Below are 144179 nucleotides of genomic sequence, written 5' to 3'. Positions count from 1 at the left end.
TGATCCCGAGCATATTTTTACAGCATTTTCCTAACTACAGGGATTGTGTGTTGAGTGCTGCCAAACCGCGGGTGACCTACACTCCGTGCTGTGCCTGAACGCCTCCTGTGCTGCGCTAATGTGCTGCTTTTGCTGCGTGGGCTGTGTCAAAACTCTGTTAAGTGCGGAGCTGGAGGCAATTAGCCTAGCTTAGCATAAAGACCGCCGGGCCCAGTTACTTCCCAGAGTCTTGTTATCGCTGTAGGTTACCAGGCAACCAGCGGAGACGCTGCACAGACGCATTGATCTTCTCATCTAACTCCCTGCTGGAAACTACCTTTTGATATCGGTCATTGTCGGGATGTCTGGCAGTTCTCTTTACAAAAGGAAAACGTGTGAATTATATTCCAGGAAAACTTTTGTCTGAGTTGAAAGAAACTGAAACTTTTACAGGAAGAAGATGAGTCGCCATTGCAAAGCAGTTAAAGCTCGTAATCGCATGTATTCCCGTAAGATACAGGGGGCTCCGTGTTGTTGACCAATCTTCAAATCAATATCAGTTTTAATCTTCTAGGCGACGGTGATGGTTGAGGTTAAATCATGTGCCATTGTACTCGACTCGCCTTCTGATTGAAGAACCCGCCTAAACCCCTTTTCAGACAGAAATGATTGTCACAAAGATGGACAATTTAATATTTAAACGGTGAAAAGTTCAATATGACTTGCGCCCTCAGTACCATTCAGACGCTTCCAGTCACCCCTCGGTGGCCTCGCGCGGCGATTATCCCGCTCTGCCCGTTGTTCATTCTCGCACTCTTGCCGGACAGAAGGGGACATCTGGGATGACATTCTGAAGCAGATGCAAAGAGTCCATTACGGTTGCCCCCCAGCTCCGCAGCCATATTTCCTCTGTCAGCGTAACCACGGCAATGAGATTCTAAGGGAGGTGACCAAGAGCTTGGCCTCGTCTCCAGCGCAATCTGCTTTCAGGACGGCGGAGCAGACGCTGTGTCGCGGGCATACGTGCTCAAACACGCGCACACACACACACAAAGAGCACTATGCCATATGGCCGTGCCACATAATGAGGGTCATTAATGTGTCGCTGAAACGTGTGATTGACAGGTGGCGGGGCGCGCTGAGTGGCAGGTCCATCCACAATCGAAAAGACAGAGACGACGGTGTCACGGCCGCACAGGCAGAAGCACATCGGGCTCAGTTTATATTATGATGCGCCGGTGGCAATGTCAAAGCTTTTACCTGGCATGACCGAGCCATCCGAACGAGACTCCTGATGAAATTGTTTGGATATTTATGTAAAAAGTCTAAGAAGCTTTCCTGTCCTCGTCGCGCTGAAATATTATTGATGCCGTTTTAGTCTCGTCTGTTCTGCTCGGTTTGAAGTACTGTCATGGCTCGATATGATTATATTAGGCCTTTTTTTCCCCCCCAGCACTCTCTGAAGGCAGATACCTAGAAATATAGCAGACTTTCAAGGGACTTCGCTCCGTGCACCCAGACTGAGAACAATCATGAAGATGAATGGCAAACTTAGCCTCCTTCTGAACTTCAGCTTTTACTAATTGGTGTCCTTTGACAGCAGCTCATACATTATAAGGACTGTTCTTACATTAGTAAACAGGTGGGCTAACAGAGCAGAAATATATCGACTTCTGAATCAAACTCAAAGCAAAATATTGAGCAGTGTCAAAGTAGCAATGGAAGTTTCATTTAATCTCCCCCTTAGACAAACTGAAAGGCTTATGACTCTTTAAATTGAAATCCATTCATCGTCGAATACGAACGTTTTTTTTTGCCACTGAGGCAGTTTCTTTGTTTCTTTTCTGACTCTAAGGACAGAAGAGCAATAACAATTCATGAGGTGGCTAAAATATCTTCGTAAAAAAGCTTTTGGATGGCAAGATTACATGCCATTGGTGATGTGGGGATGAGCCTTTGTTTGTAGAAAAGTGAGTGTTAAAAAGAAATAAATGCTTGGTTTTTGAAGTCTTGAGCTGAATGGGTTCAACTTAAAGGAACGAAATCAAACAGCCCTCTCTATTGATGGATCAAACTTATGAAAAATTAAATATGTTTGTGAGTATCAGCTCAAAGTTTTGTTGCGGTAGCTGTTACTGGCTTGTCCACAGCCCAGTCCTTGGTCAACATTTTATTACTTCCACAACATTTCCCCGGTTTAACCTCCTATATTAAAAATTCACTTCTCATATTGGATGCTTGTATTTTCCAGCTTTCAGCATACCAAGCAGTGATAACTTTTGCACAAACATTTAGCCTTGCTGTTTATTAGACCGAGCGAATCAATGTCTATGCGAGTGTCTGGCTCGTCTACCTGGACTTATTAGGCTGCATCTGGTATGACGAGTGGCAGACTGATGTTTTAAAATGTTTACAGACGCAGATAAAATGATTGAGCTGTAATAAATCATATTACTTTAGGGTATATGGGGGAAACAAATAGATACTGCAGTGATTATACACACAGCCAAATTCATGTTTCTTCTTGTCAACTTGCAGGGAAATTGGAAAGCTCATAAAAAATAAACAGCAGGGGAAAATCAATAACACAACAAATATTGGGCTGCATTTGGGTTTGGATTATTGGACCATTTCAACCTGGCAGCCACTTTTCTCAAGTTTTACAGTGTTTTTAAGTTTAGTTTATGACATATGTAAGCTTTAAAAGCACTTACTTCTTACTCTTAAAATGTGTGTAGTCAGAGAAGGGGGGTTTCTTTATAATTTAATCATTTCCTTGGAGGTTTTTTGGGAAAGAACTACTCCTACTGATTTGGTACTAATTATAGAGAACATAGAGATACATTTCTACATGGGTTTAGCCACGTGTGTAGGGTTTAAAAGCAGAGGAAATTCCTCATTATTCCAAGCATTATTTCTATGTCTTTAAACATGTGTGGAGGCGATCTTTAAAGAGGACTTATTGTGCTTATTTTCAGTTGCATACTTGTATTTTGGGTTTCTTCTAGAACATGTTTACATGCGTTAAGGTTAAAAAAACTTTTCTCATACCAGCTGTGCTGCAGCACCTCTTTTCACGCTGTGCTTGAGCCCACTCTGTTGTGATTGGTCAACTGAACCAAACTCTTCGGACTCTGCTCTAACTAGCGTTGTTTGAGGGACAAAATGTGTTACTTGGTGACATCACCACGTTACAGAAGAAAAGGCGGGACTTCAAGTGAGGCGTTTCAGTTCAGGAGCAGTGTTTCTGTGGGGAAGAGTATCTCCCTTGGGCGTGGACTTTGATTAATGCAGACACTTTTTGCATTATTTTAAAGGAATAGTTCAACATTTTGGGAAATGTTCTTATTGTTTTTCTTACCCAGAGTGAGATGAGAAGATCGATACCAATCTCACATCCGTGTGGTAAATGTGAAGCTACAGCCAGCAGACAGTTAGGTTAACATAAAGACCCGCAGCAGGAGCCTGGCTCTCTGGTCTTGTCGTCGGCGTGAGGTTGCCATGGAACCAGCAGAGACTCCAGGAAGTCACACGTTGATTTCTGTATACATGTTGCTTGTTAATTAATGAGCTTCTGAGGTGCTGGCAGGCATATTTTGTTACCTTCTGACAGAGCCAGGCTAGCTGTTCCCACTCGTCATGCCTAGCTAAGATAACTCGTTGCTGTAGCTTCATATTTAACCAACATGCATGAGAGCTGTATCAACCTTCTTATTTAATCTTCTTATTCTCTGCAAGAAGGCAAGATGTCTGTCTATTCCTTTAAAGGAAGAGTGTGTAACATTTAGGGGGATTTATTGGCAGAAATGGAATATAATATTAATAAGTATGTTTTCTTTAGTGTATAATCACCTGAAAATAAGAAACGTTGTGTTTTCGTTACCTTAGAATGAGCCATTTATACCTACATACGGAGCAGGTAGACAGTAGACAGTAGCCCAGAATGGGCCAAACACTGGCCATCGGCCATCGTAGTTCTACACGCTTGGCACACGGGAGAAATTTCAGTTGGTTGCAATCTGCAACCTCACTGCTAGATGCCGCTAAATCCTAAACGCTGCCCCTTTAAAAACTGTATTTGAAGAATCAGCATCATATTGAAAGTTACTCTTCAAAATGGCTTTTCACTGATTATTTTTTCTTTCCAGTACTTTTGAAACTACAACTTAACTGGTAGGTTACTTCATCAAGGTGGCAGGTTTTCAAGATCCTTAAAATGATTATAATTAACATTAAGCTAATTCCATTTGCCCACTAGAAGAAGTGGCCTATCGAGGTTTTTCGGATTGCAAGAGAATTGCAGGGCCGAGTTAAGTTGTAAAGCTCAGGTCCCAGCATGTGGGTCCAAGGGCACATGATTGACATTTCCAAAGACCTCTAGAGCCACAGCCAGAGCCTAAAAGCTGCCGGATTTCCCGCCGCGCGAGCGACCCCCTTGAATGCCCATCAATGCCGAGGCAGTGTGTGTTCCACCCACATTAGGCATCCCCCGCTGTCATGGAGACATTAACAAGGCAGGTTGTGCCCTGTCCTCTGCACTCAAACTCCTGTTGACTGTTTACGGTGTCCTCTCCGTGCACTTCCTGGGAAGATGTGGGCGGACGTGGCGTCGTTGCACCTAACAAAATCCTAACTCGTGTTTTCCAATCTCGCGGTGATCGCTGACGTTGCTTTTTCTGCTGGGATATTAAAAAGTTTTTTGCCACCTGGTGACAGCAAGCAAGTCTCTCTCATCATTGAATTGATCGAAAGCAGTTATCTCGAGCTCTGATTGGCTCCCACTGGTTGCGATTCAGCAGCGACGGTCATTTAGCAGATTAAACACTGAGTAGAAGTGGACTTCAACAAACAGACTTCACCCCTGCAAAGTCAACCTGATGCCCAAAGTCTTTTTTTTGTTTTTCTCTTTGTGTCAGACAGCCTATGGGGAAATTAACTGATGAGATCATGCCGGCAACAGGGTTGCTATAGAAACTTCACATATAAGACTTAGGCTAGAGTTTGTCACCAGAGAGAAAACAGGAGACAGAGAGAGAGAGAGAGAGACAAAGAGGTGGCTGTGTTTAATGCTCACTGGAGAGGCATCAAAGGTGGAGTCATTTGCAACACAACATTAATGCCATGTTTTATTTTCTCCTCTTCTATAGCTGCAGTATCCCCCATCACATCACTGCAGGCCTGGCTGGGATACCTGGGAGGAAGGTTTCCTTTACGTTCCTCTACAGCATGTCATAAATAGCAACGGTAGACACCATCATCTTTTGTTATGACATTATGAAGAGAATTGGACAGTAAATTATATGTCTTACCCATCAGCAGAACAGCCCATGAGTGTGCCCCGTATGCTTTTGTATATTTCAGATAATCACTTTGGAATTAATGTGTCTTTGGTCCACCCGTGAGAAGGGTTGAAATACTGTGCACATATTGATCAGATGTTCTGTTACTGGCCCCTTGTGGTTCAGGTCAGGAATAAGATTGCAGTATCATACTGTATGTCACCTTTGTACTGTACTGTAGGCTATATATATATAGTGTGTAGGAAAGATTATGTGAAAGTTGTATTTTTTTACCTGTCCAGCTAAGGAAAACGTAAACTTTTATTCTTCTGGGAAATCTATACAGCAATTCTGCGACATAACCGATGCATTAAGGTTTATGTGAAACTCTTAAATGTAGTTTATATTGCTGGTGATTTAGCAGGACATGCTGTACTTACTGCACATGCCAAGAAAGCAGAGAAACACTTCCAGTAAGAACAGATTGTTTTTCCCACCCCTACAGACAGTAGCATTCAAATCCTTCATTACGGTGATTGAAAACAAATGGATATCTCCATCACATCTAATGGAGTGAGGAAAAGAAATTGGACTGTTCTTTAACGGCCCTTCCTTTAAAGACATTACTTACATTCTTTATAAAAATCTATTTTCAGTTTAAAACCAGCTGAGGAGAAGACGTACCTGTAGAGACAGGAGATTAAAAGTGATTAAATGGCGAAATTCATTTATAGCCGCAACAGTTGCCCCTGATTTATGACTGTCAGAGCCCATCTTAATTTCAGTCTGGGTGACACATGAGATGAGCGTCAGTGCTAGTCAGGCTCCGGGCTCTGACAGGAGAGTTGCAGCAGCGTCCCCCATCTCTCACTCTTGCCTCCCACCACTCTTGATCCTCCTCTTTCTTACCTCCCCCTCTGTCTTTCTGTGTGACGTTTAGAGGAGAGGAGTGAGCGTTGTCATGCTGGCAGGCCTTGCACATCTCTATCAAGAATCAATGCCCCCTGGAAAAGTGTTTTAGGGAAAGAGGGAGATATTTTGAACATCTTCCTGCCCATCGTCATCCAGCCCCTCTGTAGACGCTGCCAGTGGGTACAAGTAAATGTGCGTAGGGAGTGCATGTTCACAGAAACACACAGTGAGACGCTCAAAGCCAGATGCTGCCAATTTGAGACTCTCATGGAGACGCACTCTCCCCTGCTCCTTCTTCACATTGTAAACAAACCAAACTCTCCCCACCTCTGTTTGTAGTCAGTGCAGTTCCTCACTCGGATCCAAGTTTTCTCAGAATAAACCCAAACCCGGAGTTGAGCGGAGTTGGAGTCGAGCGAGAGAGACGGAAAGTTGGAATGTCACCTTCTGCTCCTTGGCACCTCGACTGGGAGGGCCACGGAGAGTGCGATGGGGCACAGTGGGGGCCCCTCTGAACCTTAGCCTCGGGACAGATGGCAGGTTTGGACCCTTGAACTTGCTAATGAGCAGGTCGTGCCAAGCGGTGTAGGACACGGGGACATAGGTTAGGTTGCTCCGTCAAAGCCGTGATCCGCCGTGTCAATGGGGTGATGCCACGCCCATCTGCTTAGCTGCATACAGTACAGCAGATAATGATGGGTTGTGCTCATTTAGAAAAAAATATGACACTACATTGTGGCCTAAAACTCTGCCCAAGGAAACACGCTTTCTTTTCATACTTCTATTGTTGCTCAGTTTAACAATTATAAAACCAAAGGATGTGTTATATACTGTAGGTATCACTTGATATTCAATCAGTATGTTAAAAAACATTGGAACAGTAAAAACAACAAAATAAACTAGAAGGGCACTCAGAGAGCGCAGACCTCCAACAAGGCCATGCCCTATCTCTCAATGTTTATCCGCCCCGTGATTCTGATCCGCTCCAAAATGTGATGGGTTGGCCCATGCTACTGACCTGACGCACCAGATGGTTTGTTACACAGAACCATCTGAGTAGCCGTCATTGGAAACTGTTTGGAGAAAAAGGCAGGCACTTTAAAAACATACTTTGCAGGTGATCGGATGAACCATCTGTCAATCAAACTCTTGCCAAAGCCAGTGGGAAAAAGAGCAAAAACATCTTTTCCATCAAGAAAATCCTTCGGTGTCGTTCTCTGCTCTTCTTTCAATGAAGAAATACTCTCCAGTTCTGATATAACTGATGCTGTTGCAGCATCCACGCTAACTTTTTCAGGAGTCGCCATTGTTGTTTAGAACGAACAGTCGCCTGTCCGTGTCGTCACACACACACCTAAGCCACGCCCGTAGCTGCCTCACAGGACGCCGATTGGTCCGTGCTCTTGCTTGCCGGACACAAACGCATTACTTGAAGCCTGACAGGATGGATTTTTGTGTGATATGTGGCCCCGCGATTCTTGCGCGATCTTGTGACAACGCAAGAATCCTGCTGACATGCAAGGTAATCCTGCCACACCCTTCCACCAAATTTCAGGAAAATCGGTGCTGTAGTTTTTCCGTAATGTTGCTGAAAAACACACAAACAGACCAAAAAAACAAACTGAAAACATAGTCTCGTTGGCGGAGGTAACTAAGGGGAAAAAAGAAAAGAAAGAGACAAATAGGAAACAAAGACTTTAGACACCCCGTTGCCCTAACCTACTTAAACACTCATTACTTACTCAAATTCTTTCACATGTTTATGATACTATGTAATATGACAAGGGGGTAAAATGTGTCTTTTCTCCTTATTTCAAGCTGAAAGTGTGTGACCGTCTGAAGGAAGAGAATGCTCTGCAGGTCATGCAAATATGAAATACCTTTTTTTTCACGTGCAGGTGTTTTATGACAATCACAAATAATGATTTTGTACTGAAGATACCCACTTAATTTGTCTAACTCAACTGCGGAAGTCTCAAATTTGCTTCAGCAACAATTCTGATTCATATGTGAATTCTGTCTCCCATCTCTTACATTACAGTCGCTTCAGGAAAGGATCTCCTCATGGGCATTATGGGCAGGAGGAATAATCACATCGACCAATAACGCCTCAATAAACATTTTAACATGTGAGTATTTGTATCAGCATGGACACAACCTATCCTCTAAAGCACTGAAAACTATGCAAGGATCAGGAATAGCCCAGCTAGTACATGTTTTCTTCGAGAATACTACACTAGATGTGAGAATTTGAGAGAGGATGAGTCAAATCTTTGCAGAGTTATTCCCACCCAGAACTTCACCTTCTACTGATCTGGATATAAAGTCGATTTTGTGAATTGGCACCATTTCTGTGTGAAAAACAGAAAAGTGTGTAAACACTGCAGGGAGTATCCCTGCAAGGAAACATTTTCACACCTTAGACATCTGCATTTTACGCCTTAGAGGTGCCTGGAAAATTGGTCATTACAGCAGATTGAAACTATGATTGGCTCCGTGTAGGCGCAGAAACACATGAGGTCACATCCAGCGAGGTATTTATTAATAACCTGAACTTTGACCTTTTCAAATGTGAATTTATGTAAGTGTTAATATGCATATTTGTTATGTGTTTTTCTCTCAGATAGATATGCAAATTTCAAATCTGCAATTCTGATTGGAAAAAAAAATCAAGATGGGCTATTTCAGGTCCAGCTAGAGCCAAAATGCTCTTTGTTTGCCTTCATTTGTGAAGCCTTTCATTTCCACAGCGAAGCAAAAAATCCTGATCTGCATTCATATCCGCCCCAGATATCGATCTGAGTGTTTGGGCTCAGATATGTACGTAGAGCTGTTTTATCTGAGCTAACACTTCAGCTCCACTGTGAAGAATAGTGTGAAACTGCTAATATTGGTGGGAATAGACAGGCTGCATCCTGGGAGCTCATTTGTAAAGAGTACAGGTGTAAGGAGGAAGAGAAGAGACAGGTAGGAACTTGTGATGGATGATGAGGGTACACAGCGGACCAGTGACAGGAGAACATCAATAGTTAAAGCATCAGTGATGTATTGCATTTTGTAGTTTTGCAGTTGGAGTTGAAAGTAGTTTGGGGATTGCAGCAGCCCACACCCGCCGCTTTGCTTTGTCATATTTAGGAGGCGTGATGCTTTTGAAACGTTATTGTCAGGCATAATCAGTCATCAGCCCGCTCACTGGAGGCTTTTTTTTTTTTGTTCCTCCAACCACCGAGCCGAAGGGCGGCTGATTGACAGCACATGACAGACCCGGGTCCTGCCTATTTGATATTCCCCGATAACGTGTGTGACTTTATGTGTGCGTCTTGTTAAGTTTTGCTTAGCATGCAAACTCCTTCAGCACCAATGCCCTGCTTTACCTTCACACACATTTCCAGACTTAAACTGCCCAGATCAAAGAGAGCCTCCTACTGTTATCAGGTGACCCAAATGCCTTGCTCAATGGCACCTTAACAGCCAATTTTGAGGATGGGGACAACTCTGAGCCCCATCATCCACTCTGTTTGCATTCAAGCATTATATAGTTATTTCCTTTTGGAGCAACAAAATAAGACGCACCTCCATACATATATTTGTGCATTGATTTATGGACCGTCCCTAATAGAAATCATTGATTTTAGGTGCTACCGGGATTGTTCCAACTGCCACTGTCATAACTATGCATTCATCAATATTACTTTTTCAAATTCTATCTGTGGGTGGCTGTTGTGTTTTTCTCTACATATATAAAAAAAAAAATAAGTATATTTTTCAAAATAAAAGAGACAAATAAACAAGCCATATTTAATTGCTGCTTGTTTTAATTTGTCTCTCTGAATATACGACAGTCAAGCATATCATATTCATTTGTATTCAATTTGTGTAGATGTGTAAGTTTTGTAAATATCAACCAACCAATTTTTCAAACGAAAGCACAGTGAGACGAAATTATTACTCATATAGGTAACACTTCCCCATAAGGTACACAAAACTGTGAGTAGTTACTGGGGAAGGAATGAGGAACTAACTGCTAGTGAACCATTAGTTAATGAGTAACTCTCACTCAAATTTGAGTAGCTAATGATTATTAAAAAAAAAATTATTCATCATATTCAGACAACATATATATTAAAATTCACATCCATGAATATTATGAAGTTGATCATTCCAGTACAACAGTACATAGGTTGCTTTAGTTCCAACACTGTTGACTTCATCACGTTAGATCTATACAGTACGTTGGTTATTATTATTAGTAGTAGTAACTAATGGTTCACTAGCAGATAGACTCTCATTGGTTCCCCAGTAGCTACTGACATTGTTGTGTACCTTTTTGTAAAGTGTTACTCTCATATTTATTTATTTATAGTATAGAATTTGAAATATGATTATTTTTGTTACCAATTAAGTTGATGTTAATGTAAATATTTAATGACAGGTTGCAAAAAGATCACTACTACTGTACTACCACACTACAGACAGCAGAGAGACGGCTTTCTGAGGCTGTACTTGGTTGGTGCTTTGAGCTAAATGCTGATGTCTGCACGCTAACGTGCTCACAATGACAATGGTAACAGGCTGATGTGTAGCAGGTGTAATGTTCAGCTTAGTTTAGCAACAGTTTCTAATTAACACTAAACACAAAGTACAACTGAAGCTAAAGACATCCATGATGCAAACTGAACAATGCCACAAATACACAATACTTTAGCTGCAAAGTATTTCAGTTAAAACTACAAAAATATATCAGGCTGGATTTTTACGACTAGCAAAACAGTCGCCTGCGAGGTTCTCTCTTTATGCCATGAGCTAGCCATGAGTCAGCCCTGCACAGTTCACACCAAATCATACTCAGCCACAGTCAACACATAAAGTAGATCAATTACACCATGCCTCAAATTGTTCTACTGCCGTTTTGTGCAATCAAAATAAATTGAGAATGATGAAGTTAATATTCAGCACAGAGGGGCTTTAATATACACTCGAGGCTCACAAAAGACATTCTTGTCCAGACTCCTCTGATTTGTCACTCCCACTCCTTCCCTCTACAGAGCCTCATGGGAGAAAAAAAATATGGTTCTCTTCCACCACCTATATATTCTTCTGACATGTAAAGATTCTTAAACTTAAATCACATCATATATATGATCAGTTTCGATATAGTAATAGTTTTTTTTGTTTTAAGTTCATTTAAATGACACCTCTTATATGGACCACCAGAAATGTTGGTTCAGTGCTTGTCACAGCATGACATCATACTCATGTTGAACTGAATGTCTGCCGCTGCATCATTGTTTCTGGGCAGCAAAGAGCCAGTCTCTCTCTTCTTCTGCGATGAAACAGTGCCATCTATGGTAATACTGGAGTGTAGGAATCTGTGTTTAATGCAGACGAACCTATCCTCTTAAAGCTTTAATACATATCTTCCTCTAGAGAAATACAAATGTGTACTCTGAGGTAGATTTCTCTATATTTTTTTTTATCTGACCTGATTCAGATTTCCTCTTAGAAAGCCTTTAAGAGATAGAGCGAGGGGAGAAATTGCTCCAAAAATTAGTCATGGGTAAATCCAGGGCTTATGGGACTGTAAATATCCTTCTGACAGTTGGAAATGGCACTAATATGTCAGGCTTGGCTGCTGTCAATCATACTTAAAGGTTGCTGTGAAGGCTTGTCCCTTCAAAGCTATACCTTGGGATGTAGCAAACTTTTCTATGTTTTTGCCAGCATTCCTGCCACTGAATTTGTAGGGTGCACATCAGGATGTAGTATATGTTTTATATGGTGAATCCTGATGTTTGATTTGTTTTATCTTTTTTATCATTAACCATTACAGCAGGGATTTACAGAGCATTTTATTTTGTAGTTTTTGACAGATTTTTGGAGCTTATTTGTTGAAGATAATAAGAGAAACATTATAATTTTAACTGCTTGCTACAGTATGCTGTTTTAAAGGACAGTGGCCATGCCAAGTTATACAGAAAAAATGAATCACACAGTTTATTGATACTTTTTCTCCATCTTGTATGAAATATTTAATGAAATGAAAGCTGACTGCACCGCAGTATAGCTCTGCTGTCGAAGGATGAATATCTTGTAGCAATGTTGTTTTCTTAACGTCAGTGGAATAAACCCTACAAAACGAATGACATCCCATCAGCCTCAGCTGCACTTTGTGTTTAGTGCTAATTAGCAAATGTTTAGCATGCTGACACACTAAACAGAGATGGTGGACATGGTAAACATCAGCCTACTGTATATTAGCATTCTCATTGTGACTGTGTTAGCATGCAGACGTTGTAGACTCATTCTGTTGCAGTTGCCTGTGTGTTCGTCCACATATGAGTTAACCTGACAATTTAACAAATACTTGTCTTCATGTTGATTGGATACATTTTACAGTAAACATGTTGTACATTTTTGGTGAAACACTAGGATTTGAAAATGTTTAAATTCGCCGGTGTCTCTACTCTGAAACCAGTTTTGTCCTTTACTTCAGGTAACCTTACTTTTGTTCCCGGAAAGTTGCTCTGATTTGGGCTGAAGAAGACAGCCAGGTGGTAAGTATAGCCTCAGACAATGATCTCATATCTCTCCATTTCTGTTCTCTATTAAATGTGAAATGTATGGGCCCAACCTTGGCTGAGTGTCCTGGGAATGAACCATTGCCCGAGGATTCTGGGAGGCTAAGGGTTGGCCCTTGAGGGCCGAGAGCCTGTCAGTTTCCCTCCCAATCTTAGCCCTCAATTACCGAATCAAAGGCGAAGGAGGAAGACCAAATCCCATCCTGTGCCTGGTCCTCATCTCACCCTGCTAGACCCGACAGGCTATCTCTCCCTGCTTGTTCACTCTCTCTAACTCGAACGCACACGGAGCACAGCTCCTGGGATCCTTGCAAGTGAGCTGCTGGTTGCGCTCCAAAGAAGCTTCAAAGTTCATTGCTCTTTCCCGGCAGGAGTGCAGACGGGGTGACTTCCCGATATTGCCGTTACCTTTTTTCCCACACACTCCTTTGCATGTTGCTTATTCCTAAAGCTGCTCCCACATGACTGTGTGCAGATGAGACACGTCAGTGTCGTTTTCATCCCTCTTCCGCTGCGTTATCTCGCTGCCTGTCCTATGAAGGAATGCACTTTTTTCTTATCTTGTTATTTAGTAAACAATTTCAAGGCTTATAGCATGAGTAGTGAGAGGCTTATCCCAGTAGAAAACTACTGCAGTGACAGCTGGAATATGAGTATGACTGACATCACTTGACTGGTTTATGTGAAATGCACAGCAGCTGTGAAAAAAAGCCTCTTTTTTTATTTTCCTTGGGTACACTGTAGATTTAAGACGGATGTTCTCCAGATGATTTTAGCTTGGGACGGAAGAATGAAGCGTAAATTTTGCTCCAACTCTTATGAGAAATAATAAAAGCCAATCTCAGTTAAAGTAATCCATAAACCACATCTTTAGAGAGTAAAGCAAGAATATTATGGAAAGCCATGCACATGCAAAGTCATGCTACTTATCTGTCACTTATTGTTTACTCTACGTTTTTCTAAAAGTTAAGAAAAAATATTTTTGTGACAATACCTTCTACAAGAGTATAGGCTGTTTATGTGTCTTGTCACTAATACACTGGAATTAACAACACAAAAAAAACCATGTATTTTAATGAGACTGGTATTTCCAGTGAAGTAAACAAGAGGAGAAAATAATGACAACATGAAAGAACACTCCAACCAAAATACGATTCAGTATTGAGCTTGACAGTTCATTCTCGCCCTTGGAAACAGTAATTGAAGAAAGAATCTCAACTGAAGGTCCACCGACTCGCTTGTTCCGGAGCTTTAAACCATATCACACATTCCTCATCAGCAGATTGAGTTTGCTCGGTTGCCAAGGACATTTAGATGTGGAAACTTTCCATGATCCTGCAGGGCACCTCTCATCCACGTTAACTTAAAAGTTGAGCTTGACGGTTCATTCTCGGCCTTAAAATTGCAATTACAATTATTTTTGTCTCGGTTGATATAACAAGTGCGGTTTGATACCACACCAAACACTCTATTTGGCTACTTTGTCAGGAACACAACAGAAGAGCAGCAGGTGTTTACGGTGCAGCCAAACAAACTCACATAGTTTTTAGAAACTGCAAACTAATATAAAATTTGTAACACTGGATTACATACTGCATCATTTCCTGTGAGTGTGTCATGTATAGGCAGACATCTTCAATAAAAAGCAGGAATGGCTGGCGGACTCCACCACAAACAATTAAAAATAATACATAAGGAAGTACATTACAGAATGTAAATGCAGTTAATAGCTATTGCCGACAAAATGGCGACCATAAACCGTATCAAAAACAGGGTTTGATATCATGAAAATCAAGTCTTACTCTAACTTTACAAACAGCGGTTGACAAAACAATGTTCACTCAACGTCCACGTTCTTACTTCCTGTGACAGTGTCCCACAGTCCTCAACTTTTAAAGGTGCAGTGTGCAGGATCTGGCATCATCTAGTGGTGCGGTTGCAGATTGCAACCAGCTGAAACTTCTCCTGTGTGCCAAGCGTGTAGGAGAAAAACGGTGGCAAACGGCAAAACGCGAATGGGCCTATCTAGCCAGTGTTTGGTTTGTCTGTTCTGGGCTACTGTAGAAACATCTTGGGCAGAGGATCCGCTCCGTATGTACATATAACGGCTCATTCTAAGGTAACGAAAACACAACGATTGGTATTTTCAGATTATACACTAAAGAAAACATACTTACTTACTTAACTTATACCTATATTAATATTATATTCCATTTATAGATCCCCCTAAATGCTTCACACTGTTCCTTTAAGTCTATGTGGATGAGAAGTCCTAGAGGTGCTACGCAAAGGTGAACGTTTACATTTTGTTGTTTTGTCAACTGATTCAAGATTATTTTAGTTTTTTGTATACATTATTAACTTCTAATTATTTTAGACTTTCTTCAAGACCCCAAAACATAATTTCTTTATTCATTTATTCGTTGTAGATGGGTACTCCAAGAAGGGCAGAGTCAAAGTGGCTTGAACTACTTCTAGTTATATACTCTTCATTGATTAACTGCAACTATATCTTGTAAACTTCTCCGAAATATTCCTTAGGCAGTAATGTCTGACAAAATTTTAATCATAATGATCCCTCGAAGCTCCCGCTTGTTTGTCTTATTCCAACAAGGCTGTACACTTGGCGCACTTTAACATGTCTAATTCAAACCTCGGTGGGCTCATGAATATTTTAAAGAGTCCTTGGCTATAATATACACTGACTAGTAAAGTATAAGCCACGAGGCAACGGTGTAAGAGTGATTCTCTGTTCCTGTTTTACATTTGAATCCCACCTGATTAAAAAAAAAACCTTCACTCAACAATGGCCGCTGTTCTTGACGAGCTGCAGTGCAATTAATAGATTTTTAATACACATCTCTGGCTCTCATTACTCAAGGCAACAACTGTGTACACACTGGCCTTGTTTTTGCAGTCCTCTAACAAGCTGCCCTAGCAGCACCGTGGAGAAAAGCCACTGCTTAAGTGAGAACAATTGATATTTACGTTAACAACATGCTGAATGAGGGAAGCGGGAGAGCTGTTTCTTTGCGATCCGGAGCCAGAAAGAGAGAGAGATTACTCCTTCAGTGCCATTTATTCAGTGGTTTTTATGTGATGCTATCAATTGTTTTTTTAAGGAGAAGATTTAAAACTGTTAAATGTGAATATTTAGCCAGTATGTGCAACATGTGCTATCTATTTCTATAATCATTTATGATGACATGGCAGGGTTATTTAAAACCATTTCATCTTTTTTAATGCAACACAGACTTCTTAGTCATCCTTTTAAATGCAAGCAAACAGAGGTATTACCGCTGCATTTGTGAAGCTGTTTTACCTCGTTGTCATTGGTATATATAGTGAGAATAGTGCAATAATGTGAACATGAATGAATGTGAGGAAGAATTGGCAACGTCAACCAGAACTATCAATATTCCCTAACCTGCCTCAAATGTTACAATGTTGGAGCCCTGAACTAGAACAAGGTTATTTAAACAAGGCATGTTAGTGGTAGAAACATTGCTTCATATTAAAAGAAGCGCTTCTAAAATGTGGAGAAGAGCAGTTATTAAGACAAAATGTTATCCGCTGATTATAATTTTACAAGTACCGACAACTAATACAGTAAATTTAATTGGTGACAACTGTCAGCCTGCTGCACAAAGCCGTGTGAGGATAATTGAAGCTTATAAAGCAAACTGTTATCGGGAATGACAGCTGAGGATACTTACTGAAAGCATAGTTAGGGACACTGGACAGCCATTAAAATGGGCTGAATTAAAACCCCTTGCTTGCAGATAACTTTTTGCTGCTTTTCACTTTTGCTGTGGAGCTGCTGTGACTCTTTGGTCAAAGGAGGACATTTCTGGAAGACCAGTGGGCAACCTCTGGGTCTGAAGAGTGCCTTAGACTTGTATTCTTTTTAATAGCCAGCAGGGGGCGACTCCTCTGGATGCAAAAGAAGTCAGATTGTATAGATGTCTATGAGGGGCTCACTCTAAGCTAATGAAAACATGATTCTTAGTTTCAGGTGATCATATAATTAAAACATAGTTATGAATATCATCTTCCCTTTATGCTAATAGATCCCCCGAAATGTTGCACTTTAATTTCACTTTTATACTTTGCATATCTTCAAATCTTGAATAGAACTATAGTCACCTGCACTTACTTGACAAACTGTTCTGACCTCACAGTGGAAAAGTAAATGGAGTTTTTGATATTTAAGTGGAATAATTGACAAAAAAAAACCAACACTCAGTCTGAGGTTAAGTGTCAGAGTGAATCGCGGTAAAAATGCACAGCTCTACTCTGCCTATCTCAGTTGGCAGAGGAGTTGTCATTCTACACTAAACAATCCTACTGTCAATAAGTGTCGCTTTGTCAAGGACAGGTGTTGATTGGAGAGTTCACACATAGAGCTAGTATAGCTTCAAGAAAGGTGTTCATAAGTGCCGAAATGAGTAAATATGATGATTAAATGAGCACCAGAATAGGGTTGATTTGTGTCATCCAAGTTAAATTAACACTGATTTCCTCTGACAATTAGCTTGATTATGTCTCATGCCTTAAGCAATCTGTAATGATGATGCACACGATGCTAAATATTTAGATATGAAGTGCAAATCCCAAACAGAAGAATGTTGGCAAAGAATAGTATGCTCCTTTTCAACTGTAACATCATGATAAAGCCTGAAAACGATGTAGAAACTGCACACACAGACACCACACATCAACTTCATTGTTTTTCCTGCTCCAGATTAAACTGAATTAATTTTGTATTGTTTGTTTTTTTACTCTTTTCCTGTATGTTAAGTTTGTTTTCATTTAGGTTCTTATCCACTTCTGTTATTGTTCTTTTCTTCTTTATTTCCTTTGGAGTGGGCTCCTCTGGCTTTTTAATCTCACTTTCAATAATTCAAATGTTTTGCTTCTTTCGGTGATTCATCACTTTACTTGCATTATGCAGCTAAACAAAATCACTGCGGTACATCTTGATTAGCCGCATTTCCTCATTAGACAACAGAGCCTTGATGTGTATTCAACAGACACTCTTTCTGAGACAAAGTGAGAATCATAAAACGCTATCTTTATGAGCAGCCTCTAATTTAAGAACACAACAATGTGCTATTGTGAATACAATTGTCTCTTATCACAAAACATACTTTTTCAAATTGGTTTGTGTCTTCTTATTTACACACACACATAAACAGACTGCGGTTGTTTTTTCCCGATCCTTTTCATGGCTCTCAAATGCAATGTCCCCTTCGACGGTGCCAGCTCCATCATTGCCCTTTTAACGAGGTGATACCCAGACAACATGGGAGCAGATGTTGCAAAGAAAACACATTTTGACGTGATTGTGATCGATGCGCACCTCCTACCATATCCACTGCATAATTTGGCGGATGGCATCAGGATAACAACCTGCATTATGTGGAGACAGCTGTCGCCATGGCGCCCGGGCAGCCATTGCATTGGCTCCTGCCTCGTTTTTAGGCAGAGGCGGGGAAGCCAATTAGAGTGATTTACAGCCTGCTTGTGTCGTCACCACCTTGAAACCTGTGTCTCAGTCCAGCTAAAGGAAATGCATGGCTACCTGGGTGGTAATAAGGAGGGCATGCTGACGAGAGTTGTTGTTTATTGGTGAAATGTAATGTAATTCTGCTCCAGACGGCGCTTGTCCTTTAAGTAAAGTTAATAGATTTTTTAGGGCATATAAGGATTGTGTTGCTCCGTACGAAGCTATGGAATATATTGTATGAATATTAATTTTATGAAAGTTTTGAGATCATGTCAGAGAATGTGATTGTGAACATATCTTTTAATAAAAATGTATACATCTACATAATAACATCTCTGTCATATTTTATGTAAAATAATGATTTCACTGTTTATGTTAATCTCAGTTTTATTAATTTTCTATGGGCCATGCATAATGCACTATAGCCATATAGACAGTCCATTTCCACATGTCTCTTTGTCTTGCATAATGATTAGTGTAGCCCAAGTTCTGCAAACATTTGTTACCTATGCGTCATTATTATGTGACCCCGAATTCTTTTGAGACAAACATGCATCGCCAATGAGGACGGCGCTGTCTGATTTAAAATGTGAAAAACTTGAACGATGTAAATGAGCATGCGGCGGTGGGGTTTGAAGTTTTTTTTGCAGTAATGAATCCGATGCACAGTATTAGATGAAATGGTGAGGCAGATGGAAACTGAGAGATGGCAGGACCGTGTGAAATACAGGAAGAGGACTTGCGATTGACTGTCACGAGTAATCCGAGCGAGCTTTGAAGTGTAAAATGTTGATGGGAGAATGGATTTGCACTTCCATCAACAGCTTGAGAGGTCACAGGAGCGGCACATCAAGGTTCAGTCAAAAATACAGACGGTTTTGCAGCTATAAGATTAACAGAATATGATAGGATGTAGGATCAGACTGACAGTCTTTGTTATTGTGGCCAGAAGAAGACTTTTGTTAGGTAGAATGTGGGAACTCAAAGCTACAGTCACCAATTATGGACATATAGTCTAGCACTGCAAAGCTTAGTATGTCTGGTAGTAAATGCAGTACATTTTAAAAGCAATCTTTATCCACGTGTTAAAACAATTCTGAATTTGTGAATTAAAAGTAAGATGCAACACTGCTAAACCTTGTGGGATAAAAAGAGAGGAAACTATGCTTATTAATTCCATTAATTTACATAAGACATAAGTTGCTGCAAAATAAGATAAGATAAGATAAGATATTCCTATATTAGTTCCGCAGTGGGGAAATTTGCAGTGTACAGCAGCAAATGGGATAGTGCAAAAAACAAGATGCATCAGCTAACACAGTAAAAAAGAGCTAAACAAAGTGTAACAAAATATGAACCATTTAAATAGAAGGAAGTATAAACATAGGAGCAGTATATACAGTATTGACAATAAACAGACTATTAACAAAATTGCACAAGTGGAAAATGATATTGCACAGTGAGAATGAATTTATATATTTTTATATTTTCAAGATTCAAGATGTTTATTGTCACGCCGGTTATACAGGTACAATGTTGTGAAATACTTTTTGCTGTGAAGCTCCATTAAAATAATAAGTTATATTACATTTACATTACAATTATAAAAGGAAATACTTTGTACAAGGGCATATTAAGAACATATATTAAGAACATATACAGTATATACAGTATAAGATATATTTTTGTATTATATTATTATGTTATATTAATTATATTTTATATAATGAAATATAAAGACTTTGCTCTTTTCTTGGTACATTTAGAAAAGACAGACAAGCAGAAACGCCCCAGGCCTGTAGGGGGCAGTAACAAACTAAATGTCTGACACCAAAAGAAGAAGAAGAAGAAGCCGTCGCTTTGCTCATGACGCGTTTTCCCCGCGACATTCAATTTTGTAGCAAGTGAGCATCTGAGTGAAACAGCTTTCCTGTCGAGGAGCCGGTGTGTTTACCTCCGCAAACATGCTCAAAAAGAAATCAACTAGCACTGAAAAGAAGCGGAAACACTCTCAGTCTGAAGAACGACACGATAACAACAAACGCAGAAGCGCTGAATCCAACCTGGAGGTAAGAAACTCAAGCTAATGCTAATGATGCTAATGCTAATGCTAATGCTAATGATGCTAATGTAACGTCACGTGTTGTTTGGACATGTACAGTGTCTGCTCTGCTGTAGTTAGTTATATGTGTCCGTAGACCCATAGGATACGGAATTAAGTTTACCTGAACACTTTAGAGTCTTATGTTTAACTTGAGACGAGCTGTGGTGCTACGTTTGATTGATTAAATCACTTATTAGCTTCAATAATAGCATTGAAAGTCTGTTAATTGTGTTAATTCGCTAATTTGGACCACTGACGTCATAATACGGCGTCGTTGTAGTTTTCCTTAATTTTCTACATTATAACAATCAGGTTTTTAATTGTATTTCATTTTTTTTATACTTTGTTTTTTCCCTTTTTTCAAGGTTGTTTTCATATATGCAATTTACAGTTCGTAATTACAATAGTTTATAAACCTTTTTTTAAGATGATGATCTTATAGACATACTCACTAAGTACACTAAAGAAAACAACTTCAACATTCAAAATTTAAATAAAATTAAGAAAAGGAGGCAGTCTGCAGGACAGATAATAATGAACACAGTGCACTTTCATAGACTAAGCTACTGGAGTTACCCTGCACTATACTCACTTTTTTAATAGTCCTGTATCACCATCATCACTACATTCAGTTTTAACAGTTTCCTTCATCTCCTTGTATTTTTATATCTGGTATATATGTTTTTGTACTTTGCACTACTAACTTTTTTACTGCCTTTTTACTAACATGTTTTGCACTATGGAACTGTGATGCTGGAAACTTGAATTTCCCTCGGGATCAATAAAGTTACTATCTATCTATCTATCTATCTAAGCCTACAGTGAACTTAAACTTACACTAAAAAATTGGGTTTTTGCCTCAGGATTGACCATTTCACGTGACATTCAAGTGAAATACTGAACACATAGGCCCATGTTTTGGTTAAGTTGTGAAATTCAAAAAGGTAAAAAATGTATAAACCTTGATATGGGGTGGAAACACCTCAGTTTAACCCAATACAGTTAAACAGCATCACAAACTACAGCCTCCACATGACCATAAAGTCTTCTCTAAAATGATGTACTGCATAATGATATGAGCGTTTTTAAGACTACTTAAAGACTGTTTGAATAACACAGGGAACCTCTTTCGCAATATAACTAACACGAAGATGTAAAAATGGTCTACATACTGTTTGATTTCCTGTGTCATCCATGTAAAAGTAGCACACAGAAAAAAGTGAGTCGTTAAAACCTTTTAACACTAAATTTAGACTTCTTGTTATAATTCCTTCATTTTAGTTCCTCTTACAGACAGTGTGTCTCTCATGTTTGTTTCCTAAAGCAGGATGCCAAGGATGAACTCGCTGACGCAGAGCTGGACAGGATTGGCAGTGACATTGAGGAGGGGGGACTCGACCTCAGCCTGCCGTTCCAGCCCATCACTGCTTATGTCACTGACAAGCGGGAGATGCTGGAGCAGTGTCTGCACGTGCTGGGGGAGAAGAAGCTACGGAAAATGCTGCCAGATGAACTCAAGGTGATTGTGTGATCATGTAAACACCATGTTATATAATTGTAAACTCATGATCTTTGTAAGCCTGGATTAAGACAGGCTGAATGTCAATTCCATCAGTATTTGAAACTCATATGTTTTTCATTGCTTTAGAAATTATATAACGACTATTGATCAAGGGGCATTTGTGCACCAAAGGACAGAGGCTTACCATAACCAGCCTGAGAAATTAGCCTCATTTCTCAACATTTTCAATGCAGCTTTGGACTAACTTAAAAGTTGTCTTCAAGGTGTCTGTCCACCACAAACTTAAACAAATGTCCTCTGCCGTCGGGTGGTATTTCTACTGACATTAATTTGTGGTTTTAAGGACCACATTTTGCACTTTGGCGAGTGTTGTCTTCCAACATATATGGCCATATTTTGTACTGTTGGCTACGTTCAAACAGCACCAGCTTTGGCTGAAAAAGCCACACCACCTTGAGCAATAGTGACCATTGCATGAAAAGGTTTGTTCCATCTTTTTGTAGACATATATTGTATTATGTTGCATATAATTGTTGTATTTCATTTCATTGTAACCATTTGAAAGTCACCTCATCCACATTTTAGTTTTCCAGATCACTTTAAAAATCACTGCTGTTAGTTATTTTACATACTGTGTGTGTAGTTACTGGTAATATTTTTTATCTATAGCTATAAATTAGCTATGGAGCTGTATAGTAAATGGCAAAGTAAGTTAAAAAACATGCCTATGTTTTTTTGTCAACTCTAGAAAGCGTATTGATTTCTTAATTAAGAAGTGATAACCGATATCTCATACAGATGTAGAAGTAATGCCATAGGCTTCTGCTGTTTGCTTGGGAGGCTATTAGAGCAACCCATCGTCAAAGATACTATTAAACACATTGTCATTCACAGGACTGTAGTTTAGAGGAAATCAACAAGATGTGCTGGGAGCAACTGGAGCCGATCTCAGACACAAATCTAGTACAAATCTTAGCAGGTAAGACTTAAGGCCAGTTTGGCAAATTTTTCATTGCTACATACTCTCTTGAACAAAACAATCTAGTATTGCACACAACACCTTTTCATTCAGTTAAAGTTGTTGTTTGTTTATAGGGGAAGAATTGACATCTGGAAATACCAACGAAAACACAGAAGAGACCTTGGAAAGCCAGTGAGTGAACAGTTTGACAACTTATTCAGGGCACAATTTCAGAATGAAAGCAGTGCGTGTTCTCATGCTTTTCTCATACTTGTATGCGTTTTATTTCATTTTTTTTCCAACAAGGCAAGACAATATTGTGGACTCTACCTCTTGCCTCAAAGAAACTACAAAAATTGAAGACCCTAAGCAAGGTAATTAGTATGTAATGTGCTGAAAGAACATACCCCAGGCACTCAAAAGATATAAAAGACAGAAAAAAAATCTATAAAAAGGACCATTTTACATTTAAAATCTTGGTGTCATTTTCTTTACAGAGGGTGTTGGTTCCGGCGAAGAGAGTGACGTCCTAAGCATAAACGCAGACACTTACGATAGTGACATAGAGGGACCCAAAGAGGAGCAAACTGTCAAAGCTGTGGCGGTGAAAATAGCGGACAGCAGCCGGGAAGGCACTGACCCAGTTGTAAACCCTGACCCAGCAAATCCCGAACCTCCCGCGGTCTCTCAACCGACGGAAGCAAAGAAAGACATCCAAAGCGACATAGACAAAAGTGTCAGCGAGATTTTAGCATTGTCGTCTTCGTCAAGCAAAGAGGAAGCTAAAGAACAGAGTGTACCTCTGCAGCCCGCAGATGTTAGTGTACCTGTTCAAGACGGTCCTGTTTCAAGTCGTGCGCCCGCAGCATGTCCGCCGTCAATTCAGCAACTGGAGCTTCTGGAGTTGGAAATGAGGGCGAGGGCCATCAAGGCCCTGATGAAAGCAAGTGATGGGAAAAAGCCTTGCGTAACAAAAACCATGTAGCATGTTTTATTTGTTGTCGGTTGAATGATACAATTGACAACATTTTACAGCATAACCCCTGATTCACATGTTATGTTATTACTCCATATTGGAATGATGTTACAGACTACTTAATGCAAAATTAAACACATCAAGGCCTGTCCTACACCTACTGAATGAATGGCTTCATGAACATAACTCTATTTACAAATGTAATTCTCTCTCTGGTCACTAGATGGCAGTGTTAACCTGCCGCGGTACATTCATGGTAATGTGTCCAATGTGAATAGGAGAGAGATGAGAGAGATGATTTATCTGCTCACATTACAGTCAAAGACAGCAATTAAGTCAAGTTTTTTTATTTGTTATTTAGTTCAGGGGTTTTGTGGAAAAAGGCGCACCATCACTTTGCTCAATTCCTGGATGTCTATGGGATCGTGATTATGTTATTTGATCCAGTAGACACTCAACAATTGAGCCAAGATAACCTAATGTTGACATAACTTCACCTAACTACACCAAATACATAACTTAAAGGTCTGTTTAAACTTTTTTTTTTTGTTTCTGAGTCTGGGAAAGTGGAAAAAACAGTAACATTCCCCAAAACTACTGTCTCTCTGAGCTATCTCTTTAACCAAATCGCACCCATTTAGGCTATTCTATGTGATCTTCTTTTGATAACTTATGTAATAGCCAATGTAATATTTTTCACTTCCATTCACTGAGCCTCCCTTGAAACAATTCGGAGCCCCCATGGGGAGGTCCGCCTCCCACTTTAAAAACCTCTGTTTTAGTTATACAGTCAGGGTAAAAATTGGCCAATGTTCGAGGATGTGAGAACACCAGAAAGCTATATTATTTTGTATGTAGGCCGAGTTTTGCCAGCTAAAGTAGGTGGCAGCAGTGTCATTCACAGTAGAAACACCTGCAGTATTTCTTCCCTGAACACCTGTGACTCGCGAGGCATGATTTATGCATAATACCATGCATCCATCTCTTTCACATGTGCATCTTCTAACTGTTAAGGGTGGTTTATAACAACAGGTTAGGCAAAGACGACAAAATAGTTCCCATGGCATTACAGACGGAATGCATAGAAAACCAAAAGTGAAATAAATCCAAGATAATTAGACCAGCTGTCCTCACCTATACATCAAGTTAAAGAACCTGCCACTTTTATCCACCAGAGGAACTTTAAAATGTTTGCTTTCTGTCCTCTGTATGTAGCGGCTGAATTAATAGCATCCTCTCAGCCTAATATTGTAGCGTTTTTGCCGTGATTTATTCTGAAGCTGCTTTGTTCTTGTATAAGCTGCAATGCTGCGCTATGTGTGCAATTACATGCAGATGCAGAGCAAAACAGCTCTCTACCCCACTACCCCAAAGGAGACAATGAAACGTGTGATAAGAAGCCAGTTGCCTCCTGGGCATTTGCATTTAAAAGGGTTATTTCATCAGAGGAATGAGGGCGGGGAGGGTTAAATGAGTCTTTCTCTATGCTTGTATGTGCAGGTATCTTTGTACTCAATGGTGATTTAAACAGGAAAACGTCTGCTTTAGTAAAAAAAAAAAAAAAAGGATACAACGATTCTAAAGTGCACAAAGTGTCTATGATTGGTGAGTATTTATCCGTGTCACTTTACTGCTATTAGAATGACAATTATGATTTGGTATGAGCAGATAAATGGCTTTTTAAGTAGACATCAAAATGAGTAGGCTGAAAAAAATGGATTGATGGAGGAGAGATGATACTGTTTTGTTGAGGGAGTACTTTTTGATTTGATAAAACCCCTCGTGATCCATGTTAAAATATTGAGGTTAGGATGCTTCCATGAATGGTGCGGCTATGAAAGTCAAAAACAAGGTTGTTCAAAAAAGTTTCTATGCTCACTGATTCATCTATTTAAAAGCCTCACCTGTCATTCTCCTCAGTGTCGTGACCAAGACTCTGGCTGGCGATGCTCATTACACGATTGTCTTCAAAGCATATTCTTAGAGTGGTTTATCCTCTCAATGTTATGTTTACCTTTTCAGTGTGACAATCTCACAAAAGTTTTCTAGACGGACTCGCTACAATGTACAGTGGAATGACTTTTAAAAGACAGAAGTGATTGTGCATTTTATTGCACTGGAAGTAAGTTCTCTTTGTTAACACTTTTAAGAGTGTTTGACATTTGGGTAGTTAAAACATAGTCATTGTTGTACTGCCCCTATGGACAAAACATGCACAGGAGTGAATGCAATCCAGACTTGATACAAAAACCAACACAAATACAAAAAGCAGAAGAATAAACATTTAGGGAAAACAAAACAACATGGCTTTAGCGATGGCAAATGAATGTTATACTCGGCTTGCCAGACTCAGCTTTACGTGATCCGACTAACCTAGTGCGAGACGTTTTAAAAATGACCACTGTTGAACTACAACATGACACCACACCACGCCAAAATAATGGTGACATTCCGTGACAAAGCTGTTTTTATGATTTTTTTTATTAATCCAACAATTTAATTTCCTTGTGTGCAGTGACAGCCTTGAAGCCCAGGTAGGAAAGTTTCACAGTTCTTTGCTATTGCTAAGGCAAAAATGGGCCTATCTCTTCCCTCACTAATGTTTGTTTTTGGTGCACATTTCTGCTATTTTGATATTTACAATGTTTTAATTTGTTGTATTTCTATGGAGCACATTTTGGTTATTTTTTTGTGCTTTCACTCTATGTATGTGTTTTAGTGTTTGCAGTATTTCCAGATTCAGGGTGCATTTCTCTTAATGTTTGTGCTTTTAGTGTGTTTTGCCTTTAGCCAATAGAGATGTTCTGATTCCGAAACCTGAACTTGCGGTATCGGCCGATACCGAATACTGATCCGATACCAGCGTGATTAAAAGGTAATATATATAATTATTAATTAGCAGTTGTTTACTACTGACCATGTATGGATGTGATACAATTACTATCTTTGTTATATGGCCTGGCTCAGGTTAAACCCTTTGGAAAACATGAACAAATACATACGGTTTTACTTGTTGGAATTTTCCACTGTGAAATATTGCCAAATGGCTGACATTTTCCTTGCTCTGACTATCGTTACCGTTACACTCTCCGCTAGCACCACACTGTAGTTGTTTGCTATCGTCACGTGACAAACTACCTGTAATCAGTTCTTCTTTGCTACTCTAAAACCGTAGTTGCCAGCCATGTTACATCGAGGGCGACAGTACAGTGAAGGCTACTGTTTTGGTGGGGCAAAGAAGAATAGATTTCCATTCAAACAAGTAATTTTTTTTTTTCTAGGTTAATAAATTATTGTTTTAAATCAGCGCATAGACTGGCGTAGTCGCTGATACCCTATCCCGAATTTTGGGCAGTATCAGACGCATTTCCGATGCTGGTATTGGAACAACTCTAGTAGCCGAATGCAAATGTAAAAGTAGCTGGAAGCATAAGCATGTTTGTGAAAAAGAGAAACTGTCAGTCCAATACACAATTGTAGATGTTACTGTGGTACCGCAGAGAAACACCATTGGGACACAAAAGGTATTGAAAAATGTCGATGTGTTTTTAAAGAACACATCCTGTTTGCATCAATAAAGTAATTCTCTTCAAATTTCCTCTGTAGCGTCTCTGTTCTTTCTGCAGCAAGGAATTATGAACTAGCAGCTCAAGCTGACAGGCAATAAATAACTTAGCACCTCTGTATGACTAAATGAATTGATTTCCCCAAGCAATGACTCATCAGACACATTTCATTTTGTTCAAGTTTCAGACAGCATTTTCCTTAACAAAGTAGAAGGCGAGATGTTTAACGTTAGATTTAGTTTGTTTCGATTAAATCTCCAATTACGTAATAGTGCTGTTGCATTGGCAATAATCATTATTTGCCTTTGTAAAAAGTAGCAAGATAACTTGTACATGACTCTGTGTTCATTTCTGGCCTTGGATGTTTTAGATTTTCTGGACTAGATGTGATATGTAATTTGAATGGCTTTTTGTAGGCATTGTGGTCTTAGAAAAAATGGATCCTTCTGTTCCATGTTGAATCCTGTCATTGGATGGAAAAGAGTGACAATTGCGGTAGTTTCATCTCAGGTGCGCTGCACATCTGTTCACTGTATACTTCATTTGTGTGCGTAAATGCTTGGCTCTTTTCTCAAAGAGGCATAAGCTTGGCACAACCCTTTTTGAAAAATGTGAAGTGGGCGATTGTAAGATTGGTGCTATTTGAAAGAGAAGGGCTCCCTTTTTTTAGTCACACTCCAAAATCCCTGAAAGAGATTTGAACATTTTATATTCCACTCCTGTGTAGTATCTGCATTTTGAGAAAAATCCTCCCCTCCGCTGACTTTTCTGACATCTGACTTTCAGATTCCGTGCATGCTCTATCCGCATGGGTCCCCCTCCTTCCTCAACTTCGGGGTCTGCATTTAAATAGTGCATTAATACCATCAAACAACCATTGAAATTCTGTCGGGTAGACCAACAAGCCAATAAAGCAAAATGCTTTTGAAGGGTATCAGAGACATCAGGCAGGATGGATGACCTCGCACAATCAAATCAGCATAATCAAATGAAATATCACAATATTGCATCAAAGCCAGCTCCCACCGCGACAGCAACACGATCAACATGCTCGGTCCTAGGGGTATCGGTGCTTTCTCCCTAACATATTGTGGTTGATAGCCTCGAGTGAATCTATTTTACAACTAATAGAGCAGGCTCAGTGTAAAGCTGTAATATTGTGTGGCTTTTAAATGTTCATGGTTAATCTTCAATCAGTAAACATGACTGATTCCCACTGAAATGAGTATGCAGACTGCAGCCCTAATCTATAATAGTATGCAAAGATTTAGCACTCCTTTGGGAATTGAGGGTGATGGCACCCAAGACAATTATGTGAGCATCATCTACATCAATAACACAAAACACGCTGAAGCTCATTTGGGTATAATAACTCTAAAAAAGAGATTTCAAATAGAATTTTATATATATTATTTTTAAATATTCTGTCACCACACCTAGTAGAAATACATCTTAAAGAACATGAAACATATATTTTACCATGTGAATGTATAATAATTGGGAATGATATTATTAATATTAGTCATTCTAGCCTCCCAGTCATATCCTGCTATAGGTTATACAGTTTATTTAATTTCACATGCGTACTAATACTGTGTTTGATTCTGCCATGAGTGATTTAAATTTGGCTAGCAAAAAGTTTGACTATGCAAAAATATCTAAATGTAGATCTACACAAACATTTAAACTTTTCTACATTATCACATCTTTGAGGGCTTAAAGCCATTTCTCACCAGTGTGATGCGAAAATGGGGTGCGGGAACACAGAAAATCTGCGTATGAATTTTCCGTATGACAACTATGCACACTGAATTATCTGCGTTGACGTGTTACATTTTTGTTAATGAGGCCAAATGTGTTTCCTCCAAAATAGTGCCCGTGTCCACTCCATGCAACAAAATCTTATCTAGACAGGCAATGTCTAAGGGGCTAACGTAAACTACACAATTCATACTGTAAACTATAAGACCACAAATTTGATGGCAACGCTAGCTGTCCCATGACCAACATATAACAAGCAATATAGCAAGGTACAATACCATCTTAATCGTATCCCAGTTGCTGGGCGATCTCAAGCCATCTATTGTCCTTTATTTGGTTATTGAGGTCGTATTGTTTGTCGTACAATATTGGGTGTTGAGAAGGGGACGGCCCATTGTTATTCCGAAAACACAATGGTCTGAAAAATGTCCCATTGGACCGAAAAAAGACCATTTATCCAACACTCCTTTACCCTGGAAACAAATGGCCATTGTTCCAAGGCCCATTGCTCCAAAAATACACACTCTCCGTTCAACAAACAGAAGCACATGGCTAAATATTAGAGAAGAATGAAGGCGATCAATTGGAACAGAGGATTTCATTGGTCAAACATATATTTCCACAGGTGAAAATCCGCTAAAATCAAGGTTCATTCGAATAATTTTTTCCATATGATATTTCTCGGTGGTGTGCAAGCATTCATAAGAACCTCCAAATCAGTTTTTTTTAACAATCTTTGCTCGGTGTGAAACAACTTTTAGCCCTATTATAAGTAAAATCTTAATGAATTTGTCCAAATACTGTACTGTAAGAACAATGAAAAATCCTCAGTATACTGTAGTGGAACACACACTGATCCTAACTTAATTTGTCCTTAATTAAACATTTTTAAAGACTTAGAAGTGGGAAAAATAAACTCTAAAGCCATTCTATATCCGGTTTCTTTAAACTAATCACACTTTCTGTGTAGCTAAGCTTTAAACAGCTGTCTCAGTATAGTCCCAGCTGTCCTATGAACAGCAATGGACCACCAAAGTGTCCCCCAGACAGATGATGGATCACAGCACACAGCCCTGGTAACTCGCACTTTTATGATGCTAGGTTCAGACTACACCATTTGTGCTAGGGTTTGAAAGACATTGAGCTGTCAAATCCTGGTGGGGTGCCATTTATTTATTTTTATTTTGATGATTTATTTCCCACAGAAGCACAAAAGGACTGAGCCAAGTAAATTACTTTTGTCAAAGTTGTGATAAAACTGTCAAATTGCTTCCCACCACCAGCTGGCAAGCAATTGTGTTACATAAGTAATTGTCAAAAGGAATGTCAAGAGAGGAGTATATTGCTCGATGAGTTTCTGTCTGTCTTTCCATGAGGGTTTTACGTTCCTTGCCTTAGTTTAATGGCCTTGTCGTGTGTTTTAACTACATTGCAGCATGTAGCTCTCCGGGGTGAAGCCATACTGTAGATACAAGAGAGAATCTTAACTTTCTTCTTTCATTTTAAGTCGGACACCAACAATTTTGAACACAGGTTTTGTATGTCTCTTTTGGTTTCTGTTTATGTGACACTACTCTGTTGCACTTTCGTTTTATGGTCCACAATAACAAATGGGGCATATGTCATTTATCACTTTTTGATTGATAGCTGATAACTTTTATAATTCTTTGTAGAGCTCAACAACCTTCAGATTCCTCTATAAGTTCAGAAGTTATGGAAGATAATAAGTCAAGACATGTGAAATGTGTCGCCTTAGTCGCCCAAATTATTATACAATAGGCGAGTGAGTCATAGAACCAATAAACTGAGTCACACAAAAGCTTACCCCGACACCACAACATCCATACTCTCCTCTTCTTCATCATGTCATCTGAATGCAATGCTATTTCAGTTGCATTTCTTGACAGCCAATTAAGCAGCCAACGTCTGCCTTTTTCGCTTCCCCAAAACCGATTGCTTATCCTTTGCTCTGATTGTGAGGGCTTATGCAGAAACAGTACTTTTGCAACTTGAATGGCATTTTGATGTCCATTTAATATTTATTTATTTGCACTATTTGTATTGTTTACAACATATTTATTCTCATTTTATTGTTGGTCATATATATTTATATAATAATTATATATACACCTATTTTTTTTTTTACTACTTGTGTACATAACAGTACTGCCTATTCTTCACTTTTATCTGTCCAGCTTTGTTGTTCTTATTTCTAGCTGAAATTACACACACACCTCTACACATAACAAACAGCGATATTTGTCTGAGAATAACTACTAATAATTCATGTTGAATATGAATAATAAATAATGTTGTGGCCTTATTCTTTATTTCATGGGCTATTTGGGGATTAAAACATTATTATTAAATACTTCTATTTATATAAAAACAAAGTATTATAATATTGATTTGAAGGTTGATTACCATGGCAACGGTCAAAGCTTCGAAGCATTCGGGTCAGCCCTAATCAAACCGGAGTCAAATTCTTTGTATGTATTTATTTGGCAAAAAAAACTGATTATGATTCTGATGTGAAAACAATCTGAAGAATTGGTTTTGTTTTGCTAAGTTGAAGAAGAAAGAAAAGAAATGCTAAAAGTTTATCCTCAAAAAGGGCTTTTTCCCCCTCATCTCCCAGACTATCTCCATACAAAGTAACTACGTAATGTAGATGTTTCATTTGTGAATACTAGTCACATTTGTCACATCATCCATATTTAAAAAAAGATATCTTATTAAACAAAGTATGGCATAGTTCCTTGTAAAAAGAAACAGAATACAAATTAAACAAAATATCTATATCATTGAGGTTTCACAACACTTACATATCGTCCAGTTTCAACATTGAGTGGTAAAATGCGTTGTAGTTTGTGTGTAATCAGTGAGCCCTTCATTGTGACTAGAGCTTTTGTACTGTAGTTGTATAACAGCGCTTAATTAATGATCTTCTCTAGTTTTGCCTTTGAAAAGCGAGGCCATCATATCTGTAATGTTAAAGTGAGCAGAAATCCAATGAGGGATTTGGGGACAGATGTTAAAATGTCATTCCTGCTACTTCCCTCAGCAGGAACAGGTGTTACTGGGCCTGCTGGTAAATGGAGTCTGCATGCTGGGAGGAGAAGAGGTGGCTGTTCATCTCCGTGTCCAAGTGCCCGAAGCTTCTGGCCCGGCTCCAACTCCTCGGGACCTGCACAGCCTGCCTGAAGCGGTAAGTTTGCACAAAGCGTGGCCGCGCGTTGTCATTCATTTGTCGATGCCCTTTGCAAATAACTCGGTATAAAACAGTGTTGGCATATGCATTAATTACAGAGAGCGCAATCATTTGCTGCAATGTTGAGCAAAAAATGTCAAATGAATTTGTGCAAGTGCACGTACTTATGAGCTTAGGAAATGAACTATTTGTTTGTCAGAGGCTCAAATAGTTGGACACACGAACAGTGATTTCCGTGGAATTAATCAAGGTGAGTTTGAAGTGACTTCAGCATTAATCAACACTCCCTCGCCATTCAGTTTAATCTGGTCCAACCCAAACTAATCAGCAGCAGGCAATGCAGCCCCCTTAAGACTTCACAATTGAGTTTTTATTCCATCTTTCCCTGCGTGGATGAATTGACTATCACTTTGCGCAATTAAAGGTCATACGGAAGTGATGAGTCACTTCAAAAATTCCACATCCTAAAACCAAAAGATCCATCATGCGTCGTCCTGTATTCACGGCAAAAGGTCCGCCTATGATAGCGCTGCTCAATATTGATAACCTCACCTCAACCTATTCCTAGGTGACTCATTAGTCACAGAGGTAATGATATGTCATAATAGAGCAATCAGTGTTGTGGATGTGAGTGATGACCGTGGCTAAAGACAGGCGAGCCGTGATGTAGCACACGTCTGATCGGAGTAGGGTTGGTATTTGCAGTAGGGGCCAAAAACCATGCCCACCCTATCTCTGTTTTCTCCATTCCCCCGAGGTAAACAAACAACATCCTGCCACTCGGAGTGAGACTCAGCGTTCACCAAAGCCTTTTTTTATTTATTTTAGATAGCTTTAGAAGTCACAACAGCTATGTCGGATGTTTTATCAAAGCTTTATCATCCTTACGCCAGACTCATTACACGGGTGCAAAGACGGCATAATAAAATGTGACTTAATCAAAACCAAGCAGGCCTCCCAGAATAATGGCTCCCCATAGCAGAATATGTGAAACAGTTGGGCAGGGGCTACTGTTGTGCTTAACCTCATCAAGGACCATTTAGGTGATGGAGGACACCGATGCTGAGGCGAGTTGCTGCGAGGGAGTTGTTTGTTATCTTCAATTTGCTCTTGATGAAATGAGTCAGCAGTTTAGCGGTAATTACAGTAGTTTAGTTTGTTATATGATGCATTTATTCTGCATTAGGATGACAAGTTGTGTGTTATTTGTTTTTAACACTCAGGGATGCATTGGTGAATGTTATTTTAGAGGGTCTGGCCTAAAACCCAAATATTTATTTTAATCAAAACTACCTGGACAGCCTTAAATGTGGCACAGAAAACCTAAAAACAAAATCTCCAACACTGTATCCCACATATCCCTGCACAGGTAATGCAAGATTCAGGTTTAAAGTTTGAGCAATTGCAGTATTTTTACACCGGGGTTGAAATCTTCCCCCGAAAGCTTCTCCGAAGTGATGTGCAAGTGTCTGTTTCTGTAATGGGCTATGCCATGGGAATGTTTCCATGGTAACATGGCAAAGGCGCTAGTACAGCTCAATGCCGCTCTCTGGGGAGTATCTGGGGAGCTTCTGCTTAGTGGGAAATGATGATAATAGCGCAGAGTGTTGGATAAAACTCAACTGGGGAAGACTAACCCCTTCATATTGCAGGGAAAGGAGACGGCGTTCATTTTCTTTTGCACAGTCTTTTGCTGGCATTTTTCTAAAACCAGTTTCCCTAGTTACCATACTACAGTGCGTTCTGTATCCATCGCTTTCATTTTTGTAATTTCATGTATCACACTTTGACAGACAGTAAAAGTAACTCTTCAAGCGTAAAGAGCACAGAGAGACACAGTGGTGCTGGTCAAACCTCTTATATTTTCTGACAGTTTTTACCGTCAGATTTGTGAATAGTGCTCTTTTAGAACTTGTAGTTCCCTTAATACAGGTCTTTTAGAGCTTCACCTATTGAAACATATGTTCATTTGATTGTGAATGCCTCTGTGACAGTTTTAAGAAAGTGTCTTCATTGCAGTTGCTGCAGATTTGGTAGAAGATAATCGGATATACTTTGAATATCCATGCACAATTGCTCACACAGTGGTCTTAGAAAGTAGCAGCCCCTGCCTGGAAAACTATTTGACCCAGTGACTCCTCTTGCAGTGAGAAACCTCTGCTCGAATCAGATACCTGTTTATACCCCACCGGCACTCTGTTGCTCTTTTCCCAGCGCTGATATGCGCGCACGTGTGCGTGTTGTTCAGTGTTAGATGTCGGATTCCAGCAGCTTAGAAAACACAGCTTTGTATTAGATCACAACTGTGCATAAATTACACGCACAGCGAGTATTAGGCGCGGAGAAATAACTGAAGACTGAAACTCTTTGGAGTTGAAAATGTCACGTTAATTTCAAACATTACCCCCTGCCGAAAGACTTAATGAAGAAGCCCATTAGAATGTCATACCTGCTTACTTGTGAATTTTGTAGAAAGTTTATTTGATATGTCTGAGTCAATTACCCAAAGTCTTTGTGATAAGGAACTGCTCAGTGAACCTGAACCCCCAATTCTACTCGGGGAGCACTTGGATATTTTATACACGGCTGTGCTTTGAATAATTTCCAGGAGGAAATTCGTCTTTGGCAAGGCACTCTATTTTCCCCCTGCCAGCTTAAAGGTTTTGTCCTTGACGTCACTTTGCAAAGTGCAAGCAACTGATATAAAGACTTAAATATGTGTTTTAAGAGCAGCCTGGGCTGCTTTTTTTAGACCCTGCACATAAAGAGACTGACAGGGTGAGGCAAAATGCAGTCGAGTTGTAATAGTCTTATGACTTTTAAACAGAACAAAAAGCATTTTTTACTTTTCTTATGAGCTATCCTTTTCTGTTTTAATACAAATGTTATTCTATGGTGCTACACCGTGGAATTAGTTTTCATTGTTTAAAGGGGTACCCAGGTAATTTAGCAATGCACTTACTTTAAGTTGGAGGACATGCAACAGATTTAAGAAAAAAGAAAAGATATGGTGGTCTTTGCTGCTTCAATGTCAACCTGATTTTTAGGTCCTAGTAAGGGTCAAAGCAGGTGGCAACCTCCTGTTCTGAAAAGTGAAGCCATTCTTCCTAATAGCCAGCAGGGGGCGACTCCTCTGGTTGCAAAAAGAAGTCTGATTGTATAGAAGTCTATGAGCCTGCTTCTCACTTGATTTATTACCTCAGTAAACATTGTGAACATGGTTTTATGGTCTCAATTGCTAGTTTCAAGTCTTCTTCAATACAGCATGATGTTCATTTAGTAAATTATGGTCCCATCTAGAGTCAAATAGACCATAAAGCAGGATATGCTTTAGGGCGTGGCTACCTTGTGATTGACAGATCGCTATCACAGCGTTGTCGGGTCTTGGAGTTGTCCGTGTTTTCGTCTTAGAACTTTAACCCTTTCACAGTGTGTTTTCAGTTCATGGAAGTTAATTTTGGTAGCCTTATTGAGCGTTCGGTTATACTTAGCTGCACCCTCTCGTGTCACTTCTGGTTGCAAAAAGCCAAGATGACGACAGCCAAAATGCCGAACCAGTAGTCCACAAACCACTGGGTGACGTCACGGTGACTATGTCCACTTCTTATATACAGCCTACTGGTCAAATTCAACAAACACTGGATCCTACATTTCCCATAATGCAACAGGAGCTCCCTGAGCTGGTTTGCAGGTACTCCTTATGACAAATTTATGTGTGAAATTGGTGGGGTGGGGCCTTTTAATACAGAGCAAAATTCCATAATGTTAGAAAAGATTCATGAATTTATTTATCCACCCATACATTTTCAATATAAGTAAAGAAGAGTATGCCGTGTTTAGACAGCTGGACTAATACTATGACAATAGTGTTACTGTATATACAGCTGGAAACATAAGGAACATACAGTTTTGTACAATATTTGCGTTGAGTCGTGTGACAACTGGCCTACTTGTATTTAAACTCCATCGGAGTCATTTTTATTTGTCAGCATTCTCACGGTGGAGCTTGTGTCTCTCTGTGGACGTGGAGCGTTTCATGTCCTCCTCCGACACGTTGTGGGAGCGCTGGGACAAACACCGGATGAGTGACTAAGAAAACAATTCCCCTGGATATGCCTGTTGTCTCGCTCTTCCTCTCTCTGGCGCGCTCTTTCTGTGTCTCTTCGGGGTTGAATCACATTTCTCTTGCTTCCCTCCAATGTGTCTCTGTCATATATAGGTGCATGGGCACATGCACAAGTACGCACGGGCATACGCTCACTCCTCTGACACACACACGCACACACACACACAGTCTGACAAATCCCCCCTTCTGCCAAAAAGTCGATAAATAAATGCATTGTCTCTTCACTTTCTGCTGTTGGCATCAGCCTGTCTAAATTGTCTGAGAAGGCAGTGGAGTGTGAAATTGAGTTCAGAACTGTACGCTGTGTGAGGGGGCACAAGATGAGCGTATGTTTGCTTATTTATTCATATTGCGGCAGCATTCAGTAGCGCTTTTGCGAGAGCGGGTCAGTTAAACACGTTGAGGTGTTGTTGGTGGAAATTTGACAAGTTTAGAGGAAGAGTCTTAGGCGGTGGCATTTTGCCCTTGCAAGGGGAGCAATAGGTTATTCATCGAAGGGGTAAATGAAGCTTTAAAGTGAAATTGTGCGGTTACAGTGAGTCCAGTAAATTTCTTATTTCTTCCGTTCCTGGGTGCTGTGAACCGGGGCGCCTTCTTTTTGACAGTTGCTATCATTGTTCTAAATGCCATCGAAACTGAAGCCCGGTAGTCGCATACAAAGCAAAAAGGTAATTTTACTTGAATCACTAGGTAGTGATTGAATAACTTCACAGTGATTTGCTCTCCCCCCTATTTCTGAAAAGATGAATTTCTTTCCCAAAGCCAAAGAGTTCATGCAAGAATAATAGCACCTGCCCACACTAATTTGCCAAGAACAAATGATTTTGCTTGAGAGTGTAACTTTTGTGCCGCTCTGCCCGAGATTTAATCAGAGGTATTACGCAAACCTTCCCCTTCCTCAGCTCTTTTCTTGCCACTCCGTGATGAATGTGTTGTTACCGGATGATGTATGTTTATAGATTGCCGGGGATAACTGCTGTTTTGAAGAGTTATAGCTTCCCCCTTCACATCACAGAAAGTGCCTCTATGCGAAAACCATTCAGGGATTTCAAGTTTGTCTCTCAATTTCACTGAGCACAACGCATGATAAATGTGCATTTGTTTAAAGGCATCCCTAAACTTTGTTTCCAGACTTTCTGACAAGGCTGTTTGAATGTCAGTTCCCACTACAGAGTTTGGCAGACAGTGAGAAAAATGATTCATGTATTGCAGGTTTTTTTTTTAAGATTAGTAGTGATTGAAGTGTCCTTCACTGTCACCAGAATCACCAGTATGGAGGTCGTCCTCTTGATCTTTTCTTATTCTGGAGTGACAGAAATTGTAATGGCAGCATAAATCCCAATCTTTGCATTCTCAGCATTACCTGTAGGAACTGTGCAGAGGTCAACTGATAGAAGAGCCTCCATTATGAGCTCACCCATCCATCTGTAACACTATGGCATTTCATTTAGAAATGTAGGAAATACAACTACAGTCTTATTTGACTTGTTTCCCCTCATGTACATTGAATTATGAATTGTCAAAAATGGAATGTACAGTATGTAATGTGAGATGTTTTCACAGCATAATAAATAGCATAAAACTTAAAGACTCCCCTGTGGAGTTTTCTTATAAACAAACACATGCTATGTTTACATTCAGTCTTTCTCAACAAAATGCATCGTGCGTCCTCAAGGTCTACCAAATGTGTTGAATGCATAAACACTAGCAAAGTCGATGTTTATGAATATTTTAGATTGTGCAGTGTTTACATCCATGTTTAGCAGCTTGCAGTCGTCTTCCTCCTTGCCTTTTGTTGGAACATTTCTACAATTCTGTGCATGTTACCGCCACCGACTGTCAATCAGGACTGGTTATCGTGTTGCCTGCATGCCCCTCGTGCACTAAAAAAGGGGCCCACTCATAAACACATTGTTCATTAGTGCAACTTGTGGTCAAAAAACTCCACAGGGTACCTAATACTAACCTGTACTGTTTGGGTTGAACGTTAATTCAAAACGATAATTTATCATCTTTCAATGGAATCGTATCATGATGAAGTCACAAATCGAGATGCCACAATCACATTGTCTAAATTGATAATAACAAGCACATACTAACTTAGAAAATCTGATCAAACTCAGCTAAATCAAACTATGGTCTTAATCTAATTGCTCTGTATTTGTGTGCATGCATATAAACATTGTCGATGTATAGCTCAAAATATTAGTTTATTTTTTCCCTACAATTTCACTTGAAATGTTCACTTTGCACTAAAGTTCTTAATTAAATGAGAAAATACTTAGTACTTTTCATTTGTTTAGCATCTAATTCACTCAGAAGTTTACAAAAATAGGCTTTACCATTTCATATACACTATTTATTTATTGAACTACCAGAAAATATGGTATTTCGTGATATATATCATTATTGAGATATGAAATTACCTATATCGTTATAGAAGATTTTGACCATATCGCCCAGCCCTATAGTGTTTTCTGAACTTATCTATAGCTATTACATTTAGATCGATATGTAGTACTTTGAAATGTATCTTCTCACATCTGCACAGTATATGACTAAATACTGTCGGCTACAGGTTTCCGTTCCTTAGCATCACTCAGCATATATATTGTCATTTATTATTATACCAATGAATACAATGTATTAGATCACCATTGAGACTCATAAACCTTGATAAGGAGTGTGACCATGCCTGACTGGAAAAGAGAGCTCATTTTATGTTAATCACAGTACCTTAAGGACATATTGGCTATTATCTACTTTTAAGCATCTGCACTCATTAACTGAGTAAATACACAATTACTGTCATACTAATTAACGCGTCATTTGGCCCCCGTCTTTAATTTTCACAGAGCTACCGTCTCCTATTACCGCGTTGCAATGACACGCAAACTAGCAAACAGATTGCATTTTATGCTATAGAAGTCGTTTGCCCTTTTCTGAAATGCAAAGTCATTTTAATGTGGTTAATGATGTAATTAGTTGTTCTTGGACAAAAAAACAAACAAAAACAAAACGCTCTACATCTACATCCCGGCCTCTAATGCCTGCGCCTGTTTGATTTCCATAAGCTGTCACATTGAATGGAGAATATATTCATCTTGACTGGCTCGAGGCTTGCTTTTGAGGCGTGAACTCGGAAAGTGCAGAGCACATAATGAACGCAAACATGAAGAGCTGCTGTTGGTGGGGGGATGTTCTTTAAACACATTATATACTTTGATTGATCTGATCTGTTTACGGACCATGCTGTGGTGAGGAAATGCCATCAGTTCGCCAGCAAAGCCCTGCCTGTAAATGTCACACTCAGTATTCACTTTAACCTTTTGGTTTTTGTTTAAACTTGACTGCAGTGCATGCTTCACTTAGACACAACTGTGCTGAAGGAGTGCCAATAGGTTATTATCAGTACGTTTTTTCCAACCACTTCCAGTGTTACTTTTCACCTAAATTTAAAGTCTAGTCCTATTTCTTTGAGTCTCTGAAAGCCATCAGCTCCATAGACACTGCCATTATACTAGTTACAGCCAGCAACTCCCTTGAAGTTTACTCTAATCAATATTTCACTGCTGAATGGCAAGTTCGTCCTTAAACAAAAATGATTTTCTTTGACAACCAGAACAAGCGTTAAGCCAGTTAGAGGAGGCTTGCCCTCCTCAGAGCCCATTAAAAGGGCTTTAATGAGGGGAGAGTGGCAGGCAGCAGCAGACCCCCCACTAGCTTTTGATACAATGCACTGTCACCTCATTAAATCCTGATGACGTTCAGAGGTATTCCAGGACAGTTGTGAGACCCATGTGTTACTCCGCGGACGCTCAGTCGCCATGGGGGCACTGCCGGGGGGCTGCGGGTACCAGCTGGACTTGGCACCACAGCTTGGCCCTAGACGGTGATAATGGCCTCCCTGCTTCTTGTTCACATCACATGCTTTGTCACTTTAAACTGCTCTGTAATGGCCTTTATGGGCTGCCATGAATTGTGCAATAAAGAGAAGCATGGAGGCAACCCTAACAGAATAGTAAGCAAGCTGGGAAGTTTGCAGTGGGGGGGCTGCCTAGTGGGTGAAAATGTGCTGTACTGACAGTGGCTAATGCTTTCATAACTAAGAACCCCATGTTTCCATAAACAGTTAAAGGGATAGTTTGGATGTTTTGAAGTGCTGTTGTATGAGGTACTTGTCCATAGTGTATTACCTACAGTATATGGTCAAATCAGTTTAAGTGTAGACTATATTTAGAATATTTTCGCCGCTTTACCTTGCCACCCGACAGCCATTTCCAACGAGGATCTGAAGCAGCTATCTATGCTCTCTTCTAAGCCACCAGACTCCATTGACAAAAACAATAATTTTGCCTTGCAGAACATGGGAGTTGCTGATCTACCGTTGCTTCGATCGGTTAGTTAGTTTGTGTTATTGTGTGACTTTGTTTTTTTTTAGTGAGTTCGGATTCCCCAAAGTCACACAATAACACTGATACTAAAACTAAAGCAAACTAACTAACCGATCGAGGAAGAGGTAGACCAGCAACTCCCCTCTTCTCCGAGGTAAATTTGTCAATGGGGTCTGGTTGCTTTGAAGAGAGCGTAGATAACTGCTTCAGTTCCCCATCAGAGAGGGCTGTCTGGCGACAAGGTGAAGCGGTGAAAATATTCTAAATATATTGTACACTTAAACTCATATTGATTTTGAACAAACTTATTTTTTGAGTTAACCATAGCTAAAACTACTGCAATGCAAAGAAAGATGTAGTTGTCTTATTTTTCTGTATACATATGAGATACTTGTCACAGGCAGATTTCATCCTCAGCAGCTAGCTAATTAAGTGTTAGCTCCATTAGTTTGTTAAAATGATTTCTCTGGCTAACTTAATGTTTCCAGCTGACTCATTCAAAAATGAGAATTTTGTAAAAGGGGCCTTGAATAGCTCCATTTGTGATATTGTGCTAAAAGACTGAGGCTAAAGCTGCATGTCCAAAAAGTCAGCATCCTCACCAGGTGATGATCCATTTATCCAATTGTGTTCTTGTATTTCAGTGTAGAGTGTTAGTCTTAGTATTATAGGAAAACAAGACTGTTTGTTTTAACATAACAAGTACTTAAGAACAATTCCACTTAAAGTTACAAGAGAGAGTTTTTAGGATGGAGACTAATCGATGTGTAGGGTTGATTGTGGTTCCTTGAGTGTAAACTTGCCTAAATCCAATAAAGAGCAGGACAGAGCTTCTGACTTTACCTCAAACTCTGATTGCACTACCAGCTTCCACAGTATTACACAGTGGATGTGCAGGGTGTGAACGGTGCTTTATTATTATTATTAGTATTATTTTGCATAACCTGCAACCCTCCAATCTAATGTAGCCAGTTAATGATGTGCTCCTTGGCCCTGGAAGTAACGCTCTGTTACTACTGTAGGAAGTAAGCTTGTTAGCCGGACATGCTAATGATTGCAACTTACATTAGGGCAGAAAAACACACGGTTTAATCAGTATCTAACACTTACTGTTGTGTTTATGGTTTTGGAAAGGCTCGGAAAAAAAGACACCACCCTCCAAATTCGTTAAATGCCGAGCATCGTTATTACTACACCCCCATAAACACTGCTTTGGCATTTGGAGAAATCTGGCAACATGGCAACACTGTCAACTTGTGGAAAAACTGTCCCAGTACAAACTGCACATATCTTGTGCTTATTGGCCATTCAGTGTTACGAAATGTTACAAAATAACTTCAACTCAAGGTCCACTATTAGCTTTTTCCCAGAGTTTACAAAGCTCTCACAGTCGATTCTACTCATTATCATGTGACCATGTGAAGTATGGAACTTTGGGTATGTGATAAAAGGTTGTCGTGACTACCACCGTGGTGGTTGACTAGAAAAACTCTCCAGAAATGGCTATAGTAGACCTTGTGTTAACAATCTTTTGTATACTACTAGAAATGTGGTTAATTGTAGAAATGATTATGATTATTAATGATTATTTTTGATGAACACCCACAATTTTTTGCTAAGATATTAAGTGTCATTTATCATGTTAATATTGTGGTTGTATGATTATATAATCAAAACTACAGCTTAAAATGATTCGTAAAGGTGCTAAATACGGGATTGGGAGCGTTTTCTATTGCCTCTCAACGTCTCTCAATGTGACGACGGCGAGCCACAACTCGCAGCTAATGGTGCTAACAGCACTAACAGTGCAAATAATGGCGAAAGTGCTGACAGAGATAACGGTGTTTACCAGGGGGGAACCGGAGGGTTGGCGCTACGCTTCCTCCAGGACGCCGTGGGTCGGGTTGCCTTATCAGCTGTAACTGCTGTATGACCGCAGTGCAGAGCGGTGGCCGTGAGCTGGCCAGTAGGGCGCGCTCACATGCACGAACATGCACTAAAAGCATGCGCATCCGGCCCGTGGATATCAACAAAGCACGGAGATGTGCGAGTGATTTCATTCTCTGCTCAGGTAGACATTACTCCTCTAAATCTTTACGTAACAAATAGTTGTTTGCTGCTATATTAATGGTCTGGATATTGAATTTAGCACCTTTTAACCTTTCAGTAATTTCTCAGTTGGAAAGTTATCATACAAGTAGTTCCAAAACTAAAGGAAATGACAAATTACATGTTGAATAGAAGTACCCCAACATAAACTACAAGTGAACTCGGCTTTGAAGAAATGATTTCTTTCTAAATATGACAAGAGAACTGATGGACAAATTAAACTCTTATTAAACTTATTTTCTCCTGCTTCCCTCAGAAATACATCATTTCCAGCGGAAAGGCATTTGATAAATTGTTGTCTGGGGAAAAGAAAGCATTTCAGTGTGCTCGCCTTCGTCTTTCGGTTTTGTAAACAATATAATGTTGTTTTTGTTTGAAATATGTAAAGTGCCCCAGCTCCTCGAATTAAGACGTTCTCAGCTCTGAGCAAAGCCATCGCTGAAAACAAGCATGAGCAAATCATGTCATCGTTCTGAGCCTATATTGTTTTTCAATTTGAATTAGTGCCTAAATGAGGCATTATGATACATGCACACAACCCCGTGGTTTATTATCCCAGCCTTTTCTGCAGTTGCTGTTGTTTTAATCACATTGAAGCATGGTTTAAGCGGAATAACATAAGGCTAATTTTAACAGCTTTCATTTTTCATTTGACTCAAGCAGGAGGTATATTTGAGGGCTGTTTGTATTTTGCATGCTGAACATTATGCTATTGAATGTCTACAGACACTCGAGGCTTAGCAGCGCTACTATAGACATGATAGAAATGAAATGTAATCTATCTCCAACCGTCACACTGTGAGTTTTTCAATACGCGAATAACATATCAGCTCCGTTTGTCTTTGTAGTTTTACAAGGCCCCAGGTTGTATACATGAGAATATCATAATGAGATATTGAGATACAGCAGGTGGGGAAAAAAGTAATGGAAACACGAGGCAATATACTGGTTGAATATTATTTACCAAAAGGGCCACCGTTTGCCTTCAGAGCAGCTCCATTCTTCCTTGTTATGTCGTACATGTGTTGAACTGTGTGTAGTGGGAAGTTGAAGCATCCCTCAGGAAGGAAAAACCTCCAGTTCTTTGAGTGATGAAGGAGGCGGAAATCTGCTCTGCACTCTGTGCGCTCCAGAAATTCCCATAAAGGATTATTCCGGTGTGATTGGAGTGTTGGCTTATTTCCTGCCTGCTTTTACTGGTTTACATCACTCCATTTTTTTATTTCCAACTTGTATCATGTTATATTAGCTCTGGTTTACTGGTCTTTGAAAGGGAAATAGTCAGACTATTCCCAGTGGAAAATTATAACCAGTTAACACTAATTGTGTGAAATCTATACTTATTCCTGCTAATTTTATAGTTGGACAAAGTGGGTCTGTTTTTGTGAATGACAGAAGACGGGTCTGTATTGAAACCTACGAGATTTTAGTTTCATTTTGGAGATAAAAACATGACAATTGGAGTCTGAGAAAACTTGGATTTCCAACTCGGCTCTCAACCTGAGCATTAATTTAAAAAAGCTTATGTTCTTATACACAGATGATGGAATTTTGCACTTTTTTATGACGCCCACAATAATATGTTATTGACACTGTATCACAGGTGGAGTGATTTCTGAGGTGTTTACAAACTAAGGAGATGGGAGACAATAAACCCTCTTTTTCTTTATCTTAACTTACATATAAGTCATGGTTATAATATCACACTGCTGCGACGTTAAATATGCATTAATTGATTTCTTACTGCACATTCAGTATATGCTATAGAGACTAGAAAACAATCTATACCCGCAGCTTCTCCACCCTTCCTTCTCTTTCTTTACCAAGGTGAAACTTATGCCCCTCAGAAGACAAAGTAGGGCAAGCCTTGAAAAGTACTGAGGCGTCACGGATAAAGGTGAGGCAACAGAGAAGGCAGTGTACTGTTACATATCACACATGACTGTCAGTTTCTTGCATTTATGGTCTTAAGCTGGTCTTTTTAAGTCAGTCTGACCTTGAGTTTGAGCTATTTTTTTCGCTGAATGCATGGCGTGCTGTTAAAGGAGCTGCAAGTAGAGCGTATTGGATAAAGAAGAAGATGGTCGGAACTGAGAAGGTGAGAGGTGAGAGGAATGAGTGTGAGAGTTTGTCAGCAGTGCGGCAAAGAAGGCAAGGCAAGGAAAATTAATTCTTATAGCATCGTTCAAACACAGAGGCAATTTGAAGGGCTTTAGAAAAGTAAAAAGCATTTAAAAAAACACAACAAGCAACAAAACTTAAATAGCAATCGGCTGGCTAGATAATCAATTCATAGAAAATGATGTATTTCATATAGCTAGGGGTTATTTACTGCAAGTAAATAATACTTATTAATGCTTCTTTAAAGCTGCAAACGCTCATATTTTGGCCACTTGTGGGCAGCACAAACAAGCTGTTAATACAACACTGACCTTTTATCACCTTTTAAGTTGATATGGGGAACTTGTTAGCATACAAATGCCTATTTAGACATTCATTAGATACAAAGGCTTCATTTGGAGTCAAATTTGTGTCCACCTGATGGATAAAAGTTAAAAATGTATTCTCCTTTTAGCTCTGTTTTTGTTCTCCGCCTCCACCAACGTCTGAGGTTAACATCTGGCTTTTTTGCTGCTAAATGCTCCACTGTGTTCACCAACTAGATCCTAACTTTGTCTGTTGTTTGCTGCTGGACAGGTAGCGGACAGTGGGCTTTTAGAGTTTTAGAGCCTCCTGCAACTGATAATGACAGTGGTGAGACTGCTGAACCAAAACCATGAAGTTGCAGGCTGTAAAACCAAAACAACTAGCAGAAAGATGTTAAAACACTCGGTAGAGCCGAGGAGACCTACAACTTCTCTGTAGATTCATCATTACGATCCATTTTACATTACATGTAGTTATGTGATCTAATTTTAGTATGGAAATATTGATTATACGTAAATGCATTAAAAAACGTTTCAGTTTTTTGGTGATATTCAGTGGGCAACCTCTGGTTCTGAAAAATGAAGCCAATTTGGAAGTGCCTTAAACTTACATCCATGACATTAGTAAGTGTCAGAAGTGAAGGTGTAGGTATTGTGGTATTGTCATAGCAACACAAAAATGATTCTACTTCTCACTTGATTTATTACCTCAGTAAACATTGTAAACATGAGTTTATGGTCTCAATCGCTAGTTTCAAGTCTTCTTCAATACAGCATGATGTTCATTTAGTAAATTATGGTCCCATTTATATTAAAATATAGTCTATTTTACTCTGAATGTAACCATAAAGCAGGGTATGCTTTAGGGCGTGGCCACCTTGTGATTGACAGGTCGCTGCCATGGTGTTGTCCGGTCTGGGAGTTGTCCATCTTACAACTTTAACCCTTTCACAGTGTGTTTTCTGTTCATGAAAGTTATTTGTAACATTTTGTTTGCCTAAAAATGTCTTATTCAGCGTTTGGTTGTACTTCTCAACCACTTAGCTTAAAAATCAAGATGGCGAAGGCCAAAATGTTGAACTCGAGGCTTAAAAACGGCAGTCCACAGACCAATTGGTGACTACGTCCACTTATATACAGTCTGCGGCTCAGACATTAATCTACCTCTTTGAAACTCTTTTGCCTCATGTTTCATTGAAAACTCCCACATATATGTTTAGCTTTTGTTGTGCTCTTTTATGATACAGAGCCTTATTCACCTGGTTAGCAGCTTTCAGACTTGTAATTGACAGAATTTAAAGCCTTTTCTACGTAGCGTTTGGTTTTGTCCTTCACGCGTAACAGCAATGAATTGCGTGCATTTGTGTGTTTTCTCAGTTTGTAATGATTTTTCAATGACTATGAAACTTATTAATTGATGCATATACAGCCTCCACAAGACAGTCGAGTCTATGAGCTGTCCTCTACTTAATTCCCCTGTTTACACGTATAAAACCGTCTCCATTTGACAACAGCCATTTGCCACTTTGGCATTTGTTGCGGCAATTACATATGACTCTCCTTTTTTGCTTTTCAGTCATCTGGACAAAGACAGAAGGAGCAATTGTTCATAGCATTCTGCATGCCCACTTACTCACTGACAGAGGCACTGTTTGTAATTAGACTACTATTACTGTCTGCCAAATTACTGGTTGTTTTTCCTTCAGAAGCTCCAAACCACCATATGCCTATATTTGCCAGTGAGAAACTGAAACCCGCTTTGTCCATACTGGGAGAGATCCATAATTGATATTGTGAATTTCATTTGAAATATGTAACTTGGCTGAGAACCTGTTCCTGGCTGCTGGAGATTTGATAAGCCTCCTGCCCTTTTGTCAAGTTGAACAGACTGTAAAGGCAGAGAGATGTACCCCAGGGACCAATGAACAGCTAAACAGATGACATGAATCCGAGCAAGACTTCCAATGAACTTTCCTTGAACTAGAGAGGGCTGGTGATCCATGGCCATATCTCTCTCCTCTCTCCCCCTCTTTCTCTCCCTTTCTCCCCTCCACTTCTCTTTCTGCTCCCGCGCACAATTTCTCTTTTTTATTCACATTCCCAGCTCTCTCTTCCCTCTCAGAAGGAGCCAAATGCAGTAGTAGTTCTTAAGCTAAAGTCACTAACAAGGCGCTGTCACAGTGTAGTGCCACTTCACTGCTTTCCCATCATGTGGGATTTTGGTTTGAAAGACAGCAGTTCATTTTCCAATGTGTGGGCTTTCACTCCTACCATCCCCTCCTCACTCTCCCATTGCGGCTGACCGGGAGTGTTCCCAGGCCATTGGTTTGATTTATCCACTCTGCTCAGGCAGTAAGCAACAATAGACCACATAAAATGAAAATCCCCCAACCTCTCTTTGCCTGGAGTTTCAGATTCGCCAGCATTACACAATGTCTTTGAAAGAGTCCTGTATTTTCAACAATGTGAATGTTTATTTTAATCTATAAATGGCAAGCACACAACAATTGTCGCTTTTTAAGTGAGTAGCCTGTCGTGCGATATTTGATTTAAAGGTGAGACACTATGTGCACAGACATGTTAAAGGCCTGAATAACACGTGGTCTGAATATCTTTTTTTTTCTTTTCTTTACATGGCATAATCCTCGTCTATCCAGCCAGCCATTTTCTGCAAGCGCTTAACCAGTTTAAGACTTTTATCTGTGCCTCATTGTGCATGTCTGTGCATCACCGACAGGGGGCAGTGTAGGCGTTCATAACGATGCACACCTCTTTCTTTCTAGAGACGGCCACAGCCTGTCTGACACACAAAGGAGAGAAGAGGCATCGATTTACATACATCAGTGGTGTCTTTTAAAATACTTTCAAACACTCATAATCTCGCTGTCTCTTTCTCTCTGTCTGTCTGTCTGTCTGTCTGTGTGCTTCAATTTCAGTTGCATTCTTCATATGAAAGAACAAGAAATGTATTTTTCTGCTGTTGAAATATACCTGTTGTTGTAATGCAATGAATGCAGACTAATACGCACTAATACATTCCCCCAAAATTAGCTTTAAAACATGCTGCTAAAACAACTTGTGCTTTAAAACACTAGTATTAACACAATCTAAATTTATGGTTGTAACAAATTCATTGGAAAAAAAGGTTCCTTGAATGCATTCCACATACTCAAACAGTTGACTCTTTGTCCAGTGGGCTGTGAAGATTACATGTTTGTAGTTTGCCTTGAGGCAGATGTGGTTATTCTGCCAGGAAACCTATAGAAGCTGTCAAGATCTCCCCCATCCATCTTCCATGCTTACGTTCCATACTTTTAATTTATCGGCTCTGAAATGAAACATCCACCATCTAAACACAATGTATTGATTGCTGAAAGTGAACTCCCAAGTTGTTTTAAGGAATTTGCTTGTGTTATTTTATGATTTGAGGACAGATCATGTATTGCCTACTGAATTTAATGTTGCAAAAATGGCCATTGGGCATTTTGGAGTGAAACGCTATATACGTGTTGCTGTAATCACTTGCCTATTTTTGACTTTTGTATCAGCTACTATGGGATATTGACTCAACCTTCTCCTGCGGGAGCTTCACAGATCTATTTTTTTTCTCTACCTGCTCCACCTCTGTTTATTTTCTTCCCAGCAATATAAACAATTTACAGAGTGCATTGAGTAATTTATAACTTTCATCAACCTCTGTTGGCAACCGAGGAATTGGCAACAATATTGACATGCCTCTGGCACAGCTTTATGTAGGTTAAAGATGGGCGGTGATATAAAAGTGACAGTTTAACAATGGAACAAAGAAGCTAGCTAATTTGAGAAGAGATCCAATCGAAACATTTAGTGAACATAATAATACTACTTTGACACTATGATGGAATAGATGAAGTATTTGTTGGTACTGATCAACAACCCAAAGCGCTGCTAAGGTATTACGGTCATTTTGTGGTACAGTATGAGGCACTACACATCTTATATTATCCAATATACCATGGTGCCCAAACATGCTGATTTATTAGTTAAATGTTGAATGATATAGTATAGAATTACTACAAATATCCATGTGTCATTGTTCATCCAAAAGCTTTATTTTTGCATAAAGAAAGGCCACTGCTTTTTCGCCTGTTGAAGCTTGACTGATATTCAAATTTCTGTGGTCTCTTTGGTCTCAGTTTTAACTGATTTCAATGCCCTCTGGACGTGGTCTTGATTCAGAATCCATTGGACCTGGTCTGGTGACATGACTAAGGTAAACGTCTTGGCTCCCAAGGATGTAGGAGAGTGGCTCACAAGATGATTTGTTGGCATGAGGAATCTACACCTGTCAGTGCTAATATTTAATGTAAGCAGTCCCTCAGGGTGAAAATGTCACATTTGTTTGTAAGTCCCCCCAAGTGTTTCGCAGTTTGCTGAATCTAAAGAGCAAAACCCAAGAGAAATGTTGGACCGGTGCAATATTTGCTCGTCATACTGCCTAACAGGCGCAAACAGTGTATTAAGTGAGATACTATAATGCTTAATGACGAGTAATGAATAGATAATGAAGTATCACCTTAACGTCTTGGCATTGCATTCAGCCTCGCGTGTACTGGAAGCTCACTGCAATTATTAATCTAACATAATTGTAATTATGGACTGAGTATTGAGTCAAGTTTTCAGGGTGCCACAGCAGGCAGATTATCCATTACCTACCCATTACAGATTTTATTTTTCTTAATTGTTGTCAAGTATTTTTAATTATCTACAAATAAGCCACTGCACACATTAAGCTACAACCCCGGAGGAGCTTTCTATTTCTCTTATAACATTTGAAGGCTTTTTCAGGGTTGCACTCAGAGTTTTAAACTTTTTAAACTTACACAGACAGAATTCAAAGTGCAGTTTTTTTCCCCCCACAGATGTACAATAACAGGCACATAATAGGCCCTTGACACATACTATTTTATCCACTGTAAAGGTACAAATTTGTATCTGTTCAGGCTGAACTAAAAGTACAGTTAGAGACTCTCCTCACAAAGAAGAAATGTCAGCTTCTGTTCAGACACACAATTTATAATTAATATTATTTCTTTTTTAACAATTCATACATTTTCTTGACAAGGACCTTTTGTGTTCATGACCTTAGTAAGTGTCAGAAGTAAAGGTACTGTGGTATTGTCATAGCAACCTCTTAGGTAAGAGGATTTAGACGTAGTTGAATACTGTTCACCTCCCATCTCCTACCAGTATTCAATATCTGGTTCCTTTAGCAAAACCAGTGGGCAAACTCCAGGTCTGAAAAGTGAAGCCAATGCAGAAGTGCCTTAAAACTTGCATTTATTTCTAATAGCCAGCAGGGGGCAACTTCTCTGGTTGCAAAAAGAAGTCTGAGTGTATAGAAGTCTATGAGAAAATGAGCCTACTTCTCACTTGATTTACTACCTCATCAAAAAATGTAAACATGAGTTTATGGTCTCAATCGCTAGTTTCAAGTCTTCTTCATACAACAATTTTCATTTTATAAATTATGGTACAATTTAGAGTCAAATAGACCATAAAGCAGGATATGCTTTGGGGCGTGGCTACCTTGTGATTGACAGTTAACTACCACGTCGTTGTCTGGTCAGGATGTTGTCTACGTTTTCGTCTTACAACTTCTCACAACTAACCCTTTCACAGTGTGATTCCAGTTCAGGAAAGTTAACTGTAACATTTTGGTCCCTTAAAAATGTCAGCATTCGGGTGTACTTAGCTCCACCCTCTTTTGTCACTTCTGGTTGCAAAAAACAAGATTGCGACAGCCGAAAAACCAACCGGCCAAAATACCAAACTTGAGGCTTCGAACCCTTAACAAAGTTGTTTAGTAGCCTTAAACTTAATCAAACCTTAACCATAAAGGTTAGGGATTATATGTGACAGTTTTGGAGGGCATTGACAAACAATGGCATCTTGCTCCAAATGGCGTCACATGAGAAAAGAAGGCACTGGTTGAGGAACCCAGGTAGTACATAGAAAAAAGGTCTTTGAGTAGCAGTGACTCAGATTCAATCCCTGATAATGTTTCCTATCTAACACAACTGGCGGTGTTCGCCAAGGCCTATTGAAGGAGGCTGGGACATGGGCGGATACGGGTCTTTGGATATGGGTATGACACATGCGCAGTGTAACTGGAGATGCACTTTTTAGTGCGCATGTGTTGTACCCCAAAGATATGACGCGTGACCCAGCCTCTTTCAATAGGCCTTGGTGTTTGCTGGGAAGCTGTTGAGGGATCCTTGCCAGAACACTTGTTCTGATGCTACTAATGGTTGGTGTGTCAGCACTGTTTACACCCCCTTAGTCCAACAGGGCAAGTTAAAGGTAGGGTCGACGATGTTGGAAAGCTAGCATAATTTGAAAGTAGCATCGCCTCAGGAGCCCCGTCCCACCCACCCCCCCTCGGGACTCCTTCCAAGGCAACGCCCCCCCACACACATGCACGAGCACCGCCACATCGTAACTACTTCACAGACACAGAGCGGAGAGAGGAACTCAACTCAACAACGCTACCTCATAACAAGTAACCGCGGCAGTGCTACTTTTGGCTGAGTTTTCTCTTCCATTCTCCAGTAAACTTGTGGCGGCGACGCGCTTTGAGTTCAGGCCGGTGCACGTCAAGGGTATAGAGTACGAGCAGGGAGGCAGGGAGGCATCTGATTGGTTCTTTACAAGCGGACCTCGAGGCAGTGATTGGTAGACGTTTTTACAGGATTACAGTAGCTACAGATGACGGCTCTTTTCCGGTCCTTTTTCAGAGCTCATCAGTAATGGATCGCTGTCGGGGGTGAAAGACCATTTCAACCAATATAACAAATAGTGTTTACTGGATAACATCGTCAACCCTGCCTTTAACAAGACAGAAAACCATAATGTGCTGTACAGGATTCTGCTCCAGTGACAAGCTTTTTGAATTCAGTACAATTCTGATTTACCGGCTTTTTCTGAGTGTACTCTATGAGCAAAAAAAAACCGACCGTGATCTTATGCCATTGGCGGAACTTCTAAATTTAGACGAGGGACACATGCTGGATATAATTGCCCTTTTTCTAAACACCATGTTGTTGATGTCTAGACCAAACGTCATAGCTAGAATAGTGTAATGTGGCAAAGTATTAATGTCACTGAAAATAAAGTGTATTACCTGCACTGTAAATATATTCCATGGAAATTAATTTGCTGTTGGCAATGAACAGAAGTGATATCTTGAGGGCATTTTTTTTAAACACTGATGCCCAGCTCAGCTTCTGTTGTTTTTTAAAGCAATGCTTTAAGACACATTGGAAATCATTACTGGTCTCTTGAAAATTGTCCAGTAAGCAATTATATCCCTAATTATGATTAGACCTGGAGCTTTCTCCAAACGTTTTGTTTACATTACTTTTTTATCAGGATTTACTGGCCGAATGCCTCATGAAAAATTAAGCTACAGCAGAATGATACTGTAAGGAGGGAGTAGTGTGTATGGGCACCGTTTCCTCTGACTTCCTGAGGCCACAGGAAGCTCCATTTGTGGGATTAAGGTCACACTGTTCCTTATCTGTAGTGCAGAGTCCCCCCTTTAGCCAACTGGTACTTATAGATGAGATCTGGACCTTACTGCCTCTGACAGCTAGATTGGCAGTCTATATCCTTCTACTCCATACCTCTTATCCAGGGCCTTCTCATAATAGAATAGAAAGCAACAAACTGGACATACTGAAGAAACTTTTGTAAACCCAGAATCCCCGTGTTATCGTTCTGACACAGCTAAAAATTACAATCATTGCTCTCTCAAGTATTGATGGGCGACATTGTGAAAAGAAAAATAGTTGCAGGACTGGAGGCAAATCAGGATTCTCAGTAAACAAACTGAACTTCTCTGTTTCCTTTTAGCTCAGCATTGTTTGCAGGCGGCGTCATCAATTCTTGCTGTATCAGGATATGGGGGAAGCATTGGGGCTCTTTGAATGTGCATTAAAATAGGCATTGTTAAACAAATAACAAAAGCGTTATTCATCTCCACAGCTCTGTATGTGCTGGATCATTAAAACAGCGTCTTATACAATGCGCAATTAAAGCATTTAATTGATTTTTGCAAGCCATTAATGCAAATTAACGCATTAGGAGTAACACCAAAAAACAAACGGCGAAGAAGGAATCTTGACAAACAGAGGTGGATTATTTTTTTGCAAACTCTCAGTGAGGTGATACCATTTGGTTTCTGTTGCTGTTGCTTTAGTATGGAAGTAAATGATGGGTTGTACGACTTGAAATGTTAAAAGATTACTACAGCCCAACCGTAAATGGATTTTTGAGGCCTGCGTCAATATTAACATTTGAGAGTTATAAAAATCTGATAAGAATATGTCGGCTGATATTCTCTCTCTCTTTTTTTTTTTTATATAAACATACAAAGGCATTTTTGATAAGGATCCCCTAAATAAGTTTTCTGGAAGAATTGCATTATAACGTACAAAAAATATCTTTGGCACTTCCCGTTCTACAAATTCTTGTTACTTATGACATATTCTGTATGCTATTATAAATCATATACTAATATAGAGAGGCAAAGTCCCTCTACTTCCGGTGGACCACCATGGGACCTCATTTCGGAAAAAAATATGTATGGTAGTCAACGGCGAGACACAAATCATTTTTTGATCCCGTTTGAATAGCGGCATGAATCACACATATCATGTTTGAAAGATAATTTTTCAAGTCAAAATATTCATAGTTTGTCGTTTAGTTTTGTGTGAAAGCGCTCAGTGAACTACATCTCTCGTCTCGCTCAATATACGTCACCAACACTTGCAGGTTAGCTAACTCAGCTATGTTCCATGCACGCACAATATCTTACCTGATGTGTTTTTAACCTGCGACTCCTGGCTTTTATGAGCCAGGAAGCGAAAGAACGAGCGAGACCCGTTGCTCGTGTGATTACATCCAAGTATGAAACACACAAGGCATCGTAGCTTCAGCGAGAGAGACGTCGCTTACGTGTTTTCACAGCCTTGTACTTCAACAGTTTTTGACAAACTACGACTTTCTTGGCTTGCAAAATTATCTTTCAAACATCATATGTGTGATTCATGGCGCAATTCAAATGTGATCAAAGAAATCTTTGTCTCATCGTCGACTGACCGTAAATATTTTGTTTCCAAAATAAGGTCCCATGGTGGTCCACCGGACATGGAGGGAATTTACCTCTCTACAGTAAATCACAATAAGCTACTGTCGGCTAATATATCAGTCTGGCTCATTCATCAGTCTAGTTCTAAAGATCAAACATTTTTGACCTTCGATCGAATTTGAGAATATAAGTTATTCAAATTATTTATTTTTTGCCATATCATGTCTTTAGATAGAGAAGACAGGAAACAACGTAAAGAGAAATGCAACGAAAATCCCCAGCAGGATTCAAACAGAGTACGCTGTGGTTCATGCATGTTTGCCATCTTAACCCCTAAGCCTTGAGGGCGCACCCAAATGAGCTATTTCAACAGTGTTACAGTTAATTTGTCACCAGAATGACTTTGGCCATTGATTTTGTCATTTTCATTCGGGCTATATATTGTTCAGCGTAAAAACCTGGCTTGGATGTGAAACATTGGAGGCAGCTACAGTATGAGAAAGGAAAGGTGGTGTATAACTTCCCACTTCAGCTACTAAAGCTATTTATAAATGTTATTTATAAGTCCCTGTCTTAGTCATGAGATGAATGTATACTTTAGGCTACTTTACAGTATCTTCCCTTTTCAACCATACTGGTTGCTCCTCTCAGCTGCTTCGGAATTTACCTTTTGTGACTAAACTTAAGCTGGGATGCTGGGACGTCTGTGACTCCCTGTATGAACAGGTGGCGGATGTAGATGCAGCATTTTCCTGGCACCGTCTTCCACGGGGCCGTCCCCGGGTTTTCAGCCTCACTGCTGAGCCTCAGATGTTACTCTGTTGTATTTGTGTTTCATTTGTATATATGACATTTCTTTGTCTGGTATTTTGCTGGTGATGACAGCTTTCCCAGCCGGTAGTAGTGTGTTCTCTGTTCACACTTGTTATCCTCAATATTTCTCTTTTTGCTTCATCAATAATTGCTTCCTGACTTGTACTTCTCCTTCATGTGAAAAAGCCAGTTTGATGCGCAAGGTCTTGTGCTAACCATAAGAATTGCCTTTGTTTACATCAAAACGGTTGCCGCGGAACATTTTATTTTGACCTTGGTAAAAGTTTAACTTCCTGACAGGAGGTAAATTTGTTTAGATGAGAATAAACCTTTTGTTGTTACAGCAGTCACCACTACGTATATAGTAGACTAAAATGTTAGCCAACTCCTCATTCCCTCTTATTTATCTTTAAAATATATTTCTTTCTCTTAGATTTTGTGTATATCAAGTAAATGAAAACTACGAGGTTATTGCTGATTTCTCATCCCTTAGCCAAAATATTTTATAGAAGACTAACAAATACAGTCAAACTGCAGTTAAATACATATGCCACTTATCATTGTTTAGTTAATCTTCAAATGCATTTGACTTATTTAATTGACAACTCACTGGTTGTATATTACAAAAAATATCCTGTTATTATATTTCTGTTGTTGTTGTTTCAAAAGTTTGATGCATCATTTTCCAAGATAGCAAAACATAGTATTGCCATGTTTCTTTTCCATACAAACATATAAACAAACATAATGTCAAAAGACACAAGAACACTCTTCAAAAAATAAATACATATATTATTATATTAATATAAAATATACTATAAATATATACATAATATATTTATTAGATTATATAAAATAAATAAATAGATAAATAATAGCAATAATAAATACAAATTTACATTAAATAAATAAATAATAAATGATAACTATAATAATAAATTATTATTATATTAATATAATGGTATTAATAATAATACAACATTGAAAACAGTAGTAGTAATTATGACAACAATAATAGTAAAAATACTACTTGTATAACGTCACCTACAAAATATTCTAGCCAAAATCTGTTATTATATTTAGATAGATAGATCTTTACTACTTTACCTAATTCCTATTATCCAGCATATCATGCTACGAAAAGTGCGTGGACACATAACTTAAGAGTTCCACTAAGAGATATAATGGGAATTGTCCGACTCCCCCTCAGTGGTTTCTGTATTTAAAGCTGTGTGGACAAGTTCATAAATCACTCACTTAGCTAATGTGGATATCCTTTTTGGAGAAAATGACTATGGATTTGGAGGTGATGGTGATTGCAGAATGAAAGTAAGCACATTTATCATTGTTATCATTCAGACTGGTGTTGGCCGCTGAGGATGCTATTCAGGAAATGATGACACCGGGAGAGCTAAATAGGCTGGGCGAGCTGAGGATGAATGGGAAATGCACTTAGATTTGGCCATTACATCTATTAGCTCTTCTTTTTAGGCGTCTTCAATGTGGCTGGATAAACGGTTATATAATGTGAAGAAAAAGGTCAGTAAATAATTTTGAGCGCTCTGTATCCATAGGTGACGGCAGCACAGATATCAACAAACCATCCTGAGATTACATGTTTCAAAGAGCGTTGGCTTCAGTCGGTGCCGTATCACCCATTTCACTGTCGACTACATCCAAGAAGCTTTCAAATGTCCTACTTGAAAGAGGCTGGTTGGAACCAGTGTATTTGACGGTTGCATCATTTGAAAACTAGAAAGGCTCGGCTGCTTAAAACACATCCACTGTCAGCGCTTTTTAAACACTTACTTCTGTTGCCTGTGGCGAGAAATGATAATGCAAAGTTTACCACAGCGTTCTCATTTGTGGTTATCAGATTGATGCAGCTCCATTAACCGTAAAGAGGACGCAGGATGATTTTCTGCAGTAATGGGTAAATATTTGAATGCTGCATCAGCAGCCGTCGACGACGCTCATCATTCTAATCAGTTTCTCATTCGTTGGCAAAACAATCTCACCTTAGGGTCCATTCCATAGCTGTTGTCGTGCTCTCAATCACATCACATTATCTTTATCAGCAGATTGAGTTGGCTCAGCTGTAATGGAATTGCAGATCTTCACTCCTTTAGATATGGCATCTGTTTTAGCTTTAAAGGTGAGGTTCAAACTTTAATTTTTGACCTTAGATCAATTTTAATTCATGCTCAGTTTCTTATTCAAGATGAGATCCACACTGCCGTCATTTTCAAAATTTTTAATTTGTATTTCTTATGAGGATTGACAACAAAGTCCTCAAATTAAACAATAAAAACATGTAATTTGTAATAGCGCTCACTATTGTTTTCTGATCTGACACCCTTGTTGGCAGGGCAACATCATTTGTCAGTAGTGTTGTCACGATACCAAAATTCTGACTTTGATACTATACCGTGCCTAAATATCTTAATACCGATACTGAAACAATACAGAAAATATGATAAAACATAGAACTTTAAATTATATTTTTATTAATTAAAAATGCTTAAATGTGCCTATTTACATTTCACCTGTATTCTTATTTATTTTCTTTCTTACAACTTCTCTATGTTTATACATATATTTTTATCTAACATGGAACAACTGTAATTTCCCCCGGGGATCAATAAGGTATTTCTGATTTTGATGTCACTTATTAAACAGCGTTTAATAAAGCTTTTTTTTATGTTAAACAGTGCCCCCGCTGGCGCATTAGTTAAGTTAAGTTAACAGTTAAGTCAGAGATAAATTCAGATAAAGTTCTGTGAGAAGTTGATGAGCGAAAAGCTGCTAAAATCAGGAAGACACCGCAGTAACTGTAGAAAGCAGCAAAGTTGTAAGTGCCTGCTCCCGTGGGATCCCAGTCCTAATGGCGTCCTCTAAAGCAGAGCGCTGCACACACACACAAGCGGCCCTGCAGTCGCACATCGACGTAACTCACGGCTCGTATTAAAACACTGTCATTCTTATAGTATCGATACTAATAAAACGGGGTATCGTACTGTTTTTAACGGCAGGGTATCGCGATACCTTTCTAGTATACCGTGCAACACGTCTTGTCAGTGCCTGCCACTGCCGTTACAAATTACTAATTGTGGGTGAAGGAAACCAGTGTTGACTGCATAGGAAACGGGAAGCAGTGGTCTGTTTCAAAAGTCCAACTTTTTGTTGACTCGTCCGTCCACCCGACCCCCCCTCTGTGGCTCTTTAACAACATAAAATTACTTCTTGCTCCCGACAGACAATGGTCATAATTCTTATGCCCGCTAAGAGCTTTGTCACTTTGTCACTGCTGTTTTTCCTGGTTCGACTGTCTCAAAAGATAATATGAGATCTTTGATTTATTAATATTCCCCGACACGGTGAAAGAGATCTAATTATCTGTTGTTGCACAGCAAAAATGAAACTTCCTGCATAGCTTTTGATGAGCCAGGTAGATATGACTTTTTATTGGAAATAATTATATTCATTAAGCACACTTTTGTGATCATTTTAGAAATTCAACTTCCATAAAGTACATGTTTACTTGTCTTCCCATTTGTCTTCTCCAGACTAGATAAGGATAACAATACAGAGTAAGACGTTGTTCTTTTATTGTACCATGATAACGAGAGTGGATGCTCACTTTCTGTTCACCCTTTTAAAGCCGTTCCCATGGGCCACTGGGGGAAGGAGAAAAAAAAAAAGTTTTGACAAAATCAAATTTGATACAAATTGCATTTGCTCCCAAGGAGGAGACATTGAAACCTTTTCGCAAGAATAAGCTGACAGTGATTTCATTTGTCTAAGTAGATAAATCATACATATTGAACTTGTCTCTCACGGCGTGTCACTGCTCAGACCTGATTTAATTTGCCACTTTCTGCTGGAGCAAGAAGCCAGGCTTAAACATAGAAACTCTGAAGGTTACACCATTTCAGCATTTTAATTAGTTGCACAGCTTTCCCCCCATCCTTCAACCAGATGAGTTAGAGCCCACTGAAATTTCTTTTTTCTCCATGGAGTTTTTTGTTTTCAGACGTCTTTGAATTATCGCGAAAAAATGGCAATGCGTCTTTCAAAACACAACACATGCTCGTCATTGACCTTTTGCGAGTTTGGACATCTGTGGTGTCTTTGTGCATCTACTGCTCTACTATAAAGGCATTGCATAAAATCAAATGAGAGAATTCAAATAGCGCCCTAACAACTGCTCCGTAAATTGGGCGGGGTTGGAGGGTTCAAGTGTACCTGATGTGAGATCAATTGTATTGGAGTGTGGCGGTAACACTTACGATGCTCTTTGCAAAAGGGGTGGGGGCGGCGGGTGCCATGTCTGACAAGAGGACAGAGGCAGTCACAGGAAAAAAGCGGTGATGAAAGACAAACCATTTGTGCCCACGACTGAATACTGAAAGCTATATTTTACGGCTGCTATTCTACCAAATTGCTTTTGTGCGTTGGGGTGGCTTTTTAAATAATGCAATCGGTTAAAAGCTCTCTGTAAAGGCTATGCTTGTATGGCGTGGGAAGCTGGAATGGAATTGAGTGCATTTTTAGGGGAGAGGGTTATAATTTATGCACCATTGAAATATGGCCACTTTGTGCTTTTCTTTGCCACTTTGATTCAACAGGGTTCAACATGTACACAATCTGTTTGAAAATGAGTTCAGAGACCCTTTGGTCCGATGTCTTTAATAATAGTCATTCACACGAGTCTGGACTGTTTTGATAGCCGGGTTTTTAAGAGTGTTATGATATGATGATGGCAACATGTGGCCTTTGCTTTATTTTTTGCCTTTACAAGTAAATTATTAAAACTCACACTACTGGTGGAGCACCATTACTAACACAACAGTGTTTTTGTATAGTGGTGTAATACTGAGCAGCATGCATCTCTTTTCACCTCTGCCTTCTCCTCTGATGTAATTAAAAGCTGTAAGTGGCTGTTGTTAGCATGGTCACGCATTCGCCAGGGAGGCGTAGCTTGTTGACCCGCCCCACCACCACCAACCCCCGCTGCTGCTTTCTCATTGGCAAAACACATGGGTCACCCTCTGGACTCTGGACAATGGCTGACAAAATGATGGATCAGTTCTTCCATATTGGCTTGTTGATCCATAGTCACCCCCCCTCCCTTTGCCCCCGCCGACAGAGTGGATATTGGCATTTGCCACTCAGGCGGCTGTGCCCCCGAGTCCCGTAACTGCTGATTAGTCAAATGAGTCCCGGACTGCGGAATAATTAATGTTTAACATTGGGGCCTTTACTCTGTGGATGATCGAATGGCACCGAGGTGAGAGCGGCGGTGGAGATTGGACAGCAGGGGCTCGGCACCCTGCGAGGAGGGAGGCTGCAGACTGATCAATGTTAATGTTAGCCCGGGTTAACCTCAGCTCGCTTGTGAGCTACTGCGCGGTGAGGCCGAGGGAGGGATCGGTGTCTAACATTGGACTTAGTATTTAATTGTCTCTTAATTCGTTTGTTTATTGCTCGTTGAATCAAGGGTCTCTTACTGCAGCAGGAAGGGAGAGGGGGCCTCATGTGTGTTTGTCTTTCATAATGACTCTCAAATGTCACCAAGAGTTTTTGCTTTTAGACGTTTTGCTCAGACAGCTGCACTGCTCTGTGGATGACAATATCGGCCCGTGGGTCTGTTTGTCAGTCGGTACACCATTTCGGTCCAGACGGAAATATCTCAACAACTACTGGACGGATTTCCATGTCATTTTTACAGACATTCATGTTCTTCAAAGGATGAATCCTCATGTCTTTGGTGATCCCCGGACTTTTTCCTCTAGTGCCACCAGGAAGTTTTAAATTTGTGGTTCAGAGTGAAATTTCTCTTTAGCTGTTTGATGGATTATCATGTAATTTGATGCAGACATTCACGGTCGTAGAGATTACACAAATAAGAACAAATGTGATGGAGAGGTGCAAAACACCCTCGGTGGGGCTCGATCAGGGCACTCTCCTATGCATACCTTAATCGATTTTAAAAAGAGAATAAATTATTAAAAAGGATGATAAAGAGAGAGAGAAGAGAGAAAAAATAAAGAAGAGAAGATTACACACACTAACATCCATTTACATTCCAAAGACAAAGTTAAATGGAGTTAAGATTCACATTATATCATCAATAAAAACTCATCATTAGTAAGCAATTTACAGAGATAATCCATAAGAAAACGTTGGCGGAATAAAAACAACCTTTGAGAGCTATCTTAAATTGTTCTGGTGCCAACTTTAAAATATTAGATGGCAGAGCGTTCCATATCACTGAACCTCGGTAAATTAAACCAAATTGTAAAAAGATGTTCGACACAGTAGGTTTGAGTTTGTGAACTTGGGTGACCCCCTTAACTTTTCATGTAGCGGACATCATCAAGTCCAAAATTTAAATTGGTCCAATACCTTTATTTGTTCAACAGTTTGGTTTTCTTTACAACAAGACTCGTGTACTTGTTTGGTTTTAGTCCATCACATCTAATGCATTATATTATATTGAATAATGTATGAATAATGTTCAATTAAGCAAACTTGACAAAAGGTTTTGGACTGTTGGTAGGCAAAACAAGACATTTGGGTGATGGGAAATTATGATGGCATTTTGTTTTGACATTTCATAGACCATTCATTTCTTATTCCAAAACACATTTTGCAGATGAATCAGTATTGAATATAATCATCAGTTCAGCCCGGTCGCACGTCAAAAGCATGTAATAGGATGTTATTGCTTTAGGCATGTCGATTGTACCTCATGTAGTCTGCAATAACTGCAATGTAAATGCATCCACGTGAATATGCTACACTCAGAGCTAGCTCAGTCAGGAGACCGGTGTTTTGTAAGTTACGCTAGTGATATTTGTGACGTGTTTTCCATACTGATGTTACGTTGTTTCTGTGCGTATTGTACTTAGTTTACGCACTTATTTTAAGGCCAACCATGATGTTTTTTCCTAAACCTAAGTGGTTTTGTTGCTTAAACCTAAGTGAGTGGTTTTGTCGCACCCTGCTGGTACTGCACCTTATATAATATGCACACCTCGGCGAGGCAAAATGTGACACTGATGCGCTATCCTCTGGTGGACAGGCGGGTCTATTACTCGGGTATTACACTGATCAACCCAATTAGAATGTTGGGTTGATCAGTTTTATACCCATAATGCATGCAGAATATTTTACTAATCAAAGCTGGCTGATTCCGTACACAACTTGTAAACTTTTACCAGAGTAACCTTAATGCGGTCCCTTCCATTTGAGACAGTACTGATGATGAATCACTTCTCTATTGCAAGGATTACAGAAGAGAACAAATAAACACAATAATCTAAACATGATAAAAAAAACAAAAAAAGAGTCAAAACTCAACCCTGCTTATATTGTAAACAGCGCATCTGAAAGCCCCTCTGAATGACTTGCAGGTATGTTTGAATTGGATGTACTATTTTTCATTTTGAAGTAATGAAATATTTAAGGGGCAGACAGAAGTCTATGCGACATGCTTGACCTTCAAAGCAGAAAGTGTGCCCTGTTATTACAGTATTTATGTGGCTGTCCCCACCCGCGCAAGCAGGAATATAAAAATATTTAATTACTCAATTAACTGAGGTGGAATATAACCCTGTCGGAAAAAAGGTGAGGGAACAGGGCACACGTGACCAAATTCAACAATGGCGAAAGCCATAGAGGAACGGTGCAAATGAGAATACGCTTTTTGTGTTATAATGCTATTTTATAAAGTTAATTTACATGAGTTGAGGCAAGATGAGGTGACATTAAAAAACGGTTAGATTTCAGTCATCATCCTGAGACAGTTCCACATGGAGATGACACCTCTGAATGACATTGATGGAGGAATAATGGTGGGCTCGGTGGATGGATACCAATGGATCCCTAAACGGTTGAGAGTGCTGTATTGTTTTCAGTTTGTAAAAAAAAAAAAGAAGCTCTGTGCACTGAGAGCATATTCTCTCATTAGCTCTGTCACTGCGTTTCACCCGTGATGTTATGGATTTATGGGGGGAAGAGAACATTCATATCCCAGATGGGGGCTCTAATGTGGCCAGATTCAGTTCATTATCGATTGTTCCTCTTTTAACTGCACCAAAAGTGTTCAAAGGAGTGATGAGAAAGGGATTACCGTCAGCAGGTTGGAATAAAACTTTCATAGGAGCAGTTTGCTATTCCTTAATGCTCGAAGCTACTTTGAAAGTAAAATTCCCCGAATTTACATTTCATGCTGCTCCACTAAACGGTCTGAAACTGCCCAGTCCAGTGGGTAAGAGCTTGACTGAGGACTCCAGAGATGGAGGATATTTTTTGGATGAAATAGTATACATGTTTTTATGTTATAGACAATGCAGTTGCATCCTAGATCAAATGGAAATAATTGCACACAATGCATTCTTAGTTAAAGTGATGTTAATATACTACTATACTATATCTGTTTTTATTTTTTAATCAGGCAGCTTCAAAGTTTCCCTCTGTATTTACTTTTGAGATGTGAGGTCATACACTGGATTACTAAGTACAATTTATATTGTATTTGACAGTACGTGTGTCAAGTAATGACGGAGAATACAAAGGCAGAAGAAAATAAATAACAAAAACTTTATTATAATCTGCAATTCTACCGGGGAACTCATTAGAATCAAAGCTGACAAAAGTTGCGCATTTCCCTTAGAAAATGAACACTTTTTTCCCCCCGTCTTCAGCAGACATTGATTAATCATCTCTTGAGGAGCTTGAAGGTCCATTCATAAAAAAAAGGAGGCTCCGTTCCACAGACTTTATGGGAGAGATTAATCATGTTTTGATTTGTTAAAAGACTGCTGACTTGAAGTTGTCATAGAAACCCATTGGATCTTTTTTGCAGTTAACAGTTTTCTGCAGACAAATTCACCCACAAAATCTTTCCTTTATTTTTACCTTGAGTTTTGATAATACTGCACAGGAAGAAAACATAAGGACTCAAAGTACCATGAATATTTTGGTACCTTTTCGGCTGCCATTTTCATTATACCTCACGATTTGTAAGTATTGGAGATAGGAATAACAAGATACTGATGCCATTCACAGAGTCTTACCAATAGTGGCTAAAACAATATTTGGCCTAATAGTGGCACTATAGGAGCTTGAAAGATACCATGGAAAGACTGACATTAGTTTTAGATAGGGATGCACCGATACCCGATACTGGTATCGGGTCCGATACTGTGCTCATGTACTCGCACTCGCAAAACGGCCCCGATACCAATTTACGGCAGCGTGACGTTAACCTCTCGTCACCCTCTTTCGGGTCCTATCGGGTGGGTTGCTGACATCGCTGAAGACCCCTGGCGCCTTTTACTTGGGCTGAGCCCCGCCCTTGAGGCACGACGCGGTTGGGGCGAGTACCCAAATGTAAGTACTTGTACTTGTACTCGGTCTGAAAAAAAGTGGTACCGGTGCATCCCTAGTTTTAGATATCTTTGGTACAAAGTTGGGACAACCCTCAGGTTAAAACCTGATCAAGATTATGAATGTGCTACTGTAGGTAGTTTCATTAATGTATTATCACCTGAAATCACCTGAAAATAGGAAATCGTTGTGTTTTTGTTACCTTAGAATGAGCCGTTTATATCTACATACGGAGCGGGTCCTCTTTATGGAGCTGGTCGCCATGTTTCTACAGTAGCCCGTAACGGACAAACCAAACATTTGCTCCAGAGAGGGCCATTTACATGTACCTCTAGACACAACAAACAGCGATAACCGTCTGAGAATAACTAATAATTATCAATGTTGAATATAAATGATGAATAATGTTGTGGGCTTATTCCTTATTTCATGGGCTTTTTGGGGGATTATACTTTATTATTACATACTTGTATAAAACAAAACAAAATAACAAAGCATTCAAATAGTGACATGGCAATGCTAATCAAGTCCTAAAGGTACCAACCAGCCACCCCAGCAGGGTGAGCACACCCTCCTCCCTCCCTCCTGCATCATGTAACCCTGGGCTTTGTAAGGGATGTCTGAAATGACATTTCATGTATCAAACCACGGAGCGTGAAATCCCAAGGATATCCCATGACAGAGGCATGATCGGGAATAGATTAACACCGTCACCCCTCACATCCCAGTAGAGCCTAGCACATATAAGTCCTAAACTCATATTAGGATGTAAAGCCAACATCGTGCATATTGATAGACTTCCTGGAGTGTCGCCCATTCATCTTCACCTTGTCACTCTTGTCCAGTCAACAGGAATGACATGCAGTCGTCGACATATTCTGACCTTTTTGAGCATAACAAGCAATAAAATATTCTACGTACAATACAATAATAATATGTAATGGTAAAGATCAGCGAGTAATGGCACTCTTGTCCAGTCAACAATAATGACATGTAGTCGTCGACATATATTCTGACCTTTTTGAGCATAACACGCATAACATATTCTACATACAATACAATAACAATATGTAATGGTAAAAATCAGCGAGTAATGGCACTGATAATCATAGTTAGAAGAGCTAGGAGCAAACCAAAGGGAGATTTTGTGTGCATCACACTGTATTCTAGCTGGTAGATTTGGAAGGCAGTCTTCCCATAGCCAATTTGTTTGGGAGGACTAATGCCAGACAGCTGCGCAATTACACCTCAGCACAAAGCTAAGCCAATCTACTATAGACAGTAATGGCTCGCATTGATATGCCTGTGTCTGTCTGAACAGTACCCACACACTGAATTGTCAACATAATGTCACACTCACATCTCAGGTTGAGCGGTGGAGCAGCGTCTTTTCTTTTTCTTTTTTTTTTCTTTCTCCAGCGCTTGTTACTTGATAATGAAAGCGAGATGATGGCAGCGAAATGCACCCATATTAATCTCTCAGCATTTTCTACCATGACAGCACAATTTTCAGTGCCTCCTCGAAACGATCAGCCGCCTCAGTGTATATGTCTCTCAAAGCAGATGCAGACTACGCTCGCATCTCCCAGATCCAATTTGAATATAATGTTTAAGGTCTGTCATTGTGAAAAGGAGAAAGAGAGAGACGGGGAGAGAGTCTGACATGAAACAAACTTTGGAAAACATTTAACATTTCTGGATTTTTCTTTAACGTTATAATGTACAATGTTGGTTACTTTTGCTAAAGATGCTTTCAATACATTGAGCAAAATGTGTGTGACCATGGATATAAGCACACACCAATAGGGAAATGGCTGATTTTTACCGGTTCATACAAAAAAAACAAGCAATTTCCTGGTCTGTTCTGATTACTTGCAGCTTTGTTATTTGTCAACACAACTGAATGCAGTCCAAAATACTGCTGCTCTCTTGCTGCAATGTTCATCTCTTCATTTTTTAGATTGCGGATGTTCTTCAGATTGAATTCTTAAGAGCTCGATGGGTGAGGTGGCTGTATCTTTTTTTTGCACTGAAGTAAACACAATTATAAACTCATGCATTTGCTATTCCTTCTAAGTAGAGTACCACACATCATGTCCAGGGTGCTAAAGCAAGTTTAATGCCAATTTCATGTTATAAGTCTGGTCTCACGATAACACTACAAGAGGGCAAAAGCTAGGGCTGCAGCCATCGATTATTTTAGTAATTGAGTATTCTTCCAATTATTCCATAGATTAATTGAGTAATCGGAAAAAAATATTTTTGCTTTATTAAGGAGCAATGGTAAATACATAAAAGAGAAATAATATGGAACAAATAGTTGTTTTTCTTTTTCGAAAATTTGTATTTCTTAAATTGCATACAATAATATGATCTATCAAAACTAAACCCATTTAGTGCATTTAAGTGCCATATTACATTCTGGGTTTCAAGGCTCCAGTCTAACTTTTTTCACCACTGTCCCGAAAAATAATTTAAACTCTCCAAAATTCTAAATGTTATTGTTTTACCTTGTTAATGTCATATAAAGTGGTGATTGGCATAAAAACACACAATTCCAATTTTTAGGAAATAAATGATTGAATAAATGATTGGCATTAGTAGTTTTAGTTATCTATTATAAGATGCTTAGAGCTAGTGTTGAAGGTCATAATTCCCTTTTTAATATCTATTTTATATTGCTGTGAAAACAACTCCTTCACACAACTGCATTTATAAACGTTTTTCGCCAAAAACAAAATTTTACAAGATTGCATTTGAACACATCATAATAACGTTATAATTTACCTTTGCCCAAAAGCATTTTTTACTGAACAGAGCTTGAACGCATCATAATATAACTCAATTGAACCTCCGTTAACGTTAGCTGTTAGCTAATGGCGCCGTTGCATAAGCATTGCACCCACCCTCCGGTTCCCCCTCAGGTTAACACTGTTAGCTCTGACAGCAGTGTTGCAGTTGTTTTCATTGTTAGCGCAGTTAGCACCATTAGCTACGTGCCTCCAGCTCAGCCGTCGCCATGTTTAGAGCCGTGTGGAGGCAATAGAAATGCTCTCAATCTCGCATTTGGCACTTTAATATAAGAATATTGATTAGTGCAGCTTTAATGATGTAAACTTAGATTAAGTTTTTTTGCTCTATATTCATGATATTTCAGATTATTGCTCTAGAGGATGTGGCAGTAGACATTATAAAATGCATTAAAATTGTTACCAGGTGGTTTATTGTCATGCAGTGTCGCAGACTTTTACTATAATGCAACACAAACCATCATTATAGCAGCTAGTGAGATACAGTAAGTGGCTTGCAAGCACACAAGGAAGTTTGTGTGCTTTCTGAGGTAGTTTGCTATTATTGTTACAGCTTTTTTCCCACACATTTGTTTGCCTGCTTGCTGTGGATTCATTTCTCCTCCAATTGTTGCCTTTGTGACAAGTGTTGAATGGGGTGAATGCAGAATTTTCCAATGCAAGCAAAACTAATTACAGAAAGCTTCCTCCCTACATACGTAGGTAGCTGAATGCACCACCGAAAGAACTGTTTGACAGGCACGAAACCAATTATGTAACACAACACAGCAAACACATGCAACCAGTTGTGAGAATACAAAATTTACCAATACGCACAATAATGGTATGTTAGTATGCAAACAGTTTAGGGAGTACAAATCAATAAATATCCTGTAGAAATGGACATAACACAGCTCTGGATTTTTCCTCTTTCAAATTCTGGCAAATTGACAAGTAGGGAAAATTCTTTATGGTACTTTATGAACGTTTGTCCTAGCAGTCTAACTCGACATTGGATTTCTATAAACTGGAAACGACTGAGGCCTTATTCAAAGCCGACCTTTCACTTTGACATCGAAAATAGCAACAGGCTAAGGAGGCACTTTACAGCTTTGTGAGTGACAGGGATGCAGTGTATAGAGTAATAGCCGGCCGCCGCGGTGTCTCCTTGAAAGGCAACACGTAAGTAGCGGCAGCGGAATGGTAATGCCTTTCTGTTTGCTTCTTCTGTCTCCTACCTCCAAGTTTTCAAAGAATCAATAGGACTAAGCCATTTTGGACTAACAGCCTCTCAAATAATGCTGCTTGGCTCTGGTGTGCACATACACACCGAGGTTCTGTGATTGGCTTTCTGTCTTACTCACAGGCGTAGGAAAAAAATGGGATGAGACTGCAGATATAAGAGGAAGGCAAGGGGAAGCAACAACAATAAAGCTGCTGCGGTTCTGACTTTGGGTAAAGACTGGACTGTGATATTTCCCATAAAGGTTGTCTGCCTTTCTCTGTTATCTCCTCTTCCTTTCGCTCAGTCTCTTATTCGCACTTTAGCGTTCTCTCCCTCTCCCACACCCTATTTCCCGGGACCATTTTCTGACAGGAAACATTACCGCCATTACAGATCACTAGATACTGTTCGCTAGATGTCAAAAGAATCAGATTGATCACATGGCACGACAGAAGTGTTGCACTGTGGCAGAGGGGGACAGTCAAATGGCAGAAAATAATAGGGTGCTTGCCGGGCCTGACAGATAACTTGGAGGCAGCCATACAATAGGCAAGCAACATGGCTGAGCTCAACAATGGGACAAGCGGGAAATGGCTTTGCATTTCAGCCGTCCTCTCATTTCAGCTGACATCCCAGATAGCATATGTCACACTGTAGAAAAATATCTATGCAAGGGATATGGTGAATCACAGCTGCTGCAGGCAGCCAGCGAACTCCTATTACAGCCCAACCTGCAAAATGTGCAGATATAAGAAAAAACTCAATGGTTCTTTTTGGTTGTTTCCAATACAAGACGATTTCCTGATTTATGCTCAATTAGCTTTTAATTAGAAATCAATCTCATTTGTATGAAAACATCAATCCTCGTTCAAAATAAGCAATTTATCCGCAATTACAAAACCCATTAAAGCATAATTAGACTTTCACACTAAAAATCGCATCAAGATAAAACAGAGCATTTCTCAGGGTATATATTCAATGCAGAGTGGAATCTCTCTAGTGAAGGAGGCGCACTGGTAAAACTTCATTAGAGCTGAAATGATTAGTCGATTAATTGATTAGTCGATTGACAGATTATTATACAGATACAGACAGATATTATCAGCAACAATGTTGGAGATTAATCCTTTAGGTTATTTTTAGGGATGGCAATGTTGATTGGGCGGTACACCACTAAGGTCCTTGTGGAAAAATTAACAAGGCAAAACGACCACACTTGGGGAAAGCAATCATTTTTACAAGATATAAATAATATATGCATAAATATGATTCAGATACCAATACAGATAAAAGCCAAAATAAACTTCCGTCTTCACAGGAAACAACTTGGTTGGGTTTAGGCAACAAAACAATTTGGTTAGGTTTAGGAAAAGATCGTGGTTTGGGTTAAAATAACTGTAAGTGGCGCAAGTACAGAAGTTACGTGACAAATAAATCAACGTTGACTTCTGGTTTCACATGGGACACAAACAGTGGCCTCCTGGGCTCTTTGTACTTCCTGGTTCACGATTACGTGGATTAAATTGATGCATTGATTTCATGGCATTTATACAAATTACAGTGCTTACAGTTTCTTAGGGAAATAGTTACTGTCCTCCCCCTCTTAAATGCAACAGACTTATTTCCCATTTTTGAGCTTCGGGGACAAAGGACCTACTGCTGAATATCTTTGGGTTTTGGAGTGACGGTCGGACAAAATAAGCATTTTAGAGAAGTCAACTTGTGCTTAGAGAAATTGTGTTGGGCATTTGTGACATTTTGTAGACCAAATGATTAATGGAGAAAGTAATGGGCAGATTAATCGATGATGAAAATATTCTTCAGTTGCAGCCCTACACGTATTTATTACTTTATAGATGATTGTCAGAAGTTTGCCACATAAGATGATTTACAACATGACCAATTGTGAGGACAACATTGCATAAACAGTTGCCAAACCAAGCGGAAAAAATAAAGAAAACAATTCTTCGCTTGTAAAAAGTAATGACCATTGATTTCCGTTGCAAGTCTGATGGTGAAATGAATGAACCGATTGTGAAATGCTCCATGCGGTGAGCACAGTCAATCCAGCGCAGGGTATGAGATTGATCCTACTGTACATTCCGTCTTCTGTATGTCTCAGCCATCACATCCCGCCTATAAAGCTCATTGTGCTGTGCATTTGTAGCCGCAGCAGCAGTATGTCCTGCAGTAAAACCTACAGGCTTCTCCTCCCTGTGTGGGCGTTGGCGTTCCCCCCCCCCCCCCACCTCCTGTCATAAAGAACACACTGCTAGCGCCGTTTAACCTTGAGCTGTTGCGACTCGGGCACATATCACCTTTGCAGCCCCCTTGGCTACTGATATCCATCAAAATGTCCGTCGCCGTTTTAGGATGAATCAGCAGTTTTGGGGGATTGATTGAATTTTATCTTGATTTCATAAAACATTTAGACAAACCAATTAAAGAGGTGGCTGACTGCAGCCACCAGCACTTAATCCATCATGCTGTCAAGGGGATAAAATCAGATTGACACTAATGTAGTCGATATGTTGGTGCATTTGCAATCTGGTACAATAAAGTGGAAGTTAATTAGAATAACCCGAGGAAAGAGTCACGATTGGTATGAAAGTGGCTGCACTTTTTGACAACAAGCTCGGGTTATTTTAAAGCGTGTTGGTGTAAATTTTTAACCGTGTTGGTTTGTCACACGCGACTTCGCTGTCCCCTTTGACTCCATTCATTTAATTCCCAATGTATTCCACCTCACAATGCAGCAAATCCATTGCAGGCCAATGGTATTATACTGCAGTGCGGTCCAAATATTATAATAAGATGGATGGCTACTGCACATTTTCCTGGAGGACTGGCTTTCTTGGTCTTGTCCACCAACTGCAGGTGAAATACAGCGTGGCCATTAACATGCAGTGGCTCTCCTCGGAGTTAACGGCGTGCTCCCACAGAACTCCTTCTCCCTTTGTTTTAAGGCGGGCTTCTTAATTACTAGCTGTCCCATTCAGGTTGTAAATGGCCCTTTATTGCCATTCTGTAATCAGAATAAATCCTCAAGCCTATTCACTGGCCTGATGCCCCTCCATTGATTTACAAATGACCCATGTATTATTAATCCAATGTTTTTCCCCCTTTTTACCTCATTATAAGCCCTATCTGCAAGTAAAGGGCACCTCACCACGGCGTTATCGCACATGACGGGGTTCCTGGAGAATTCTCTCCGAGGTCTGTTTTTCGATATGATACTGTGTTGTGTTGATAACAAAAGAACAGGCAAAAGGAGTGTGGCGATACCGACGCTTCTCCCTACAGTTAATATGGAGCATATCGCCTTTATCTGCAATGTTCCTTTGTGCATTTTTCTCCTTTTCTTTAATCTTTGTCTTTGTAGAAAAGACAAAAGTACACGGTGACACGGAAAAGCTGTATAAAATGTACTTAGGCAGGAAATTAAAGTTTATAGCCATCTGTGGCGGCACCAGGATGTGAAAGCAAACAAACAAAAAGAGACTTCAGCTGCTTTGATGAATGATGTTGGACCTAAAAGCTTGATGTAGTGTAATCTTCTAAGATATATTGTTATGACAAGACCGTTTGATAATGGCTATACATCTTCATGCCAAACAATAGTCCTTTAGTCACTATCTACTGGCATGTATATGTCAGGTGGAACACATTCAGCAATAGAAAGTAAACTTTTATAGTGTTTACTATGTTTAAAAAAACGTTCTAGAAATTCAAAATATGTCAATGCTACATGAAACCGAAAAAGACACTTGATATGCCAAGAACATGGAGGAAAAAGCACTATAACACAAGACGAGAACTAGTGCAATCCAAAGGGACTTGTCATTTGAAACTAAGCAAACATATCGCTGCAGCACAGCCCTCTCGGTAGCAGCTATCACCCGCTCTTAAATGAAACTGAAGATGCTTATCGTAGAGATGCACGTTTCCAGTTTCTCGAACCACTGAACCGGCCAAATGTGGGAATTAAATAAGACGTCTTTATTGACCCTTTAGTTTCACATTACAGCTTGAAATGAGATCATAGGAGTGATAGAAGCTCTGATCAATTCCTCGGTGGAGCACTGATATTAATAAAAGTCATGGACTTATTGATAAAGCCTTTGGCAGAAAATCACAGTAAATACAATTCATACAGTCAAGTTTTTGCCACAAAGCTTCCTATCAGCCTGTGCAACATGTTTGCAGAGCAACAAGCACTGACTCCACTTTCAAGTATTGTGCTTGTTTTCAGATAGTTGACAGACTGAGGGTGTAACTTGGAAAGAAGTTTAATATTGGGAAGGTTACAGACCGGCAGGAGTTGCAATTTAAGTTACCTTTGAAAACCACCATTAGCTATCTTAGCTTGTTAGATTACAATAAGATTAATTAAGACAGTAAAAAATAGTATGATTATGAACTAAATTCAACCCTGTCTCCTACAAAATTACCTTCCTATTCATCGAAACTGCATTCTCAATTATGCTTCCAGGGAAACATATTTTCTCTCGGATTACGGTCACTGTTTTAAACAGTTTTAAACACATAGTTAACGTTGTAAAATGAAAACAAAAAATGTGTCAAAACTACTTTGTTAGGTTCTAGTAAAAAACATCATGGTTTGGCTTAAATTGACAATTCTAAATGCAATAAATATATATAGATAAGTAAGTGAACATTGACTTTTAGTTTTGCATGGGACATACGTATCACAAACGTATTTGTGATACGTCAAAAGCAAACCATAGACTGTATATAAGAAGTGGACGTGGTCATCATGACGTCTCCCATTGGATTTTGGACTGCCGTTTGAAGCCTTGAGTTTGGCATTTTGGCCATCGCCATCTTGGTTTTTGGCCTTCGCCATCTTGGTTTTTTGCAACCAGCAGTGACACTAGAGGGTGGAGCTAAGTACAACCGATTGCTGATTAAGACATTTTCAGGCGACCAAAACGGTTATAATTAACTTTCATGAACTGAAAACACACTGTGAAAGGGTTGTAAGACGAAAACACGGACAACACCCAATGCCATTGTAGCAACCTGTTAATCACAAGGTAGCCACGCCTTAAATCGTACCCTTATTTATGGTCTATTATACTCTAAATGGGACTATAATTTACTAAATGAACATCATGCTGTATTGAAGAAGACTTGAAACTAGCAATTGAGACCATAAACTCATGTTTACAATGTTTACTGAGGTAATAAATCAAGTCAGAAGTAGGCTCATTTTCTCATGACTTTATACAATCAGACTTATTTTTGCAACCAGAGGAGTTGCCCCCTGCTGGCTATTAGAAAGAATGCAAGTTTAAGGCACCTGCACATTGGCTTCACTTTTCAGAACTGAAGGCTGCACGCTGTGGCAGATAGGGTGCAACTTGGAAAGAAGTTTAATATCGGGAAGTTAACAGACCAGCAGGTGTTGCGGCACTGCTTAATATCATAGTTAAGTTAACTTTGAAAACCACCATTAGCTATTAGATAACAGTAAGAAGGTGGTGTAGGTCAATTTCAATTGAAGCTTTGCTAAATTAGAAGATCCTCCTCCGAGCTTCTGTCGAAAATTACCATGACAACACAAGGCCATTGTCTAATATGTTACATGGAGAATATAAATGCTAATAAAATAGGATTAAAACCGGACTTTAAGGGACATAAACGTTCACTTTTTCACCGTCTTCGACATAACCGGTGTCGCTCTACAGCCGTTTCACTGCACAAGAAATGTAAAGACACTGAATGCAGTCATCAATTCTAATCAACATGCTGCCTCAAGTCCATTGTGCTCACAGTTTCATCTCCTTCAATTACCACGGCAAATTGGCTTTGAAGCCTGAGTCAACTGAAGCAGTTAATTTTTAATCAGCATTATGAAAGTAGGTGCGGTAAGCATTGGTCACATTAGCTTATTATCTTTCATTATATTGTATTTGAAGGGGGGGAAACGTTTCTGTATTTAATATTACCTGCAGCAGATTTCTTCTTTAGGAGCCTATATGCATTTAAGAGGGGAAGTGTTTGTTAACATTGCACACCACGTCTTGGTGTTGTTCAAACAATGAATAACAAAGAGGGCTCAAGGAATTTTTTTTTCCGTACAGAGCGCAAAGAGAGCAAAGAGAGCAAAGAGAGCGCTTTGCATATCCACAGTCTGTCAGAGAAATAAATAAATTAACCCAGCGCTTCTTCAAAAACAAACAGCTGTCAAAAAGTCACTCAGGGGCGCCTCTCACACACCTCTTTCCCCCCCGGAAATCAAATCCCAGCAAGGAGGATTCTTTTATTGTATTCCACTTTTTTATTGCTCCAGTCCTTTGTATGTTGCCATCTAAGAAACAAATCAAGCAAATAACATCCTAGGAGGTGTCTGTGTTTTAATGTGATGTCTCTCTGTGCCGGTGTCTCACCACAGAGTAATCCGTCTTTAGCCCAAGGATGTGCCTATGATCTCCGCTATGAGGGAGCCAAAGAGACTTAGCAATAAAAATGTCATTATTATCATGTAGTACCTCGCAGTAAATGCAAATAGCGTAAATGAAGGGGGGAGGGAGCGCTTTTGTAAACAAATGAAACAGTCAAAGATGGAAGCATACAAACGTTTCCTCCCTTGTTTTTCTGAATGGTGACGCAGGTTGATTTGCATGTCCCCTGCTTCTGAATGTACCGACTGTGTGACTGAAACAGGGAGAGTTCTAGCTGACTTTTGTTGACTGTGGATTATGTGCACTTTGTTGATTCAGTGATAATCAAGACCTGCTGCTTTTGAATTCTCAAGCAGTTTCATAGAGCTAACATTTCTGAAGCTGAAAACATACATTTTTACATATATAACATATTACATGTATGCATTGATTAATGATTCAGCAGGAAAGGGTCATGAATCATTTTTGTAACGGTCAGTTGAATCCGTTCTTGAAATAAAGGGCGCATCAGATTAGAAAATATATACTGTAGGTTGCTGTGGAGGGGAATGACCATTTAGTTTGGAGGACTTTTTGGCCATCAACGTCATTGTGTGTTTTTCCAGCTATTAGCAATAAAACATGCTTCAATGTAAAATGTTGCTGTTGAAACTGTTCACTATACATATCGTCAAAACGATATAAAAATGTCTATCGTATATATTTCTCTATATCGTTTCTATCGCGATTCTTTTTCCCTATAATTTCACTTCAAGTTATTATGCTCATTTTGCACTGAAGTTCTAAAATACTCAGTACTTTTCATTTGTCAAGTATCTAATTCACACAGGAGTATACAAAAATAGGCTTTACAATGTTCATATAGACTTATCGAGATATGAAATGACCTATATTGTGAGAGAAGATTTTGGCCATATCGCCCAGCCCTAGGAGGAAGTAGTGTGGCCTTGTTACAAAACGTCGGACTTTAATACGAGCGACTGATGCTTGTTTCCCGTTTCCTACTAACAGTCAGCGATATTTTCTTTAAACTATGACTACAACAGGCTGTTCTCATACACCGTTCGTAGCTACACCTACGTAAATGAATGTCCTGTAATTTAATCCACGTAATCGTGAACCAGGAAGTATAAAGAGTGATAAAAAAAACACGTAAGGAGGAGGCCGGGGTAGTCAAAAAACAAGTTTTTATTTGTAACGTAACTTCCGTACTTAAGTTACGCCACTTAATAACAATTTTTTTTTCCTAAACCTAACCATGTAGTTTTGTTGCCTAAATTTAACCAAATTGTTTACCGTGAAGATGGACGTTTATTTTGAAAAGACTGTATGCATGTAACGAGTGGAAATGAACATGTGTTGCTGGACATTCGTGGGAGAAAGCACGAAAAATGATTAATAACTTTTTTGTGAGATATCATATGAACCATTGTATGAGGACGACAATAATTCCCTAACCTCAAATGTGGTTATTGTGACGTAATTGAAAAAAAGAGTGGATTTAGTGTCAAGTGACTCGGCTCGACGGGTATAGACCACATACTGTGTTCACACAAACTAATGAGCTAAAATAGAAAAAGACAGAGCACATCCTTTTATGTATTACTGGGCTACAGAATTGTGCCAGATTACACATCTCTATTCAAATGTAATACGTTTGTTCACTTTTACATAATCATATCCATTTTGTAAATGTGTTCATGTCTGACAGGTCACAGACAGTCGACTACGTTGAGCTGCCTTGCAGTAAGGTGCTCTGTAAATATCTCAATCCAGTCTGACAACATCATTTTCATGTGACATCAAGATGACTGCTGGCTCCCGGCGCTTCACACCCCCACTTAATGAAGTCACCTATCCATGTAAATCTGGGTTAAACCTCTGACACAAGGTGCACGATAACCTGCCTGTCTAGAAAAAAAATAGGAATAATTATGAAACGTTGGATTAAATGTGCAGAGAGGTCAAACGGCAACTTGAAATGTAGTAAACCCAAGGCTATATCATTTTTAGCTACAGATTCATTCATTCCTTTATTTTTACATTTATTCATTCATGTCCTTGATCATTGTCAGAATCACAGCAGCAAGGAGAGGGGAGCCTTGAGAATCTGAGAAATCCTTATTGTAAAAAATAGATTTGGACATAATTCAGTTTTAGCTATTTCTACAGGGAATGGTAAATATAGGGCAAATTAAAGGGATAAGTCACAGATTTAACATTATTTGGCAAGTATTTTCTTCCCCTCGAGGTTAAATAAAAGTGACAGAATACAGTTGCAGATGTTTAACCCCCGGGCAGATGGAAAGCATCGGGCCCTGGTGTCAACAAATGCACTTATTGTTCTGGGTGGCTGCAGGACCACCCGAGGCGTTGGCGCTTCCCGTCAAGGGTTTAAGGGTAAATCACCGCTGAATTTAAGCAGGTGTTCTCCATCAGCTGTCAGAGAAGCGGAACACCTGCTTGGACATATGATTGGGGTGAGATGAGAGGTGCAACACGCTGGAAAGTTTTGACGCCCACAGAGCAGGGCAGCAGCAGCTTTCTGTCCAGCGTGATTCAGCGTTGATTCACCATTTATAGCCGTTTGGCGGTGAGCAATGGGGTGGATGCTGTCTGTGTGTTTTATTTGATTATTTTAGCAGGATAGGACACATAACACAAGGATGCCAGCTTAAATATAAGTTGTAGGTTAAAGTACGTTCTATAGAGAAGGTCAGTGTGTTTTTATGTTAATATGAGCAGTGATTTGTAATTTGCTATTTCTGGGTGTTGCTAATTGAAAACGTAGGCTGTAACCCCGTAAATGATTCACTCTGAATGCTGCACCACAATAGAATATTATTAACTGAGAGTGATCCAATTTACCTCCATTCTCTTTAAATTCCCACACATTTTTTATATCTCTTAAAACCGACTCCCATTTGCAATTCAAATTGAGACTCAATGGGCTGCACAAGCTATTTCAAAACTCGAGATAAATATGAGCTAACCATCGTTCAAAAACGTCCAGTGACAAAAGCTTGACCTCTATTGTATCTGCTGAGTTAATTTTTTGCCATGTTAATAGGAATGCTGTAATTACCAAATCCAATTCGGCGCACATTCACTGCCGTCTTCGTTCGGATTGAACTTCCATCCTTACCTTGAGATGAGGCTCAGCATGCAATGCAAAGCAATTCCCAAGTGTCACTCAGTCATGCTGTTTCCCTCGCTGTGTGCTCCGAGCGTCCCCAGAAATCTAGATTTCTGGGGACTGGTGGGCCGGTTGTAGAGGGAGGCATCTTGAATTATGGATTTCCACCCCCTATTTGTGCCTATTTCACGAGTTTAGGCAATCTAGAGGCCTGGTGCTGAAAGAAAGTTTGCATTTAATTTTTAGACACGAGTAGGTGGTTGGCAGCTGGGTTGGCAAGCACCCTCAGGGGTTTTACATCGTTTCACCTGGTATAACCACCCCTGCAGAGCAACAATGATTACCAGATCACCTATGATGCTTCAATGACAGCAGTGCATCAATCCAACTGCGTTTTCCAATGAAATTCAATGCTCTACACAGCGTTAATTATGTTGCTTGTGAAGCAGAGATGAGCATCACATTTTCTGCACCCTGTCTTTGCGTGAGAAATACAAAGTATGCCATGCAAATTGCTTATCATAAATGGCCAATTTGGATCATTCTTCGTTTAAAGGTACAGTGTGTGGCATTTCGGGAGATCTATTAGCAGAAATGTAATATAATATTCATGTCAGCTGCATGTCTGCTGCCTTTCTGCTGCTGCCAGCCCTTTCTTTCTACACAGAGTTTGCCTTTCATAATGGCCATTTCATTTCATTATAAATGTCATTTAGATTTATTTTAGACAGAGAAAGGCTAAGAAAAGTGTGGTGATTTGTAAATAATAGTAATAATCGACAATTAAAACCCCGTACTATATTCATTCATGGAGCTCTGCAAGTCACTGCATGTTCCACAGCACTGTCCTGCACATATTTCAGAATAAAAGCCTCGTGTTAATAAATGAAGGAATTCTGTCCACAGAAAAAGTTCTCTGACACACTTGTGAAACTGCGGTAATGCGAGCCGTTCTTAGGCGAACGACGTTACCACAGTCGTGCACTCGGAGATGAATGCTCACGTTACCGCAGTCTTGAAAGGGAGGAGTGAGCAGGGGTATTCAGTTGTTTGCAATCTGCAACCACACCACTAGATACCGCCAAATCCTACACACTGTACCTTTAGAAAACATTTCATTCTATATGGACAGAGAATAAGTGGTCTCAGCATGTTGGCTCTAGACTGGTGAAACTTACATAACTGCCTCTCAGGCCTGATGTTGGGCTCCATTCTCCCTCACTGTCACTGCCCTCAAGCTCACTCTCCTCATTATTAGTGGGAAATGACCTGATCCACTCAATAAGGTTCCTTTTTCCTCTTTAGACCATAAAATGTACCTGTGTCCACTATTGGCAGTAAGTATTAATACACAGTAAAACCTCATTTTACATCATGATAAATCCCCGTCATTGAGCAAGGTATTGACTTAACAAGTATCCTTTTTTATTGTTTTTATAGTGCAATACAAGCGAGCAGCATGAAAACAAACATAAAACACAAAAGAACTAGACTCAAACTAACTGAAACAGGGGCAGCAACAATAACAGCAACAATGAGAAAAAAAGGATGTAGGTATGTAGGTATCCTACAGTAACAGGTGACAAATGGAAAACCACTGTTTAAGAATGTATACATGTAGAAAATAAATGTATTTTAACCATCGTCGATGCTTCTTTAAATATTCCTGCCCATGCTTGTATTTTTTTCCAACAACTTATCTTGATTTAAGGGCATTAAATAGTTGAATTTATCTTTATCTCTCGCTCTGTGCACTGAAAGGGTGTTCCATCCCAAAATGCAACATTATACCCACTGAAGGTCCTCATTTGATTCATAAGGAAATTGTCACCAGACATTACAACATGTAAAAATGTTAATTCTTACAAATGGGAGGATGTGAGGGTCAATAAGACATACAGTTGTCTCATGCAACAATGTGCAGTAGAGAGTTAAGAGATAAAGTATACTGTAATTTAATAGATTAAGTTGCACCTTTTAATAAAACATATTTTTGCTATGCTAATTTTAAACTGGGAAAAAAAATAAAAATAAATAAAACTTTAAATAACTACCCTGTCTGGTATCCGCAAGCTGTCTGTTTTGAACCCAATTTTTGTTGAGGATTTTGCTAATTAAATCTTAAATGTCACGGTGGATAGTAACTCTGGTGTTGTGCTTGTTACCACTGCTGCTTGCTTTCCATCGGTTTAGCATTATGTCCTCTTGCAGCTAACAAAGCACTTGGCAATGGGAACCTGTGCCCCTGCATACAGTATGTTGTGGCCTCTGAACTGACTTAAAGTGATATAGTAATTAATATTTGACTACTTTTATTTCTCTGTTCCAGCGGATCTCTCCGTTCCAATGGACAGCACATGCATGAACTATAACTACCGGAAGACGAAAGAAGTCAGAAAGGTAGGACACAGTTTCCCTGTCTTATAAGTGTTTATTGTTGATATAAATTAGATTCAGAAAGTGACAGCATGTTTATTTATATTGGAAATGTTGTTGAAATGATGTACTCCAATCATATCGCCACTGGCTGGTAGTTACTGTTAACTGGTTTGTTGGCACGACCTCGCAATGTGCGCGTACATGAGCTGGTCGCAGTATTTTTTCAATGTTATCTTGCCTCCAGAATAATATATATTTTTTTAAAAATGCCCGTTTTTACCCTTTAATTTATCCAATACAGAGAGCAGAGCTTAATACTAGGGTCTTTAATAATTTATCCCCGGGGTTTGTTTAAGACGAGGTTTGGATACCCATCCTTAGTTACAAATGGGTATGGGAAAAAATTTAATTTCCAGTGTTATGAAATGGATAGGCAAAAAAAATCAATGGAGAAAATGTGAGAAAGAGAAAGTGCAGGGGAGGAAAATTCAAATAAAGTGAAAAAAGTTCTGGCACATCAATCGTCTCAGCCAGCTGTCGGAGGTGACATTTCATTAGTACACTTTGTCAATAGAGAAATCGTCTGCAGAGAGAGCGGTTGGGTGCGAGTAACAAGGACGGACAGAGACACATAGAGATAGAGGAAGCCTATGAAGATGAGGAAAAGAGCACAGTCCTTTTTCATTAGACCCATCCTGATTCCAGCCACTGGAAATAACAGACACTGTGGCTAAAGGCGTGATGAGAGAGAAGGTGGGTGTCCCCCTTCCATTTTAAGTCTCTATCAATCATCCACCCTTCGCTTTTTACCCCCTGCCGACGTGGCACCGCCGGCACACGTGTCTTTCCGCCTGTTCGGGGTCCAAGAAAGTTGTTGTTCATCCTTTCCTTCACCAGCCAAGTGGCAGATACATTTGAAGGAAAATCACCGGGCATAACGACTCCTGCCATTTCCTATAACGTCCTCATCCATCAATTAAGAGGTTTCCAGTAAGTGGGAGATGGATATGGCAGAATAAGGCCAGGTTTTTTCACGACTATAGCACAGGGGGAGTTAAGGGCCCCACAGTTACCCCTGTGTAGGCCCATAATCACAGCAATGGCTGCGGGCAGTTTGAAGCAAGAAGGGGCACTGTCGATCACAAAACTCATACTCTGCATGCAGCAAAGGCAGCTTGTTTTCACCACTAAATGATTTTGAGTGCAAAGTGGTGGCTTTTTCCTTCAAATGTCAAATGCTGAAATAGTCCAAGTGACATTGAAGCTCCCAAAATCAATCTGTTTTTTTAACCTTGTGAAATTCAGAAAACCTTTCAGTCAACCTGCTTGATATAGTGTGTTGTTGATACATTGATGCATTTCCATTTCTTATTTCTATGGCCGTGAAACAGCGGTTGGGCATTGGTTATGACTATGGATGTGTCAGAAATTAGTCCCTATAGTACACTCATTCGCTGTTCCCTACTGTACATGATAAACACAGGGCAGTTTACACTTTAGTGAGCGGTAAAGGAGGATTTAAGACACTTTTCAATCATCACTTTGTGCCATAGATCAGGTGATAGTGATGCATACAGTGTATTTAATTTACAGATAGATCAAAGGTTACATTGTTAAATTTAGAACAAAAGTAAGATTCATGCTGCGTTATTTGATTTTTTTTTTGGCCACTTGAAGGCTGTACAACAAGTTCTAACCACAACACTGAAATAGTATAAATGTTGATATGGCAAATTTGTTAGCAAACAGTTGCTTGTTTTCACATTCAGCAGCAAGGAACGACATCAGCATTCATTTGGAGTTTTTGTTTTTGGCCGGCCGATGAATGCAAGTCCATCATTCCCTCTCATTTTAGCTCTGTTTTGGTCTCCCCCAACTACTTCTGGCTCTTCAGTGGATGAATGCTCCACTTTGTTCGCTAGCTGGTTGCAATCTTGTTTGTTTGCTGTTGGGTGCTGAGCGGGTAGCGTACCGTCTGTTCATTAGAGGTGTTGCGCTGGAGAAAAAAAACTGCCACAAACAAGGTTTATGAGAGCGGTGAGCTCTCAAATGTGAGGATTTGCTTATTTCCATTGTTTCATCTTGGTGTAAATTGAATATCTCTGGGTTTTGTACTGTTTGTCGGACAAAACAAGCAATTTGAAGATTACCTTGTCAACTTTTCTGAATCAATAAGGAAAATATTGCTTGGTTGCAGTTATTTTTTGTCAATGTGGAACTTGGACATTTAGTCCTTGAAGCATTTATATTCTCCAGGATATTTTAGCTATTTCAATAAATGTGTGTTAAGAAGAGGTGTACAGTATTCACCAGCTGTTTCTGACTAGAAATTTAACCCTCACTCATAAATGGAGACTTAGTCTCATAATATTTGATAATATGCAGTTTATTATAACTGACTGTAATACTCTTCCACACATTTATAACCATCCAGATATGTAAATAGCAGCGTCAACCTGCCAGATACCACTTCCAAGTGTTCCAACCCTTCACAGCCCACTTAGCCGATATTCCCCCAGCACTTCAGCAACAACCTTTGCTGTTGCTAGTTCAACAGCGATCCATTGGGCCTCTCGTTGACTTCCCATAAACTGCCTGCACTTAGAAGCTCGCAAGATGCACATCATAGGCAGCAAAAGGGGAGAAGTCGTCAGTTTTCAGTCTTTTCAAGTGCAGAGCGGAATACCTCGAGGCTCTCGCCGTGTGAGACGGCGTTTCCAGATCGAGACGTTCCTCCTTTCATGTTGGTCCAAGATGTTTTTTTCTCTTCTTATTTGCCCATCATACTCCACTGGGTCTGCATCATGCTGGGACACACAACTTAACAGATAGCAGAAATAAATACCAAAAAAAAAAAGCTGTGTCGAAAGCTTTAGTTTAATTGTTTAAGGTTTGGGGCTGCGGGATGGGGGGGCTGGGTGGAGAGTCTGCAGATAATTAGACCTTTTGGGCTAAACAAATAGCACTCCACTGTTTTGGAGCAATTGGTGCAGTCTATTATGTTAATTCACATCACTTGGCAGTAGATAAATAATAATTAAGTGGCGATAATCGGTATGAGTGTGGGAGATTTGTGTTGTCCCATAAGGACCCTCACCTCTTGAGTGTCCATTGGCGAAAGCCTCTTAGTCACATGCTTGTTACTCCTTTCTAGACATTTACCAGTTTCTTTACTGTTGAGAGTGAAAAAAAAAACAAATGCAAGCAACAACAGGTAAATATAGCATTTCAAGTTGCCAACGTGTTTCTCATTAAATTAATACAGCGAACACTCTCGTGTTGTTCTCCCGCAATTAATTTGACAGTTGACGGAGGAAGAGGAGAGAGTGGCTTCGATTATTAAAATAGAAACTTCTTAGATTGTTGAAGTCACAACAAATAATGTAATGGCAACGTTAAATAAGAAAACAGCTGTCGGGCCTTTTTTTATGGCACCGCTTCAGCACATTTATAGTAAAGCTATAAATCGCTTTTCAACTGAAGAGAAAAGGCAGCTGAAGGTGAGTTGCTCTTTTCATATCGTTAATGAAAGTTGTCAGGAAAAAGGGCTCTGTTTCAGAAGTATAATATATTGTGTTTTTTTGCAATGCTAATAAGCTACCGAAATGTGAGCTGAGTAAAATCTACTTTAGCGTCGTCTACTAACACATGAAGTTCATCACTGCTCAGCCTGTCAATTAGGGTTCACCATTAAACCGTTGACTGTGCAGCCTTGATGACTGAGTAATCTCTCCAAATCCTCAGATGTTGTCTGCTCTCTCTCACACAGAAGGGAAATCAGAAGACTAGAGAAGACTGGGCAATGTGGGGTTTTTCCGCTGCCAATATGGCGCTTTGTTTTAGGGGTCTGGCATGGGCAGAATTCTTAATTGAATTCATGATAAATTAGTTTCTTTCACAACATTTTAGTGAGTTGTTGCTATAGAATAAGTTAGAACCCTCTTTGTTTTGTTATAACATCAGCCACCTTAGGCCAGCTGTCCACATGTTTTTTTCTCTTAACAATGCAGAACGATGTGCTGACAGATCCCATTTTCAAACTTGAACAGTGGAGAAAAAAAAGCAGCTTGTGTTGTGTGATTATTATGGCACTAAGCCCATAATGAGATGACAACGACCGTCTAAAATAGCGCTGAGGGGAAATGTTGTACGTGTGTTTGAGAAGTGTTGTTTTAAGGTGACATTGAAATTGAAGAAACAGTCTGGTTTATTGCAACTTGGGTCTTATTTTGATCATTTTGACCATTTCTATCAGTTTCCAACTGTAATGTAGGCAGTAAGTCCTCACAATTCCTATAGGGTTTACATCACAAGTACAACACAATATAATTTTTGCTGATATCACAAAGTCTACCACGACACAATTTTGATTTGATTCAATTCAGGGTGTGATGCAATGTATTAAAGACTATATCATATGCCCATTTGATAGTCAGTAATCAGTTACATTTATATCAAGTCACAAAGAGCAACTAAAATATGATTTGACAATTTTATTATTGGGCTCCTCAAGTAAATGAAAACAATCTATTATTTAAATGCAAATGATAGAAATAGAACTCCTGTTGTTCACTATAAAGTGCCACATTTCTCACATTTAAGTGGGGATGTTTTTTTATCAGTTACAAATTTCAAAATAAAGGCGTATCTTAAAGATGATGATATGTATCGAACACTGCAAAAGTCACAATGTACTCAAAATGTAGTGTACTTAGTTACAGAGGCTCTCTTGGTTAAAGGCTAAATCAGCCTTCTAACATGCTCACAATGACAATGCTAAATGCTGATGCTAAGCAGCAATAATGTTTACCGCTTTCACCATCTTAATTAAGCGTGTTAGTGTGCTAACATTTTCTAATTAGCACAAAGTACAAAGTACAGCAGAGACTGGTGGGAATGTCATTACTGTCATTTGGCCCCAAGTCAACGTATTGGACAATTTTGATCTGATGATGACACTACACGGAAAATTAAGTCATCACGATTCATCCAAAGGGGGGAAATTAATGTGTGTGCTAAATTCCGTGGCAGTCCATTTAATAGTTGTTGAGATATTTCCCTCAAAACCACAAATGTCAACTTCATGGTGGCACTATAGAGGGAAAGTCAGGAGATCACCAAAGTAGGTAGGATTGGTCCTCTGGGGACCACGGATATATGTATCACATTTCATGACAATCCATCCGATAAGCTGTGAAAATCTCTTGTTGCTAGAGGGGAAAGTATGAAATTAGTATAAAGTATAGCATTGAGGCACAACAGGTGTAGTTGTGTATACAGTTTAGTTTGGTCAACCTAAGGGGGTTGTAAACAACCTGTCCGATCATCTGACAGCATGTGTTTGTTGTCTGTTTCTTTTTAATGATGTTGCCACGTTCCTAGATCTGTGGAATTAACTTGCCCAATGTTGTTGTAGGTAATAGAATCAATGGCCAAACCTACAAAATAATATGCAAATAGCGATAAACTGCAATTATCCTTTAAATGATCCTCAATAGTTTTTAATCAAGCTCTTCCTCGCAGTATACATTCACAGTAGCGTTCTGATAGCTGGTAGCTACATTGTTGTTCTTGTCACAAGAACATCCGAGCAGCTAGTGTCCAACAAGCTACATCTCAATTGCATCAACTGTTTCTGCTCCTTAATTTTGATCCTTGAGAAGGACATGTCATGGTCCATTATGGCGATTTAGCAAACTCTGGATGATGCATGTATGATTACAGCCTGCTCAGTGCCTCAGTGAAGCCGTTTATATCACAACACGACGTGAAGAACATAGATTAACTTTCCCTTTAAAAACTCACTCCATTTATGCCCACAGCCCTCTGCAGAGAACCTCAGTCTCCCTGAATGAATAGGCTTTGTCTTTGAAACAAATGTGCAACAGGATAATGGGGGGAACTGTGAAAAACGTTTCCAGAGTGCACATTGTGTTAAGCCACCATTTAAAGTCCTGTCAATACCTGCAGCTAAGTATCGATCTCCCGAGTCTTCTTGAAGGCCCAAAGCTTTACAGCGTATTGATAGATTATGTAGATTCACTTTGCGGTGTTTGGATGAGCTGTCTGTGCCTTGATATAAGACCATGACAACAATCTCATCTATTTACATGACTGGAGTTGTTATGGATTTCAAAAAGGGGCTTCTGGGCTGCCATATACCAACTGCAAATACATTGTGATTTAGGATAAATGTCTGATAAAGAAGACACTGTATACAGTCCATATGATTATATAGAATTTAATTTACTGTACAGTCATAAACCAAAATATCAGTTTTGGCACTAAAAGCTTTTAAAGTCACTGATTTCTCCGTTCCCTTTAAGTAATGCAGGTGTCGATGCTTCTTTGAGGGAGAAACAGGATTAGGGAGTAAAGTAAATTGCGCTGTCACTTTGTGATGGGTACTGAGGCTGTATTTCCCTGTAACACCACTGCTACACAGACTGACTTAAACACAGATGACAAGGTGTTGCTATGGAGACCTTAGCGAGGAACCTGCAGCAGCCTATCCATGGACAGTTTATGCAAACACAAAGATGAGTGTATCTATGGCACTGTTTTGTAGAAAAACATCAAAGGCAGACAGGTTAAACAGTGTCTCAGCAACATTTCAATTAAAACAAAGCAGTGTCACAGAATCTTGTTGATGAAATATTCAGACAATATTGAAAAGCATTCACAGGTGAACACATACAATTTCACATGATAAATACTGTTAGACTGTGTAGTATCTGAATCGGGGCATGTGAGCCGAGCGGAGCGGTGAGAATTTCCGCTCCTCGCTCATGGAGCTGTTCGCTCCCTCCGCTCCGGGCGGATCCGCTCAATATTGCTCCGCACTCAACTCAGATTTCACCCTGCTCCACTCAAATCGCTCACCGCTCGCTCCAACAAAAGGAAAAAAAAGCTGCGTTGTATTTTAATTAGGCCTGTAGGCTACTGAATGCCTTTTTTTTTTTTTTTTTTTTAGACATTCAAAGTTTCATTCAAAAACCTCAATAGAAACTTCGAATGTCTGTTGTCACATTTTATGACATAACCCTGAAAAAAATAAAACTCCTCGAACAAAGTCCTCAATTTGAATAAAGTGATTCATCGGTTTAAATGAGGCAATGTTTTTTTTTTTTTGTATTCGATGAACTTTCATTTATGAATATGACTCATCAGTGCGTGCCAATTTTTTGACCGTGGTGAAAATGTTTCTTTTGAAAGGCTAAACGGCAACAAATGTGGATTGAAGCAGAATATTTCGTTAGATGAAAACATTGAATTTTGGAAATGACCACATCTATTTTTTTTTAATACATTTTGACTTTTAAACTTTACGACGCTGGAGTTATTGGAAATATTTGGATCGCACAAGTTCTAAACAATCCTACGCAGCCACTACTAGAATATAATTCCACAAATACTATCATACTAATAATATTAGTGTAGCCTAATCTTTTTAATGCAACTGTGCAGAAATACCCGGTTTAAATTGAATGAATAGACTAATGAGCAAATGTTAGAATGATGATAAGTTAAAACACTAAATTAAGATGATGGGCATGGTAAAAATTAACCGCTAGCATTTTGAAAATTGTTAGCATCTTCATTGTGACTATGTTGACATTAGCATTTAGCTCTTGGAGCCCGGCCAAAGTCTTCTATAAAAGGTCCCACACAGGGTTTATCTTTGTCACAAGTATTAATAACCAAATTGAAGGGAAACTTATAAAAAAGCTTGTTTTAAATAAAAATAAAAAAAATAAATATATATATGTATATATATGTATATACATATATATATGTATATACATATATATATATATATGTATATATATACATATGTATATATATACATATATATATATATATATATATATAAAAGAAAAAAATCATCAACTGATGTTTCATCTATTTTCTTAACCCTCAAAATTGTATGTTGGATCCATAAATCCAGTGCTTGTTGGGCTCTTGTTGGACTTGAGGAAGGTGAGCTAATAACATGCTACATTGTGCTCAATATACTAATTCCATTAGTTCCTAAAGGGCAAAAGCTTTGGTCCTACTTTAGTAGGGATCAAGCTGCGAGCGTGTGTAAATGTATTTTGCCTTGTTTCACTGAAGTTGCAAACAAATCTGACTAGTTTTGGTGTTTATCTTTTGAATATGGTCAGCCCAACTGCTGCTAATTGGTTGGGAATGTGCGATAGCTGGAAGTATTGGTGTGTTCATGTCAGTGATGATGTCAGGCAAGGACTTAGAACCCTCACTAGCTTCCAACCGCAAACATGGCCAATTGTGTGCTCCTCATTTAACTACAATAATTATTGATATAAATAATAAGCTTGCATTAGAATTTGAAGCCATTATTTAAGCCATTGTTAAAGAGTCTGCATTCGGCAATAAAAAAAGTGCCTATCAAGGTGGACAGTTGTAGTTTTTGGAGGTTAGACTCATAAATGGAATCGGACTTTGCAGAAATTTGAACAGTGTGTTTGCCCATGTTCATAACCTGCAAAAGTCAATAAACGTGTGGTGCACTTTCTTTTAATAGTTACCATTTTAAAAAATGCTCTAGTGTGTTCACTGCTTCATGTGCACTGCAGCAAGTGGTAGTTTGTGACAGGTAATCATGACCCACATAAAAAACAGAGATTCTGTCTTCATTTCCCTTTGTTGGTAAAATGACCTAAAAATTGAATAATTCTGGGAACTATGCAAATAGGCAAAGCAAATGACCATTATGATTATGCATCATTGAAATTCAGATGAAAAAGATGAAGCCCCTATTTTGTAACATCCATCAATATGGTAATTTTAACATTTACTCCCCCTGTTCTCCATTTCTTGGTTCTGTACTTTCTACTCTGTGAGACTTTAAAGCACTGCAGCTGCTTGAAAGCACACAGCCACGAACCACACACAGACACGCACACGCAACACACATACTGACGCCGTACACACTAATACACACTGCTGCAGCAGAATTATTCTCCTGTTTAGGTGAAGCCGCCTTTTTTCTCCTTACCTACTTATTCTGATATTAACATTCCAAAATATTAATCACTGAATTATCTTTGGCGCGAAGTTTCATTTAATTTGCTCCAGGCGCTCTGGTCTCCAGACAATTCCTGATGCTCAACCAAAGTATGCAAATGGCGGAGGAGGCTTGGTAATAATTAAAGAATAACATTTTTTAAAAAATCAAAACACGGCATATCCATTAACACAGTGTCCCTTTTTAAACATGTTGTCATCTAAAGTGAAGTGAGGAGATTTAGCAGTAATATTATCAAAGACAAACAGATGTGTTTTTTTTTTCATTCTTTGGGACAGGGGGATTTGCTGTAATGGACTTTGTTTCAACAGATTATAATCAGCTTGAAGATTTATGTGTCCACAATTGAGGAGATTGAGCTGAGTGTCGGCTTATTTGAATGATGTTCATTCAGGGGGAAAAATGTGTGTGGCCAAGACAGATGTGTCCGTACTTAGAGGGGTGAATATGTTAACTAAGTGAATGAGAGAATAGTCATATTATGACATGTGCTATGTGATGTTAATACATTGCTGAACTCAGGGTTAGGCATTATGATAATGTATGCTATATGCCGTGTATGTCTTTCTCGAATGTTTCTGGTTGAATGACACCATTGTGGGCAGTGTTGCAAATCATTTAGTAGGACTGCTTCATGGCCGTATTCAATTTACAGATCTTTTGCATCTATGTGCTCAACAACCTTGACTTGTCCTTTTTGTATTTAATTCACTGTAGTAACCAAAAACAGACACTACCTGTTTTTTTGTATCTATCTAGTAAAAAGTGCTTTTTTTCGGGGACTATTTTCATCCACAGATTAATGCACATTTGGTTCACTAATGAGTATTTAAGGTAGTCGCCCAGTTAAAGGTCCAGTGTGTTGGATTTCGAGGGATCTATTAGCAGAAATGGAATATAATATTCATAACTATGTTTTCATTAATGTATAATCACCTGAAACTAAGAATCATTGTGTTTTTGTTAGCTTAGAATGAGCCCTTCATATCTACATGGGAGTGGGTCCTCTTCAGGGAGTCCGCCATGTTGCTCCGCCATGTTTCTACAGTAGCCCAGAATGGACAAACCAAACACTGGCTCTAGAGCGGGCCTTTCATGTTTTTACGTTGCCTGAAGACCATCATAGTTCTCCAACACGCTTGAAAAGGGAGGTTTGCAATCTGCAACCTCACCACTAGATGTCACTAAATCCTGCTTTAAACAGTGTGGCTCATTGATGTACTTTTATAATTTTTAGACACCAGTTGGATGTCTGTGGTAACACTTGTTTGTAGGCTCAAGTCATTGTTGGTTTTTGTCTTTTGATGGGTTTTGATGACAATAAGAAAAACATATATTATTGCCAACCCTGTCCTGGACTTGGTGGCATCTAGCGGTGAGGTTGCAGATTGCAACCAACTGAGTTCCCCTCCGCTAACTCCTTCCTTTCCAACCGCAGAGTGCAAAACCTGGGTAACGCCGTTTGCCTCACTCAGAGGCCATCCTTACCAACGTAAAACTACTTTAAGAGCAATGGAAGTCAGACGGCGGCTGGCGGTACCACGGTTTTGCACTCTGTGGGTCACGTTACCTTAGTTTCACAAGCATGTCGGAGAACTACGGTGGCCTTCAGGTAACGTAAAACATGATAGGCTCTCGCTAGAGACAGTGTTTGGTTTTTCCGTTCTGGTCTACTGTAGAAACATGGCGGATTCCAACAAGAGGAACCGCTCACTATGTAGATATGAAGGGCTCATTTAAGCTAACAATGATTCTTAGTTTCAGGTGATTATGCACTATTGTCCGTCCAAACGTAACGCAAGAGGGGTACCTGTGCGTCGGTCTCTGATGCTGAGGGGCGTTGACCAAACGGCGGTATTTGACGAGTTGGGAGTGAGAATGTGTTGCAAAAACAGAACCCCAGAAAAAAACAGTCTTGATTTACCAACAGGAATAGAAAATTAGGCATTTTGATAATTGGCATACAACCTGATATGATTTACCTTTGAAGCGATGTAAACAGTTTACTGTTTACTTTTTGATACACATTGTTATTTGGTTAACCCCCAGTATGTGTATAAAGACATTCATGTGGTGTGATTGGGGGGTTGTGGAGTCATTTTGAGTCATAGAGAGAGCTTACGTTATGCTTCAAAGAACAAAATCAGTAGTTTCCTGCCATACATCAAAATAAAAGCGATGGTGAGGTGTGAGTGCTGCTGGGAAAATTGTTGCAATGTTCTCCGCATCAACAACACACGGTTAGGTTTCTCCTCTTCAGCCTGACTAAAAATAAAGCTGAATTGCAGTCAGGGAAGGTCAGTATGGATTATGGAGCACTGCGCTCCCCATGGAAAAGAGTTGTTTGTTGTCCGTCCCAATGTCAGATCGAGAATCAGGAGGGAAAGTGCCTCTCTCAGCAGGTCCAGACTTCCTGTCAATGATAATCCGATGGAATGGCTGATCTGGGCCGGATGGACTGAGGCCAACATGGAAGAGACAAGCCGGAGAGTCTGGATGAAGCTTGTATAGTGCTCAGAAACAGTCCAAGCTGATTAAGCAAGTAGGAGAAATCTATTGTTTACACAGATTGTACGCTAGATATGGCTTTTTAAAAATATTTAAAAAATAATGCAGTTAAACGACGGGAACATTCATTCGATTCAGTGTGTATATAGTCCTTTAATTAAGCCTTAAATCTTTAAATAAAGGGATGTTGGGATTTCTCAGTGCTTAGGAGAACAAAGTAGCTTGTGCCCTTTCAGTCAGTTCAGGAAAATAACACTTATTCACTGTGGCACAGGAGCACATCATAGCTCCAGTGTGAAGTCTATACCAACACCTATTGGGCTGTGAATATCACCTGGGAAGGCCCAACCTTAATGTTATTTATACATTCCCTCAACTTGATTCTAGGCCAACCAGAGTTGTAGTAGAGTTGTATTAAGTTGCTTGAATTGGGGAAAAGAGCAAACTACCCACTAGGGGACATGAAATACCATCAATGGGAGTTTGGCAGAAATGGGGGTCACACCTGCGTTTGCTGACGGGACAGCATGTTCCACACTCCTGGCCATCACATCCAGATGGTGAAATCTCATGGAGGCATGAGGTGAGGCCCAATTACTGGAGCCGCAGAGTAAATCTCCCACACCAATATGCTTTTAAACAGTGTCCAAGATCTGCCTGTGTGTTTTGTGGAATGAGCACAAACAACACCTGGCAGCTCAAACCTCTTTGCTTTAAAGAGCATCTGCACCCAGGCAAATAATCTCACTTGTACTGCCAACTAGTGGTGACTGTGCTCTCACCCTTTTATTTAAATAGGAACTATTGTGCTCATTTTCAGGTTCTTACTTGTATTTTGGGTTTTTTACTCAAACATGTTTACATGCTTTAATTTACGCTTTATTTTTCTTATACCGGCTGTGCTGCAGCACCTCTTTTCACCCTCTGTCTGAAACAAAAGCCCAGTCTGCTCTGATTGGTCAGCTGGCCTGCACTGTTGTGATTGGTCAAACCAAACTCTTCGGACTCCGCTCCAGCTCCGCTCTAACTAGCTTTGTTTGAGGGCGTGCCAAACTAGCCGCTTGGCAGGTATTATGCAAATGTGTTACTTGGTGACATCACCATGTTACGGAAGAAAAGATGGGACTTAAAGCGAGGCATTTCAGGCAGTTTGGGAGCAGCGTTCCTGTGGTGGAGAGTAACTCCCTTTGGTGTGGACTTTGGGCTTTGTAACTTTGCAGACCTTTCACATGCACAGAAACCATATAACACACTAAATGAAAATTATATTTGTATATGTCTTGTTTTGACTGACTCAAACATGTTCAATTTACAATGAGATAAAACACAGAAAAATCAGCGAATCTTCACATTTGAGAAGCTGAAACCACTGAATATTTGCCATTTTTCCTTGGTTAAAGGTTCTCTGTACGATATCCAGAGCATTAATGTTGCAGGAAACAACTATTTGCTATGTAAAGACATAGAGGAGTAATGTCTACCTGAGCAGAGAATGAAGTCACTCACCCTCTGTGTGTGTCGTAATCCGAGCTTCTCCATTGTTTGTTGACATAGCTGGTCTGGCCGTGCATGCCTTTTAGTGCATGTTCGTGCATGTGAGCATGTCCCATGTCGCGGCCCCCGCTCTACACTGCTCTTATACGGCGGTTACAGCTGATAACGCCGTCCCGGCCAACATCGTCCTTGCGGAAGCGTAGCATCTACCCTCCCCGGCCCCCAGGTTAACACTATTAGCTCTGTCATCGCTGTTGCCGTCGTTTGCACTGTTAGCGCTGTTAGCACAGTTAGCTGCAAGCCGTTGCCATGTTGAGAGCCCTGCGGAGGCAATAGAAATGCAATCTTGCATTTAGAACCTTTAAAAAAAACTGAAATAACTTGATTTTTTTCTGCCAACTAATCGATTAGACTTATAGTGTCAGCTCTAAAGCAATGCTTTATCTACAAGATCAGTGCTAAAAACGCTTTGTAATGGTATAAAACATTGTTTTTCTATGGAACGCAAAGATGCAGAACTTAGCAGTGCTACCTTGGGTATTGTGTGTGCCTCTCAGATTTTAAGTCTCAACGCTGAGCCAAAAATTTTATCAATTTCAGCTTTGGTTAATTCACAACCACTGAGATGACACAGTTGTCTGCCACGTAACCAGAAAGCAATCCGTGATGGACGTATATGAAGAAAGTTTATCCCACACAAACTATCTTCTCTGCTCCCCTGGTTGCTGTGAGCATGGCTCATACTGCTGATCATGTGTGGAGGGCCTTAGTCCTGAGCTAGAATGGCAAAGTGGCTGATGACAGAGCTCATTGTCAAAAAGCTGTGGTTCAGGTAGATGTCGCACCTGTTGTGGAAAGAGCTCTCAACCCACAATGGGATTAATTGTGCTTTTCAGTTACCCTCCTTCAGGAAACTTGGTTTATACAGTATTCACAGGCTTTCCACGAAATGAGGCACAGAATATCCACCGTGTTGATGCTGAGAATGGAGGCTCGTGTAATTGTGCTGAATCTAAGCAGAACAAGTGAGTCATTGAATAAATTATGTGCTGAACACCCATCGCTCAACCAAATGAACACACACATACACTTTTCAAACTCACCTCATTTTGAAGATCATTGCTCATCCTCGTCTTCATCACTTATGTCGAATTACTTGACTTCTCAGCATGACGAAGCATTAATGCCCAGTGTTACCGGCAGTGACGCTAAAGGTGACGCCGCGCATTTGTGTTCACCTCTGTGTGATTTGGCCACTTAACTTAAGCAGCTGCAGCCTATTGTCTCGCGGGGGAATGAGAGACGGTGTGATTGCGTCCTTGACTAATGCTAATGCGTGATTGATTGATGCTTTAAGTAGAAATCAATAAGTGTGCCTGTTCAGAATGTTGTGTCTTTACTTTTTATGTTCTGTGTAATAGTTTGCAGCATAGCCGCTTGTATCGGTGATGTTTGTGGGGAAAATTGTTAAAGAGGTTTACTGTAGTCATAATACCACTATAGAGCAGAAAATGGTTGGTTACCTGTCCAAGGACAATTTTCCACTTTGTGTATGTGCTCCATCTTCCTTGCATTTCATAAACAGCTTCAGCATGATTCATGCTAGTTTACTAGTGTGTTCCATCAGTTGTCAGATGAGACATGAGCTGTGCCTAAATTTGTTCATTTTCTCAACTCCCAATCCTCTTAGATTCTTTCATGCCGTAAATGAAATTGTCATAGAATTTTTAATCAACGTACCATTTTAATTAGTGTTTCTGCCTTGTATTTGCTTTAAATAACTGCTCAGTTTTTACAATACTGTCAAGTTTTAAGTGAATCAGAGGTAAATTTAATCTCTGAATGTGTAAATGCTTCATAGAATAGTAAATGAAGCTCAGTTGAGGCAATGAATGAATAAAGTGTGATTAGTCTAAACTTAAGGATTCAGCCCAATATCCCTAGGTGTTTATGTTTCTATTCAACTTGATTTCACAGGAAGGCTAATGAATAGCCAGCATTACAAGGACATTCCGCGTGTCATGAAGACACATTTTAGCCTTGTCATGTGTCATTTGTATGCCACTTTTCACGTGTCATTTGTACACCATGCAACAAAACGGTAGCGTACACAGTTAGTCGCAGTTAGCACTCAGATTTAGCCAACAAAAGCACTCACTTGGATTTAGGCAACAAAACCATTTAGTTAGGTTTTGGAAAAATGTCATGGTTGGGCTTAAAATAAGTGCTTAAATAAAGTACAATATGTACGGAAACAACGTAACATAAGTACAGAAAACATGTCACAATTGTCACTAAAAAACACGTCACAAATGTAATTTACAAAACAAAACACCGATCTCAAACACTGGTCCTTTGTTTGTTGGACCAATCCACTGTCTCACCATAAGCACTCTTTCTCACTTTTTATTCTACGTCACTAGTCCTGAGCGTAGCATATTTACGCGGATGCATTTACACTGCAGTCAAAACTGACTACATGGCAAATGACACACCAAAAGCAAGAATTGTGTTCTTATTGCATGCTTTTGCCTTGCGCATTATTGTGTCATACGTCTTCCGTGCGACTGGGCTGCCATATTGAATGATTCAATACCTCACTATGCATGTACAATACCAATGTTCAGCCGGTGCAGGAAGTAGTGTATCCTTTTATGTAGCCTGTAGCACGACTTTCATGCCAGAGACCAGAGTTGGCGTCCAGTCGCAGACCTGCAATCAACCTTAACTAAGTGTTGTGTTTGCCTAACCTTAACTTTAACCATACCAGTTGCCAGTCCCTGCAGTAGATGTAACAAAATGTTGTCACTGAAGCTAATTCTGGGTTTTGCAGAATACTGTAAGATTAGTGTTCTTGTCTGGTGATAGGGTTGAAACCATTAGTTGATTAATTGGTTGATTAAACAAAAGAAAAATAACCGTTGTTGTCATTTATCAAGTGGAAATGGCAAATATTTGCCCTTTTCAGCTTTGTAATAAGAATATTTGCGTGATTTCTCTTTTTTTATATATTGCAAGCTGAGTACTTGCAGATGTTTTGACTGGGTTGTTCAGACAACCAGCAATGCTCAGACATCACTTTGGGTAAACTTTACCAAATAGAGTTAGAAAAAGAGCAATCACTACAGTTCAACATCAAAACAAATAAAATGATTGATAGAACCATGATGTCCTATGGTTTTATTTGTGTTATGACATCCTCTGTTTTTTTACTACAATATACACAGCAACAGTTCAAACAAAAACCTCAGAAATCTGTCCTGTTGACTATCATGTGGGTTTGGCGCCCTCATAGCGCTGTTCTGTAACATCAGTGGCTTACATGATGGCAAAGAGGCCCGGCGTTATGACAGCTAGCCTAACTCCACAGGACAGCCTTTATGATATTACCCTTCACCTGTGATGACTATTGAAATTACACTGACCCATGATGACCAATGCTTTATGTCTGTTGTAATTATGTGTTCACATTTCCTCAGGTGGCAGCTTTAATTGTAGACCAAGAAAAAAAACTGTGAAAGGACAAAAGTTGAATCATTTCCGGAAAGCAGGCCATTAATTATGATGTGCTGTAATTGCAGATCTTTGGGGCAGGCCAATTATCAGATTGAAGTGAAGGCTGGCAGCCCCGCTCCCTTGTGTTTTGGAAATAACCAACACTACTAACTGCTAGATTGCCACTGCTGTGATTCAGTCAGATCACATCAGATCATATTTACCATAAATAGAGCCAGGGTCATGAGGAGGTATGAGGTTGGAAATGAACGCATGGCGTGTCAGGACATTTCAGGGAATTATGTGATGATCATTTCAATAGTTCATTTCTATTTGTCTCTTTTAATAATCATTGAAATGATTATTGAACAGGGTTGATGATGCATCCATCTCTAGCCAGAAATGTGAAAACATTTTGGAGTTGGAACTTTCTGGTACTGGAAGGTTTCAAATATAGTTTCAAATCAAAGAGGACAAAGCTATACTTCTTCTGTGTTTTAGATGTTATGCAGACCTTTTCATTTTGAAATTATTTAGCACTATCTTGAACAAAGGTCTTTGGAATGACGTCACAGACAGACAGATTGCAGTTATGCAAAAGAATATCTGCTATTATATCTAGGTGACATTATCTTGCCAGCAAACATTACTATAGTTGTGGATGAACTGTTGCCCTAAGTAGCTTAGCTAGCTTAGTAGCTAAGTAACATGACTTTATACTTTAATATTTAGAAGTTTGATATTTTGATGGTGAAAATAACAGAAAGAAGGAAACATGAAAAACGTTTTCATAATGCTGGTGTCGAGCTCAAATGATTATTTTGATCAAAATTATGAAGATAGCATGCCGGTATATTTATCCTGAACAAATTTAATTTAATTTTTGTCATATGCATATTCAGTCTGTTCACACTAAATGGTGTATGAATGACACGGTAATTGCAAGTCATTTCATGTGCAATAAGAACTCCGTTCTTGTTTTTGGCGTGTCAATTGTACGCCATGTCACCTGTATTGACTGCAACGTAAACGCATCCGCGTAAATATGCAACGCTCAGAGCTAGTGACATAGAATAAACATTGAGAAACACTGCTTATGGTGGACGGGTCCAACAAACACAGGACTTTCAACCAGGAAACTGTTGTCTGTGTCCCAAAGTGTTGTTGAGTTAATTTAGTGACGTTTGTGGCGTGTTTTCCGAACTTCCGTTGCGTTGTTTCCGTACGTATTTTTATTTTTTACTTTATTTTAAGCCCAACCATGTTTCCTAAACCTAAGTGATTTTGATGCCTAAGCCTAGATGTGGCTGTTACCATAGTTTATTTGCGTATAAATGACAGGCAAAATGTCCGTTGTAATGTCGTGCTATTTATATACCTTCCCATGAGATCAGGTTGGCATATTGATGATGCTACAGGCATAACGACAATACAAACCCCATATATTTACATTTATATAATTTCATACACAAAACCTGTTTTTTCACATTTAGAAAGTAGGTGGATGTTTGTGCTTAACTGTTGTTAAATGAAAGCTTGTTGCAGGTTGAGTATGTGCCCAGTTCAGATTTTTCTGTTTTGCCCCTCTGAGTACGATTTCATTTGCTTTTTACAAAGCAAAAAAATCTATCTCTGGAAAACATAGAGACCTTGGAATAAATCTTAGTTTATTTCATACTCTTCAGACCTTGAACTGTTTCTTTTCTGTTCTCCCCCCACACTTCCCAATTACAATTCCTGCGTGTATCTCATCTGTTTTCATTTAGCTATGCATAAGCCTTTTCAACTCCCATGTGACCTGACTCTTGGTCTCGCTCACGCCATCCATAATGGGAATCAATTGTCCTGAGTCACTAAACAATTATTCTCACCTATTTAAAAATTCTCATGTGTTCAAGTAAAAAAGGGCACCCTTTGGTTGGCTGATTAATTTGCCATTTGTCTTGGATTTCCTATCGAATGCATTAGTTAACGCACACGATCCCTTATGGGGGTCGTCGCCATCAAACGCCGCCACAGGCTCTCCTGTCCTTTACCGTTCCTGGTGGACACACATCAGTGACAGGGTGATGAGAGGGAGGCATGACTGCCCTTTCCTCTACATCTTTGTGACCTTTTTAAAATTTGGAAATAGTGCTTTGGGCTTTCAGTTGCCAAATATGGGCCCGTGGTGCTGAGAAATGAGCTGGTCTCAGAAAATTATACAGCGCTTAAAAGAAAGGCCTTGGTACCGCTTTTGGCCAAGGAAATGATGAAACTGCTGGGAAAACAAACCACACTATGAAAGACACAAAACCCCCTTTTAAAGCCAAACTAAAATGTGTGTTCTCCTTCTATTCTCTTTTTTGTGCAAAGGAAATGCACTGTAAACTGTAATGATACTACATTGTGCACATTTTTACATTGTTCAAATGAGGACAAAACCCTTTTTGGACATATGTGGAAACAGTGTTCAAGCCTCAGGCCTTTGGATGAGCGTTTCCCATGGCAGCAGTTGACATTTGAGAGCGAGCCTATGTTGCTAGGAGACGCGCCATCAACTTCCTTGGCACGCTACTGACTGAAGAAAGTCATAGCCTTGCCTACAAACATTGATACAAGCTTTGTCATTTTTCAAAAAGCCCACATAGCGTTAGTGAAGTACCATTGTCTTTCACTGTCTGTCCCTTTACGATATTTGGGAGGCCCCATCATGCTGTTAAGTTTGTATTCCACTTAGTACATGTAAGCTAGCAAGCAAGGCTAACTAGCTTCCACTCTGGCTGTATATAAGACGTGGACGTAGTAACCGTGACGTCAACCATTGGCTTGTGGACTGCTGTTTTGAAGCCTTGAGTTTGGCCTTTTGTCTGTCGCCATCTTGTTTTTTTGCAACAAGAAGTGACACGAGAGGGTGGAACTAAGTACAACCGAACGCTGAAAAGACATTTCAGGCAACAACGTCGGGTAGCGACCTGTCAATCACAAGGTAGCCACGCCCTAAAGCATACCCTGCTTTATGGTCTATTTGACTCTAAATGGGACCATCATTTACTAAATGAAAATCATGCTGTATTGAAGAAGACATGAAACTAGCGATTGAGACCATAAACTCATGTTTACAATATTTACTGAGGTAATAAATCAAATGAGAAGTAGGCTCATTTTCTCATAGACTTCTATACAATCAGACTTCTTTTTGCAACCAGAGGAGTCGCCCCCTGCTGGCTATTAGAAAGAATGCAAGTTTAAGGCACCTCCGCATTAGCTTCACTTTTCAGATCCGGAGGTTGCAGCCTGCTTCCACTCAGAACTAGTCAGCTTGGCTTGCTAATCATAGCACTGATTCCCGTTAGACGTAACTCTTCGTTCATGTTATTTAAAACCTGCCGAGTCATCAGGAGCTCCTGTGCAGGACAGAGTTGTTTCCATCAAGCATTATCAAAGGAGGGGGTCTAGCTAGTGTTAGCTTTCTTATCTTTTATGGGCCCAATTGTGCTGATAGCAACTGACCAGACTGTCAAAACTCAAATCAGCAGGTAGACCTGCTCTCAGTACGCTACCCCGTGATCCGAATGAGTAACGATATAAGTCAAAACAGTTAGTTTAAGCCCGTCATGTTGGTCAGTGTCTAATATTTGATTTGACCCTGTGCACTGTGGCTGTAAACACACCATCACTAGCTAATCTCAATGCTGATGTTCAATTTCCGTGATGGAAAGCATGCTTTCCCTGGCGGCTCACTTAAATACACTTGCCCTTTCAGCCCCACTTACCTAATAGCTGTCGGCACATTGATCAACCCCCAAGCTGTCTGTCACCTTCCGTGTGCCCACCCCGAGCACTGATGAGCGCGGACAGACAGCGTATCTCGCGCGGCGTTCCTCGCAAGGTACCGGGACCCGTGACCTTTTACAAGTTTGGACCACAATTTACCGAAGATTAGCCAAGTCCGACATGTAAATTATCCAGAGAAAGGGCAGTAGAATCAATTTCTCTTTAGTTTAGATGTTACTGTATCTTCTGGGAGGAGAGGCAGCGAGACAGAACAGAAAACAATTATGAAGATTTAAAAGCAAAACGAGGAGGGAAATGAGCAAAACCAAGAGAGAGACATGACCTTTTTTAGTTTGAAAAATAAAGTGTTTGTGTCTTTTAAGAACCGTGGACTTACGAGTAATCATTATACACAATTGTTCAGAGCCAGGAAGGAAATGTGTGTGCTTGGTTTTCTATAAGTTTGAAAGTTTTTATTATCTTCGCTACAATGCATTTTCTCCTATTTAAGTTAGTTGAATATGCAGCTATGAGCACAGACATGCTTTCATGTCTACATATGCTCTCCTCCTGCATCACGCCAACTCCCAGTTTTCTCCTCCTTGCTCTTTAAATCTTCCGGTTAGGTCTGGATATCAAGCATTGATATGCTCTCGCCGATGGCACTATACTTTTTAAACCAATTAGGTGGCCTCTACCTCTCAGGACATCACCATTGACAAGTAGCCAATGTAATTTCCATAACAGAGCGATTGGCACCCTCAAGGCCAGTCCCACAACATTAGGGAAGGCGCTGCCATGCATCTTAGCATTGTTCTCCTTTTCCTCGTTGGGAAAGTCAAATCATCAACAAACCAAAGACTTAAATGTCTCAAAAGATTCGAGTCAGCAAAGTTTTGAGTGTTAATTGCCGGCCCGTAATAATGTTGTAACTCATGACCGGCTTGATGCTCATTACTCTACCAGTGGTGTTTCTCAAGGACAATTACCAGTTCCCCTTCCTCTCCCAGCGTCTGAGAACACCGTGACCCCATATTACAGCGACGCAGTGAATCAGCTTTATTGGATTACCTCCCAGCCTTGACCCCGCCTGTCTGAGGGGGAGGAGACCATCTCAATGTGGGAACTCATCTCCCACTAAACTGCTTCAACCTGCTTCCATGCTCCAGTAATGTATGAGATCCTGCGGACTCTCCGGGGGTTGTTTATGTTGACCTCTGATCAAGCTAAGTTGAGATAATGGACGTAAAAAAAAACTCCAAATGAGAGGACGTGGAAGAATTATGATACAGCGGACACATATTTAATCATTAGAGAGGATTAGCCATAGATACTAGTCACTATTTACAGGGCATTTTTAGCTACTATAATATGGATGTATTGATGATTTAAGCTTGTATGCATGTCCTGAAGCATTGAGGCATTTTTTGTCTTTTTAATTGAGATGAAAATGTTGTGCTATTAAGATAAATCTTAGGTCATGAAATGATTAACAGAATACGAAAGAGAAAAAAAAAAAACTTTTTTTTCTCACCAGAAAATGTATTATTTTCCTTTTCCTGAGCCTGTAAAATTATTCACATAAAACAATCATAAAAATAAACACAATTCTGTGCAGTAGGCAGCATGTGATGGAGGGTTGCACGTAGATATTGCTGTGTTTTAAACCCTCAAATTCATTTGCTTTTGATGTGTTGCGTTCCTGCGCACGTGATGGCTACCTAAATGACCCGTACTGTATTCCTTTGGAGCATTGACCATGCCTATTCTTAGAAATTAAATTAAAGGCATGTGTGGGTCAAAAAACAAAGCTTTTGGTATTCGTATCCTGTCTGAAGCCAGATATCAATGTTGATTTATTTGTCACGTAACGTCCGTACTTAAGAACGCCACTCATGCAGTTATTTTAACCAAAACGTTGACTTATTTGTCACGTAACGTCCGTACTTAAGAACGCCACTTCCATAGTCATTTTAATCCAAATGTTGACTTATTTGTCAACTAACTTCCGTACTTAAGTAACGCCACTCCAGTAGTTATTTTAACCCAAACTATGATCTTTTCCTAAACCTAACCAAGCTGTTTCCTGTGAAAACGGAAGTTTATTTTGAAAAGACTAGAGCAGAAATTCACGTGTTGCTGGACATTCGTAGGAAAACGCATGAAAAATGAGGAATAACTTTTCATAAGATAGCATACAAACCGTTGTATGAGGATATGTTGACTAAAGTCGTCCCTTTTGTCATGAAATTGTCATGAAATGTCATGATACAAACTTGCCTCTCTTCATGGTCACCGCTGCCCTTTAGAAAGCCTGCAACGCGTTGCATTCACAGGCCCAGGCCACCACATGAATAGATGGCGAGAGATGCTATCACAAACATTTCAACCTTTTTGAAGTATCAAAAGCCTGCCTAAACATGTCTGAACATGCGGCTGAATTACTTAAGCCTGCCAGGACCCCTCTGATGTCCTTGATGGGATGTGATATCCATGTAATCAGTCCCGAATGGATGCCTCATGCTCAGGACGCTCCTTGCATTGTAATTTCTATAGATATATAATCAGGGTGACACAGACAGCGGGACAATGGGGGAGATGAATGTGCAGCATATGGAATTTTACATGCTTTGTCCCTTTTTAAACATCTGCTTTGTGATAAAAGCGTGTCTTATCAGTGGTGGTTGCAGCGATAACGGGGTACTATGTTAAATCAGTCTATTGGTAAAACACTAAAGGGACTTTTAAAGGCAGCTTTTCTGTGACTGATGTGAAAGATGCATGATTTAAAAGGGCAGAGGAGGTATATTATTTTGACTTAGAGCAATCCATCAGCCAGCGGTGTGAAAAAAAGAGCAAAAGAAAGCAGAAAAAAAAGACCTCCTATTAAATAATAAATTGAGATTAGTTTAATCAGAAATGTCAAAGCGTCCTTGTTCACTATGTACGTCATGTTCCAGTTTAAAAGCACAAAAGTCCTTGGCACGCGAACATTTAGACAACCACATCAAAACAAACATTTCGTAGCCACATAGTCACTGAAAAAGAGCCTCTTTTTAACACTGGTCAGGACATGTCGCTCTGCAACTGACACAAAACCTAAAAAAACCTCAATTGAAAATCATTTCAAAACAGCGGGAGGCTGGTGTAACAGACTTCTAAGGCAGCAGCAGCAGCGGCAAGAGCTGCTGCATCCACAGTCTCCGGCTCTTCAATTGAGGCTCTCTAGTCACGTAAGGTGCGTGGGCGAGTGAAGGCTCTGGTTTCTATGTCTTTGCCGGCCTGTCGGTTTCATCAGCGGGTGCACCGCTCTGTTACTCGACATCCTCCTCCAGAGAAGACACCTGCTGTTTTCATCTTGGAATCTCATGTCGGTCTGTGATCAATCACTCCCTGTCAAGAGAAAGCAATATTGATCCATAGCTGTAGTGTTTGGCTGTTCTGAGTGTGTTGGTTGCACCGCAGCCCTACAGTACTTGAGTTGTTCATCGTTTGCATGTAGTTTTTCCTGTTTCAGTAACGGCAAAAATATCAAGATTGTCGTGCTTAGGGAGCAAAAGCACCTTTCAGTGTTGCTACCTTTTTAACAAACCAGCGCCACTTTTCCCTGTAACTCTTTTTAAGTGTAAAGATAGACAAATGTGTGATTTCAGGTAGCGCGGAGATTCAGATGTGCCACCAAAAAGAAAAAGAGAGTAAGGGCGGCCCTTAAAGTGGGCGACTTCTCTAGCTAATGGTGCTGTCAGTGGCTAATCACACTGTCAGCTACCATTACCGTTAAGGCGTCCATCTTGTCTCTGTATGCCTCTTTAGCCTGAACTTTAAAACGCTTGAATTCTTAGATGGACACAATTACACAAACCTTAGAGCCCCGGCCTTTTTTTTTTTTTTTTTTCAAATCTCCCTTGAGAAAACTTTACTATATAAGAATGCATCTTTTGCAGGTTATCTCTCTTTTGATTTGCAGTTATTTTGGTATTGTCTGTTTTTTTTTTTTCTTTGCATTGCTCTGCAGGCACTCTCTATGTCATTTAAGTTATAGGTTTTAAATGATACTACTATAAGCCCCTGCGGGGACATTAGTTCCCTGCATTTGACCCTTCCTCACTATGTAGGAGCAGCGTGCAGCCACAGGGCAGCGCCAAGGGAGCAACTCCAGTTCTGAGGCCGGCGTCTTGGGTCAAGGGCAAAGGCCTTAACATTCATCTCCTTAGGGTGGAAAGAAAACCCCCACAGACACGTGGAAGGACACATGACCCCCATGCAGGAAGGCCCGAGCAGACCTCACTGAGGTTTGAAACCCAGGCATTTCTTGCTGTGACAGTGCACACCAACGAGCCACCGTGCTGCCTGTCGTATAGGCTACACATATAAATGAGGAGAAGGACGATGTAGTAACAGTCTCCTGTGGGCGGTTATGGTGTCATCACAGTTGACAATCAGCGTTTTCATCAGAGATCTGTGTGTACATGTGTGTGTGAACGAAAGTGAGAAATGAAGTGTGAGAGACAACATGGATGTAACGATTTTTTTTCCCATTACTGACTTAACTGTCCATTATCCTTTTTGATTGATTGATGAATTGTTAAGTCTATAAAATGTAAAAAAATAGATAAAATCATCACAGTTTCCTAGAGCTCTAGGCGATGTCTTCAAATCGCTTGATTCGTCTGACTAACAGTCCAAAACCCAAAGATGTTCAATTTGTAATTATATAAACTGAGAAAAGAAGCAAATTGACAAAGGGGCCTTGACATTTGAGAAGGTGGAAATAACAAATTATTATTTTCTGACACAGTTAGCGACGTGGCTAGTGATAGTGATGTTGTTCAACCCTTTTGGTCCAGCCTGAAATACCTCAGCAACTACGGGATGAAATGCAATGCAGGTCAAACATCAGTTTGTTTCAATACTTTGCATTATGACCAATAACCTGCAAAATGAATGTCCTCAGCTGTAGTCTGTTTAGTGTTAATTAGCAGATGTTAGCATGCCAACACTGAACTAAGATGGTGGACATGGTAAACATCTTATCTGCTAAACATCAGCCTGTTGGCATTGTCACTGTGCAGGCTCATACACCTATACACATATACAAAAGTAATGCACTGTAATTCGTATATATCTCACAAATTAATTTTGTGTTTAATCCACGTAATTGTGAACCAGGAAGTATAAAGAGCGACGCACGCAGGGAGGAGGTTGGTGTGGCTGGGTGGGTAAAAAAACACTAGACTTAAGCCCAAAAAGTCGCTGTCCATATCCGGTGTGAAACCAGAATTCAACTTTGATTTATTTGTCACGTAACTTAAAGGTGCTATTGATAACATTCAGCCACTAGATGTCGCATTCGCCCTCCCCCGTTCCATTGCATTCACTTCACAACAAGTCGTTGCCAGGCACCTACCGTCAAGCTCAGACATTTAGTTGTTTCTTTTCCACACTAACTGACGACACAGAGATACCACGTGATACCAATGTTGTTTTACCATTGGCTCACAAGCCTTGTTAGAAGCGGGAATCAAACGTCAGGTATCTTCCACAGAGATAAACAAAACATTAATTTTGGACCCGCCAAAATTTAAAAAATAATAATAATAAATTGCATTTAAAAAATTTAAATGATTAATTAATCATAATATTTTTTTTCAGGAAAAGCAATACTTTTATTCGTCAACTTTCTAAAAGCTCTGTAGTTGTATTATTTTTTCAATAATAATATTATCAATAACGCCTTTAAATAACACCACTTCCGTAGTTATTTCATCCCAAACCACGATCTTTACCTAAACCTAACTAAGTAGTTTTGTTCCCGAAACCTAATCAAGTTGTTTCCTGTGAAGGAAGAAGTTTATTTTCAACAGACTGCATTTAACTAGCGGAAATTGACATGTGTTGGACTTTGTAGTAAAAGGCATGATAAATGAGGAATAACTTTTTGTAAGATATCATACATATGAGGATATATTGTGAGCAAGTTAGCATGCTGACATTTAGCTCCTCACAGAGCTGCTAACTGTAGACTTGTAGTCTTGTTGCTTAGTAAAAGTCTTCATTAATTATCAGAATTGTTGAATAATTTTCCGTCACTAAACTAATTGATTATTGATTAATAATTAAACACCTGTGTGTTTCTGTGCATCTGTGAAGGATGTTTGTGTGTGATGTTTATAATGTTATATATAAGTGCACTGTGCAGTGTACACACCAAACAGTAACCTGCACACAATGGATTTTGAAAAAAAAAATTTCACATTGTCATCACTTCTTTTATTGCAGCTGACATAATACTTTAATATAATATTCCAACTTGTCAGTACTAACTGGCTACCTTTCCCTTAAGGATACTGCAAACATTTTCCCGAGGCTCTAATGTTTTTTTAACAGTGATTGATGCATGGCTGTTAGAAACTGTATTGAATCCTCAATTAGTTAAATCAGATCAACCAAGCCCACTTTTTTGAGGGGACTGTGTGTCAGATTATTCTGCCCCTCGTACGCTACATCAAAGCAGCTCGTAAATAGATTCTTCCCCCGAATCCATGCAAATCAAACACAGCGGTTGTTGTTTGTCAACGTGCCGACGTTTGTGTGCTCTTATTAATCTCTGTAATTTCAACAGACATAAGTGGGGATGCTATCGTTTTTGTGTCACGGGGCTGAACGCTGGAACATTGGCTTATTGGTTATGGTTGAATAATTCATTTGAACCACAGGATTGCTGCTTGGCTATGTGGTCCATGTCAATGACTGTCTGGGGGCTGACGGGCCGAGTGCTGGGAACGGTACAATGATGGGCGAGGGAAAATGATCCATGCTCTCTCCGCTAGCTTGTCTTCATCAGCAGAAATGCTACACTTGTTTTTTTTCACCAGCACGATGGATCTTGGCCTTGATCCAGCATAGCTTTTTTTTATACACAACCATAAAATATTTCCAACATGCTCAGATATCCGCTGATGAATTGATCTCTACCGCTGCGGCAACATAGTAGTATGTCATGATGATGTGTGTTTTGGTGGAATTGATCATCTCAAACTGCTAAGGCGAAGGCAATTTATGCCAGCCTCTTGACAGTAGCATGCATCCAAAGGTCTTCTTTGCACAGGAAAAGTTCCTGACAAGGTGAAACTGTCATTGTCTTTGAGATGAAACTTCGATTATGCTGGTTTCTTTTCATACATTCTCACTTTTGACAGCCGATATGCTAATAAGGAGTCTTGGAATTGTCTTTTTTGTCACGGTAACTTTTATTTGTTACTTCATCATAAAAATATTTAGTACCACCCTCTAATAAGGCACCTTGGATAAAATGTTTTAAAGTAATTTATGTTTTTTTAATGGTTAAAAAATGGCTTTGTAGGTCAGTTAAAAGCAGACTAATATTTGAGTTATAAGGAAAAATCTCTCTCTGGCTGGTGAGTTATCAGTAGTTATGTGGTCATGACTTTCTCACATTTTAATGGGCCATCAAATCTGTATTTATGAATGTTACTAAGTCACTAATAACAACAGCAATTAGGTCAGCAGTACAGGTTGTTAATAAATGGACTTTGGTCCAGGCTCTCCATGCTGTTGCACATTTTTAGAAGGTAAGTAGTCAAACAGGCCATTGAGGAATTAATTAAAGATTTAGCTAAAAAGAACATATGAATTTTCTGGAACTGAAATGGTTGGTTGATTGATTATTAAATCGTCAGAAAATTCTACGCTGACTATATTGAAAATAATTATTTTTTTCTTAATTTTTAATGCAAAATGCCAAAAACTTAGGGCTGTCAATCGATTCAAATATTTCATCGCGATTAATCGCATGATTGTCCATAGTTAATCGCGATTTATTGCAAATGAATCACATGCATTTTATCTGTTCAAAATGTGCCTTCAAGGGCGATTTTTCAAGTATTTAATACTCTTATCAACATGGGAGTGTGCAAATATGCTTGCTTTATGCAGATGTATTTATATATTTATTATTGGAAATTAATTAACAATACAAAACAATGACAAATTGTTAGGAAGCCTGACCAAAGTGGCTTAAAAATGGTGTTTTATTTACAGTGCCACCATGCTACACGTGTAACAGAATATATACCAAAAAAATATCAAACAACACAGTTAATTAAGTCGGCTTTAACTGATTACAACTCAACTCATGACAAATAACTTAGAGTAACCAAACTTCACATGCACACATCTACACGCAGAGTTCCTTCCCCGTACCAGCCCCAAAACAACTGCTTATATATTCTCCTCAAACCCCATGAGTCACTCTTCAGCAGGCTGTACCACTTTCTTGGTCTGCTCCGGTGACATCACTGATGATGTCACTCAGTGTATAAAAGCAGGAAGTGGCTGGGTGCCTCCTCCTTTTGTCTATTGAACACATGGTGAGTATGAGAGAAAGAAATGAATAACTTAACTAAACTTAACAATGCTGGTCAGTGTTTTAATTTAACCAAACAGTTGTATACTGTACGCTCTATAACCAAACTTAACAAACACCAACAAGCCAGGGATAGAATGTGTCTGCAAGTTACAGTTGATGGAATAGTGGCTAAATAATGACTAAACAAGCAGGGTTAAATTAATATGAAATGTTGAAAATGGGGACAGATGGTGTTTTCTCACCCACTTTGTCACACAAATATTGTCCAGAAACCCTCACAGGTACTGCAAATCATAACATGGCAAACTGCAGCCCAACAGGCAACAACAGCTGTCAGTGTGTCAGTGTGCTGACTTGACTATGACTTGCCCCAAACTGCATGTGATTATCATAAAGTGGGCATATCTGTAATGGGGAGACTCGTGGGTACCCATAGAACCCATTTTCATTCACAAAATCTGGAGGTCAGAGGACAAGGGATCCCTTTGAAAATGGCAATGCCAGTTTTTCCTCGCCAACATTTAGTGTAAGTTTGGAGCGTTTATTTATGACATGGTTGGCACCAATAGATTCCTTAGGTTTTTTTTTAGTTTCGTATGATGCCAGTATCCTCACTCTAGCTTTAAAACTGAGCCTGCTACAATCATAAAATTGCAAGTTACATTAATGCGTTAAAGAAATTAGCGGCATTAAATGATTTTGCGTGAACGCATTATTGCGTCAACTCTGACTCTCAGCCCTAATAAAATCTAAAACTAAACCTTTCTGAAAAAAATTTAACTGAACTAATACTAGCAAACACATTCTGAAAGCTAAACAAATGAAATCAAAAAGTCAATACTAAAATAAAATAAAAACTAACCAAAAATGTTATAACGTTGGTGTGAAGTCAAACATTTGTTTCTTTGGCTTCTGAATGGGTTTTTGGACAGAAAACAAGCGACACCAGCCTGGACTCTGGGAAAGTATAATGGCTGTTTTTCACTGTTTTCTTCATTCTATGGACCAAACGATTAATCAAGTAAATAATTGGCAGATAATTGAATTGTTAGTTACAGCTCTAGTTTTTCCACCACCCAAGTTCTGCTAATGGCTTACAAGTGATCAATAAAGCTGGTGAATAATTTATTACAGATTAATAAAGACCCTTTATAGAGTGTGCCTTGGTAGAACGTGGTGTCTTATATTTTTATCTGTTCCTCGAGCCTGGTTGTCATATATTTAGCCATTATTTGTGCACAGCCAGTTCTGCAATGGACGTCCATATTGGTGCCAGATGTGTTTGGCACCATCCTGAGAGTTGACATGGAACTTTAATTCCATATGTTGACTAAATTGATGGATCGCTGGGCCCGTAAGCCCCACCAATGATAATGCCAAATAAAATGTAATAGCCCCAGAGCCTATGATTCATGTCTTGATCCCTGCAGCTACATTAAACAAGCATTGATCGTCCCCAACGCCCACCCTAATCCTAATGCAAAAAATAAATACCGTGTAAATTCCCCCAGCAGATATTTCTCCGCTTTCTCGGAGAGGCCGTGGCGAGTGCGTGCAATCAATACGTGCTTTTGGGTGTAAAATAACCTTTTGATGACCAGTGAGGAAATGCAAGCCATTCAGACCGTTTCTCACACACCCTTATTGATTTCCCCATCTGTGTGTTTTTTTCCCCCTCCTCTTTCCTCACCCCCAACATGCCGCCACGGTCTCCTCTTTATTCTTGGCGTTCAGTGGAAATCCTCTATCTTTACAGCACATGCTGTGAGTTTAACCGCACATGTAGTTGTGAGTGCAGGCACGGGGGGGTGGAGGGTCCTGCTCCACCCCTTCTCTTTGCCTCGGTGGTTTGAAAGGTTAGCTTTGCCAGTTCACTTCCCCTCCGCGTTGAGGGGAGATCTGTTTTACTGTGCTTACTCAGCTGAGCAACCATCGCTGCAGTCCACTTAGTCATTTCTTCTCCTATTCAACACTTTTTTTTTGTTTAGGTAAGTAGTGGGAAATGCGCAGCTGTGGCTCAATTGTTTGTTAAAAAGATCTCGAGAAGGAAAGCATTATTTAAGACAGATAAGAACGGAAATAAAGGTGACTGACGTAGTTTAAAGAGTGAAAGAGACACACCGGGCGGGTGGGAGGGGAGGTGGATGGGTCCAACAAACAAAGGGCTTTCATCCAGAAGACCGCTGTTTGTGTCACATGTTAAGTTTCACTCTCACTTTGCAATCAGCTGTTGGTTGGTATCCCATGTTCACAATGTAGTCACTTTTTCACTTTATAAACAATTTTAAGCCCAACCATGTTGTTGTTTTTCCTAAACCTAACTAAATGGTTTTGTTGCCTAAACCTAAGGAAGTGTTTTCACAAATTCACAACATTAAGCACGTTTACTGCGACTGAAAAGTGACGCCGAAGGGTCTGACAAAGCTTCAGTATTTGAATAGAATAGATTTCCTTTATTCCTATAGTACAACGAAATTAAATAGCAATCCTGATGGTGCATACACATCTATTAAACAGTAGTGCAATAAAGAAGAGTAAGAAAAATGTTAAATAGAAAATATGTATTTGATTTTATCTATAAAACCAGCAAGTTATTGCACATCAGATATGACACGCTGCTAAGTTGTACTGGCTCTATATACACAAGTAATAAATAAATACAGGAATAGAAATGTACAAAGGAATAACTAAGGTGCAGATGGAATGTAAAAATGTAATGTAAAGCTGTATAGACATGTATACAAAGTAGCTGCTAATGTAAGTATTGTAGTGCTGGTATTATTGGGTTAGGGCTAGGCAGACAGTCAGTGTCAGTGTTTTACAGAGAACGTGTTGATCATACATACATGTATCTACATGTCGTTTATTTATTCATTTAGTTTAAAGTTACAGGGACAGTGCACATGAATAGACATTTCTGGAAATGTGCCAGTTTAGCCATCTTGGCTAATTTTCAACTGCAGTCCCTGGGCAGGTGTAGTGACAAAAGATGCATGAAATATATTAAAACAGGAACAGCAATACTGTACATATCAAAATTTCATAAAAAACACATGAACTACTTTAAAACAAGGACAACAATATATAAAACATAGCATGCTTCAGGGTACAGAGTATGGTCACACACATGATTGTTTTTTGCTATTAAACATCCACTTTCTGGCATTTTCCTTTTTTTTTATACATTCCCATCTTTTATTCAATGCGTTGCAAGGACAAAAAAAAAAACACACACTTATTGCCTTTTAGGGATAATGATGGTTTACATTCTCTGGACTCACCCTACCATTTTGATCAAATTCCCCTTGAAATTCCCTTAAGACGGCTCCTGCATCCAAATATTTGAACCCATCGCCCCTGGTTGTTCAATATATTTAATGAAATATGTTAATAAATCTCCCTTTTCCACCAGAGTAAGCAGCCCCGCTGCGGACTCAGCTTTCTTTGTGGACTTTGGCGCCAGCCAAATAAGATTTGTGCCCTACATCGTGGGCATTTACTTTGTCTGACGGCTTATTACCGTGCCCGTGTTGCAGCATAATCTACAACGGGATGAAAGGCTAAGACTAATTTGCTAGGTCGTTGGGTTAAGGGTAAATTTATCACAGGGGACGAGTCTATTGCAGATAAGCCAGTGAAAAATACAGATGATATAGAGTGAGTGGGATAAATGAAGAAGAGGCGGTTTTGTTTTGCGATTTGAGGCATATCTCAATATTAAGGTTGTGTTCTTGCATATACAGTAAATAAATGACCACAGGGTCAAAATAAAAGCTAATAATTCACTAACAAGTGCTGAACAAAGCTACAGGTAAACTAATCAATCCCCCCCATCACTTGGATGTGTCGGTGTACACGTGCCTGGGCCCTGTTGTTCCTGTTAGAGTCGATATCAGCCATTGATTGTACATGTGTGGAGTGCATGAACCTTTGTTTGAGATAGGCAATGGAAATCTTAAGTGCTCCATGTTAAGTGGTTCTGGTGATAATAGAGTGTCATAATATATGCAAGCTTCTCTTTTGCGATCATGTGAGATTTTTTGTGACGCAGGATATGATAGCTCATTTACCTGAGAGCCTGTGTGCCGCGCACGGCTACGTGTGTGGGATTCTTTTAGCACGTCGGCGGGGGGGCGAGCTTCGGCTCCCCATCTCTTGGCGGAGCCCGTCCCCGCAGCAGCTGCTCCAAGACATCGTCATCACTCTCCCCGTAACGAGCCCAGGGTGAGATGGGAAGGTTGGGCGGTAAGGGTGGGGAGTGCCACTCGGCGTTGAGGGAAGAACCCTGCAGTGACACAAGCTGTCTACATGGACACGTGTGAGCGCCAGACTTTCTGGGACTCCTCAGGTGAGGCGACGGAGTGTCCTCATTAATGGAGTTCCATAAAGTCTTAACTTTTACAGACTATCTATCTGTCTTTATGTCTACCCATATATATCTGATATTATAAACTTGTCATTTAGCTAAATGTCATGCAAATTTATGGTAATACACTCTACTGATGAACTCATTGGCTGTGAGAAAATACAAAGTGCATTAATAAAACCTTTAGCAGTGTTTGACCATTTTTGCCACAGCACATCATCATTTCATGCCCTCTCGCCTCGAATCACTTCCCAACAGGGGATGACACTTAATCGTCCGAGATTGTTGTTAATCAGTGATAAAGATCCCTACAATTTCTTGAACGCGACTGCTTCTTTGTTTCCCCTCTTCTTCTTCTTCTGTTTCTCAAGGCCCAGGAACCTGTGGCAGAGAAAAAGGCAATTAAGCTAATGCAGCACGGGTGTCATAAGGTTATAGATATTTCAAGAGCAGAGCAATTTACCACTTGGAAAAAGAGGAGAGGGCTTGCATAAAACCTTCTACTCCCTCCCAGATTTATTATGCTTTTAGTTGTGTTATATGTGATATAATTAGCGGTGGGTGCCAATAAGGCTCGCGGCTCAAGGACGTGGTCATCGCCTGGCCATCTGTCATTAATTGCATTCTCTTGTTATGCGGCAGGCGGGCAGGCAGGCAGGCAGGCCGGCGAGCGGGCGAGGCCCAAGGGGAAGAGTTGAGCTGTGTGTCACAAGGCACATCACACCACAGGTGTGGATTGAACATTTATGTCACTGTGGGTTTGTGCTTTGAAAAATAGGACGGTGCCCTAGAAACAGTTTCAAGTTAAGACACTCTGGATGTTCTTCTGATTGCAATGTAACTTTTAGGGAAAACTTTTGTGGAAGTAAATGGTTAGACTTTTTGGAGAAATTAAGATGATATCACTATAAATGGTATTTTTAAGAATAAATGCTTTCCACAAAAACGCCATCACAGGACAGTGAAAAGCCTGTCCAATTTAGAAACGCGACAATGTCATACAGCAGCCCATTATGGCCTTATCAAGTCATTTCACTGTGTCATCTTCATTAAGAAGCAAATGAGTGTAGAACTGCAGAGGGCAGCAATGATATGTACAAGGAAAGGCCCCCGAGTGCCGTGTTATATGTGAAAAGGGAGGGGAGACCCGACTGCAAATGTTCCCATAGTGCTCACACACACACAGCGGTGGCGCGTATGACTTATGTCTACAGAGCAGCCACGCCGGCTCTTAATCTACTCTTTTTAATCAAGAATCTGGGGCCAGCGTGCTTTATGGCTTTCGTTTTACGGGCTTTACATTAGTCTGATATCTGAGTGAAAACAGGGCATCACAACACCCAGAGAATACAAAGCACCTTTTTTTTTTACCGCTGCCGGTAATGGACGCATTTCTTTTTCGTTTCTGGAGAATGCCACTGATATTGGTGTTCCTCGTGCTTTTTAACAGCTTGTTCCTGTGCCCCGGCGGCATGACAGTAACACCCTTTATCAAGAGCTGTTAAGGTGCACTGTGAAAATTTCAAAGCAGGTGTGAAAAGCTTCCTATAGGTCAAATAAAACCGGTGTCAGGCTGATGTGGTCTACTCTACTCAGTGTTTTAATTCAAAAACGAGTACGGTAAGCTCACCCACAGCCAAGAAATGTAAAAGCAACACCTTCAGCAATACATACAGTACATTACTTGCAGTACATTCACCAAAAACACTGCAAAATGATTACCTTTTGCGAATATTCCTATTCATGAATTGTGCAGCTAATACCTGTGTTCAATCCTGCAGTCTTAATGCAGATGATCTGTGAGTAGCATGTAACACAATGGACGACAGCTGTCAAAGGAAATGCACAGACCAAAAAGTAGCTGCTAAAGAGTGCAGTGCATGAGCACGCTATATTAGAGTCCACACCCTCCAACAGTGTGTCACTGATGTTTGCAAGCTTAATGGGATTTGATCTAAATTTAGAGGGATCATGTCTCGCTTGTATTTAAAATTTGGATTGCTGATACCTGGGCAAATTGCTACTTTGCGTAGCTTTTCTGACAATGTGTCATGACAAGGAAGACTCGCTGCTGCCAAGAAGGACACGAGACGTGGGTTCTATTTTGGGGGGAATGGGAGGAGAACGGCGCCACGTCCCCCCCTCTCATCAGCGGGAGCGAGTAAAAGCAAGATGGCATCCCGTGGCGTTGTTGAAGGACAGGTGCGGAGATGAGTTCCTGACACACATTGGCATGCGCGCGCAAAATTGCCCGTCATGTCAGGGCTTGACAGCGTTCATTTTGTCGGTGAGGGTTTGACTTGACAGGTTGGCAGAGATGCAAATGATCATTTCCTGCTCCCCTTTTTTTTTTCTTTTTTTTTGGATTCCTTGAAAGCCAAAGGTTGGCAGGCGAAAGTTGCTTAAGCATTCTGGGCTGTAAGACTGGATGCCTGGCCCGTCTTCGGGTGGGTTTGATGGACTTGTGATTGACAGATTTTTATGACGGAACTGGCAGAGTACATGCAAACAAATAGACAAGGGCAACGTTTGAAATTTTGGAGGTCTGGTGAAAATGGGAATCCTGTTGTTTTGATTGGCTCTACATCAAGCACAAATGTTGGTGAATATCAATTTTTGCATCGCAGCATGTTCATTTTAACATATAGTCAAACAGCACTGACACTGTGATATGAAAAAATATGGCATCTACCACAATCTATTCATGAATTCATTCAAGAAATGTTCAAATCGGTTTCATCTGAGACATTGTGAGATTTGTACATTTTTTGAAAGTTTTTTTGTTTAGGGGGGTTCAGAAGAATAGGCACAGAAAGGGCTCGCTGATGGGCTGGGGAATAGCAGGTTGGGATACACCATCTGGTCTATTCTGCATATTCTTTCCATTTGAATTGCAGATTGGAGGTAGACGGAAATTTTGGAATCCGAGTGGTGGCAGACTTCACAGGGAAACGACCAAAGCGGCAACAACAAATAGTTTGAAGCCAATCGTTTTAGTGAGCAATAATGACAACAAAGACTTAATGGAGAACATGTGACTTTTGTTGCTCATTTTCAACTACATGCATTTACTTGTCGCCTCATGCTCAGGGATACATGCAAAGAGTTGTCAGTGTTGTGAATTTTTTTACTGCTTAGTGAGGAGAGTACATAAACATTGTAATGTTTTAAGCATTCACTATTTCTTCTTAAAGGAATAGTATGACATTTTAAGACTCATACGCCTTGTTTCCACATAGCTGTGTGTACGTATGCGAGTTAACCGGAAGTTCATTCATTCCTATGGGAACCTCCATGATCTCCGATGTGTTAGCAAAACTCCTCATTCTGTTTTTTTTTTTTCGTCCATAATTTGCTTTGAATACATTGAAATATTTTAACTTTTGCGGCAGATTAGGGACAGACCGTATGCACAGAGGTACAGTAGATCCAGAAGGTGATTAGCCTAGCTTAGCATAAAGCCTGGTAGCAGGGGGAAAGAGATACGAGATACGATGTTCAAAAATACATCGACCAACACCTCTAAAATCAAACACCTCTAAAAACAGCTCCTAATTCAGCGTATGATTTGAGAGTGGCATAATTTTTCTCATCTAACTCCAGGCAAGAAACCAAATATGTGCATTTCCAAAAATGTAGAACTATTCTTTTGATCTTTCTCGATAACTTTGTAAATTATATTGATAAAAGTTTGATTTAGTTTCTCATCATTTCCTGCGACAAAGACAGATTTTGGGTTTGAAAAATTAATACTCAACTCAAGGTCCACTTGCAAGCTCATGCTGATGGAGTTTACTAAGTTGTCATGTAGTTGACTCAATTGTAATCACGTGACCCAGATATGGAACTTCATGTGATGACAGGTGGTCGTATGTAGGGGCAGTCCGGTCTCACCAAATGGCTTGTGAATGACACAGTAATTGGTAAGTAATGTGATGTGCAATGACAATGCCTTTGTAGCTTTTGGCGAGTCATGTGTACGTGTAGTATGTGTAGTTAGTGACGTAGAATAAAAAGTGAGAGAGACCGCTTATGGTGGGTGGGACGGGAGGTGGATCCAACAAACACAGGACTTTCAACCAGGAGACTGGTGTTTGTGTCCCAAAGTATTGTTGAGTTATTTTGAAGTTGCGTACGTGACGTTTGTGACGTGCTTTCCGTACTAATGTTACGTTGTTGTACGTATGTATTTTATTTAGTTACATAGTTATTTTAAGCTAGCTAGCTAAACCATGATGTTTTTCCTAAACATAACTAAGTGATTCTGTTGCATAAATCTAACCGCGACTATTTTATGGCAACGACGTGGCTTATAAATGACACACAAAAAGCCAAAAATGCATTATCATGACACATGGAATGTCCTTTAAATGTCGTGCTATTTATACGCCTTCCATTGGATCGGGTTGATAGGGGGGGTTGTGACCCCTGTTTGTGTTCAAGTGTGGTCTTTAACATCAAAAGATGATTCTTTTGTCAAACTAGTATTTTTAAGTTTAAGATTTGTGGCTGTTTTTGCAGATACTTGAAAATGTTCAGTAAAATCCCACCTTTAAATCTGCTGATTCGTTTTCAGTGCATGTAATGTAGATGCAATTTAAGCGACCTCATTTCTACGGTTATAAACTCCCGCGCTGTTATCATTGACCTGAATAATCACGGCCATTCCATTCCCAAGGATTTTAGTTTCACAATTGTGAGACGTGTGGATCCAAACACCCCCATCATAGATAATTCCAAGGACTTTGTTTGACTTAACTTTAAAAATGTCGGCCATAATGTGCAACTGTGGTCAGTGTTTATGAACAACCATAAAGGCAAACTTAGTGTAGCGTCAAAGCCAAGCTATTATACAATAAAAGTTAATGTCCATGAAGAGAGGAGAAGAGAGGAGAGAACAATGCAATCATTAAATAGGAAATTACTGCTGTGTCACTCAAATGAATGCTGTGCATAATAAGAGCATTGTAGGTTTTAGTGCAATGGTAAATGCAGAACAAAAACTTCAGACTGAGCTGACAAAATGGAAAAATTGCTGTTTTCATATGGCTGGAAGAGGAGGACAATGGGATTTGGTACAAAAGACAGACCTAAAGTGCATATTGTGATTTTTCAAAAGTAAAACACTTAATAACACCCCGCGGCATTGAAAAAAAAACAGATCTGTGGAGCAGTTTTGAGAGGGAGCCAGAATATATGAAACTCTCAAAACTTGGCCACTGACTCAGAGCAGACATAGGAAAAATCAATAGAAGCAGATGCCCTATTTTCCCTTCGTCTTGACAACAGATATATAGAAAAAAAATCCCTATCCTCAAAGGTTAATGCCTGTTCTCTCGGCCCATGTAGGAGCGCTTGAGCCTGGGGACACGGGGTCTGCTGGAAATGGGAACTGGGATGTAGCGCACATGGTCAGAACCGTCTCTGGCATTTCATCCTCCTCTGGAAGTGATGCAACGCTGCCCTGACGTTACTCAGCCCTGAGAAGATGAATCAGGTGCAGACAGAGCCTGAGCCACAATGCGCTATCTAGTTTTTTGAGGCCATGTAAGAGCTGGTATAATGGGGATGTCAAGTGGATTATTTATGACTGATTGATGACAACACATTGAAAACACCGTAAACAAGAGGGGTGAAGTGAAGTCAGCTAGGATCAAAGTGCATTCGTGATTCCTTAATCTGCGGCCAACAGCTTCATTTATAAAACACTGTCTGTTTGCACTAAAAGCAGTACACCGAGATAATGGAAAATTCCTGATGGGTCACAGAATATAAATCTTTTCTTGCCCTTGACCTAAAAGCTTTGCCGTATTGTAAGTTGCATGGTTTGAGAGGTTGAAGTAATAAGAGATATTATCTGAATGAGTATCATTGGGTTCCAAGTGGGTTATGACCACTTGATGTGGGTGGCTTTCAAGAGGCAACGCTGTGAAAATGCAGTGCAGCTCATACGCATCAGGTATCGACGTTAACTGTTTCTTTGCCTCGGTTCAAGGTCCCAGCCACTGTACGCCTTCGCGTCGACAGTAACTTCATCAAAAGAGCTTTGCATAACATATTTGTTTGCCGATTGTATAAAGCATCGCTTCCCACGCTTCCCAATGGCTGCTCCAGACCACCTACTTGTTAACAAATGCTTTGGGGAACAGCGCTTTTAAAAGAGCAATTATTAGGCATTTTAATGTGCAGGAAATTCCTTTTCTCATGCCATGTTTTGGACTTTTATTCTATGTGCTTTCTGGACAGAGGGAAAGATTTACTGCAGACAAAGGCAGGGGAGCAGGCTGACCTCAGAAAAAGGACACACAGCTAGCTGCAACAGACAGCAGATTACACTTTATCACATTTAAAGGACTGGGACCTTGAAATAATGCACCTTTAATATAATTACCTGCCAATAGTGCAGGAAGGGAAAAAAACACACACGCACACACACACATCTTTTGAGTGTCACCTCATATCTGGCCTGACCCTCGGTGAGCCACTTAGAATTTCTGCTGGCGCAAAAATCTTTTGTCCTCCTAAACTTGATTTTCGTTTGAATCGGGGACCTTAGGTGAAGCAAGGACTTTTAATCCAAGACCGAACAGTTTAATTAAGTCTTTTTCCTTATCAGTATTTTTTGATAAGGGGTGTAGAATTTGTTCAAAAAAGGTATATTGATTAAGGTATAAGTATGGAGAAGTGATAATGTAGCTTATTTCAATTCTCGACCCCTCTTAAGAAGTTTGAAAATTGTAGATATCAAGGATAAAAAAATTGTCTATTGGACAATCCTCACTCCGTATGAGTGAAAATGTCTTAAGAAAACCTGAATTATAATTTTTAATTGTCAACAGTACCTGTATTTGCACAAAAACAAAATTAGTTTCCCTACCAACACTAATCTATATCTTGATAATCTGACTGAATTGTCAATTTGTTTTACTTTATCCAGTCAGCCTGACATTGTGTTCATGATAGCAAATATCTAGTTTGTTTAGTTTTGCCCTACAACAAAGAAGCTGTGGTAGCGGTTTCTAGGGTCAACAGCTGTGTTAATGTCATTCATGCTTGTCACAATTTCTGTTAGGGTCAGGGTTTTTGTCCTTGTTAATTTCAATGCATACATTATCTTGGAATCATATACTTAAAGATAAATGCCAGCCATTGTTTCACTGCCCACTCTGGTTGAAAGTTTCACCCCTGAACACAACACTGTATCCCATGTGCTCTGATGCACCTGTTACCACGCCCAACAGTGATGCCACGGTGACCGATACACCCTGGAGTACACTTACATCACTGCAGCAAGGTATTAAGTAAAAAAAGAAAAACTGTGAAGTTGCTCTTTAAAGTTATAATCCTTAAGATTTTTGTTATGTCAAACTCCAGTTTTGATATTTGTAGTCAACATGTTTTCCAGCAATAGACATTCTGTAATTGCCTCTATACTGCATATGGCTGCACCAAATGTTTTTACATTCAAAGCTTTGATTAACGTATTCAAATGAAGCTTTGAATGTTTGTTGTCATATTTTATGTTGTCATCACCATAAATAAATAAATAATAGAACAAAATTCTATTGCATGCAATGTTTCTGTAAGTTATTAATAACTTACTGGGAACGCTGCTTTGCCAACCGCCAAACCTAACAAAATCTAATTCTACACATAGTATAATAGCCTACTAATGATATTAGTGTAGCCTAATCTACAACTGTGCAGGAATATCCGTTTCGAACAGAATGAATAGACAAAAAAGAAAAGAAAAAAAAGCTGCGCCGCATTCGAATATTGATTTAGAATTTGAATGTCAAGATTGAATGACGCTTCAAACTATTCGATACAGTCCTAATACTGTATATAGTAGCTTTCATTGTTACTGGCGGAGTCCGCCTTTCCCGTACTGAATTAAAATTGTTTACCCAAGCATTAGCTTACTTGGCGTTACTGTGTCTTCCTCTTCCTTTATAAGAGCAGCCAGTAAAACATGTTCCAGAGCATCTTGGTCGTAATGTACGTCTGGAGAAATCCAGTCTGTACACGGTAAATCCTCCAACATTAATGAAGTCTGCCTTAAAACATTACCTTGCTGCTGCCAAGCTCCCTGTATAAGCTACTGCTATTCTTGTCGGGGTCAGCTGGATGTGTTTGCCCGGCCAGATTATAACTTGATTGGCTCCGTCGGTAACGATCTGCATTAGCTCCATTATTGGAAACTATAAAACTCAGCAGAGAATGGACCCAATCTTGTTAATATCAATTTCCCTTAACGTTAAAAGCACTGAGGTAGATATCTAAGGGGAGATGTAGCGGAGAGACGGAGATGGGAAGGGGAAAAGAGATGTTCTGATGCACTGCAGCAAAGCGAATGCGTATCTAATCTGACACCTAGCACTCCTGGCTAATGTCTTGGTAGGGCATAAGTGGATCATTTCTGCCCTTAGAAAATGTTCCCTGTTGCAGCTTGAAAGAAAGAGACTAAAAAATCCCTGCGCCTTTCTCGCTGAACTGTGCCCCCTGTTCTCTTACTGTTCCTGTAATATTTTCTCTGTCTCCAGCTTTATTGATTCCGGATTACAGTCGCTTTATGTTTCCCAGCATCCCGTGCTTTGGTACAGTGAGATACCTCACAGTGCTAGTGTAGGTTTCCAGCTCATCAAGCCCAAGGGCTTGTTTCTAACCCTCTGTTCCATTGGTTCAACACAAATTCCTTACCACCATCCTGTTCGGCAGTGAATGGGAAGTGTGTTCTTACATGAAATGCTTGTCCGAGTTGATGCAAGGGGGTGGGAGGAGCGCAGACATCCATCACATCTTTGCTCTGTCACGGCTGAAAGGGAAGTGCGTTTGCTGGGTGGAGTTTGCCGGAGTGTTAGCTTACCCTGCTTGCCAGCAGTGGCGCAAACGTCTCCAGTTGCACTGTAATAATGTGCTTCTTTTCTACCCTACAAGGTCGAGATAAACGAATCACTACATCTTCTAACTATTTATAGACCCATAGCTGTGCTGTGAAGGTTAAAGTACAGAATGCTAGCCAACTTATCTCTCTCATGAAATCGCTTTGACTTTGGAGTGACGCTCGCTTCGCCAAGCGAGTGACTCACCTCTTAATGTATGCTTTCATATGTAAATGTTTGACCAATACATGGGAACCGGTAACTGCTCCTTTTAGTATTCGCAGGATTAATCACGTATAGGAGGCGAGAGCCGACAATGAGGCGATGCTGCGAGTCAAAAATTACCCAACGGATGGTGGAAATGACAGGGTGGACGTCAGCCGCTCCCGTGTCCCCACTCGCCACGATTGATGAGTTCATTTATCTCTCCCTGGCCTGTCTTCTGCCTTTTCGCCCCTCTGTTGCTATGAAAATGAATAGCCACCGTAAAATGGAGAAATCATGCCCGGGAAAAAAACCTGTCTTTACAATACCACAGAGGCATATTTATTTCATCTTAAAGGGGAGGTTTGAGGTCACCCTCCAGTCCTTCCCCAGTGACATTTTCCGACTTGACATTCTGTGACATTTCCAGTTAAATATTGCTGATATTCCTGCAGAGGAATTAAAAGCATGTCTAAAAGGGACACCAGCATTAAAGCTCTTTCTCTCCCTCTCTGTCCTCCCTCACTCCCTCTCTCCCCTTTCTGTCTCTTCGTCACGAAACACTCCGTTTCCCTCCTCTTCATGCAGCAACACAGGCTTACATGCACTACCTACTAAGTGTGGTTGACTTGCATCCCCAGGTATTAGAAGAAGTCTTTTTAATCCAAAGGGATTACCAAAAATTCTATCACCCAGAATATACAGGAGACAGACACAAAGTGTGTGACTGGAGACGGCTTACGATGCTATTTTGGGCCAAAATTCAAAGATTAAGATGCAGTAACATACCTAGAAGCACACGAAAGAGACAAAATAGCCTTAACAAGTGTCCTAAATGGCTGTATGTAAAAATGGATCGGATGGAGAATATGAGGAATCTACAGAATCTAAAATCACTTTCTCGTGCTAAATATAATGTATATGTCATTTCAGATGTACTTTATGAACCAAGAGCCAGTTGCACCAGCTCGCTGTATGTTCAAACTTAGCCTAGCTGTAACATGTGGATATAAGTGGATATTTGAATTAAAACTGGTTGCACCACGCAAACTATTTTTTATTCACTGTAGATATTAGTTGTAACTTAGTTGTTGTTGTTACTATTTACACCAAATAACTGCCAGTTGTAGTGTTGCGTAGCTAGCTGAACTAGCTAGCTTAAAGGAACAGTGTGTTTATTAGGATCTATTGGCAGAAATGGAATATAATATTGATAAGAATGTTTTCTTTAGTGTATAATCACCTCAAAATCAGAATTGTGTTTTCGTTACCTTTATATCTACATACGGAGCGGGTCCTCTTCATGGAGCCGGCTACTATGTTTCTACAGTAGCCCAGAACGGAAAAACCAAACACTGGCTCTAGATAGGGCAATTTGCGTTTTTGCTTCGGGCCACCGTAGTTCTCCTACACGCTTGGCACACGGGAGAAGTTTCAGTTGGTTGCAGTCGGCAACCTCTCCACTAGATGCCGCCAAATCCTACACACTGCACCTTTAAGCGCTTGATGTTAGCTTGCTTATATATGACCCGTTGAGATTAAAATGCTGTTTGATAATGATACAAACTAAGAAAATTGCATTCAATTTCACAGAACATACCTCAATTTACAAAACAGTATGCTATAAACATTACACTAAATGACCTTCAGTAGGCTAATAATGTAAGCCTGCTTCAGGTTAGCATATTCTGATTTCCCTCTCACTCTAATACTACTAAAACACATATTTAAATGTGTGTATAATACATACATTTACAAACGGTATGCAGAGTTTAATATATCATTAGCCCCCTGAAAACTGTAATTTTGTTGAAGCTATGCTAGCTTGTGATGTTCATGGACGTATTATAGGAACTGGATACCTGACCCCAAGATTGTGTCTATTCAATTCAATGAGAGCTGCATCACTTCCGGCTTTACTTCCGGGGTATGTGTACCACTGAATATGTGCTGTAGGGTTTCTCTCCCGCTGGCCCCGCCCACGAGCTCCCGCTTGGCCCATAGACTTTACGTTGTAATGCCGTCACAGATTTTAAAGGCGCTTTTCTCGGCTCGAGGAAAATTGTACAAATATAAAACCTCCATGGATCAAAAATTCTGTGTCTAGGTCTTATTATACATCCATGGTGATGCTACAGTGACTTCCTGTTTATAGTTGATTGGATGCCACTAAAGATGTTTCCTAGCAACTGATTTACACATGACTAAAGTCTAGCTAAAGTTGAGGCATTTCTACAGTTTAAATTGGGCAACCCAATTTAGTTTGAAACTAGCTAGGAGCTACTAAGAACTTAGGAAGGACTTGAAACACAAACTTGGTGATTCGACACAATTCGGGGCAAAATATATTGGTACAGTTCGTCAGTCACTTTAATTAAACGTGCAACGCTAATCAATGTTGACAATCACCTGTCGACCATAAGTCTTGTACTTCATTGCCTCCTCGGGGTTGCGTGATTTTAGCCTGTCACTCACTGAGAGTTACGTACATCAGTGAGACCTTTCCTCTTAGTCGCAATGTTTTGTGCATACAAGGTCCTTTAAGTGTTTCCTATTGATTCATTAGACCATTAGCTCTGATACACCACAGAATCCCTAAAAGCTATTACTGACGTACTATCAACTGTCATTAATTGAGTTTAACAAAGCACCGTCTAGTTTAGTCATCATGATTCACATCTTTTCCCACACTAATATGATGCGAGCATGAACTGCTGCTCTCATTGTTAGGGAGTGACATTTGTATGTCATAATAACACATCAGTATATAATGTGTTTAAGTAACTCTAGCAAAAGGAGGAGGCAAAACACTACTCTGCATCAGTTATTCAAAATATCCTTCTTAGACTTTGTTTGGATTGCGATTATGTCTGTTTGTCAAAAGTTTTAATTAAATTCACGCTTTTATTCATAGCCCTGTATTTAAACAAGCTGACTAAAGAACTGTTCAGTAACAAATATTCAGGCTATTAAACCAAAACAGATAAAAAAAAAAAAAACGCTTCATAGCAGTCGGTAATAAATGTGTGTGGGTTTGTCACTAAGAGCAACTCCTTTCACATTGCACACAGTTATCTTTATTAATGTACAAATATTACTGCAGCTTTAAATTAACAGGTTGTATTTAGGTATTTATATGAAACGTTTACACTGACATGTGTAGTTCTCTTTTCCACATCCAGACCCGACCCGCTCCCGTGGTGTTTGTCATTATGCTCTTTTTGTCCTTGGTGGCAGAGCCGGGCTCTCGGCCTGATTCATGTGCCACGTCTCCACTCCCCACATATCATCCGCGCTCATCACAGAGAATCTCTCTGTAAATAATCCATGATAAATATGCTACTACACCCACCTATAAATCTTTGTCATTAGAGCCCTCGGGATTTCATTTTCGACTTCCATTGCCAACGAGATAATAATCGGCGCCTGAGCAAAACCATAAATGCGCTGAATTTCAAAGCCCTTAAACTTTTTATCAGGGACTGAATTTTCACTTTGTAAACTCGCTGTTCGACTCTGCACGGTTCGAGCCTTTTAACACTTGGACGGAACCGCAGAATCAGATCCACGACCAGGAGATAGTAATTGATTGTAATCAAAATGTAAAGTAAGCCCGAGCCGTCTCGCTAATGGATTTAATAGTTTATTTGACTGGAGAGGTGAATCAATCTTAAGATATTGACCACGGGATCCTGAAGGATTAAGGACGGGCCAAGGGGTCGCAGGGCACACCAGTGTGTTTTGCTAGTGCTTGGATAAAGTCCTGGGTTTTGAGCAGTTTAGCATATTGAATGGAAATTAACCTTCCTCTGAGGAAGAGCCCAAGACAAGCAAATCCTCTTCCATTTGTTAATTCATTCATTAGTTGAAGAATGACAGGACTACTAAAGACACCGTGGATCTCAGTTTGCAAAAGTTTGTCAAAAACAAAATCATTTCAGTGACTTACAGGGAGCTGTTTACCACATTCTCCCAATAGGACGTTATTAATATTGGATTGATTCCATTTTGAAATGCAAACACGCAAAAATTAAAGTGTTCATAGCCTGTGGCTGAATAAAGGGCTCGCCATCAAAATGATGTGTGCTCGGTTGCCAGGTTCCACGGTGAATATTTCCTTGAGGATAATAGAGGATCAAGCGCTCGTGATATTGACATTGTAAGCATGATGGAGGGGCTCAGCAGTTAGCAGTCCTCAATGGAGCACAAACAATAACTTCTCTTGCAGCCAGTGTCAGAACCAATCAATGGCACAATAATAATAAAAAAAGAAAACTGCAGTGAATAAAATATGGATTATGAGCACTCTCAGTCTTCAGCTTGCATCAGCGGGTATGTAAGCATGTGTCGTATTTTCCCCAGTAAATGGAGATAAACCACCAACCTATCTATTTACGTGCTGTTGACGCTGGCACCCGACCATGCAATCAACGCAGAGCACTCGCTTCAGGTTGCGAAATTAGAAGTGAAATTTTTGATTGTGCCATTAAGGAGGGCCCTCATTAAGACTTGGCAAGGACAATTTGCATGCTCTATTCCACAGAATCTGAATGAGGCTCCAATCAATTATACTCATTATCCAGGCAACTGATTGGTATGTGGTCAGACGCGCACCCTGCCGAGGTAAAGCCGTGGTTACCGGGCACACACACATGAGATAATAAAAAGAAAAATAGAAACATAACTTCAGCAGCTGGTCCTTTTCTTACATGTGTGCAAACATGCTCCCCTTCCCAGCACACACACATAAGACAAAGAAACAATACGTCTGTAATGCAGGATGATGCCGCTGTGCTAAGTTAATTAGCTTTTTTAAAGCATCTTAAGTGGGGTTTCTTTGTTTTGTTGTTTCTCTGCTGCAAAAATGTGTAAATGTGTTGATCCACCCAGGGCTCATATGCGTATTTAAACTGATGGGGACAAACACGCACCCTTCATTAAAACCTCTGTTCCATATTAGATGTTGAATTGATGCAAGAATGGGCAGGGGAGTATAGTTTGAGTTATTGTCACGTCAATAAGAAGATTTTCCAATGAGGAACATCTATCCTGTGTGCTTGAATCTAAAACTATGAATTAATTTAATAAACTTAATTATACTATTTTTGACACTGTTGTTTGACACATGTTTAAAATGTTGAGTGTATTTGTTGCTATTGAAATGTTTTTTTTTATATGGAATACTAGTTTGTTGTGTACTATTTAGAGCCTACTTCCGCAATCGAATAGAAAATTAATTTGCAACTGTTAATTGATAATTGACTATCATTGTAAACTGAGTTTACAGTTTACTAATCTTTTGGTTTTGGACTGTTGGTCACACAAAACAAGACATTGGAAAATGTAATTTTGGACTATTTTTGTATTACTGTACTATTTTTTTTTTACATTTCCTATAGTCTCAAATCAAGTAGTTTAGAAAGGAATTGGCAGATTAATCAGTAATGAAAATGAGTTGCAGCCCTAGCATCGTTGGTAGTCATTCTTATGGCACACACCGGAGTCTGTTTGAATCTTTTGTACCTGACAAGGAAATATTAGCATAAGGAGAAGACAGTGGTGCAAGTTAATTGGAAAATATTTGTAAAACAATCAATTTCGTGCTCAAAGTTAAAGGTGCTCTTGATAACAATCAGCCACTAGATGTGGCTCCCTCCTCTCCCTCCTCTGTTCCATTGCATTCACTTCACAACAAGGGGTTGCCAGTTTGTTGCACAACCTGCATGTCAAGTGACGAATCTTTCGTGGTAGAGTGATGAAGTCAATGTGAAACATACGTTAGCTATTGATTTAGGTTACTTTGCGTGGTGGTGTTTCAAGATTCTTGTAACGTGATGTATGCTAATCTGAGCATATGGCTATGTAGTTTTAGGTAACATTTTGCTTGTCATCTAAGCAGTGGTGTAGTGCAGGGAATACGCAGGTATACAGCATGTTCCTACTTATTTTCCTGTCCTGCTAAGACGCTAACAAAGCACCTCAGAGATTGAAGCTGTTATTTGCCTCATTTTGACAATCTAACCACTGACAACACATTAGTTAACCACTATTATTCAATGTGTAAGACCAAACTCTTTAAACTGTTACAAAAAAAACGTCCAACTCTAACGTTGTTGTGCCAGTTAAGATGAGCTTTTCCTTCGTTCTTCTCTACAGTGAAACTATTGTTGTAATAACTGCCACCACTCATCGATGCCAGAATCTCATCGTATATGTGTTACTGAGGTCAGCATATTTGAGGTGGAAACCAGCGTAAAGTGCACCGCTATATGCCTTCTTTGGAAATAATGGCCTTGCTCTGTGCAACGTTAAACTTGTACTTTTGATATGAAAGATGAGATAAGCGGCAGGAGATAAATGGCATTGAATTACTGTCGACCAGAGAACTGAATGCACTGTATTTGTGCTTCAATCTTCCTTCCAACACAACCCTGAGAAAGGTTAAATGCAGTGAACAGCAGTGACTAGAATAGTAGCAAGCTAATACAGTTCATGTCTTCAGTGTGATATTGCATAAGCCAGTATTATAGGTCTTATTATCAGGGAATCTCATAGCAATGATGTACTGTAACTGCTGGTAGCTGCTGGCAAACGTTAAAAAGGTTGCTCCCGCCCACGCACTGTATCTGTACTCTAGATGAGAGAAGCCTCACCCACCACCCAAGTTTAAATATTAATAATAACGTAAGCGACCTGTGTTTGTCTGGGTTTTTGTAGCTTCAGAGGAATCCCCCAGTGGGCCTCCCCTAACAGCCAGGAGAAGTGCTTGCGAACATAGTGCCCGCCGACACTTTGCCAACTTGAGGGATGCCTTGGCAGTTCTTAGATATGGTTTCCTTCGCCGAACCAGACAGCTTCAGCTAGGCCGCGGGGCAATATTTGCTCTCATGGGCATCTCAGAGATCATGCTGCTATTGGCAGGTTAAACGACTGGACAACGGCCAAATGCACGATGGCCCGCCACATATCAGCTCGCCCCTCCGGCAAATACGCCTCTGAAGAGTCGGGGACAGAGGCTCTGCATTTCAGTGTTTGTGGAAAAAAAAAAAAAAAAAAAACACGGTGGCCTCGGTAATCAATGCTGGATTAACCTCTCTCATCAGAGAGATATATCTCCAGCCTCAATCTAAGCCACCGCTTGCTCATGTTTTGTGCATTAAACCACAAATACCACGATTGCTTCGCCCATTTGCGCTCATCTATAGAGAGTTGTTCTTGTTGACAGAGCTATTAGTCAGAGAGATACCACAAAATTCATCATAGTCACCCTGTGGTTGTTTGACAAATTCATCATTTCATTACTTTTCCACAGAGGGTGGCGGTGGCGATGGCGGCGGCGGGGAGGGGGCTATAGCGGGGCGACGCCATGTTTGTGATAACATCAAAAACTGAGAAGAAAACAAAGCACAGTGATGCTGTTAAGGGTGTGGCGGTGAAATAAAAATCTCCGGCCAAAACAAGGGCAGGAATTAATATGTAAATTTGCGAGTGCTTGGTTGGAGGACTTAAAAAGGTTTTCATTATATCTTGATCAGAAAGCCATTTATCTCGAGGCTCTCAATACGTCTGGCCCCCTAATCTGTCGGACAGATAATTAATATCTGCTTATTGAGTAAATGGAAGTCATTATCTTGATTTCCTTCAGATAATTTATCTGTCTGTGCTTCACAGTGAGGACACTTTATGGTGCGGGCCACTTTACCTCAGCAGGTATTGATTACAGCCTTAAAATTATGCTGTTGGGCTTTTTGATGCAATCAGCTGCGAGGTCAAGGTGCTCCCTGTCAATAAAAACATCTTACACAAACAATACATTAATATCTGTACGGATTCAACAAATCTCCAGACAGTCTGAAGACATTTTCCTTCTTGCAAACATGCATCACGATCACTTTTCTTCTATTACAATGCCCCCACATCGCTACAAAGCCCACTCTCAAATGTAGATCACAACTCACAGCACACATCAGGACGGGAAACCATGGCAACCGGCATACATACATTGATTGCTGCATTCGCCGGCTGCATAGGGGCAGTTAAGTTTGCTGCGTTAACACGGACACAAAGGAGAGGCTGTAATTTGGAAACGTGTTTTTTAAATAATGTTGTAATCACTGATTTTCACATCTCACATTTGCATAATAAATGCAGCCGTGGCCAACTGGTATTTCGGAGCTCACACTCTAAATGTCACACACTGATGTGCATGAATGGTCACTGATTCAAATAATTTTGGGCAACTTTAAAGCTGATATTGATGGAAACGCTGCATAACAAATGTAATTGGTCACTTCCAGTATACATGGATTTTATGCTGAATTATTGACAGTGTTTCTTTTTGTTGTGTTTCATTCTACAGGGCTGTTTGGAAAAGGGAGGGAGGAGATCGGATCCTGGATCCTTCGCGGCTTCGACTGTAAAGCGGGTCAAATTCACAGGTTAGTGCCATCAAATGCCAGCAAGATGTAATTTTTAGGGGGAAAATTGGGATCACCTCAAACCAAAAAATTCAAGTGAGAAAACAGCGCATGTCCGTCTTTTCTCCCTGCCTTTTATTGAACAATCGACAACATCGTATCTGAGAAGAACAGCAGCGACTCTGTATCGACGTCCCGCTGTGAGCCCTTGGGGGTTGAGCGGGGGTCTGTGGTGCTTATCGCCCAGGTGGACATCCAGCCAGAGAGGCTGCCTCGCTCGGGCCAGGCGCCCCCGCTGGCAAGCCTCTGGCCGGGTGCCTCGACTCGGCTGCTCCGTGTCCTCTGGCTCGGCGGGTGGCGCTCGCTAACGGGGGTTGTCCCCCTGCCCAGCAGAGGCAGGGGTGGAAATAAGAGGAGTGTGACTTCTCGTCTAATGGGCCTAGGCATTGCAGTGAGATCGTGCAACCGATGGTGTTGTTCACACTTGTGCAAAGCCAAGCAAACATACAGTTGGTGGCTGGCAGGGTTGCGTGGGTTGTTCACGCCTCAGGCTTAAATTTAAACCCACTGTACGGTTGTAGCCATTGTAGCTGCCCTTCTTTATCCCTCAGCTGCCCTGCATTAATGCTCGACACAATTCTTTGTTGGACGTCGGAAGCAAATCAGTACACTGTCAAACAAAACTCAAGTGCTCTCAAGTGACGACAGTGAAACAAGCTTGATTTTACTTTTCCAAAAAAATAATCAAAATGCAGCAGTATGAGCACTTGGAGGGGTAATATCAAACCATCGTGTAAAAATACAGATTTCTTTTCACCTTTCAGACAGAGCCAGGCTAGCTATTTCCCACTGCTTTCAGTTTTTATGCTAACTGTAACCTGACTGAAGAAATAGGAGCGTTATCATTAAGCAATAGCTCACGACAGGCCGTGGTCTGAAGTGAGCTATTGCTTTTATAAAATCGTTGTCAAGTATGGCATTAAGAAAGTTATAGACGCATTCCAATTTAAATAGTTTTTTTTAATTAATAGATAATAATAAAATATACAATAAAATAGGCCCACCTGCCTGCACATACTGAGGCGGTTGCTGTAACGGTGGTTGCTATGGAGCGTACAACAGCAGCTAGCATATTAATTTTTTTCATCACAGGCTTGCGTTATTATGATTTCATTATTTGGCTCTTAATTTACATTATTATATGTTGCCATTTGTTGTGCTACCACTGAAAAACTGTCCAGCGTCAGTAGGATGACGTTGGTAACTTGTACTATAGGCTTGCCTTATTTTGATAGGTGGAGGGGTGTTGCTTGGCGCGGCGAGGATGTTGCTCCACTTTCTTCAGTCCCCTAGTTTCGGTAGCCAATCCATTTACGACATAATCTCTCTTGACCCGCATCGGATAGTTTCTGAATCGTGGTGCTGCAGAGGCAGTGGTTTGTGAATTACCGTTGCGTTCCTGCTTCCTTGCATATTATGGGGAACATTGTGGAACCTGGATTTTTTTCTGGAGATGAGCACTGCTCAAACCTTAAATGTTTCCATTCAGTAGCGGATTTCTTGTCAGACGCATTGTGAAACTGCAGTGGTATGTGGGTATTATATCACGGCTATGAACAGATTGCTTGATTTGAGCTACCCATTTTATAATTCCTCTCATCTAACTCTGGACAGGAAAACAATGTATTGCCAAGGTACTAAGCTATTCCCTTAATGTGGAGCTGGGGCCATGAGCCAATTAGCCTAGCACAGCTTAAAGACTGAAAGCAAGGGAAACCAGCTAGCTTTTCTCTCTCCAAAGTTACAAAATATGCACACCTGCACCTCTCAAGCTATTTAACATCTCATTTGTTTCATCCGTACACAACCAGAGATATAAAAACATATTAATAAGTAAGCATTAGAGTTGCTGGTAGGTGCAAGTGGCCTGTCACTTTCTCATTTTACAGCTAAACAGTACACTACAAGATGTTTCTGAAAACATTTAATGAGCGAAATAGACATTATAGTAACAGAATATTGATTTGTATTAGATCAGCGCTGCCTAGTTTGACTGTTTGGAGGTTGCAAGTTTCACGAGCAGTGATTGACGTCTGCCCAGAGACGTCTTGGCTCTGATTGGTTGTTTTCCTTTGGGCACGTTCACCTTTTCAAATGCCATTAGGAACACTAAGAGGAAGCAGAAGAACGTGACTTTTTTTCCACAGATTATCTATCTCATGCACTACTGTCAGGATATAGTGAAATAACTTTTTATCATATTTGTTCAAAGCTACCGACTGCAGCTTTAATATGTAAGCCTTTGTTTACTTTTTGTCTTGTGCTGCATTATACAGTGACAAACAGTTTGTCAAAATAGAATGAACTTAAATGAAATGGTGAATTAGATATTATAGAGGAAAATTAATCATTTAGATCAATTGATTATTCAGTGAAATAGTTGATATATTAATCGCTAGAAAAGCCCTATAACTAGTGCACCCCCACTTGTTCTTAGTCATTTTGTTCTGTTTGAGTAATTTAACTAATAACCCAATTTGTGGTTAATCTAACTAGTAAAACTGAAGTCCATGTAACATGAATGATAAATCCAAAGCTCTGCAGGAGCTATTTTTGTCTCTCTCTTGTCTGCAGAAGTCAAAACCTGAATGATAATATAGATTCCTAATAATCCTCTATTTTTTTTTTTTAAACAAAACAGTCAGGCTACAAGAGAGAGTGAGACCGAGGAAAAAGCTTAGAGGGAGATGCCTCTTTACAAAACAGACGTTTGGCTATAATGTTGAGGAGCTCCGTGATATTTAAGGATCTCCTCTGTCCTGTCTGCCAGGCCCCTCGGGGATGAGGGGGTTGGTAGAGATGGTGGGCAACACTTGCTAGAGACTGACAGGAAGCTTTATCTCGACATCTCTGTCACTCACCCGCGTTAGACCTTCCCTCTGTGTTCGGAGAGCTGTCATGCCACAGTTTGCCGCTCAACTCCTCTGCGCCCCACCGCCGCCTACCCCTTTGTTACGTAACCTGCCACCCCTATCACAGAGACCTATCACAAACCCAGGGCCGTACACACACACACAAACACACACATACAGAGCACCACAGCTGGAATGAGATCCGACTGCTGCGAATGCGCGCGGTAAAGGGCGCTATATGGAATATGTGGGTGAATGAGGTCCTTTGCGGCGATATTACTGATCATACAGTGCTGGAGTCCAAAGCAATTTCCTCCTCTCTCCCCAGCACCTCCGCCTCTGTATCGGACATAACATCCTGAGACGGCGGAGATTGGTGGCCAGGATGCTGAATTTTTCATGAGGCAGGAAAGGTTAGATAAGATCCTCCCACGGATTGGAGATAGTGCACTTACAGATCTGTCTTTGGAGCCCCAAATAAAAAAGAAAATACATTTTGGATGGTTCAGATTTTGAATGTGACCTCTTTACTGAAATCACATTCAGAGATGGAAGTGTCAAAACAGGTACATGTGAGACAAATGTGTTCCACCTTCCGTGGTGGTTGCCTTGTATTGCTTAGGCACACTCATGACTCATAACGACTTTAGTGAAAATTAACAGTTTGTCTTCATTCAAGTTGCGGAAATGTCATTCCTTCCATCCTAAGTACTGCTTGTCACTCAAACACAGCGAATGTTGTTCGAAAAGTAAAAGCATAAAGCTAAAACAAATGGATAACAAAACTCCCTCGGATACTTCATACTTCAGTCAAGTTACATTTAAAAGCTTCAGTGCTCCTTTACCTACAAATTGCCATAGGTTACTCGAACACAATAAATAGCCACTAAAAGGAGGCATTATTCTGATTGTTGTGTTTTTTGTTATAATTTCTCATTTGCACAGATTTAATGTAATTAATATAAAATGACCACAAAATAATTAAACTTACAATATATTGTTCAAGCAATAGAAGTTTAATTTTGACCAAATTGGAGAAAAAAAATATATGCTGTCAAAATTGTAAGGATTTATTTTCACTTTAAAGGTACTATTGATAACATTGATAACATTCAGCCACTAGATGTCGCATTCTCCCTCCCACGTTCCGTTGCATTCACTTCACAACAAGTCGTTGCTAGGCACTTACCGTCAAACTCCACACTAATGGTACATGTCCACAGGGGTGGGGTCGCCTGCTTCCCAGCATTGGCAAGCAAGCGAACCCATTGGTTGCATTGACAACTGTTAGTTTAAAAGTTTGCCGGGAGTTTCCAGAGGCGGCGAGTCGTGCCAGACGCCCTCGATTTGCATTAAGTAGCCTAAACCTCAACTTTATGCAAATGAGGAGCAGCCAACGTGACGCCCCGTCTCTCGAAACGTGCTGCCACGCTACCAGAATCTATTGCACGACTGCTTACATGGACAATGAATGGGAAGTGTGGAAAGGACGGAGGCTGTGGACATGTACCATAACTGGTAACTTGATCGCTGATGACCCATAGATACCACGTGATACCAACGTTGTTGTTATACTATTGGCTCACAAGCCTTGCTAGAAGTGGGAACCGAAGGCCAGGGAGACATTCATTTTGGACCTGCCAAAATTTTTTAAATGATTTATTCACAATCATTATACTTTTTTAGGAAAAGCCATACTTTTATTCAGGACCTTTCTAAAAGCTTTTTAAATATTTGTGTACATAGAAATGTTATCAATAAGACATTTAAATATTTGTTCCTCATTCTCTCATTTAATTTAATTTATTTTTAATTAGGCATAGTTTACTTTATGATTGTATTTACTATATCAACTGGTGTGATAGTGTGGGTACAGGATTATTGTGTGCCTGTTTTTCATGTTTGACGATAGAGAAACGGGTTACTTTTTAAAACAGAAGCATCCCCACGGTGTTGCTTCTGTTTTACTCAAGATGGTTTGTGTGGGAGAAGATTACAGGCTGAGAAACGACCACAAAGCCACACTAAAGGGGGATCCGACACAGAGATGGGAGTTGGATTGGGGGGGGGGCTTGATGGTAGGCTGGGTAAATGCTCCCCTGGGCTCTCTCTCCCGGCAGAGACGTCTACAAATATTTCCATAATCACCAAATAGCCCGGTGACTGCCAGGCGCAGAGCCCAGATGTAGCAGACAACATGTTACAGCTCTTAGTCGTAAAGGTCAGTAGCTGCTCCTCAAACGTGGATAAAAAGCCACGCTGCCATTTCCAATCGCGTTCTCAACCACAGGTTGCAGTCCTTTCTTGACAGGGATGAGCGTCTTTCTTTCTCGACAGCAAAGACAAGATGGCATCAGAAGGCCAGAGGAGTGTTTTTCACTCAAACTTCCCACCAGTGTATAGATCTGTTTTTACTTGGCAGTAATTTCATGCAATTTGTTTTGGCCCAGATCATTTCAACTTTCGTGTGTGTGTGCCTGCATCTTAACATAATTGTCTTGAATGCTTCTGGTCATATTCAACCACATATTTTTTCCTTGCAGGCTTACAGTCGCACCACCTAATCGACTCAATCTCAGCTCAACCTCTCACCGCCTCGCTTCAATCGAGGACATGTTTTGACGTGCAGGTCAGCGTTAAATTAAGCTCGCATGACACCAGCAATAATCAAGAAATGGCATTCCATTTGTGTTAAACCCCGCTTGTTGAGCTGACCATTAACTGGTATGACTCACCACTTGTTTGGCGGCTACAGTGACGCGTGCCAACCCTTTTTTTGCAAATAGTGATTAAATTACTTTTATTGGAGTGAGCTTTTCATGTTGCGGGATAGAAATGACCTTTGAGTGCTTTTTCAGAGTTGAGGAGTTGTCAAAGCATAATGTGGGAGAGTGAGTTGATGGGTATGTAATTTATGGGGATGCTATGAATTTGTTTTCACATAATTGGTGCCGACAGAAAAGTAAATTCTTTAACTTTATGAATGCTGCTCTTCACAAGAAATGTGTTTTTTCACAGCCCATTGGTAAGCAAAAAAAACGCTTTATTTCTAATCAATCTTTTGAACAATCTGGGATGACTGTAAAGAAAAAATCTTTGTGTCAGTTCCTATCCACAGACCTTGTTACCTACGCTCATTTGACCATATTAAGGATCCCTTTGATAATGGATGAAACTGCCAAATCGAGAGCTGATAAATATTCCAGAAGTGCAGGTATTCACCTCCTCTGACACTCAAGGACATATTTAGTATAAGCAGGCCGGGGAGCTAAGCGAGAGTCCACACGACTCGTTTGATGACCCCTACAAATGTGCTCTGATGAATATGTATGTGTTAGTAATGTTTTGTGCAGTCAGGCAATGCTACTGCACAAAGGTGAGCATTTGTAAATCCAGGACGGACACAGGTCATGTTGTTATATGCGGCGATTAGACAGTCTCCCCCCCCCCGTGCTGAATAAAGTGACCTCTGAGAGGGTGAAATCCTTTGTCACAACCAAGGTAGCCTGAGGGTATGGATGAGTTGTTCATTTAATTTTACCATATATTATCATTACTCCAGTTTGCATCCAGTTTCAGGTTGGTAAAATGTCCCAGATTCACTTCGCTGTAAGGCTAACAAATCTTTTGTCTCTCCTTGCTCTTTTTTTTTTTTTTTTTTAAACAGTAAAATGTACCACACACTCAGCTGCTGGCCATCCCTTTCGCCACTTAAAATGAAAAACATTGGCAGTGATAGATTGTATCAGCTGTAGCTAATAAACAACATTCTGTTGGCAATGTGTCCAAAGGCCAAAATGAAGCTGATGGCTATCGTTTGCTCAATATGCTCTCTGCAAGTCATCTATACTCTGAAGAAACACCACTCTACGATGACGAGTGGACTGTGTGTTGTTACCATAGATTGTATATAAGTGGTGGACGTAGTCACCGCGATGTCACCTATTGGTGTGTGGACTATGTTTCGAAGCCTCGAGTTCGGAATTTTGGCCGTTGCCATTTTGGTTTTTGCAACCAGAAGTGACATGAGAGGGTGGCGCTAACTACAACCGAATGCTGAATAAGACATTTTTAGGCGACCAAAAATGTTACAATTAACTTTCATAAAATGAAAACACACTGTGAAAGGGTTAAAGTTGTAAGACGAAAACACGGACAACTCCCAGACCGGACAACGCCGTGGTAGCGACCTGTCAATCACAAGGTAGCCACGCCCTAAAGCATACCCTGCTTTATGGTCTATTTGACTCTAAAGAGGGACCATATTTTACTAAATGAACATCATGCTGTATTGAAGAAGACTTTAAACTAGCGATTGAGACCATAAACTCATGTTTACAATGTTTACTGAGGTCATAAATCAAGTGAGAAGTAGGTTCATTTTCTCATAGACTTCTGTACAAACAGACTTCTTTTTGCAACCAGAGGAGTCGCCCCCTGCTGGCTATTAGAAAGAATGTAAGTTTAAGGCACTTCTGCATTGGCTTCACTTCTCAGACCCGGAGGTTGCCTACTGATTGATACATCAGTGGTGCTATTTGGGTGGGACATCACTGGTGTCATATTAGTTGTGACATCATTATGTTGTTTTGCTTGTGATATCCATGTTGATGTTGTGTTGGTTGTGACACCACTGCACTGGTTTGCAATGTAAGATGTACTGTGTCATCTTCCCAGCTGCTATCAACTGTATACTGTTTTAAAAAAGTACAAACGCCATGAATAATTTAAGTTTCCTACTGGCAGTCTCAATACGGTGTCTGAAAATGGTACATGTTTATTTAAGGTTTGTTATTTAGAATGTTGTTCGTAGAAATCTTTTGGTATTTGGACAGAAGAGTCCCTCTTTCGATCACTTCGGCTATACATGGCCTTCCCAAATCCCAAGGGGGTAATCACAACATTTCCCAGTGATGCTTGCTTGGCTAAGCAGTTTTAATACACAAATCAATTTTGCATTACCCCCTTCTGGCTGTGAGTGCTCATAGTGTGAGAGCCATGAAAAATTGATGGGCCTTAGCATGCAGATTGCAACCCCAGTGAATCTTAAATCTGGCTCGGCCTTTTTTTTAACAAGACAATGTCAAAGGGGTGGGATGACTGTTTGTTTTTCTTGTAAAACTGTTGTTCTGCTTTTTTTGCTCGGGTTGAAAAGAGAGACAGCTGCTCCAGTGGAGAAACAATGTTAAGAGGCACAGCGTGAGAAAAGTATGATGTGTGAGGGGATGGGAGGGGAAAAACACAGAAAGTGGAAAAAGTTTTCAGTAACCCCAAATGACACGCACGCAAAGACCCAGCCAATATAAACAAGTATTCTTCTCGCTCCTCTGTATTAAAATGTCTGAAATATGATGACCAATATCTCAAAGAGCATTTGTTTTTGCCACAGCAATTATATTGTGTCATTTGGCGAGCCCGCTCCGTATTTGACCAGCTGATGACTTGACTGCTGAACGAAATTATAGCGCCCATAATTAGCTTTCACTATGAAATGAAGCTATCATGAGAGAGAATGAGGAAATTTCACACTTTGGAAATTAGATTTTGCAAGGTGCTGTGTCGATGTCCTTGAGTATAGGCACATCAAAACCCCCTTTCTTCCCCTCTCACTCAGTCCTTTCTTTGACAAATACAGACAAAAATCTGCAATGAGCAGCAAATTGAACAGCAAGGAGGCGTTTTGAGGATCTAACTGCCACATTTGTTAATATAATGGTTTCTTTTGTGACAGTACAGCAGATCTCTTCATTTATTCATTGATGTTTAAAGTTGCAGCTTTTTTAATCAAAAGTCCATCTTTGTCAAGTATGGCTTTGACATTAAATTTACAAGATTACTTAGCATGTTTATACCTGACTGCCAAACACGATTCAGGTATGTGAATTTCCCCACCCAAAAATATCTTTAAAGGTGCCCTGTGGAGTTCTTTGTAAACAAACAAAAGTTATGTTTACATTCAGTGGTTCTCACCAAAACACACTGTCTGTATGTTTGAGGTCTAACATTGCCTTTCCTTTCCCATAAAACATTTTCAAAGTCATTTTTTTTTAAATATTGTATTTTTGGCATTGTTTCATTCACGTTTTATTTTCTAGCAGTCTTCTTCACTGCCTTTGTTTGTGCACTGCTACTCTGCATTATCACCACCACATGTCATGAAACCAGCAGCAGGAATGCGTTGTGTCGCCCCCGTGCTCACACATGTGAACGACACAAACATAATGGGGTCCCACTGATAAAAACATTGCTCCATAGCGCTACTAGTGGTCAGAAACTCCACAGTGTAACTTCAAAGGAATTTTGTATAACATTTAGGGGGGTCTATTGGCAGAAATGAAATACAATATTAATAAGTATGTTTTTCTTTAATGTATAATCACCTGAAAATGAGAATTGTTGTGTTTTTGCTAGCTTAGAATGAGCCGTTTATATCTACATAGGGAGCAGGTCCTCTTCACGAAGTCCGCCATGTTTCTACAGTAGCCTAGAACGAACAAACCAAACACTGGCTCTAGATAGGGCCTTTCGCATTTTCACATTTTGGCATCCACAACCGCAGTTCTCCTACACGCTTGGCACATGGGAGTAGCTTCAGTTGGTTCCAGCCTGCATCCTCACCGCTAGATGCCATCAGATCCAACACACTGCACCTTTAATGGACAAAATATGCATCATTTTAGCATAAACAAGTCTACAGAAAAACATAAATACAGAAAAAGTTAAAGTATGTAGATATGATGAAAAAATAGAAATCATGTCAAAATATGTGTTTTACCTTAAAGATGGTAAATTCGAAATTCCGAGCATATCTATTGCCTCTTCAAGGCTCTCAACATGGCGGCGGGTGAGCCGGCGGATCGTAGCTAACAGTGCTAACAATGGCAAAAGTGCTGCTAGAACTCAGTGTTTACCTAGTGGGGGACCGGAGGGTAGGCGCTATGCTTCCGCGATGACGCCGTGGATCGGGGCGCCGTTATCATTTGCATCCGCCGTATGACCACAATGCAGAGTGGTGGCCAGTGGGGCATGCTCACATGCACTAAAAGGCACACATGGCCGACCCCGGCTATGTAAACAAAGCTCTGAGAAGCTCGGATTAGAACACACACTTCATTCTCTGCTCAGGTAGACCCTACTCCTTTATATCTTCACATAGCAGATAGCTGTTTGCTGCTATAATAATGCTCTGAATCCCATATATGGAACCTTTAACTTGGCTACTTGAATGTGCACATTGCTCAATATTTCCTTATCCAAACTACAGATAAAGGTAATATATGTGTAGAAAAATGACAATAGTGCATGATTGTTTCTTCACAATGTAAATGTCAAATGGAAGGAGGAAGCATATGTTCAGTAAATGTGGAATATGCGTCCATAAAACTGTAAATATAGTATATTTTCTTCCAGCGTAGCTCACATGGGCGGTGCAGGCAAACTGCTCGTTTAGACAGGGTACAGACATACAGACATGCTGACTTCATACAGATTTACAACCCTTTAACATTCTGAAAAAAGGTCTCTCGTGGAAAAAGTCATGATTTGTGGCGTGCACAAATCTAAACCTGGTATACCTGACTCCAAAAACAGGATGCTGCGAGCTACAGTTTCTCTATGGAGAAGGGGGTTTGTTGCCATGACAATAGTAATGTCACTTCAATGGCAGAGATGTTAAGATGGCGGGTGTGTTGCATTTCATATGCAGGTGCTATGCACAGAGAAGTGATACAGATAATGGAATCAATTTCCTGTGATTTCTGAAGCAGAGAGCTTGCTGCGAAATAATAAAGGAATTAAATGAGCTAGCGCTAAACATAATCCACCGGTTACCGACGGCTATTTGACTTCAGATTGCTACTTAGCCGGTAGAATTGAAAAAAGCCAGTCTTTGCTTTCTTTCATTATTCACTGTGATTCCTCATAAGCTCACTTTTATCTTATGAGCAAAATGCACAAGGAAGGGGCTTCTGCATCTCTTTTCGGCCACGTTTGAAAGAATGTGGAGGAGCAGGCTTGTATGGACAAGCAGTGTTTTTTTACCCTCAAGACAACAAACCAAAGCATCTTAAAACCTTGTGCTAAAATAAAGATCTGTAATTGACTCCACCACAGTGATAATGTTTCCTATTTAACGCATGGCCGACTTGCAGGTCTTATTATTGCTCGTACAGTAAAGTAATCTGATCAGTTGGCTGCTGCATGTGGCTATCTGATAGTTTGTAGCAGGTCAATGACAACGATTTTCTTACCATCTGCCTGCTCAATACTAACATGCTTATCTTGTACTTTTGACCTGCCCGGACTTGTGAGCAGCGAAAAACAAGCGTCTGTCGCAGATTGAATTTTCCATGGGAAGAAAATTCTCTAAAGGCTCAGTTGTACACATTTTTTTGATTGGATCTGGTTTCAGCTCAAAGCATGACGTATAAACTGACAACTAAAAACGATACCGGATCAAAGTTTTTTTGGCCGGCGTCCATGTAGATAAAATACATTCTTATCAAACTTATAGCTGTGTGTGACGTTTGAAATGTTGTTTGGATATACCTCCCTGAATTTGCCTTTATACAGTATTTCTGCTTCACTGCATATCAGCATCCACTTGTGCCAGGATCTGTCTTCACACGTCAGACCGCATGCTTGTTGTTGCAGGGAGTTGTCCCTATTGGATTGCTACACTTTAAACTATAAACCAAAGACTGTCTACTTTGGATGCTTTTTTGGATAGTTACTCTTTTCACAAAATATATAGATAAAGCAAATCCAGGTAAGAAACTCATTTAGTATCCTTAGTGGATCCCCATTTTTCAAGGTATAATAGACACTAATATGTAGATAAAGAGAAGCAGATAAGTTAAAGCTGCACCTATTCATATTTTCATATTAGCAATGGATCAAATGGATATATGTAAATATATGTAAGGGGCCGCCTGACAAACCCACAGAATCATCGCCACAGTCTGCAGAGCTCAGCTTTTCCTGGCGCTTTAGCCTCTTTCAGCTCATTGTTTTGGTTTTTCATTCTGCACCTTTACTGTTTTGGTTCACTCTCACCGCTCTCATAAACTGTGTTTCCAGCTGTAGCAGGCTTCCCTTGCACAGCAGAGAATCAGTCACGCTTCGAGTAATGCGTTTGTGTCCGAACCACAGTGCTACGGACCAATCAGCGTCCTCTGAAGAGCTACTGGCAGCTATGGACGTGGCTTAGGTATGTGTGACGTGACACGGAGAGGCGACTAGTCGTTCAAAACAACAATGCCGGCTCCTGAAGTGGTTAGCGTAGATGCTGCAATAGCATTAGTTGTATCAAAACTGGAGAGTCACGACACTGAAGGCTTGTTTTCACTCTCCTCCTGACTGGCTTCGGCAAGAGTTTGATTGACAGATGAGATGATTCATCCAATCATCTGCCAAGTACTTTTCCAGTGGTGGAATGTAAATAAGTACATTTACTCAAGTACCGTACTTAAGTACAATTTTGAAGTACTAGTTCTGTAGTAGCAGGCAGCGGCTTTCTGTGAAAAGAGGTGGAGACCAAAACAGAGCTGAAAGTTAAATTGAATGCTAATGTCGTTTTGTGTCTGCTGTGTAGATTGGCCACTGTCTGCTAACACATTTGACACATCATCAATATAAGGCGATGATGTGTCAATGTTGTGTTTACAGCTTATTGTGCTACCCCCTGGTGGCCAATTGCATGAAATATATAATATTATAATGTCAATTAATGCTGTTTAAAAGAAGAATTTTTTTAACATCTGAATGACTTTGAATGTTGATGGTAAAAAAGGTAATAAAAAAAAAGATACCATTAATATATTGCACATTCAGTGTATGTCTTAGATGATAAGTTATTAAATATTAAAAATAATAGACCTTTTGTTCTGTATGAGCAGAGAAAGATAAGAAATAGAAAGTGTGTTGGCTTTTAGAGTGACGGCACTAATCTAAACCCTTTTTCATGAACTACCCTTACATTTCAGCTCTGTTTGTTTACA

General features: G+C 39.9%; 1 protein-coding gene and 1 long non-coding RNA gene across 4 annotated transcripts; both read left to right on the top strand.

Moving 5' to 3' along the window:
• Positions 1 to 20120: 20120 nt before the first annotated feature.
• LOC119482007 (caspase activity and apoptosis inhibitor 1) lies at positions 20121 to 25675 on the top strand. Of its 2 annotated transcripts, none has more exons than XM_037759361.1 (6): positions 20121 to 20326; positions 21686 to 21880; positions 22778 to 22862; positions 22979 to 23036; positions 23151 to 23218; positions 23342 to 25675. In XM_037759361.1, exons 1-6 carry the CDS (start codon positions 20222 to 20224, stop codon positions 23827 to 23829), a joined length of 999 nt encoding a protein of 332 aa, XP_037615289.1. In that variant the 5' UTR covers positions 20121 to 20221; the 3' UTR covers positions 23830 to 25675. The 2 variants fall into 2 exon arrangements, with proteins under 2 accessions (XP_037615289.1, XP_037615290.1); XM_037759362.1 differs by having other exon boundaries at positions 20123 to 20326; positions 21689 to 21880.
• A 6537-nt stretch (positions 25676 to 32212) lies between these two features.
• On the top strand, positions 32213 to 134885 carry LOC119481244. 2 transcript variants are annotated; one of them, XR_005205142.1, is made up of 4 exons: positions 32213 to 32355; positions 80660 to 80730; positions 131212 to 131290; positions 134510 to 134885. It is a non-coding gene; the product is annotated as an uncharacterized LOC119481244 (long non-coding RNA). The 2 variants fall into 2 exon arrangements; XR_005205143.1 differs by lacking the exon at positions 32213 to 32355 and adding an exon at positions 56910 to 57289.
• The last annotated feature ends 9294 nt before the right edge of the window (positions 134886 to 144179 follow it).

The sequence above is a fragment of the Sebastes umbrosus genome, chromosome 22, assembly GCF_015220745.1.
Source record: "Sebastes umbrosus isolate fSebUmb1 chromosome 22, fSebUmb1.pri, whole genome shotgun sequence".
NCBI lineage: Eukaryota > Metazoa > Chordata > Actinopteri > Perciformes > Sebastidae > Sebastes > Sebastes umbrosus.
This window is presented reverse-complemented; position numbering and strand designations above follow the sequence as displayed.

Excerpts from the sequence above, each read along its gene's own strand:
- LOC119482007 (XM_037759361.1), top strand. The coding sequence starts at position 20,222 with ATGCTCAAAAAGAAATCAACTAGCACTGAAAAGAAGCGGAAACACTCT. Across the intron at positions 21,881-22,777 it reads TGCTGCCAGATGAACTCAAG|GACTGTAGTTTAGAGGAAAT; the intron begins GTGATTGTGTGA and ends TGTCATTCACAG. Across the intron at positions 23,037-23,150 it reads GAAGAGACCTTGGAAAGCCA|GCAAGACAATATTGTGGACT; the intron begins GTGAGTGAACAG and ends TTTTCCAACAAG.